Source organism: Callithrix jacchus, chromosome 14 (assembly GCF_049354715.1).
Source record: "Callithrix jacchus isolate 240 chromosome 14, calJac240_pri, whole genome shotgun sequence".
In the NCBI taxonomy this organism is placed as follows: Eukaryota; Metazoa; Chordata; class Mammalia; order Primates; family Cebidae; genus Callithrix; species Callithrix jacchus.
In genome coordinates, this window is record NC_133515.1 from 89,047,255 (window position 1) to 89,171,254 (window position 124,000).

A 124,000-nucleotide genomic window follows, 5' to 3' on the forward strand; every position below is an offset into this window, starting at 1 on the left:
ATGAACATGTTTGAAAATTGTAGGCTGTGTGTGGTGGCTCACATCTGTAATCTCAGCACTTTGAGAGGCCAAGGTGGGCAGATCAATTGAGGACAGGAGTTTGAGACTAGCCTGGCCAACATGGTGAAACCCCATCTCTACTAAAAATGCCAAAAAGAATTGGCCAGGTGTGGTGGCACAAGCCTATGTGTAGTCCCAGCTACCCAGAAGGCTGAGGCCTAAGAATCGCTTGAACTCCAGAACTGGAGGTTGCAGTGAGCCAAGATTGTGCCATTGTACTCTAGCCTGGGCGACATAGTGAGACTGTTTCAAAAAAAAAAAAAGAAAAAGAAAACTGGATTGTAATGATGTTTGCAAGATACGATGCATACTAAAAACACTAAATGGTACACTTTAGATGGGTGAATTGTATAATATGTGAATTATATTTCAATAAAGCTGTTTTTAACACTCCAACATGGGGTGATAGAGGGAGAAAAAGGAAAAAAATAAGCTTTTTTTTTTTAAGTTCAATGAGGAAGGGGTGTAAGCAGGTACACAGAAATCAGATCGGCCATGGGTCAGTAGGTGCTAAAGCTGGGAGATGAGCACATGGGAAGTCACATGCTATTATCTCCAGTTATGTCTTCATTTAGAATGTTCTGAAATAAAATGTTAAAAACAGTTTACCTAGAATTCTTGGAGGTCCTTTTCTAAATGTTCCCTGGCCTCATCCAGTTCATTGGACCAGAAAAGGCCATCTGTCCTCTAGATGGGGTGGGGCAGGGTACTTTATAAATAATAACCCTAGCTGCTGTGGGCAGTTTTCCCTGCCTCTGCTCTATTGACCTCTATGCTCTGCTCATGGGCAGCTTGGCCAGCCTCTGCCACAGTAGGCCTCCTATAGGGCTGTGACCCCTCCCTATTTTTTCCTTTCCTCCCCTCCAGCCAGTAGGGCACCACCTTCTTTCTTTTTGAGACAGTGTCTTGCCCTATCACCCAGGCTGGAGTGCAGTGGTATGATCACGGCTCACTGCAGCCTCAACCTCCCAAGTTGAACCTCAGGCTCAAGTGATCCTCCTGCCTCCACTTCCCGAGTAGCTGGGACCACAGATGCACACCACCACACCCAGGCTAGTTTTGTATTTTTCTGTAGAAACGGGCTTTCACCACATTGCCAGGCTGGTCTCAAACTCCTGACCACAGGTGATCCACCCACCTTGGACTCCCGAAGTGCTGGGATTACAGGTGTGAGGCACCGTGCTGGGCCAGGCTCCACCTTCTACTTGTTACTGCCAGTTCTGTCAGAGTGGAGACCACAGCAGAGGAGCCGGGATCTCCTTGGCTGGGCTCTTTCCTCTGTTCCTTCTCCCTTTCTCTCCCCAGCAGACTCTCCTGGAGCCGGAAGCACAGCCCCAGATGCACACAGCACCTAGGCCCCGGGCTATCCCACGGCCACACCCAGCCACGCAGCCTGGACTTCTCTGCCCAGCATCTTTCTCCTTCTTGGTGCCTTTTTGGCCCTCCTTCCTGCAATATAAGCCCAAGGAAAGTTCTCAACATTTCTGCCTCCAAGAGAAGCTGAGTTCCTTCCTGCAGGGCTCCTGAGTCTCAGCAAATCAAGGCATGTACGTGTCTGGACACTTGTGTCAGGTCCCTGGAGACCTGACAACAGTTAAGAAGCCCTGGAAAGGCTCTGGAACATTCTGCAGCAGTGAGGAAATGGGTCCATTTAGTTAGGTGAATCTGCCTGGCGTCTTACACCAGTGTTGTTGCCAACTCAGCCAAAATCCAGGGTTTTGGGGTTTGGGTGTGAAATAGGCAGGGTGCCTGGGGGAGAAAAGATCTGACCGAGAACTGTGAACCAAAGCCAGGCTGGGACTGGAGCTCCTGGGAAGAGGGGGCTGGGGCTCCATAACACCTGGGGGAAGAGGAATTGCCAGGACTTGGTGAGTAGTTTGGTATAAAGTTTAGGGAGATTTCCAGGTTGGGGAACCACGGTAGAAGAGATGTCCTCAGCCAGGATAGAAAACAAAAGGGGACCAGGCTCAAGTGTGATTGTGAAGATGGAAGTGGCTGTGGGGGCGAAGGGGTAGAGCTGGAAGCTGAGGTTGGGAGTTGTGGAAGCCAGCCATGCTGAGTAAAAGAAGCCACCGTAGATACGGCATCTCTGTCCAGGGCACAGATAGAAGGTGACCATGTGCCTCAGTGTCAGTTTATACCTGCTGTTTGGAACCTGGGCTACCTGCGCCTGTTGTCCCAGCCGGGTGGGGAGGCAGTTAGTACCTTCTTCCCTCTCGAAATCTCCCACTTAGGATGACACACGGTCACCCTAAAGAGAGACCCTACAGGGTAGGAAAAGTAAAGCACATCGAAGGCAGTCCCTTCTCATTCACTTGCTTCTTCCCGCCTCTTCACCCTCCTATCTCAGACCTTCCATTCCCTCCTTTTCTTTGTTTATGAGATGGAGTTTCGCTCTGTCACCAGGCTGGAGTGTCGTGGCATGATCTCGGCTCACTGCAACCTCTACCTCCCAGGTTCAAGCAATTCTCCTGCCTCAGCTTCCCGAGTAGCTGAGATTATAGACATAGCTGGGATTACAGATAAGCACCACCATGCCCGGCTAATTTTTTGCCTGGCTAATTTTTGTATTTTTAGTAGAGACAGGAGTTTACCATGTTGGCCAGGCAGGTCTCAAACTCCTGACCTCAAGTGATCCACCTGCCTCGGCCTCCCGAAGTGTTGAGATTACAGGTGTGAGCCACTGCGCCCAGCCCATTCCCTTCTTAGACTCCTATATTTTCACTTTATTTTCTTTTCCCCTCCTGCTATGCTTCTCCTTCCCACTTCCTTGGGAAAGAACCCACCCCACCCCTACAGACCCAGGACAGTCAAGTCCATCTGGGCCACCCGAGTCACCTGGGAGGGCTGAGGTGTGGGCCAGGCTGGGGAAGGGTCTTGGTCAAGCGGGCAGGCAGGGGTCCTGCCTTCTGGTCACAGCGCTGCCTCTTTCCTGTCGTGTGACCTTAGAGCAAAGCATTTCTGTTCTTGGAGTCTCAGTTTTTTCCTCTGCAGCAGATGAAGATTGAACCACTGATATAAAAGGTGTCTTCTCGGTGAGAGGTGGTGTTCCTCTTGTCAGCTTCCACTTCTCATGGGGTCCAAGCCATAAGATGCCAAGTATCAGTCACCTCAGAAGAGAGGGTTTTGTGTATACTTGGTGGGGGTTTCCCTGGGGTACAGAGGCTGAGGACTGGGGTCAATGGACTCCGTAAGGGAGCAGCCTAGGAGCTAAGCCCCATTTGGTGGCTGCACGTCCCAGGTCAGCCAGGCCCGCACCATGCCCCGATTACCTGCAGAGGGCGCCGCAGACAGCGAGGGAGAGGCAGAGGCCATTGAAGCTTCTGGGAAGGGGGTCCCAAAGGGAGCCCGGAGCTGGAGTCCAAAGGGTTTGGAAGGAAGAGGTGAGGAGAGCAGAAAATGAAAGACAAATTAAAAGACGTGAATGAAGGCCGGGCGCTGTGGCTCATGCCTATAATCCCAGCACTTTGGGAGGCGGAGGCAGGTTGATCACGAGGTCAGATGATCGAGACCATCCTGGCTTCTATCAATCACCAAGGTGAAAGAGGTGGTGACAGAGGGAGACCCTGTCTCAAAAAAAGAAAGGGAAAAGAGAGAAGGGATGGTGGTGGTACGGGGGCGGTTCTTGTAAGGGTCGGAGAGGGGCCGCAGCACCCGCTATGCGCGGGAACCTCAGCCTCCTCATCTACTGAATGGACCCAATCCACACCGCGTGCTGCGGAACTGCTGGAGCGCCGGGACACTGGGCCATCGGCTAAGGGGGCGCTGGGAACCTGGATGGTGCTCTATGCTGGGGCGTTGCGGGGTGCTATTGGGCAGTAGGGTTGGAGTCAAACCCGGGTTGAAGTCCTGGCTGCCACCTGACCTCTGCGCCTCAGTTTGCTCATCAGTAAAATCGGGTTAAGAAGGCTGCCTGCCCCAGCTCCATGAAGCGGGAGGTGATGAAGCTCCTGGAGGAGCGGAATTCAGAACCTGAGCTTTGGGCGGCGGTGCCCGACCGGGGGCGGGTGGGCGCGGCCTCCGGGAGGCCGGCACGAGGGGGCGCGGCGGGGCTCGGACACGCCCAGCCAGGAGGAAGAGGCCGAGCCCGCGCCGACCCCGCAGATGCAGCTCGGGTCTTCCTTGTCCCTCCAGGCGCCTTCGCAGGGGTCCTCCATCAGCCGCGGTCACCTGGGCGCGGGGGAGCTGGCCGGAGGGGAGGCAAGGCTTGGCGGAGAACCCGGGCCCGGGGAGCGTGGCGGGGGCGGGCTGACGGAGCGTGGGTCAGGGGGCCGGGGGTCCCAGAAGGGGGCGCGGGGCGGGGGTCCAAGGAAGGAGGCGGGGCCTGGCGGACAGGGCTAGGGGTGGGGGTCCGGGAGCGAGGGTCCAGGGGCGAGTCCGGGTCCAGGCGGACAGAGCAGGGGGCGGGGCCCGGGAGGGGGCGGATCCCGGGGGCGGGGCCGGGGTCGGCGCCCCGCTGGAAGGCCGGCCACGTGACGCCCGCGGCCCGGCGGGGCTGCCAGGCGGCGAGCACCGCGGCGGCCCCCGGAGGTGGTGGCGGGCACGGGAGCCTGGGCCGCGCGGGACTGACCGTCGGGGCCCCGGGACGGCGGCCCCGGGGCGCCCATGCCATGGAGAAGCTGGCGGCCGGGCTGGCCGGCCTGCGCTGGAGCATGGGCGCCTTCCCGCTCGACCTCATCGTCAGCCGCTGCCGCCTGCCCACGCTCGCCTGCCTTGGGCCAGGTACCGGGGTCGCTGGGGATGGGGACCGGGGTCCGCAGGGAAATTGCGGGCTCTCCAGGCACCGGCCAGCGGGATGGATCGTGAGGAGGGTGCGGCTCCTGCGCCCTCCCAGCTCCCGGGCGCTGGCCCCGAGCGGTTCCTGGCGCGCCTCTCGGGAGACGCGGGGCCCACCCGCCAGGTCCTCCTCCTGGGCCCCGCGGACAGGCACAGGCACAGACTCTGGGGACAGGGCCAGGGTCAGAGTTTTCCGGCCCAGTTGGAGTCCGGGAAGGGGCCCAGCCCCTGCTCCCGCCCCGTCGGTGTCCCCCTTTCCCTCGCTGCCCCTGGGCCCCCGGCACCAGCCGCGCCCCCTCGCTCCCTTTGTCCCCAGCCTCTAACCTCTGTCCTCTCTCATCCCTGGACCCAGACTCCGTCTTCCCACTACCGCCACCACCAGTCCCGCTCCGCCCCTCTGGGGACCCTTCTCGCACCTCCTTTCGCGTCTTGGGGATTAGCCTTGGGTCCTGGGGTGGGCAGGCCACCTTCGGGAGAGGCCCGCGGGAGCCGGGTCTGCCGCCTGGCGTGACCCCCAACCCCCGATCCTCCCCCTAATCCTGTCCCACTTCTTAATAGAACCTGGGGTCCCCGGCCGCACTGCTGATGGAACTACGCCTGGGGGCCCGAGAGGGGACGGTCGGAGGCTGCATGGATCGAGGGAACCGTCTGGGGGGAGAGGAGGGCTGCTTGGTTGGGGGAGGGGCGGGAGCCGGGGCTGGCAGCCAGGCCGGGAGTTTTGTGTGTGAGAAGAATAGGGGTTTGGCCCGCGTTGGCACACTCACTTCCCTGAATGCTAATGGGGCCCGCAGCCGCAGGCTCCTCTCCTCCCTGCGGGGCCGGCAGCCCCTCCCGGCTGAGGCCAGGAGTGGGCACAGTGGGCGTCAGCTGTCCCCGGAGCAGGCTCAAGGGGGAGCATCGGCGCCCCGGCCCGACGGCCAGCGTCTGGTTCTCTGGCTCGCGGCTGGGTGGTCCAAGTGTGGTCCTGTGTCCTCCTGTCAATGGGGGACGCTGCCCTGGGGTCTTCCGGCCACTTCCCACACATCTTTTTTGGCATCTTCCCTTTCTGAGCTCCTCGGTCTGGGTAGGGCCTCCTTTGGGCTCGGCTAACACCTGGCGCCAGCCCTGTCTTATAATGGCCAGTTTATTGTCTTCCCACCTGGCTGTGGGCTCCTTGAGACCCACAAGGGTATCCTTGCCCAATAAAGATTATGGATTGAATAAATGAATGAATGGGTAAGTGAATGAACAACTGGTGCGATGGCACTCCCCCCACCCCCATCTGTTGTGTGTGACAGTGTGTGGCTATGGCTGAGTCACCTTAAGAGTGTGAATATGTGGTCAAAATTGAATGGCCTTAAAGGGTAGGTGCCTGCGTGCCTGTGCATTTGGGAGGGGCCCCTTGGCCTGAGACTGAGTTGTGTCGTTTCGGTGACAAGCATCTGTCACTGTGGGCTATTGTGGTTCAGCTGTTGGTGGTCGTGAGCCCTGGTTACTGGTGTGTGCCTGTGTGGCTGTGGAAGATGGGGCTGGGAGCTAGGACAGCTCTCAAAGCAGGGAGCAGAGTTGGAGGAGAGCTTCCTGTGCCCCCAGAGGTGAGGATGTGCAGAGGAAGGCTCAGACAACACCTCCAACACACACATAGTGGGAGCCAAGCCCTTGAACTGTTCCCCACCCTGCCACACCCCCCCCCCCCCAAGTACACACTTTATGGAAACCACAGCGTCATAGTAAACCATTTCCCATTTGATTGGCAGAAATTTCCTAAGTTGTGCCTGAAGGAGCAAGGAAGGAGGTGCTCCCCGCCCCCACCCTCCCCACCAGCTGCAGCCAGGACTCGGCCTCTTCTGCCTCCTGGAAGCTGGGCTGCCCCTCCTGCTCCCCTGGAAACCGTTGCTGGGGTTGGAGCCTCCAGGCCCAGACCCCTCCTAACACCTCTGCCAACTCCCAACACCTCTGCCCCAGAGCAGCTTCCCCCAGGCCCCAGGACTGGGCCTCTCACTCCTGCCTTTTAAACCTGCTCTCCCAACTCCTCCAACATCTCACCCCTCTGAGATGGGGTTGGGGTTTCTGGGGACTCCCTCCATCTCCTTCAGTGTCCCCTGAACAAGGCAGTGGGTAGAAAGGAAGGGCTGCCCTTGGGAGACTCAGTAATCAGCTGCTCTATGCCCTGTCATTCTCCTGACCCCAGCGACCTGTGGTTCTTGGGGAGCTCTCACAGCTGGGACCTGTAAGAGACAGTCCCCTCTGGGCCCTCTCTGCTGCCCCAACAGGGCCCTTCTCTAGCATCATCTGCTCATTAAAGTCTCCCTTCAGCCCCCACACTGCAACCCCCAGCCAGAGCCTGCTGCTGCCCTCTAAGTCCCCAGGCATGCTCCAGGCAGGGCCTCAAACTTGCCTAGTTCTGCCACATCTCTGCACACCTCCTCAGGGATCTAAGGGCTCTTGGCGGCAGAGGCTGTCTGGGCTTATCCGTGGAGAGCTCCCTGCCCCAGCACAGAGCTAGGGACAGCAGGCATTCCAGCCACTGATGAATGAGGGGCCCTGTCGGGAGTCACAGCCTGAGAGGCTCAGAGCCAGACCCACAGCCCCAGGCCCCAGCTGGCAGCCCGCCTGTCCCTTGAGCTTTGCTGACCTGGACAGGGATCATGGGGAGCTGTCCCTGTGGGGGGAATGGTCTTGGTGGGGAGGTCACCCTGTCCTTTTTGCCCTGCTAACGTCCTGTCTTCCTTCCCCTCCTCCTCTGTCCTCCTCTCCCCTCCAAGGGGAGTACGCTGAGGGCGTCAGTGAGCGAGACATCCTGCTCATCCACTCCTGCCGCCAGTGGACCACGGTGACAGCTCATACCCTGGAGGAAGGCCACTACGTCATTGGGCCCAAGATCGACATCCCCCTGCAGTACCCAGGTGTGTCCAGCCAGGGAAAGCTGTCATAAAGCCTGTGGGGCTGTAGCGAGGCGGTGATTAGGGTTAGGTTGGAGTCAGGGCCCAGCAGTTTTCATCTGTTTTGTGGAGCCCTGGGTTTTAGAGAGGTAGCTCACAGGTTTTTGGATCCTCATTTTATTTTAAAGTAGATTTGAAACTAATGATTAAAAATACCCACACTCGGCAGGGCACAGCAGCTCATGCTTATAATCCCAGCACTTTGAGAGGCCAAGGCAGGCAGATCACAAGATCAGGAGTTTGAGACCAGCCTGGCCAATATGGTGAAACCCTGTTTCTACTAAAAAATTCAAAGATTAGCTGGGTGTGGTGGTGCACACCTGTAGTCCCAGCTACTCGGGAGGCTGAGGCAGGAGAACCACATGAACCCAGGAGGCAGAGGTTGCAGTGAGCCTAGATCGTGCCACTGCACTCCAGCCTGGGCAACAGAGTAAGAATCTGTCTCAAAAAAGAAAATACCCACACTCTTAAATCACTATGAGTCAGAGCTTAAACCTAATCAGAGGCCTTCTGTGTGTACCTTCAGCTGCCACAGTAACCCTGTTTTGTGAGACCCTTCAAGAGAACATGTCCTGCCAGGACCTTTTCAGTTCTGCAACCAAATGCTGCAGAAACCAAGGAGTGCCCAGGTTATGACATGGCTGCACCTGTCCACGCCAATCCTGTTTTCCCAATTTTTGTGTTAAACCTATTGTTTCCTATGGTTGACTTTATAAGTGAATGTTAAAATTTTTAGACTTTCTCAGATTATGCTAATGGACTGTCTTTATTAGTTTTATATGTGATGTTGACATATAATAAGATTTTGTTTGAAGAAAGGATTCTGTTTTTACTGCCAAAAAAGGAAGTATAGTCCCTTCATTTTACGGATGATGAAATGGAGGGCTTGGAGGGGAGGTGACTTGCCCAGTGTCACACAGTTAGGAAAGGACAGGCATGGCCGGTTCCAGGTATCTCGACTGACGGCTGGCGTCCGAGGCACCACACCAGGAGCGTGTGCTTGCTGTGCCCTGTGTGGGAGGGATGGGAGTCTGGTGGCCCCATCCCAGAGACATCCCTGTGTGAGCCCCAGCTCCCACAGCTGCCGTGTGTTAAGCATAAGCTGCATTTCATACGCTGAGCCGAACATGTTTGTCATTTCATCCTCATGGCAACCTTGTGAGAAAGTCTTATCAACTCCATTTAACTCACCAGGAAACAGAGGCTCCAGGAGTTTCAGTGGGTTGCCTAGTGCTGTGGTTTTGTTTGTTTGTTTGTTTGTTTGTTTTTAGAGATAGTCTCCTTATGTTGCTTAGGATGGCCTTGAACTCCTGGTCTCAGTCAAGCCTCCTGCCTCAGCCTCCCAGAGGGCTGGGACTATAGGTGTGATCCACTGCGCCAGGCTCAGCTCTGTGTGTGTGTGTGTGTATTTTGAGATGGAGTCTTGCTCTGTTATCCAGGCTGGAGTGCAGAAGCACCATATTGGCTCACTGCAACCTCCGCCTCCCAGGCTCAGGCGATTGCCCTGCCTCAGCCTACTGAGTAGCTGGGATTACAGGCACCTGCCACCATGCTTGGCTAACTTTTGTATTTTCAGTAGAGACAGAGTTTCACCATGTTGGCCAGACTGGTCTCAAACTCCTGACCTCAAGTGGTGGTCCGCTCGCCTCAGCCTCCCAAAGTGCTGAGATAACAGGTGTGAGCCACCACGCCCAGCCCAGTTCTGTGTTTTTAACTGCTGTGTCCAGCTGCTCCCAACAACCCCCTCACCAAGGCTGGGAAGCCTTTGAGCCGGGAAGGCCCTGCCGCTTTCTCACAGGTACCCCTTCCCCCTCTGGCCCTGGGTCCCCCTGAGCAGGTGAACAGGACTGAGCCCTTTACAGAGGCTTTTGCCTTTTACAACCTGTGAAGTTGGTACCCACCCAACCCCTTAAAAGATGTGGAAACTCATCTCAGGTGTCTTTCTGACCTGGGGTTCTGTCTTGGGCTTGAAGCTCACTGCCAGCCTGCTCAAGATAGAAATTTCACAGCTTGGTTCAGGTCTTCTTGGGATTACAAAAAAAGCAAAGGTTGCCTGAGCAGTGGCTCGTATATGTAATCCCAGTGCTTTAGGAGGCTGAGGCAGGAGGATCCTTGAGGCCAGGAGTTCCAGGCCAGCTTGGGCAATATAGCGAGAACTGTTCTGTACAAACAAAAACAAACAAATTAGCTACGTGTGGTGGCGCAGGCCTGCAGTCTGGCTACTGGGGAGGCCGAGCCAGATGGGGGATCCCTTTAGTCCAGGAGTCTGAGGCTGCAGTGAGCTATGATGGTGCCATTACACTCCAGCCTGGGAGACAGAGCAAGACCATGTTTCTAAAATAAATAAATAAAAATTAAAAATTGAAAAGAATAAAAAGAAAGGATGGGAAAATCCCTCACTGAAAAAAATGTGACTTTAGGGACACTTCATTTTGGTTGTGTCATTAACACTCTGGGAAGCTGAGGCACAGTCTCCCAGGGAACCGTGGGTCCGGGGCTCCTGGCTCTTTCTCTCATCTCTCTGGCGTCCCAGCCTATCTGTGTACGGTGGTGGTCTTGGGGGGGCCCAGCCCCATCTTTTCGCGGGGCTGCTGCTGTCAGCCCGCACGGGGGAGGGGAGGCAGAGGCCCTTAGGAGGGTGCTGGCCGGCGGGTTAACGAGGAGGCGCGCTGAGTGCACGGCTGGGTTCCACGCTGATTTCTCCTAATGAATTAATAATGGCGTTGGGCAGGCGGGGGCGGCCGGCTGCGGACCACGGAGAGAGCCGCGGGGAAGGCTGGGGAGGGAGGAGGACGGCGCCTGGCCTGGCATGGGGTGGGGTTGGGGCGCACTGCCGGGTGACCGGGTCTCCAAGCAGCGCTCTGTTCCAGGAGTCCGGGAGACCTGGCCTGGTCCCTGTTGTCCCCAGCAGCCCCGCGGGAGGGGCCAGGCGTCTTCCCGGAGCGCGGTGCCACTGCCCCAGTGTTGGCCTTGTTTCCTCCTCAGCACTTGGCAGATGCGCCTGTGGGCCAACTAGGATGTTTCCATTTTACAGATGGGAAAACCGAAGCCCAGAGACATTAAATAATTTGCCCAAGGTCACATAGCTGGTGGCAGGGTGGGATTCAGCCAGATCTGTCGCACTCCGAAGCCTGAGCTTTCACCCACGTTCTTTACTGAGTATGTGCTGTGGAGCAGGCGTGGAGAAGAGCGGTCAGCAGGCCCCTGCCGCAGCCCTTAGGTGCTTGGGGCTAGAAGGGAGGAGCGAGGCAGCAGTGTGCTCTGACGGCAAGGACAAGGAGGAGGGGCAGGCCAGGATGGGGCAGGTCCCTAGAGCCGTGAGGTACCTCAGGTCCCACATAGGAGGAGGCAGGAGAGGAAGCTGCTCCTGGCTGGCGGGGAGGAAAAGGCTTCCAGGGTCCAGAGTATCACTCCCTGGAGAGCTCCCTTCCTTCCTCCCACAGTAATGACCGGTGCTGGGCTTCAGGCTGCCGCGGAGGGGGATGGTGCTGGATGCCATGGTTACATCGATCTTCCCTGACACATCCTCCCCCAGCTCCAGCCCTGACTTGGCTCCAGATCTCCCCACAGGGGGCAGTGGGCATTGCTCCCTGCCTGGCTACTTGTGGTTGGGGCAGGGGCAGGGGTGGAGGGTTGTGTGTGGACTTCAGGGAGGAGGCAGGGGGAGGGAGGGGAGCTACTCAGTGCCTGCAGTTCCTGCTTCTCAAGTCCTAGACCCCTGCTCCTTGCCTGCCCACCTCCCCGGTTTTTCCCTGTTGCCTTCTAGGGCTGTGGCACTTCAGAGGCCTCTTCCCAGGAGGGTCCCAGGGCAGTGAGGGCAGGCCTGGGGGCTCCCCCGCCAGCGTTCTCCTGGCCATTTCCCCTTGTTCTGGGCCCTCATTTCTTTCCGTGCTCTGTGATAATGCTTCAGGCTCTGCCCTCTACTCCTCTTACCCTGCATCATCTGGGTCTCTCGCTGGGTTTGGGGGTCTCCGGGAAGCCCCGCACTGCATGCACTATTGTGTGTGTGTTCATGCTAGGAGCACAGTGTGGGCATTTTTCTGGGATGAACATCCCCTCTGCTGTTCCTCTTCCCTGAGTCATCTCACCTGCCTCACAGCCAAGACTGCCACCTGTGGGCTGGTGACCAGATGTCCCCAAGTTCTGCACACACACTGGTGGCACCCACCCTGGAGTACCACCTGAAGGTCCCTTCCTTGGCCTCTCCAGGATCTGCCTTGGCCCCACAACATGTTCCTTCTGGGTTCCCAGTTTTGGTTAACAGCTCTGCTATCTCCTTTTTTTTTTTTTTTTAGACAGAGTCTTTCTCTGTTGCCCAGGTTGGAGTGTAGTGGTGTGATCTCGGCTCACTGCAACCTCCGTCTCCCAGGTTCAAGTGATTCTCCCGCCTCAGCCTCCCAAGTAGCTGGGACTACAAGTGTGTGCCACCACATCTGGATAGTTTTTGTATTTTTAGTAGAGTTGGGGATTTACCATATCGGCTAGGCTGGTCTCGAACTGCTGACCTCAAGTGATCCACCCACTTCGGCCTCCCTAAGTACTGGGATTACAAGCATGAGCCACCACGGCCAGCCGCCATCTCTATTTCTGACCAGGTTGGTGGCCTGAGTACATCATCCTGAGTTCCTTCCTTCCCCACCTTCCCCTCATTCAGTCACCCAAGCCTGCTGGGTGTCCCTTCCTAGTAGCTCTTGGTCTGTTTCTGCTGTTCCCTAGCTCTTCTCCAGAACCCCTTACTGGTTCATTTACCTGACTGGTCTCCTGGTTATTTTAATAGAGCTCAACCTGGATCTTGGTATTTCTTTGCTCAGAGCACTCCAGTGGGTCTCATTTTGTACATAATGAAGTCTTACCACTTTAGCAAGGCAGTCAGAGCCTTTCAAATCCCAGTTGCTGTCTGCATCCCCTTGTGTCCTCCCTCTCCCTAAGTCCTTCCCTGCAGGCACTCACCATTTGGGGCAGGTGGTCTGCTTTTGTGTCTCTTTGTCTTTGTTCACGTTGTTTCTTCCACAGGGGCAGGGACAGGGGCTCAGAATGCCCATTCTGTGAATTCCCTTTTTTTTCTTTTCTTTTTTTTTTTTTTTAGACGGAATCTCACTCTTTTGCCCAGGCTGGACTGTAGTGACACGATCTCGGCTTACCACAACCTCCACCTCCCGGGTTCAAGTGAATCTCCTGCCTCAGTCTCCCGAGTAGCTGGGACTATGGGTGTGTGCTACTATGCCTGGCTAATTTTTTGTATTTTTAGTAGAGATGGGGTTTCACTGTGTTGGCCAGGCTGGTCTTGAATGCCTGACCTTGTGATCCACCTGCCTCAGCCTCCCAAAATGCTGGGATTACAGGTGTGAGCCACTGTTCCCAGCCGATGAATTCCCTTTCATTCTTAAGGTGCAGCTCAGTGATCCTCTGAGATTCCACCAGACAGGTTTCCCCTACCCAGCGGTCTTCTGACTTTTGTCACAAGTCTATTGTAGCACTTATCACATCCTGTCATCACTGGGTACTCATTGTCTCACTCACTCTATCTGGATTTCTTCAAGGGCAGACTGTATTTAACACAGATTTATACCCTCTGTGTGGCCTACCATTGTGGCTGACATATAGTGAGTGCTCCTTCAGTGTCTGTACAATAATTAAATGAATGAATTGTGACAGAAGTAACTACCGAGGGGCCTTCAGAACCTAAAGAAGGCCCAGTACAGTGGCTCACACCTGTAATCCCAGCACTTTGGGAGGCCACAGCAGGAGGATCGCTTGAGCCCAGGAGTTCGAGACCAGCCTGGACAACATAATGAGATCTCATCTCTAATAAAAATAAAAAATTAGCTGGGCATGGTAGCACATGCCTGTGGTACCAGCTACTTGAGAGGCTGAGGCAGGAGGATCCCTTGAGCCCAGAAGATCGAAGCTGCAGTGAGTCGTGATCATGCCACTGTATTCCAGCCTGGGTGACAGAGCTAGACCCTGTCTAAAAAAACAAAAACACCCAGAGGCTAAAGAGTCACCTTGTCTTCTCTAGACCTGTTGTTCCCTCACCTATTCACGACTCTTCCTGCTATAAAAAGCCTGAGGGGAGGCCAGCCATCTGATGCCAGGCATTCAGAGCTTGTCTCTGTGCTCATGTGAGTGTGCATATAAAAGGTGTATGGCCAGTGAGGTGAGATAGCTTATGCAGGGATGTCAGCTTCACAGACTGGCGTCACTTCCTTAAAGTCTGTGTCTTCTAGGGGCATGTGCTGAGCTTGGCAAAGCACACAGCCCCAAACTGCAGGTTGGGAAGGCCTCCTCTCAGGGAGGTGGCTTTGCTGGGTTCAGGTCAGAGCCTGTGGGACAGTAAGATTGGATATTGGACCAGGGCAGGGTGTGGGAACAGAGCTGGGGTCAGAGTGGCTCTCCCAGGGCCTTCAAGGCCTGGGCCAGGCCCTGCTCTGTCCAGTGCCATCTCCATGTGGATCAGCAGCTCAGGGCGGATGCAAAGGATGCCAGATCCAGGCAGGACCCACGATCATCTGTCCCCACCCCTTCAGATGAGGACCCAGAGGCCCAGAGAGGGAAAGGAACTCTGATGGCAAGTCAGAGGTCAGGCTGGGACTGAGTGAGGAGCCAGCATCCCAGTGCCACACTGATAGTTTATCAGAGGACAGCTCTGGGTCCACATGTTTGGGGCTATTTGCAGTCAAGTTTCTCTGGGCAGGCAGCCGTTAGCCTCACTGCACACCCACAGGCTCTCTATTGGGTGAGGGCTGAGCTGTAGTTGCTAGGGATCTGTGCTCACCTCGTTGAGGTTGGAGCCAGATGACCAGCCCCCTTCAGCCCATGCCAGTGGAAACCTGCCCTTTGGCCCTCCTGAGTTCCCAAGGGGCTGGCTGAGATTGTGGTAGCCGGGGACCATGAAGGCTCCTGGGATGCAGGTGAGATTCCCAGCAGGCAGGCCCACTCCAGCAACTTTCATCACCCCCTATGAAGGGAAGTTCAAGCTCCTGGAGCAGGCCCGGGATGTGCGGGAGCCGGTGAGGTACTTCAGCAGCGTGGAGGAGGTGGCCAGCGTCTTCCCCGACCGCATCTTCGTGATGGAAGCTATCACCTTCAGTGTCAAGGTCAGTCATTCCCTCACCAGGTCTGGGGTCCCCACTCTTACTCCTTGCTTCAGGGGCAGCCCTGACCCTGGTTGGAAGGTTGCCCTGGTTGGAAGTTTGCCCTCAGGATCCAAGAAGGAGAGTGGCTTCTGGGGACCCCTTGGGGGCCTTCAGCACAATTAAGCCATGTCAGAAGAGTGGGGAATAGGAACCCCTGGGCTAAAGGACTTCCTGTGAAAAGTGGAGCAGGAGGGGGTGTCTGGAAGGGTCATGTCCTGACTTGGAGACTTTTCAGGACAGCCTATCCCTAGCTGCCCCAGCACCCACTTGTAGAGGTGGTGGTTGTGGCATGCAGTGCAAATAAGTCCCTGTAGTGGGGTTGGAGCAGTGGTTCATGCCTGTAATCCCAACACTTTGGGAGGCTGAGGATAGAGGATCGATTGAGGCCAGGAGTTTGAGACCAGCCTGGGCAATGTGGAGAGATTCTGTCTCTAGAAAAAATTAGCTGGGCATGGTGGTCATCTGTAGTCCTAGCTATTTGGGAGGCTGAGGCAGGAGGACTGCTGCCAGGAGTTTGAGGCTGTATTGAGCTGTGAATGTGCCACTGCCCTCTAGCCCGGATGACAGAGCAAGACCCTGTCTCTTAAAAAAAAAAAAAGAACATAAAACAGGCTGGGCACGGTGGTTCACACCTGTAATCCCAGCATTTTGGGAGGCCAAGGTGGGCAGCTTACAAGGTCAGGACTTTGAGACCAGCCTGACTAACATGGTGAAAGCCCATCTCTACTAAAAATAGAAAACCTTAGCCAGGCGTGGTGGCATGCACCTGTAATCACAGCTACTCAGGAGGCTGAGGCAAGAGAATCGCTTGTACCTGAGAGGCAGAGGTTGCGGTGAGCACCACTGCACTCCAGCCTGGATGACAGAGTGACTCTGTCCCTCCCTGTCAAAAGAACTAAAAACAGTCCCTGCTGTGTACAGATAGAGCTATTCTGTTTACAAACCGTTTTCTTTTCTTTTTTTTTTTTTTTTTGAGACAGAGTCTTGCTCTGTCGCCCAGGCTAGAGTGCAGTGGCACAATCTCAGCTCACCAGAACCTCTGCCTCCTGGATTCAAGCGATTCTCCTACCTTAGCCTCCTGAGTAGCTGGGATTATAGGCGCCCACCACCATGCCTGGCTAATTTCTATTTTTTTTTTTTACTATAAAGACACATGCACACATATGTTTATTGCAGCACTATTTACAAGAGCAAAGACATGGAACCAATCCAAATACCCATCAATAATAGACTGCATAAAGAAAAGATGGCACATACACACCTTGAAATATCATGTAGCAATAAAAAGGAATGAGATCATGTCCTTTTCAGGAACATGTATGAAGCTGGAAGCCATCATCCTCAGAAAACTAACACAGGAACAGAAAGCCAAACATCATATGTTCTCACCCATATGAGAACACATGGACACAGGGAGGGGAACAACAAACATGAGGGGCTCTCAAAGCAGGGGGATATGGGGAAAAACAAATAGCTACTGCGTGTGGAGCTTCAAACCCAGATGACAGGTTGATAGGTGCAGCTGTCCACCATGGCACATGTATACCTAGGTAACAAACTTGTAGTTCTGCACATGCATCCCCGAACTTAAAAATAAACTGTTTCACATTCTTCACATTTGTATTTGTAATTTTTGTATTTTTCTTTAGCTGAGACAGGTTTCACCATGTTGGCCAGGCTGGTCTCAAACTCCTGACCTCAGGTGATCCACCTGCCTTGGCCTTCCAAAGTGCTGGAATTACAGGTGTGAGCCACTGCGCTCGGCCCCCTTTTATCCATCAATTCATTTGTCCTGGCTTAGCATTGTCGGATGGGTAGAGAATTATGATCGTCCAAGTGATAAAGACAATGATAATAAAAGTCGCCATTTACTGAATACTTTAAAAATACCTTGCTGATCCAAGCAGTGGGGAAGAAAAGAAAAGAAAAATATGTCACAGCACATAGTCTTTTTAATCCTACATCAGTTCTTCGAAGTAAGAGTTACCAGATATGGCTGCTAAGGCATGGAGGAGCAACGCATTTAAGGTGGCACAGCTGCTAGTGGTCTCTCCAGGATGAACGTGGATTTCCTGGCCTGCAGCCCAACGCTTTCCACCTGGTCCGAGTCCCGAGGACGGAAGAGGAAGGCTGCTTCCCTTTCCAGTCCCTGGGCGCTGGCCGCGAGGCTTTCCCTGGGGCCTGGCTAAGGCCCTGCCCTGTTTCTGGGATCCCCAGGTGGTGTCGGGCGAGTTCAGCGAGGACAGCGAGGTGTACAACTTCACGCTGCATGCGGGCGACGAGCTCACTCTCATGGGCCAGGCGGAGATCCTGTGCGCCAAGACCACCAAGGAGCGCTCGCGCTTCACCACCCTCCTGCGCAAGCTGGGCCGTGCCGGGGCGCTGGCCGGAGTGGGCGGCGGCGGCGGCCCGGGGGGCGCGGGGGCTGCGGGAGGCGGCGGCGGTGGTGGCGCCAGGTCGGTCAAAGGCAAGATGCCCTGCCTCATCTGCATGAACCACCGCACCAACGAGAGCCTGAGCCTGCCCTTCCAGTGCCAGGGCCGCTTCAGCACCCGCAGTCCGCTGGAGCTGCAGATGCAGGAGGGCGAGCACACGGTGCGCGCCATCATCGAGCGCGTGCGGCTGCCGGTGAACGTGCTGGTGCCCAGCCGGCCGCCGCGCAACCCCTACGACCTACACCCGGTGCGGGAGGGCCACTGCTACAAGCTGGTGAGCATCATCTCCAAGACGGTGGTGCTGGGGCTGGCGCTGCGCCGCGAGGGCCCGGCGCCGCTGCACTTCCTGCTGCTCACGGACACGCCGCGCTTCGCGCTGCCGCAGGGCCTGCTGGCCGGGGACCCGCGCGTCGAGCGCCTGGTACGCGACAGCGCCTCCTACTGCCGCGAGCGCTTCGACCCCGACGAGTACTCCACGGCCGTGCGCGAGGCACCCGCCGAGCTCGCCGAAGACTGCGCCAGCCCGCGCCGCGCGCGCCTCTGTTTGCCCGCGCCGCGCGCTCCCGGGCTCGCCCGCGCCCCCGGCCCGCTAGCGCCCGCGCCCGCAGGGGACGGCGACAAGGAGTACGTGAGCCCAGACTGGGCCGCCTCGCCCGAGCCCGCCGCACCGCCCGCCGAGATCCCCTACGAGGAGCTGTGGGCGCACCAGGGGCCCGATGGCCTCGCCCGGCCGACCCCAGGGCCCGACCTCATCTCCTTCGGGGCCGTCGGACCGCGGCGTCGGGAGCCCGAGGCGCCGCCGCCTCCCGTCCCTCCCAAATCCGAGGCGGTGAGTGAGCGCACTGGGGGCCGAGGCCCGGGCCCAGCCAGGGCCCAAAGCCCGTTTTTCCAAAGACCCCGGTCCCGGAGTCAGTGGCAGAGGAGGTGGCGGGGTGGGGAAGGGGAGAAGGAAAGGGCAGAGACATGTCAGGCAAGAGCATTTGTAGTAAGGGGCACTGGGGAGGGCAGTGGCGGTGGAGCTGTGGGACAGAGATGCCTGTAGGTCCCCAGCCTCATTTGGGAGGAGCCTCGAAACACTGAACCCAGAAGGTTTCACAGAGCAGGGGTCCTTTAAGATGTCCCGTGAAAACAAGGCTCCTTGGCAACATAAGCTTTGAAATGCTGTGAATGATTCCCAGACCTTTCCCCTCCTCATGTTGGAGTCACGGAGCGTTGGTATATTAAAGGCTCTGAGAAGTCCTGCACTAAGGAAACCTGTTTATCAGAACATTTTCTTCCTGCCCATGACACCTGTCAGCATCCCATGGAGTCCTCTTTGGGGTACATGACCTGTATGGGAGGGATGCAGGTGGCAGACACTTCCTTCTCTCTGTCCCCTCGGTCTGCCTTTGTCCTCTGCTTTCTCTCCTTTTCCTTGAGGAGGGAGGTTTTACCCACCTCTGTATGCTTTTTCTTACATCCATAATGGATTTCCGAGGAACAGGAGGCTGTGCATGTTTTGGGACAGGGTGTGGGTGCATGAGGGAGGCTGGGGAGGCCAGGAAGGGTGGGCTGGGTGACTGGCTGGGTGAGCAGTTGGGGTGCCAGATAGCCTATTGGCAAAGTGGGGTAAGTGTCAGGCCCAGATGGCCCCCTTGCCCAGCTGCTTGGGAAGGGGAGGATAAGAAGTGCCAGCTGCCTGGAGACGAGGTGGTGTCACCGCCCTCTGCTTGTAGGTGAAGGAAGAGTGCCGCCTGCTCAACGCTCCTCCAGTGCCTCCCCGGGGTGGCAATGGCAGCGGCCGGCTCTCGGGAAGCCCCCCGGTTCCTCCTCGCTTCCCCAAGCTGCAGCCCGTACATTCCCCCAGCTCCAGCCTCTCCTACTACTCCTCTGGCCTCCAGGATGGGTGAGTCCCTGCCTTCCCTTGGTCCTGAGTTCTAAGGTAGATTGAGGCAGGGAAGGGTGAGGAGGGGGAGGACAGCGCTGAGGAAGAAGTCTTCAGGCCTGGGAGGTTCTGAGGGTGCAGGTCCCTGTGTAGTGGCTGAGGGAGAGACACCGCTGTTTTTGGGTGTCGGGGCCTGGGGCCCCGTGGCCGATTCTGCCCACTTCAGCTTCTTTCCTAAATGTTGAGGAATGGATGGGAGTGTTTCCCTGGTTCCCTCAAGGTGAGGACTCTGCTGCAGGATAGAGAGAGCTCCTTGCTGTTTTGCGATTTTTATTAAGTTCAGGCCGGGTACAGTGGCTTACGCCTGTAATCCGAGCACTTTGGGAGGTCGAGGCGGGTGAATCACTTGAGGTCAGGAGTTCAAGACCAGCCTGGCTAACATGGTGAAACTCCATTTCTACTAAAATACAAATAGTAAACGGGCATGGTAGTGTGTGCCTGTAAGCCCAGCTACTCGGGAGGCTGAAGCAGGAGAATCTCTTGAACCCGGGAGGTTGAGGTTGCAGTGAGCCAAGATCATGCCACTGTACTCCAGCCTGGGTGATAGAGTAAGACTCCATCTCAAAAAAAAAAAAAAAAAAAAAAAATTAAGTTCCATTCTGTTTCGTTTTTCCTTTGTGTTTTCTGACCTGGGTTGGGGGATGCTAGAAGGAAGAACAGGGCCATCCTGGAGAGTCTTGGGCCAGGGCCAGGGTGCAGGCCTGTGCTGCTGGGGTCACAGTGGTGCTTGGCTGTGTTGCATGTGTGACCCTCTTGGGTTTCCTCTCGCTCAGCCTCACCTGTCCTATGTGTGTCTATCTCTATCCACAGGGCAGGTTCCCGCAGTGGCAGTGGCTCCCCATCACCGGACACATACTCCCTCTATTGCTACCCTTGCACCTGGGGGGACTGCAAGGTGGGCGAGTCCTCTAGCCGCCCATCCCCTGGACCCCTACCCTCAACCACACAGCCCAGCCAGGCCTCCCGGACCCTCACAGAGCCTCTGAGCAGTCGAGCCGCCTCCCTCCTAGGGGTCGACAGCCCTGTCAAGACCTACCACAGTTGCCCGCCTCTATTCAAGCCCTCACATGCCCAGAAGCGCTTCGCTCCCTTTGGAGCTCTCAACCCTTTTTCTGGGCCTCCCTATCCCTCAGGCCCTTCAGCGGCCTCCTCTTCTGGGCCCACAACCACCTCAGGTCCTGTGGCTACCTCCAGCCCTCCATATTCCCCAGGCCCGGCCTCCCCAGGCCAGTCCTATTCGGCTGCTCCCCCGTCCTCCTGTGCCCCCTCTTCCTCCTCTTCTGAATGGCAGGAACCAGCCCTGGAGCCCTTTGATCCCTTTGAGCTGGGGCAGGGCAGCTCTCCAGAGCCTGAGCTGCTGTGCTCTCAGGAGCCCAGAGTGGTGGGGACACCTGGGCCTAGACCCCACCTTTCACCACTTGGCCCCCCCAAGACCTTTGAGCCTGAAGATTTGGTGCTGTGCCAGGTCCCCACCCCACTGTCACCAGCTGCTCTCCAGGGACCTGAGGCAGGAGGAGCACGACTTTTTCTCACCCAAGGGCGCCTAGAAGGGCCTCCTGCCAGTCCCCGGGATGGAGCCACAGGCTTTGGACTCCGGGATGCCTCCTCCTGGCAGCCCCCTGCTGACCTGTCTGCGCTCTCCCTGGAGGAGGTCTCTCGCAGTCTGCGTTTCATCGGGCTCTCAGAGGATGTGGTGAGCTTCTTTGCCCGAGAGCGCATTGATGGTAGCATCTTTGTGCAGCTCAGTGAGGACATCCTGGCAGATGACTTCCACCTCACCAAGCTGCAGGTCAAGAAGATCATGCAGTTCATCAAAGGCTGGAGGCCCAAGATCTGAACTGCCCAGCCAGAGCTGCACAGCTGGAATGCTGGCTCGGGGGCCCACAGGACAGAACTCTGGAGTGGCAGGTTTGCCTGCAGTTAGGATCTATTTTGAGACTGAGGCTGCTCGGCAGCTGAGTGAATCTAGGGAGATGCACGTGGAAATGTGGTCATCTGGGGTCAGACCCCTGCATGGGACAGCTTGCCTTTGAGTGTGCGAATACATGGGGAAGGTGAGGGGCCACCACTGTCCACCTGGGCCCTGTGAGGCATTTGCCATGATTCCCACAGCGAGGTCAAAAGCTGGCTTTCAGGGTAGACTAACACCTTCTCATGGCCAGCTACAGACCTTCACAAACGACTTGAACTGGTCAAGCCTGTAGGTTTAAAGACAAGAAGGTGGCCAATAATTTAAGCACAAATTTCCCAAGTGCCCACTCTCCTTTCTGCTCTGTGGGCTTTTGGCCTAAAGCTGCCCCAGAGTCTGGGTGTAGATTTGTGTGTCTGGGATGCCTTTCCTTTCCCCCTCTGCTCCAGTGCAATTGAGGGGACTGGCCCTGCACACAGGTGGGTCCTTTACCAGCCTGGACCATGGCACCTCAGAGGTTCCACCTCTGGGTCCTGGTTCATGGGTGACAGCTTTGGAAGAGCACAGCTCTCCTATTGACCCAGCCCACTTATTTGGTTAGGAAGCCAGACACGGCCCCGATGGCTCTAGCACCCTGGTTTCTGTTCTGACTTCACTGCAACTAGCCATCCAGCCATCAGGTGGGGTTCAGCCTCAATATACTGACTCCGTGGAAGAGCAGCTCAATTTAGGTCAGCTCCTCCTTGATTCTAGAAGCAAGTGGTAGTCAACCACCCCCAATTCTGCCAATCTCTTGCCCCCATCATTTGGCTGTGATGATGCTTGGTGTCTTTCCCTGGTTTTCTGTCGCTGGCACAGGAGGGTACAGTTGGGAGAGTGCTGTCCTGGAGCTCAGGCCTCCTGCCATTGTTCACGTGCTTCAGAGCAGGTCTTTATGCCCTTGAATCAACATGGGGATCTGCTTGGCACCCAGAGCTCTGGTCATGGTGTCCAACCACAACCCACCCCACCCCTGTGCCCTTCTCCATCTCACCCACCCACAACCACAGGGTGCCCACTAGTGTCAGGCCCAAGGTGCCAGCCTTCTTTCCTGCCTTACCTAGTCTACCTAGATATTTATTTCCTCCACTTTGTATCTTAAGAGTAGCTAAGCCATGCTGGGGTCCATGCTCCAGGCAGGCTGCCTCAGCTCAAAGAGAAGTGGTCAGAGAGCAGAGCATAGCACCTGCTATGTGGGGACATTTGGTTCTCTTGCAGATCATTTAATGAATCCTCGAGGACTAGTGAAATAAATCCTAGACTGCTGAAGAATAATACAAGTGGCATTCTGGGTGTCAACTGCTTTCTTCTTTTGAAAACAGGGCCATGGGGACCCATAGGCACAGTGTACATGCCTTCAGGCAGGAGAGGACTTTGGAATGATGTGTGCATGTGACCATTCGCATGTCTATGGAGGCAGCTGGTAGCAGCCTTCATTCCCTTCTACAAGGCTCTTGCCAGCCCCTCCCTACCCTGTAAGAACCCCCCTGTTCCTATTAGTTTCAACATAATTCACAACTACCTGGTGCTACTGAAGGGAAAGACCCAGGCTCAAAGCTCAGTGCCACCAGCCAGGGCCCAAGCTTAGCTTCCTGGATTGGCAAAATGCCAACTTCAGGCTCCCTCAGACCACATTTGGAAGCCTATTAACAGCTTTGGTACAAGGGATCGGCTCTACTCTCACTGGTCATCTGAAAATTCCAACTCAGAGGTGACTTGCTTTTAGGATCTGCCTTCCTAGTGACCAAGCAGAGCCAGAGCTGAGCTTCCTGCCTGCCAGTCTCAGCTACAGAGCTGGGACCAGGGACATATTTGAAGTACTCGCAACTGAAGCAGAGGCAGGAGTAACTGGTAATATCTGACAGTTTAGAATGCAGACTGTGATGGGGACTGAAATTATGATTCCACACACACACAGCATGAATCCTTCTGCCAGACCCAGTTAGGAGCCCCAACACTGTTTACCCAGACTGGGCACTGCTTCTGCCAGAACCTAAGTGTAGGAACTTTCCACCCCAGAGGATGGGGTGGGAGGGGCTGAGGCTATGGGGGAGTGCAGGTGCTGTGGGGGAGTCAGCACTCCTACGGCTCCTGGCTGCCTGATTACTGCACAGGCATCTCTGGGGCAGCCCCGATGTGCAGTAATCAGGCAGCCAGGAGTGGTAGGAGGAGTGCTGAACATCAAGGCAAGTATCAGCGCCTCTTGTTCGTGTCAGTGTTCCCACAAACATCTCAAGAAGCACCTATGGATGAGGCACACCCAGAAAAGAAATGGGTAAGATCACACAATGAGGAAATCCAGGCTGGGGCAAGAGCTTTAGTATCCTGGTATACCATGGCGAGCAGAAGCCCAGGCAAAGCGTCTACACAGGCAGCTGTGGTTTTGAGCCCATCGGGTCCCACTTTCGTCACAGCCCCTCCCTAAGTGCCGTATAGAATTCTGCACATACATTCTTACTCCCAAAACACAGGGCTTTCTTCCAGCTTGCTTTTTGAAGGAGGCATTTAAAGCAGAAGGGCAAAGATGCTGATACAGAGTTTGGTTTTTATTGTTACGTGTTTGGTTGGGTGCAGAATTTGCCCTCACCACCTCTGACCACCCAGGCCTCCTGGGAGGTACAGGCACAGAGATGGCTCCAGATGGCTCTTGGCTGCCACTCTAGGCCTCGGGACTTACACAATGAGCACAGTGGGTTCCACCTTCCAATAGGAAGTGCAAACTCTAATTCACAGACTTCACCAGGAGGGAGAGTTGGTCTTGGCTGAAGGCACTTTAATTGGGAAGCAAACCCAACGCCAGGGTTTATCTTCCTTCTCGTTACTCTGATAAATCTAGACACCAGTCTGTTGGAGAACCAGCACTGCCAGCAGCTGGGGTTAGTGCAGTGACTGAGTGAGGCGTTGAGACCTGCTTACTGGTAGAACTTCTTGTTAGGGCTGTTAGCATGGTCAGCTAGCAGCTGGCAGGGCGTGAACTGTTTTCCATAGGCAGCCTCATACTTCTTGAGTCGGTCCACTAGCTTCTGGGCACCATACAGATCCACAAAGCGGAAAGGCCCTCCAAGACAGGGTGGGAAGCCAAGTCCAAAGACGGCTCCGATGTCTCCCTCTGCAGGTGTGGCCAAGATCCCCTCCTGGAGGCACATGACTGCCTCATTCACAAATCTTGTCACCAGGCGGAACTGGATATCTTCGTCTGAGGAGCTTCCAACAGAAAGAGATGTTTAGGTAGAAGGGGAAAAGGGAAGAAAAGCCAGAGCTGCAGATGCAGAATGGAAGTCAGGATGGGTGCACGGGGAGTTCTGTGGGTGGGTCAGTGCTGGCCCTCAGAAAAGAGGCTGCCTGGGTGGGCCAAACTTTCCCATGGAAAAAGAGGAGAGTAACTTTCCCAAAATTAACATGAAACTGAGCACCTAGAACAGGGCCTGATGCCAAGAAGATAATCAATACCTCTTGACATCAACAGTCAGCTATTCACAAAGATCTGGGAGGGTGAAGGGGCCTAGGAGAATGAGTCCTTCCAGCTTCTCTCTGGGACCTTCCCAGGGAAGGCTGGAGCAAGGAGGACCTTCACCAGATGTGGCCTGGTTCTCACCTTGATGCCAGGCAGAGACCAAGGCAGCCTGTGTGTGGAAAGCACCATGCCAGCATCAGGAGTGGTCCTCCTGTTCAGGTATGGTGGTCACAAAGAAAATGGAAGAGGGGATGGGAAGCTTTGGGGTATCAAAGAAATGTATGTTTCCAGGCATTAGCCACTCAAATGGACTTACACTTCAGACTTTGGAGGTATCTTCAGACTCGCTAAAATATTATCCATGTCAGAATTCAAATTCTTACTCTTCACACCCTCCTGATAGATGTAAAAGCCCTTCCCAGACTTTCGACCTAAAAGAGGCAAGAACAGGGAGTGTTACTATTTGTTCTCAGACCCCTGGCCTGGCCAGGAGTGGTGGCTCATGCCTGTAATCCCAGCAATTTGGGAGGCCGAGGTGGGTGGATCATTTGAGGTCAGGAGTTCGACACCAGCCTGGCCAACATGGTGAAACCCCACCTCTACTAAACATACAAAAAGTAGCTGGGTGTGGTGGTGGGAGCCTGTAGTCCCACCTTCTTGGGAGGTTAAGGCAGGAGAATTGGTTGAACCCAGGAGGTGGGGGTTGCAGTGAGCTGAGATCATGCCATTGCATTTCAGCTTGAGCGACAGAACAAGACTGTCTCAAAAAAAAAAAAAAACCTGGCCTGAGAATTCTTGTCTCTGTTGGTCTACTGTAAAGCTCTGGCCTCTTCTGAATTCCTGAATTTGTCTAGCTAGCTAACCCCAACAAATTAGTCTTTGTCAAAAGAGTAGGCGGAGAAGGAAGGAAGCTCTTGTGACCTGGAGCTTGGACATCTGTGTACCTGGATGAGGAAGGCCACCTGGGTGAGTTTTAACATCCAGACATGCAACACCAAGCCGTAGGACACCCAGGCTGTAATGCTGATTTTGCTATTTTGCCAAGAGAGTCACCTCTCTGTGGGCCTCAACTGTATACTGTGTATTGTGAGCTTATACTTTCTCCCCACAGGTGGCCAGACAACATGGCAAAGCCTGGATGCAGAGCTTGCTTCTGCACTGTTGTCTCTGGGGGAATAAAAATGCTTGTACATCTGGCATAACTTGGACCAGGAGATGGTAGAGCCCTAGTAGGGTAGAACTCTGCCTTTTGTCCAAGATCTATAGTCCTAGCCCTTAGAAGGTTCTCATGAAATCTTTTTTTTTTTTTTTTTTTTAAGACAAGGGATCTTGTTATGTTGCCCAGGCTGGCCTCCAGCTCTTGGGCTCAAGCAATCCTCCCACCTCAGCCTCCTAAGCAGTTAAGACCATAAGTGGTTGCCACCACGCCTGACTCATGAAATCATTTTTGAAATCTTCAGTGATGGCTGGGTGCAGTGGCTCATGCTTGTAATCCCAGCACTTTGGGAGGCTGAGGTGGGCGGATCACCTGTCGTCGGGAGTTTGAGACCAGCCTGACCAACATGGAGAAACCCCACCCAGTCTCTACTAAAAATACAAAATTATCTGGGCATGGTGGCACATGCCTGAATCCCAGCTACTTGGGAGGCTGAGGCAGGAGAATCGCTTGAACCTGGGAGGCAGAAGTTGCAGTGAGCCGAGATTGCACCACTGCACTCCAGCCTGGGCAATAAGAGCATCTCAAAAAAAAAAAAAAAAAAAATCCAAGACAAGTGCTCTTTCTAAAGTTTACTTTAGAAAACTTTCCTCCATGAGAGCTTCTGCAACTCTTTGGTCTCAGGAAACTGCTCAGAACTTTGTAACTAATGGTGCTAGTTATGTTTCCTTGAGGTTACTCACCTAGGAAGCCCTTGGAGACCATCTGTGTCAGCAGTTCTGGGTTTCCACCTCCAAACCGCTCCCCAAAGGCTTTGCCCAGATCTTCTGCCACATGTTTTGCTACATCCACGCCAACTTCATCCACCAGTGTCGCGGCACCCACAGGAAAGCCAAAGCTTGTGGTCAGGGAATCCAGCTTCTTCGGGTCAACTCCTTCCTGAAAAGGAAGTGAAGCAGGGACCTCAGGGGAAGGCCAGCCCAAATCCCCCCAAAAGGGTCCCTGTACTGGCTCCAAACACTGCCTGTATAAAACCCACTTCTGGGTGTCATCTGACCAGGCTCAGGACTTCTGGTATTTCATTCAGGGAAGCATAAACAAGTTTGGGGCCACAAGTGGAAAGTTTGAGCCTTCTCTAATCTATAGCACTTTAAGAAGTTTAGAGATGAATAAATTCTTCATTTTCTTCTTGTTTGCATTTCTGAATTTCAATAATAAAGAGATTCCATGACAGATGGCTGAGTGTGTCATGACCAACAGAAGAAACATTATTAAAGAGCAGCGCTGAGAGCCCTGTGATCCCCAAGTCTGGGTAAGTGCCCAGCGAGCAGGAGCCCTCTCCTTTCCTGTCAGAATGACCTCGATGGCTACTGGAGGGGTCTGTGTGCTGCAGAAACAGATGCAGCACCAGTTGGACCAAGCAGGCCCTGTTCTGGATGGTCCCTGCCTCAGAGAGGTGCAGAAACAGCACAGAAGACAGGCGGGGGGGCCTCTGGCTTGCCAGAACAGTGAGAGGCTGCAGGGAAGAGGGAAAGCTTTGCCCCTTTCAGTGCAGTATGAGCCCAACTTCCCACTTCTGTGCAGGGAGAGGGCACCAGGGACCTTCCTGGACAAGAGCAGGAGTTGGTTTATCAGAAGGAAGCTTGGTCCTTACCTTGACATTATGAGTTTTGGAGTGACTGAAGGAGTAGAAGATGCCTCAAATACTCGGGAGAGCAATACCTACCTGGAGGATTCGGATGACTTCAGACATCATGGGTGCAAGACACCTGGTGGTATAAAAGCCAGGTCCATCCTGCCAAGGGAGAGAACATGAGCTCACTGGCCCTGCTGCTGGAACTACCAGAGTCTGAAACACTACCTTTCCCAGGGTCACTTCAAAATCATTTGAAAGTCACTATAAAACTTAAGGTAACTTAAAATCTCAATCAGAATCCTTAAAAATGAAATTGCAGGGGAAGCCATACTAGGAGTAGTCTGGCTGGAATCAAGCAACAGCATGTAGTTTCATGGTCACCCTCAAGGTCTGGGATGGCTGGGAGAACCCTGACACACCCTAGATACTCCCCACTCCCACCTTGACTCAGTGGGACAGTCAATACCACCTTCCATCCTGGAGACAACCCAGGAGAAAATCATATCAAAATCTAGTCATTTGCCCCAGATTATTTATAAATGAGCCTGGAGGTAAAGGAGTTTTATTAGAACTTTTCAAACTGCAGATCTGTACATAGCCCCTTACCTTAACTACAATGATGACCTTCCCCTGCTTGAGACCGACTGCTACAGCTGAAGCACTGGTGTCTTTGGAAGTTTTTTCGGTTGTGATAATCTCCAGCAGCTGCATCTTGTCCACAGGAGAGAAGTAGTGCATGCCAATCACCTGGCAAGGGGAACCAAAAGCCGACAGACTGGAGAATTGCTGATGAACCTAATGCATTCCTTCTCTGCTAGGAAAACACTGGAAAGAAAGGTGGCTGTGATACACGAATACTGCCTGACATAGCTGAGTAGTTTGGTTCCATGGATCTTCAATAAAAGTTCAGTATGGGGAGAGCATATTGGAATCCTCCTTTCCCATTTGCTTCTAAATTTTTCACTAGAGACATCTGATCTTCCCAACAATCAGTGCCAAAACCACAGCTTGAGGCCAAACTAGATTTATTGGGGAACAATGGATGAAGGTTCCACTTATATGAATGATACTGATGGTTTAGGTAAGAGGATCCATTTTTTGGGAGGGTGGGGCAGGCAGAAGAATTAATGTGCTGGACTGTCAGAGATGCATTTGCATTTTACACAGACGGGTCTCACCACCAGGATACTAGGTTTAACACTCCTCAACAATCAGATGCACTTGAAGACTCATTAAGCCAGCAATTCCTCCAAGTGTGGTACCCGGCCCAACAAGCATTGGCATCAGCTGGGAACGTTAGGCCTGCACATTTGCAGGCCTAGCCCAGCCCTACTGAATCAGAAACTCCATGGGTGGGGCCCAGATTTGTTTTAATAATCCCTCCTGGTGATTCTGATGCATGCTAAGGTTTCAGAGAACTACCTCGTTAAGCTAACAGTTACACAGTCTTCACAACAGAACTGCAAGATAAGTCTAATTCAGTAATTTATAGTTTTCCTTTCTCCCTCCACTTTAGCTACAAGGTAGAACAAGTAATATCTATAATTTTTGAGTGCTCATTATCTACCTGTTGTTCTTCAATATATTTACCACTTATTCCTTACATTTAATCCATTACAACCCTGTGAACTGGTCAGCCTACTTAATCTAGATGAGGAAAAAAGGTATTAAGAGGTTAGTAGTTCAGAGTCAGTCAGCAAATGACAGGGTGGGATTCCATCACAGGTCTGTCTCCAGTGCCACTGTGGAATACACAGATCAATTAAATGTTATGTAAATTTATCAATCCAAAAGTTGCTTCTAACCCCTAAACTGTTCTTTTACTTATGTCTTAAATACTTAGGACCTGATTCAAACTCAGTACTCCAGAGCAAAAGAAATTAGCTTTTAGTGACATAGAATTTCTACATAATAAAATGCACCTATCTTAAAGTGTTCATGTCCATGAGTCCTGACAACTGCATATACATCCATATAATCATTACCCCAAGCAAAATACATTTACATCACTCAGAAAGTTGTGCCAAAGATGACCAATGTATCCTAGATGGCTGGGGATTTCCCAATTGTGGCACTGAGGGTCCTATGTCCCTCAGTCCCAGGCAAACCAAGATGGCTGGTCATCCTACTTTGCATATTTGGCCTTACTATTAAAAGAACAACATAAGGCAAGCAGGTGAGGAAAGCTATCCGAGATACTTGGAGGCCAGAGCTGCAAAGTGTGATGTGTGCTCAGCTCCGATGGCGGGGAGAGGTTAGCATAAAATGAACAGCAACAGCATTGCCTGTACTGATTTTAGATGCCACACAGGTGCCTTGAGTGATGTGACATGGCCAGACTGTCCATCTGTAGACTACAGCTGTGGCTTTTCCCTTATGACCTTTTTCCTGCCATCATTGAGCCTGCCTCTATCAGGCCCCTGCATCACTTCTAATCTGCTGTGTGCTAGGAAACTAGATTACCCTGCATTAGCAAGCTAGAAGAGTAGGAATAAATAGGCTTTTGTGTTTTCAGTACACAGAATTTGTGTGAACACCATCAGCTGCTTAAAGTTCTTTTATTTTGCCTACTTTCAGCTGGTTCTGCTTAGCAGAGGCTAACTGGTATTCTCCAGAGAAGTGAGTTGTTTTACTTTTCTTTGAATGATTTCACTTCCCCTTAATTACTCTGGTTGAGAGCAAAAATAAATTTCTGGGCATCATTCCAAATACTCACAGAAAGTGCTTTTATACCCAGCCCTTTCATGTCCTGAGTAGAAGGTGTAAGCAAACCCATAGGCAGATACATCCCACCATTTCTGCCTTTCCTTATCTGGAGTTGGAAGCAAACCTGCTCTCAACAGTCACTGACTCTGCTCTGTAGCAGAACTGATGATTTTGGAGCATCCTTTCTTGTTTTAGGTCTTGTCCCTCAATGCCTAATTGTAGGATACAGGTAGCCTTTATATCCCGGACCTGAAAAATAATGCCCATCTGGGATCCTTGGAAAGGATATTTTTGGTGGTACTTAACTTATTCCTGCATCTCACACTAGTCATGGGATTAGCATTTACGTGTCTGGTGTTTAGGAACCACCTGCGGCCACTTCATAATCCACACCAGTCTCTTCTGTACTCAAGCTCTAAGTCTTTATCGGTGAATATGAAGCAATAAAACATCTCAGGGTTTTTCTTTGTTCTGAGTTTACCTTCTCAGGTCTTTTGCTGACAGCAGCGATTTCACTGATTGGGAGAGCAGATGTGTTACTGGCAAAGACACAGTGATCTGGAATCACCTGCAGGGAAAAGCATTTAGGAATATGTCAGGTAGGCCTGGGAGATGACTAGAGGCCACAGCAAAGCTAATGAGTGACACCTGGGCCAGCCCACTCTCTCACCCCCAACTGCTCAGACAGTAGATGCCACTCACCCAGACACTGGTGGGTCACCTAGGGGCTTTTGTGTTGGGGAATATGTTGACCTTGTTCCTTTTCCCATTCAGCCTTCCCTCTAGTTATGGCCCATCATAAGGTCACCTTATCCTGACCTGGAGACTACATCTCAGCAGCTGGGTCAATAAAACAGCTTAAACACTGAAAAGACAGCCTTGAATCCAAATTTATTCATTTCAACACCCAGCATGGGTGTCAACTCCTCTTCTTGTTTGGATCTGCCCTGGAGTCTGAAAGCTTATGAAACACTCCCCGACTTCACCTTTATAAGAACAAGCCAAAATGTGCATGCCTGTCTCATTTGATACAGTGTTACTAAAAAACAATATACCACTATAATTACAGCTACAGTCATGAATACTATTAACTATTAGCCTTATCAACCTGGAGAATAGTCTCTAATTTAGCAGATTCTCAGCATTCTGGCCATGATCCAAACTTATTCATGTTTTTTTTTTTTTGAAACAGTGTCTCATTCTGTTGCCCAGGCTAAAGTGCAGTGGTGCAATCTAGGCTCACTAAAACATCCGCCTCCAATTATTCATGTTTTTATTCAGATGGTTGGATGAAAAATGTGGAAGGCACACCTGTGAAATGTGTGCAAATCTGGAATATGCAGAATCTTAACAGAGATGAGAATCAAGGAGGAAGATACATTCAACACACTGAAAAGCTGAGTACAAAATAAGATCAATTATAATGCAATAAAGGTGAAGTACTGCATTAAGATTTTTTTAAAAAAGGAAAGAACTGTATAGGCACTTGAAGGACAAGACATGGCTTGGCAGTATTTGTGATAAAGATCCCATGATTTTAGTTAATCAAGAGTGGAGGCTGCGTATGGCGGCTCACAACTGTAATCCCAATAAGGAGGCCAAAGATGGAGGACTGCTTGAGGCCAGGAGTTCAGGACCAGCCTGGGCCTCATAGCGAGACCCTATATCTACAAAAAATAACTTTAAAAAAGTTAGCCAGACATGGTGGCACATGCCCGTAGTCAGCTACTCCAGAGGCTGAAGTGAGAGGATCACTTGAGCCCAGGAGTTCAAGGTTACAACATGCCACTACACTCCAGCCTGAGTGAGAGTGAGACCCAGTCTCTTAAAAAAAAAAAAGGAGGATGAATTGACAGTACAGCATGACTGCCAGAAAGCTTACACAGTGTCAGGTTACTTTCTTAGTAGTATTGTGTCTAATGCTGGTGGTAAAATCCTTTCTGAAGAGCAAATTAATGTCTCTAAAGCTGGCGGGCAAAAATTCTGCCCTTCCCTGGACATATACATCTCTTCTCCCAGCTAGAAGTAGAATCTGTTTCCCTTCTCCCTGAATCTGAGCTGGTCCTGTGACTTGTTTTTATCAACAGAATGCGGCAGAAGTTACCTTGCCAGTTCCAGGTCTACCTAGCTCTGTGAAGCTCAGTCTTCTTTTTTTATCTTTTAAATTATTTATCTTTTTTTCTTCCTAACAATAAACTTAGGAAGCTCAGTAGCTTCTGCTTTTGTTCTCTCAGAAGCACGCAGCAAAATGCAAAGTTCTGGTAAGATGCTAAGTGAGGACAGGCCAGGAGAGATGTGGCGGAAGCAGTGAAGTGCCCAAGCCAGCTTCCAGTGGAATGCAGTCCCAGGAGTGACCCCAGCCCTGAAATTAATGGACTTAAGCACCAGCTGTCTCTGCAGAGCCCTGCCAGGATTGCAGAATTATGAAAAGACAGTTGTAAACACAGCAGAAGAACACCAAGACATACGAAGATACTAGAGAGGATAACTGAAATGGAGTGGTCTAGAGTTAATGTCTGTGGAAGAATGTTCAAAGAAATGGGTTTTGTTAGTTCTATGGGCAATAAGAGAAGATAATTGTTTGTTTGTTTGTTTATTTTTTGAGATGGAGTCTTGCTTTGTCGCCCAGGCTGGAGTGCAGTGGTGTGATCTCAGCTCACTGCAACCTCCGCGATTCTCCTGCCTCAGCCTCCTGAGTAGCTGGGATTATATAGGCGTGCGCCACCACCCTTGTCTCTTCCTTCTCCTTGTCTGCTGGGTTCTGTATCATCTCCTTGCTGCCTTTAACTTCACTTTATGTTTCAGTTGTGACTATTACCTTGATTGGTTTCTAGTCTACCCTTCTCTTGATTTGATCCCTCTTCTTTTTTCTTTGACCACTGGCATCCCAACAGCTAAAACTAAAAAAACTTTTCTTTTTTTTTTGAGTCGGAGTCTCACTCTGTTGCCCAGGCTGGACTGCAGTGGCACAATCTCAGCTCACTGCAGCCTCCTCCTCCTCCCTGGTTGAAGACATTCTCCTGCCTCAGCCTCCCAAGTAGCTAGGACTACAGGTGTGCACCACCAAAAATTAGCCCAGCTAGTTTTTTTATTTTTAGTAGACACAGGGTTTCACCATGTTGGTTAGGGTAGTCCCAAACTCCTGACCTCAGGTGATCCTTCCGCCTCCGGCTCCCAAAATGTTGGGATTACAAGCGTGAGCCACTATGTCCAGACAACTTTTCTCTATTCTGATCCTCCCAAAGCCAGATTTCCCAAAAGCAAATACCATGTCCTAGTCAGTAAGTGCTCTTCTCTCCACCGTGGCTGTGTCTGCTTTTGATGCTTCTAGAATCTACCTACCATTGCAGTGCCCTCAAAGCCCCAGGAACATCGTCTAGATGTCTAAGTTGAAATGCCATCTAGCACAGATGGAACACAGATCCACCAACCTCATCTGAACTTTCTCCCTCACTTGCCTAAGGAAAAGATTTTGGAATGTGTGTCTCACAAGGGGAACATGTCCCCAACAGAGCTGCTCATCCTTAATTTTTAAACCCCCTTAGGTTCAGACTTTTTTTTTTTTTGAGACAGGGTCTTGCTCTGTTTCCTGGTCTGGTCTTAAACTCCTGGTCTCAAGTGATCCTCTTGCCTTGGCCTCCCAAGTGCTAGGATTACAGGCATGAGCCATCATGCCTGGCCTTAAATTCAGTCTTAGTGGAGTATGGACCGTCCTCACATGGAGGGCATCTTAAGAGTACCACCTACTTCCTCGCAGCTCACTGCTCATTACACCCAGCATGTTGCCAAGTCAGAATCATTTCATGTTCATCTTTTAGTAACCCACATTCTGCTTATCCAACTGTAGACTAGTTTAGGTGTCGGTCCTACCTCATGCCTGAATTACTGCCATTACTACTTCTTGGGGCTCACTCTTCCTACTACCCACTTTAAGTACTTGTTTTGTTCATGTCAGCCCATTTCAAGAAGTGGTTATGGAGAACATTTGGGAGCTGGGCCAAAGCAGCATTTCCACAGAACAAGCATCTGGAGGAACTGTCCTCCCTATTTCCTTTGCAGCCTTAGACCTGAAGAGGTTTGGCTTTGGCTTGCAGCTAACCAAAAAAATCTTAAAGCATCTGGCTGTCCTCCATGAGGTCATCTATATGTTTGGGTGGCAGAGCTCCTACATGAATAAGGTGAACGAATCCTGTGCTTATGGTAATAAACTACTTAATTTTCTTCCTTTAGGATTTAGACTTGACCTTTATAACATATGCAGTGTGCATGAGCACACATAAAAACTGAACTTTGATAACAAATAGTCCTTTTTATAAAAGCAGCCATGAGTTTCCTATAGCTCCTTTTAAAAAAACCCACCTCAGTGTTTTTTGCTCACTACACTAGAATTCAAGTACAGCAGCCCCTTGCTTACCGCTTCTACTTCCTTTAGCACTCTGTGCTTAAGACTAAGGTCCTCAAACACAGCTTCAATAACCATGTCGGCCTTTTCAAAACCTTGGTAATCAAGCTGCCCAGTCAAGTTGCTGAAGATGGAATCCCTTTCAAATGATGTTAGAGCTTTCTTCTTCACTTTATCATTCAATCTAGAAGAAACACATTCCTAGTTAGATGGGAAGAAAAGAAAACTAACATTTATTGAGTGTCCATAGGCCACAGTACGCATGTGTTCTTCACCAACTCTGTGAAGTAGTTGTTCTATTGCCCTTATTAAGAGAGAGATTTCGAAGTTGTTTAAAGAGTCTCAGAGGGACCTCTGGTCAAATAGCTTGATAAGGGAGGGTGCTAGAATTCGAAGACATGTTAACCCCCAAGTGCATACTCTCTCTACTACAGAATGCCTCCAAATGCCCAACTTACATAAACTAAATCACTCTTAAAGCAGTTCAATTTGCTGAGAAGAGTAAACAACATGAATACTAGAATGGCAAAACAAAAGAGCAGCTCTGATAATTCTCTACCTATGACAGGGGAAGCAGCTCAAGTGTGTGTTTGAGACCACATGGTTGAATATTTGTTTATAGCAAATATATAATTTTATGTTATTCTGTATTATTATAATCTTCTAAAGTGCAGAAACCAAGCATTATTTCCTATATTCTCTATCTACTTCCCACTCATTAGCTAGTAACACATTGCACTGATTACATAAAATATTAACTCAAGGTTTCTTTTTTCCCATAGGGAGTGGAAAAGGATTCCTGCTTTTTAGACATTTAACTGATTATTTTTCATTGCAAAGGGAAACAGGCTTTCTTAGATTCCATCTGACCATACTTTCAGAATAAACCACTAGAGTTTTCCTCTAAATGAAGAATGAAGCTAAACCCCATTCACTAATTTCCCTAACCAAAAGAAAAACTAGGGCCACAAGATAAATACAAAGGAATATTCAAATAAGATGTTAAGGGCTGGGTGTGGTGGCTCACACCTGTAATCCCAGCACTTTGGGAGGTTGCAGCGGGCAGATCATTTGAGGCCAGGAGTTCAAGACCAGCCTGGCCAACATGGTGAAATTCCATCTCTACAAGAAAAACAAAAATTAGCTGTGCATGGTGGTGCATGCCTGTAGTCTCAGCTTTTTATGAGGCTGAGGCACACGAATCACTTGAACTCAGGAAGCAGAGGTTGCAGCGAGCCGAGATCGTACCACTGCACTCCAGCATGGGCGACAGAGCGAGACTCTGTATCAAAAGAAACAAAAACATCAGATAAGGTCTTAAAAGTATGGGTTCAAACCTTCATTGATTTTTGACAATCATGACAGCAGTCAGCATTAGTTGCTCTAATTCTAATGCCTGATGAAACTATTCCCAAGAACGGACAGGAACTATTATGTCCCAAGTCAGCAGTGTGGTAAATGGCACTCGCCAGAACCTTATGTTTCTAGGACAAAAGGGGAACCCAGGACACTAATCAAGAGAGACGAGGGGAAGAAACTATTTTAGAGCAACAGTTTCTTACTTTGGTGATGATATGGAATGCTGTTTGGGATGCTTGCATGCTAGTTTCAGGGCAGTGCTGCTATCCAGCATATGTCATTTTTTTGGTCAGAATCTTCTACTATAACTTGTTATCTTACAACAATCTGCCAACATGATTAAACCTGCCAGCTCCTGATTGGCATTATGGCAGCAATATGTGAGCTTCTCTGCAGAAAAGGGATAACAACATGCCTAAGCTGCATAATCCATTTAAGAAACAAAAAAGCTCACTCAGCTAAAAATCACATGCAGGATGGTTTAAGTGCAGGCAGCCTATCCATTAAATATGAGCAGAAACCTGTGACAAAACCAACCCTCCATTTGGCCAAGCCGCTACTCCATCTCCCCACCTGCAAAACAGGCAGTAGGGGTGTGGCGGTGAGAGAGGCAGGTGGAATAAAGGTGGGAATGTTATTCCCCCTTTATTAATTCAGAGGTAAGATGGAGATAGTCTGTAAAGCCCCAGACACTGTGGAGGAATCAGTTCACTACTTCTCTCTGTAATGCCATCAGGAAATACAAGGCTCAAGAGTCCTGATCCCGGTCCGACCTTCCGTCTGCAGTTACCACCCATTTCCTTACATCCTAACCTCACTCAGTCTTCTCAACAGACAGTCATGCTATTTCAATAATCCTTAATGATACAACAATTACATGCAATTGTATCAAAATCCACAGGCCTGATACTAAAGTATAAATGGTATAACAAATATCTACTAGATAAAATTTTCCCTTCTGCATTCAAAGACTACAGACTTCAAGGATGTTAATTATCTATAATATCTATAACAAAATGAAGTAAAAGAAGAAACTGGTATCTCTAAAAATCAAAAGAAACTTGGCTTCACTATGAAGTATCTAGAACTCATTATGTTCAGGAAAAAGGAATCCATGATGACGAAAACAAACAAAAAACCCACCAAACCACACAAAAGACAACCAACCAAGAAACAAAGGACATTCTAACTCTTGCAAAGATAGAGAGCAGACTTACCCTTTGAACACTTGTTGCTGTCCTCGGCCTAGCCCAGTGAGTGTGGCATCTTTAAGTATAGTCTTTAGCCCCTTATCCACAGAGACTTGGGCGATGCCTGCTCCCATCAGCCCTGCACCAAGAATAGCCAGATGCCTACAAGGAAAGGATGAAATGACTTTTGGTAAACAGCTCTTAACGCATTTCAGTAAAAGTGGAAGATTGCCTAAGTTATCCAATAAACCAACTAAAGCAGGCACAACTCTTAATGTGTTTCAAATAAATTTTATTTATTAAAAACACAGCTTTTTCAGCAAGGGATTGTGACCAAAAAATAAATAAATAAAGAAATGAAAACACAGGTTTAATAAATAATCGATTTTAAAAGTGCAAAAACCCACCAGGTCTAAAAGAACTGGTCTACCCAAGAAGATAGAATTATACTAATCTTCAATCATGCTTCAAAATCACTGAAAACAACCAGTTTATGCTTAAGTCAACATGAGTATTTTTGTTTTCTGAACAACAGCCAGCTTGTAGTGATATGCCCAAAAACCAACCTCTTTTCTTATTGAACAACTTATTTGTTAGTGATTTTGACTATTTTCCAGTCAACTTTCTTTCTTTTATTTTTTTTTTAAGAGACATGGTTTTGCTCCCTCACCTAGGCTGGAGTGCAGTGGTACAATCCTAGGCTCACTGCAGCCTTGAAATCCTGGGTTCAAGTGATCCTTTCACCTCAGTTTCCTGAGTAGCTGGGACTACAAGTGCATATCATCACTCCTGGCTAATTTTTAAATTTTTTTGTAGCAATATGGTCTCGCTATGATGCCCAAGCTAGTCTTGAACTCTTGGCCTGGCCTTAAATGATACTTCCACATCAGCCTCCCAGAGTTGGAATTACAGGTGTGAGCCATCGTGCCCAGCCCTCATCTTTCATTTCTTCCGAAATCTGTGCCTTTATCACACCTTGTCTGGATGAGTTCAAAGTCTGCTTGATGGTGTCTTTGCTTCCAGACCTTACCCCTTCCTTAAACACCTCCACGTATGCACATCGCTACCTTTTTTTTGTCCCTGAATTCCTCTAGAACTTGTCAGGACCACTTGATTTACCCCCGACTCTTCTGGAATGGCTTCATGTCCATAATGTGTCTCCTCAATTAAACTCTAAGCCTTTTGAGAACCAGAGATCATATGTGATTATTCATTTTAGTTCCCTCTAGTTCTGGAATAATTTGCCATATTCCCATAGTAAATAACTAGAAAAAAAAATTTTAAGAATCTCTTCTTTCATAAAAGAAGCCCAGGTTTACAGCATTGTTAATAAATTAGAGTTGTAATGAGGGATAAAGTTTCATTCCTAACCATTTTGATTATAATGTTCCAAATCATATTAAAGTCCTGAAAAGGAACTCTAACTTCAAGTCCTAGGAGCATCTTGTAAATGCAGCTTTGTAATAATACAAATATTTATATGGTGAGTGACAAGAAATTCCAGGACAATGAGAAAATACAGTAAGGAAACAAAAAATAGGGACCGAAGAAAGATTGATACATTTGCTGCATCAAAATTAAAAATTTCTGTTTGACAAACGACCCCACAAAATTAAGACAACCATAGAATGGGAAGAATTTGTGACATATATAGCAAAGGATACTACTGGAAAAATAAAACATGCATGAATCAATTTAAAAGGACAACCAAATAAAATGGGCAAGGGATATAAAGCAATTCATAAAAGAACAAAACAAATTGTCAACAAAGATGCTGAATTTCAGCCAGGCACAATAGCTCATGCCTGTAATCCTAACACTTTGGGAGGCCTAGGAGGGAGAATCACTTGAGCTCAGAAGTTCAAAATCAGCCTGGGCAACATAGTGAGACCTTGTCTCTGTTAAGAAAATAATAATAAAAAGATGTTCAATTTCCCTAATAATTGAGGCAATGCAAATTAAAATAAGATACATCAGACTGGCTTTTTTTTTTTTTTTTTTTTTTTAATGAAGTTTCACTCTTGCAGTCCAGGCTGGAATGCAATCGTGCGATCTCAGCTCACTGCAACCTCCACCTCCTGGGTTCAAGCGATCCTCCTGTCTCACCCTCCCAAGTAGCTGGGATTACAGGCGCCTACCACCATGCCCAGCTAATTTTTGTATTTTTAGTAGAGATGAGGTTTCACCATGTTGGGCAGGCTGGTCTCAAACTCCTGACCACCAGTGATCCACCCACCTTGGCCTCCCAAAGTGCTGGGATTACAGGCGTGAGCAACCATGCCTGGCCAAAAATTTTTAAGTATCAGTTAGGATGTACAAAAAAATTGGTTCTTTCATGCATGGTTGACGGAAGTATATTTTATCCTACTTTGGGGGGCAAATTGGTTAAAACCAAGAACTGCATACTCTATAACCTAGTCATTATCGACTCTATAGAGATGCACTTATACACAAGATGACATACTGAGATGAACAGCTGCATAATAATGTTTGTAATGAAAAATTGGAAACAGCCAGGGGATTAAAAGGAATGAGTTACCTGATATGTACCAATCTACATCTCCAAGTCATATCACTGAGTAAAAAGTGCAAGCTATAGGATTCATACAGAAGGATTCCTTTTATGTTAAAATATGCCATAGATATAGACCAGGCCTGGTGGCTCATGCCTATAATCCTAGTGCTTTGGGAGGCTGAGAGAGCAGGATTGCTTGAGGCCAGGATTTTGAGACCAGCCTGGGCAACTTATTAAGAACCTTGTCTCTACAAAATATTTGAAAATTAGCCGGTATAGTGGTGTGTGCCTGGAGACCTAGCTACTCAGGAGACAGGGATGGGAAGACTGTGTGAGCCCAGGAGTTCAAGGTTACAGTGAGCCGTGATTATGCCATTGCAACTTCAGCCTGGGTGACAGAATGAGACCCTGTCTCTAAAAAACAAACCTGCCCCCTCTGCAAAAAAAAAAAAAATCCCATAAACACAAAACAGTATCATCCAGCAGTTAATCATATTTATGTAGTTTTTTTGAAAGGAAAAAAAGAATGCATTATTTGCTAGGTTTTTATTTTTTTGGTGGGAGGGTCATTTGCTGGAATGTTAACTTTAGCTGTTAATAACAATAATAGTAAAATCTAAAACTGTGTTTAAAGCTTTTTTGGTATAACAAGAGTCCACAGCTAAAATATCACTCATTTCTTAACTGTTATCCTCTGCTTCGTTAACACCAAAATTTTCATGATGGCTTTAAAGTTGTTTAATATTTGTCTACAACAATGTAGAGTTAAATTAACACACTTCACAATCTATGGAATCCTTCTGGTAAACATCTTTAGCATCCCTGAAATGACCCACTGGTGTAATTGCCTAGCAGGCTAACATCTATGGTGCATGATGCTTTATAAGCCAACTGCTGGGTGACATGAACTTTTGAGGGTTGATTACACAGAAATGTTGTGATTTGAAGAATGCATAATATGGCATCTTGTCTGTATTCAAATTTGTAGTTCAGTATTTTTTTCATAAGTACTGCTCTTCACTTATTAGAACTGATGGAATGCATTATTCATATGAAAGATTAATTTATAAAGAGATAATAGATAAGGAAGTCCAGTTATCATCCAAGGCAAGGAGGAAGGGGCCTAGAGAGGTGAAAGTGGAAGAATTACTGACAACTGGGAAAGCAGGAAGGGGCACACCCTATGTACAGTGTTTGTTATTCAATTGTCAGTTTAACCGATTCTGCCTTGGGTACCTTATAGCTTATTCTTCATTTCTAAGATGATGCCACCTTTTTCTTCAATGTCTTTCCCAAGTTAGGTCAACTCCTGTATTAGCCTGTTTTTCTGTCTATTTAGCTCTGAGTATTTGAATTTTTTATTCAAGGTTTTTTTGGTTTTTTTTTTTGAGACAGAGTCTTGCTCTGTCGCCAGGCAAGACTGGAGTGCAGTAGCATGATCTCAGCTCACTGCAACCTCCACCTCCCAGGCGCAAGCAATTCTCCTGCCTCAGCCTCCCAAGTAGCTGGGATTACAAGCATGCGCCACCACTCCCAGCTAACTTTTGTATTTTTAGTGGAGACAGGGTTTCACCATGTTGGCTAGGATGGTCTCGATCTCTTGACTGTGATCTGACCGCCCTGGCCTCCCAAAGTGCTGGGATTACAGGCATGCGCCACTGCACCCGGCCTTCAAGGTGATTTTTTTTCTGATCTGCAAACGCTGATTTAAGAATATTTAAATCGGCTGGGCACGGTGGCTCATCCCTGTAATACCAGCACTTTGGGAGGCCGAGGAAGGCAGATCATGAAGTCAGGAGATCGAGATCATCCTGGCCGTGGTGAAATCCTGTCTTTACTAAAATACAAAAATTAGCTGGGTATGGTGGCGTGCGCCTGTAGACCCAGCTGCTCAGGTGGCTGAGGCAGGGGAATTGCTTGAATCCGGGAGATGGAGGTTGAAGTGAGACCAGATCATGCCACTGCACTCCAGCCTGGCGAAAGAGCAAGACTCTGTCTCAAAAAGAAAAAAGAATATTTAAATCAAGTCTGGGAGTGTTCTGTTATAGTTTTCATCTGCATTGTGGTGGCTTTTTGGGGGACAGAATTTTCATAAACTTGAGGTTCTCATTTTCTCTTTTCTTCCATTAGCTTTTTGTGGGTCTGTCTTTCTTTTTTGTGTACTTACTACACAAAAAAGAAGGTAGTGACCACCTTCTCTAAGGGGTATTTTATTGTTACATGGAGATGTGTAGTATCTTCATACGACAATAAACAGGCAGGAGGAGTCTGGAGTTAATAAATTAAGACACTAGGTTTCTTAATTTGAGTACCCTCTTCAGTTGGAAAGTCTAGTTTCTTTAATTGACAGCATTCTTTGTGTACATAGAGGGATGTGATGGGGAGGGGCAGAAGGTGTGTCTAGGTTTTGTAATTTTGCAGGATGCTTCTCTGCCTTCTATTTATGCTGTCCATGGGGGAATGGGTGGCTTTGTTTTCCTTACTAATCTATTTGATTTTTGTAGAATGTGTAAAAAGATACAGATTTAAGTGGCCATAATTCTTCTCCTGCAACATGGAATTAATTTACCCCACTCATCAAATGCAAGGTACTATCAATGTTAGGTGGTGGAACAAATGCAATTGGCTCTCCAGACGGGATTGATAGCGGTCACTAAATATTTGGGAGAAGCAGTTAAGGTTGTATTTCAGATTCTAATTGGAAATCAGCCCTCTTGGTTAGAATCTTACCTGTTTCACCCAGACTTCTAATCCATTTTATTTTGTATTTTGTTTTGTAATCTCATTAAAGGTGAGAGGATGGAGAAGGTAGTATCATTAACTGCTTCTCTTAGATCCCCACAGTAGTTCAGCTAAAACAGAACTTTTCAACCTCACACTACTGACATTTCAACTGGATAATTCTTTTTTTTTTTTTTCAACTGGATAATTCTTTATGGTGGGGACTGTGCATTGTAGGATGGTTAGCAGCATCCCTGGCCTCTACCCACTATATACCAGCAGTATCCCTCCCTCCCCAGTTGTGACAACCAAAAATGTTTCCAGACATTATCAAATGTCCCCTGGGAAGCAAAATTGTCCACGCTGAGAAGCACAGAGCTACAAGGTAAGTTTAGGGGCATCATTAGATGTAGACTTGGAAGAGATATTAGGCAGCATAATATGGAAAAAGCCTTGCTTATGGCAAAACACCATGAAAGAGGCAAACAGACTATCCAATACTTTGGTTGTAAGCTAAAAGAAGGACAAGATTTTAACAATTACAATGAGGCTTTATTTTTTTTAATGAGGAAGAAGTGTGAGTTCCCAGAGATGGCATCTCAAATCACAGGGGAGAGAGACGACCATTGAACAGTGCAGAGGGAGCATGTGTGGTTTGGGAAGGGAGACCGAAACAAGACTTCTAGGCGACATCAATATGTGACAAGATACCTGTATAGGAATGACCAGAGGGGTTTGGAAAAAACTCAGAACAGGCAAAACTTTGAAAGCCAAAAAGTTTTTAGTAGAAATAAGGGCTCAAGTGTGCTCAGGAAAGAGGTTGAGGGTAAGACTGAATTAAGATATAGATCTAGCTCTGTAGCTCTTCAAAGCCTCTGTGAGCTTTGCACATAGTAAAATTCACAAGGGCTTCTTAGGTTGAATTTAACTTACTTAACATCCTTCTGTGGAGCTCCAAATTTATTCTTCTTGCACAGGACCTGACCATGGTAGAGTCCCATCAAGGCCTTTGATTCTTTGGTCATTGCAAGCTCTCCAAATTTCTGAAAAGTAAAGGGGAATGAGAAAAGGTAGAACTTTACAGAATAGGGTATATGGATTCCTTCAGTTCAGGTTCCTCTGAAGAGCAGAGGTAATGCACATGAAGCCTGAGTTCCTGGGGATTCGGGGGAGGTTGGGAGTTCAGTGCTGCAGAAGTCTGTCTCTCACTGATGTGTCTTTCTTTACTTATCTGGAGCACTTTCCGACTACTGTGTTGAAGAGTTTTGAATATAACTAAGCTCTCAGATTCTTTACACCACAGGTCTGGCAACCTTTTTCATAAAATTAGAATCTCAGGGCCAGAATGAGCCTCCACAATCACCTCAAACCATCCCTCTCATTTTACAGATTGGGAAGAGGAGGTCCAAAGAAATGGAGTGACTCTGCTCAAAACCATACTGCCTCAAAGTGGCAGAAATGGAACTTGAACCAAGACAGTATGACTCCTAACTCAGTTTTTTTTCCACTGTAACAGGCTGCACATGCAGGACTTACCACGTTTAAAAGTATCCTAATTTACGGATGTGAGGGTGATCTGGCTGCGACATCTGTCACCCCATTGATTGCCAGGGTTAATTCGGCTGATCTGGCTGGCTAGGCGGGTGTCCCCTTCCTCCCTCACCGCTCCATGTGCATCCCCTCCCGAAGCTGTGCACTCAGTCGAAGAGGACGACCATCCCCAATAGAGGAGGACCGGTCTTCGGTCAAGGGTATACAAGTAGCTGCACTCCCCTGCTAGAACCTCCAAACAAGCTCTCAAGGTCCTAATTTATGGAGAAAAATCTCAACTTGGTGGTTAAAGGCATAACATTTAGGGTTTGACAGATCCTGGCTCTGCCACTGCCCCCTTGTGAAGCTCTCTTTATCCTTAAAAATGGGAAAAACAATATCCCATGTTCTGGGTATTAAATGAGAACACTAGTAAAATGACCAGGGTCTCAAGGTTAGCTATTATTAATATCACTAGAATATACTGGTAAGATTACATGGTTACAAAGAGCATTTCAAAAGAATCCCTCTAATAAAGTTGCTTTCATGACCCAATAGAACATAAAACAATATTTCACACAATCAATGTAATGGTGATACAGCGTGTTTTATCTAATAAACCAGTGATTTTCAAACTGTGGGCAAAAGATTCTTCAATGGTCAGAAATTTAGTGTGTTGCAATAAGCATTATATATATATATATAAAGAGGAATACACAGAGAATACTAAGCAGAATGCACCTAGTGAGGACAGTTATTGATTCATGAATCTTATTCCTCAATTTTTCTGTATGTATGTATACGTGCACTTGGTTATGATATTTTTTAAAAATCAGAAATACCCAATAAAACATCTGGTACCAGAAGTGTTTTTCTGGTAACTGTCCTGAGCTTTCCAGATATTTTTGTCCTTTTACAGGTTGAGCATCCCTAATCCGAAAATCTAAAATCCAGAATTTTCCAAAATCCAAAACTTTTTGAGTGCCAATATGATGTCACCGGCCAAATATTACACATGTGATAAGCTGCAGTCAAAACTGTTTCATGTTCAAAATTATTAAAAATAGTATATGATGTTACTATCAGGCTATGTATATAAGGCATATATGAAATTAATTTCATGTTTAGACTGACCCCATTCCCAAGATCTCTCATCATATATATGCAAATATTCCAAAATCTGAAAAAGTCTGAAATCTGAAATATTTCTAGTCCCAAACATTTTAGATAAGAGATATTCAACTTTATAAAAGAGCAACCATTCTTCAATGATCATTTAAAACTTAAAAACAAACACAAATCACTTAAATCCGCAACATCACCAAATTGCTAGAAAAGTAGAAGGGTAAAGCTGGTCCATACATCCCTCCTGTCTTCGTCTTTTCATGGGTACAAGATACTTCCTTTCGTTTTCCAATTTACCAAAAAAATTGTTTCATCATCTCTAGGCCCTAGCATGTAAGAAAAATATTTTTCTATCTTTGTATTCATTTTGTCTCAATAAAACCTGCTTAAGTGCAGAACCAAAAACACCCAAGTGACTTGTTTTGAAAGGATTATAACTCTGTTCCTGTCCTTTGTAGTGACAACCTTATTACTGAGAGTAAGTTCAAATATCTACAGACCACCAGGGTTTTCTCTTTTCAATTTTTTTTTTTGGAGACAAGGTCTCACTCTCACTTTGTCACCCAGGTTGGAGTACAGTGGTACGATCTTACTTAGGTCACTGCAGCCTTGACCCCTGGACTCTTTAATTCTCCTGCCTCAGCACCACAGGAAGCTGGGACTACAGGTGCATCACCATGCCTGGCTAATTTTTGTATTTTTTGAAAAGATGGTGTTTTGTCATGTTGCCCATGCTGGTCTTGAACTCTTGAGCTCAAGTGATCTGCCCACCTCGGCCTTCCAGAGTATTGGGATTACAGGGGTAAACCACCATGCCTATTAGTGTATTCTTAGCATCCACTTGCTCACTGAGATTAATCACAAGAGATGATAAGCACTGGAAGAAAAACATTTTTACTAGGCTTTGGATATTTTTTCCTTTTCTAGCTTTATATAGAAGATTGGATCTTTATTTTTCTTTGAACTGATAATAAAACACTGAAAGGAAATAAGTTTACCTGAGATTCAGAGAGATAACCAGCATCACTCCCTTGCTCAATTCCAGTCTTTACCACCTAAAAAACATATAAAGCACTTGCTCAGAGTTGGAACAGATTGGCGAGATGTACAATAATGGTAAATAAAATTGCCCGTGTTGTTAGTCCTCAAAGAGTAAGTCAAAAGCCTAGATTAGAATGAGAAAGAGAGAAGGACTGAGGGTCTGGCTGCTTTTGACTGACTTAATTCTCCATCTCTGAGGCTACTGCTAAATCTAGCATAACATGGAAGAATAAGGAAAGACAAAGCTTCCTCTGGCTTCTCTCCTATCTTCAAATGTAGGCAGATCCTCAACTTCCACTTTCAGCTCTTTTCGCTCTCTACACTTTCTTCCTCAGATGCACGACCTAGTTTATCACATTAATCATGAAGTCTACAAAGTTTAATGGAACATCTTGGGTAAGTACTATCCTAAGTATGATGGCAAGTATCAAAGATGAAAAAATGACCCTGTACTTACTCAATGGCATAATTCATGGGAATGACAAATTTTTAAAAAATAAGCCAATTGACATCTCTAACTACTGGTTGCTTGGATTTCCCATAATAACTGAACTCAATATATCTGAACCTAACTCATGATCTCTCTTTGGCAAGTCTGTTGCTGCTTTCATATTTTTACTTTACTATTACAACTCAGGACCTTATTCAAAGTTCAAGCCTAAATAATTCAGTGCTCTATTTGTCTCTCCTTCAAATACGTTTTTACCCACTACCATGAAAACAGCTCTCTATAATCTTTATCAGACAAAGGTAAAATTTCTCACTTCATTAATACCAACCTTCTAAAATCTAGCTTCAGTGCGCCTTTCTTCAGACTAACAGCTCATTATCCCCTCAAACACTGATCTCACTAATGTTCCTTGAAGAGCTTGTTTTCCAGTTTCCATAACTTTGCTCTAAATGCCCACCCTCCCTGGCACTACTTTCCCTTCACCTATCCTCCACCCATCTTTCAGGGCTCAGGTCAGATCCCACAAGGTACTTACTGATCTCTTTGTCTCATGGTAATTGTTGCTTCCTTTCCCAGTTATCTGACATTAATCTTACGCTGCCTTATATCTCTTACAGGGCTATCTACCTTAACACATGTATGTGTCTAACTTCCCTACTGCAGACTGTGAGACGAAGGCAGGGGACATGTTTCATATTTTATGTACTTTGGTGCCTTCTGCTCTTTTTGTTGACCAACCCATTCACCAATTCTGAAGTCTTTGGTTATATACTCTTAATCTTGAACTTTCCAAACTGAAAAGTTCTAAGTTTTAGTCTACTATTAGATTTCTTCAATCCTGTGATCATTTTAATTTTCCTCATTGATCTTTTGCAAAACTTCTCTACATCATCCTATCTTTTTTATAATTACAGCAATGAAGAATTCCTGGAGGGATTCTAGGTACTGACAATGATGTTGACTAAGGAAAGAATAGAGCCATCAATTTTGTTTCAACTACCTTTTGGTAGTGCCCGACACTCTAATGGCCTTGTTATACTGATAGGACTTAGGTTCCTTTCCTGGTTTTCTCGTTTGTTACTGATAGATTTAAGTTCATCAACCAATTAGTATGTCCAGCACTAATTTTCCCCAAATATATCACTTTATATGAGTCCTTAGAGCTTGCTATGCCCTTCCCTTATTTTTGGTAAATACTTTAATAGCAGAATTAAGAAATGTAATACTGAACATACATGGTCCAGAATGGCAGTAAGTGGAGTGCTATATATAAAGGAAGGAAATATGAGAAAAGTGGGAATATTGGGTAAGACTCACATCAATTATTTTCAGAGGTGCAGGATAAAGGCCTTTAGTCTGCTTTCGTACTTTTTCTTCCACTTTTTTGTAAACTTGTTGCCTGACAAATGGAATAGTCATGGCGTACGCTGTCAATTCTGTAAAGTAAAATGCTTTTAGATACTTACTATAAAAAGCCTAGATTCCTTTGTTATTCTCCAAACTATATAAAAACAAAGTAATTCTAGCTAACTGCAATAACTGCTCTTTATTCTGATATACACGACATAAATTTCAACCTGAGCACTTCCTTAAACATGCTTAGTGATTAATGTTAAAGCTGAGCCTTGGGTACATGAGCATTTTTTACACTATTATCCTATCTTTTTGTGTTGATACTTAACATTTTCTAAAATGAAAAGTTTTCTATGACTCAAGGGTCATCATAAGGAAAAAAAAAAAGATTTAAAAAATTTGCTTTAACTGGCTAGTGTAAAGTTGAGGAGTTGTTACATCTCCTAAGGCTGATTTTATGCTTTGAGTAAATAATGCATTTACCGCTTCCTCATTTTGAATCTACAGCAAATAAAATTAATTTCCCAGGAAAGAAGCTTTGTCTTTGTTCTTTAACAATGACACTCACTTTCCACCAATCCCTTGTCTCTCTTTGGAGAGATCTTCTTATCAGCTAGTCCTTTGGCAAAAGTAATTGCAACTTCTTCTAGGTATTCGATTGTCCGTTCCTCTGGAGGTTTTAGTCCTGGTCCTATAAAAATGAATACAACACTGGAATGCAAATCAGGCTTAGACCAGTCCCAGGTAGTGAAAAACCCAGGCCTGCCAAAGTCAAAAACTTTCCATTTTAGACTGGACACTGGTAGATGGCAGAGTCATAAACCATAAACTCAAAGAAGGGAAATCACAGAGTAGAGGAGCAACAATATGCTCTAGGTAGAAAACAGTCTTAAACTATTTCATTTGGCTTCCACTTCCAAGTAAAATGTAGTATGTCATACACACAAAAAGAATGTATTATGCAACTGCAACCTGCATTCTTGCTGCAAAACTGGAGAGAAAAAAGAACGAATCATACAATCATTTGTAAAGACAATGGGGAGCTGCAGAAGTAACAAGGACAATACGAACTAAAATTCTAGAGAGCAAGAGCCTGTCTTAGCTGAACTGATGTGATTGCTGATCCTTTTCAGGGATATGTAATACTTTTAGGCATGGACTGAAGACTAGACTTGACTTAAGCAGAAGAAAAGTGAAACCATCAGAGTTTTTGGTGGTCATGTACAGCAGATCAGAAGCTAGAAGAAACCAAGTGCAAAGCCAATTTTCCCCATGGAACATTTGTGAGGTTCTAAGATGGTACACAAGGAGGAAGGGGCTAGCTCAGAGAGGTCGAGTGAAATCTCTCATAGTTTCGTGATGTTTAATAAACAAGGTACTTCTATGGAACCAATATGCAACTGATTTTCCACTCAAGGCCTCTGCCAGATTTTGAACCTGCTTGGGGCAAGAGGTTACAGAGCTAGGCTCAAAAAAATCTGAAGAACAGGTATAGTGGCTCATGCCTACAATCCCAGCACTTTGGAAGACTGACACAGGAGGACTGCTTGAGATCAGGAGTTCGAGACCAGTCTGGGAAACACGGTGAGATCCGACCTCTATTTAAAAATTATCCAGAGAACAGAATTTACAGTGCTGTGAAAACAGACATCACAGACACCTACCAGGCTCTCAATCAGGTCTGTAAGAGCCACATTGGAGGAGATGGCTGGGGTCAAAATGGCAATCTTGTACAGTACTGTGATAGTTAGGAAACAAAATCCCAATCAAGGGAACCCACAGCAAACGTACAACCAATCTTTCCCTTAAGACATTTGTCCTATTTTTTTTTTTGTTTTTTGTTTTTTGAGACGGAGTTTCGCTCCTGTTACCCAGGCTGGAGTGCAATGGCGTGATCTCGGCTCACCGCAATCTCCACCTCCTGGGTTCAGGCAGTTCTCCTGCCTCAGCCTCCTGAGTAGCTGGGATGACAGGCATGCGCCACCATGCCCAGCTAATTTTTTGTATTTTTAGTAGAGACGGGGTTTCACCATGTTGACCAGGATGGTCTCGATCTCTTGACCTCGCGATCCACCCGCCTCGGCCTCCCTAAGTGCTGGGATTACAGGTGTGAGCCACCGCACCTGGCCTGTTTTTTGTTTTTTTGAGACAGAGTCTTGCTCTGTCACCGAGGCTGGAGTGCAGTGGTGCAGTCCTGGCTCACTACAACCTCTGACTCCCAGGTTCAAGCAATTTTCCTGCATCAGCCTCCTGAGTAATCCCGGAGTGGCAGGGGCCAAGTAGCAGTACCATGCCAAATCAAGGTGAGCATGGTTACTGTAATAAATAATGGAGCCAAAGTAGTAATCAGAATAGTCTGACTTAATTAATAGAGACCTAAGGTGTTGGGCGTCCCTAGATCATGGTGTCCCTAGAAAAGAAATAGATGGGTAGCCTACTACACTCTTACTTGATTTGTATAAGCGAATAATTCTAGATTTGGTAAACAGAACCATAACTTGAATCACCCAAAGAGAGTCATGGCCCCTTAATCAGTTCCCAGAAATGAGCTAGTTTACAGACCCAGAATCTCCTTAATGAAAGGGAAGCTGTGTCTTTTTGAGGAGACTTTCCCATTTATCTTTCTCCTACCCTTCCCCAAAGGGACCTATGGCTATTTACCTTGGGGAAGGGGAAACAATGATTTTTTGAGGATTACTAGACACTGGCTTCTGAACTAACACTAATTCCGTGGGACCCAAATATTGCTGTGGTCTAGTAGTCAGAGTAGGGGCTTATGAAGTCAAGTGATCAATGGAGTTTTAGCTCAGGTCTGTCTCACAGGAGGCCTCGTGGGCCCCTGAGCCCATCCTGTGGTTATTTCACCAGCTTCAGAATGCACAATTGGAACAGACATACTTAGTAATTAGCAATATCACCGTATTAGTTCTCTGACTTGTACAGTAAGGGCTATTACGGTGGGAAAGTCCAAGTGAAAGCCGCTAAAATTGCCTCTACCTAGAAAACAGTAAACCAAAAGCAACACCACAATCCTGGAGGGACTGCAGAGATTAGTATCACCATCAAGCACTTGAAAGGGGTAGGACTGGTGATTCCCACTTCATTCCCATTCAGCTTGCCTACTCTGGACAGTGTAGAAAACAGAAAGATCTTATAGAATGACAGTGGATTATTGTAAACTTAATCAGATGGCAACTGCAATTCTAACTGATGTTCTAGATGTTATTTTATTGAACAAATTAACATACATCCTTGGACCTAGTATGCAGTGACTGATCTGACGGAAGCTTTTTTGTTCTTGGCATTTGTTTGTAAAGATCGCCAGAAGCAGTTTGCTTTCAGCAATATACCTTCAATGTCTTACCTATGGGTGGCTATATTGTTTTCAACCATATAACATAATTTAGTCCACAAAGAGCCTGATCACCTTGTTCTTCCACAAGACATCATGCTGGTTCTCTACACTGTGATATTATGCTGAATGGATCTGGTGAGCAGGAAGTATTAATTACTCTAGACCTACTGGTAAGACGTGTGTAACAGAAGGTGGGAAATAAAGCCCTCCAAATTCAGGGCCTCCCATATTAGTGAAATTTCTAGGGATCCAGTGGTCGGGGGCATACAAAGACATCCCTTCTAAAGTAAGGGGTTAGTGCTACACCTGACACCTCATACCACAAGAAAACAGACATAATACTTGGTGGGCTGCTTCAGATTTTGGAGACAATATATTGCTCATTTGGGTGTGCTACTCCAGCCCATTTACTGAGTAATTTAAAAAGCTGCTAGTTTAAGTGGGACCCAGAACAAGAGAAGTTGTTCTGCCATCTGGGCCATGTGATTCAAACTCGATGGCGCCTGAAGTGTCGGCAGCAGACAGAGATGCTGTCTGGAGTCTTCAATGGATCTCTATAGGTCAATCACAATATATACTGTTAGGATTTTAGAAAAAGCCCTGCCATCCTCTGTGAATAACTATTCTCCTTTTGGGAAACAGTGTTTGGCTTGTTAGAATTCATAGAGATTCAAAGCTTAACCATGGGACATCAAGTTACCAGGTGATCTGAGCTGCTGATCATGTAATGGATGTTGTCTGACCCACTAAACCAGAAAGTGGGGTGTACACGGTAGCACTCCATTATCAAATGGAAGTGGTATATGTAAGACTGGGCTTGAACAGACCCTAAAGACACAAGCTGCATGACGAAGTAGTCAAAATACCCCATGGCCCCACCCTGTTCTTCTTTTTCTCTCCCAGCCTGTACCTATGGCCTAATGGGGACCTCTCTACAGCCAGTTGATTGGTAAAGGAAAACTCGGGCTTGGTTTGTAGATACTTTGGTGTGACATGCAGGTATTATCTGGAAGTGGACAGCTGTAACACTACAATCCCTTCAGGACACCCTTTAAAGACAGTGGTGAAGGGATATCCTCCCAGTGGGCAGTATTTCTAGCAGTGCACCTGGTTGTTCATTTTGCCTAGAAAGAAAAATGGCCTGAGCTAAGGGTCTACTCTGATTGTGACCAACGGTCTGGACGGTTAGGAACTTAGTGGGGACGCAGATGAAAAACTGCTGGCAAGGTGTTATGGGCTGAATCGTGCCTCCCAACCCCATTCATATGTTGAAGTCCCAACCTCCAGTATCTCAGAATGTGACTGTAACTGGGGATATGGCCTTTAAGGAAGAAATTACTTTAAAATGAGGCCATTAGGGTGTGCCCTAATCCAATCTAACTGGTGTCTTCATAAAAAATTTTGACACACAAGAGATGACAGGGATATGCAGACACAGTAAGCCAAAGATAGATGCCTCGGAAGAAACCAAACCTGCTAACACCTCATCTTAGACTTCTAGTTTCCAGAAATGTGAGAACCTGTTAAGTTTCTGTTATTGAAGCCATTCAGTCTAGTATTTGTTATGGCAGCCCTAATGAACTAATACACAAGGACACCTGGGGAATAGGTAAGTGGATAGATCTCTCTGAATAGGCAAATGATGTGAAAACACTTGTGTCCCATGTAAATGCCCATCAGAGTGACCTTAGCCAAGGATTTCAATGATCAAGTGGATGGAACGACTCATTCTGTGGGTACCAGTCAGCATCTTTCCCTAGTCACTCTTGTCACTGCTTCATGAACAGTGGCCATGATGGTGGGTGTGGAGGTTATGCAGGGGCTTAGGCAATACAGACTTGCACTTACCAAGGCCCATCTGGCTACAGCCAGTGTTGAGTGCCCTATCAGCCAGTAGCAGAAACCTACACTGAATCCCTCATACGGAGACTCTCTAGGGTGATCAGGGAGCCACCCTGTGGCGGGTTGATTACTTTGCACTGCTTCTCTCATGGAAAGGGCTATGATGGAAAGGTTTTTACTGAAACATTAACTGTGAATATCAATTTGCTTTCCTGGCATGCAACGCTTCTGCCAAAACCACCATTTGTGGACTTAGTGCCTTATCCACCATCGTGGTATCCCACAGAGCACTGCTTCTTATTAAGGAACTCACTTCTCAGTAAGTGAAGTGCAGCAATGGGCCACGTTCACGTAACACTGATCTTACTGAATCACTGGGGAGCAGTTGGCTCAATGGAATGGTGAGATAGACTACTGAAGACTCCATCACAGTGGCAGTATTTTGCAGAGTCACGTCCTCTAGGATGCTGCAAATGTTTTAAGTCAGCTTCCAATATAGGGTGCTATTTTTCCCCCAGGATTCATGGGTCCAAAAATCAAGGACGGAAAACAGAAATGGCCCTGTTCACTATTACCCCTAGTGATCTAATCTACCGGCAAAATTTCTGCTTCTTTTCTCTGCAACTTTAGGCTCTGTCTATCTAGAGCACTTAGTTCCAAAGAGGGGAATGCTTCCACCAGGAGACAAAACAGTGACTCTACTGAACTGGAAGCTAACACTGCCATCTGGCCACTTTGGGCTCATCATGCCTCAGAATCAACAGGCAGTAGAGGGCAGGTACTGTACTGGCTGGGTGATTAATCCTGATTACCAAGGGGAAATGAGGTTGCTTCTATATAATAGATGTAAGGAAGAGTATGTCTCAAATGTGGCAGATCTCTTAGGGTGTCCCTTAGTACTGACATGATCTGTAATTAGTCAGTATAAAAATCACAACCCAATTTGTACAGGACTGCTAGTGGCCTAGAAGACATTTTAGGAATGAAGGTCACCCCACCAGGCAAAGAACTATGACCAACTGAGGTATTTCCTGAGGGCAAAGGGAATATGGAAAGGGAGTAGAAATATTACCCGTTCCACACCAGACCTGGTGCATAGCCAGTGCACTGTGGTCTCTGAGGGAGCTGCAGTCAAGGACTTGGGTCTCTGGGGCTGGCTAAGCTCTTACACAAATTTGCACTCCCAGCCTAGATCCCTTCTATTCTTAGGTCTTTTATATGGGGCCTTTGGCTTAGGCCTTCTTCAGGTGCCTCTGCTGAGATCTTTTTGAGGGAGGAAGGAGAATTTTTTTTTTTTTTTGACACGTAGTCTCACTCTGTTGCCGAGGCTGGAGTGCAGTGGCACAATCTCAAATCATTGCAACCTCTGCCTCCTGGGTTCAAGTGATTCTCCTGCCTCAGCCTCCTGAGTAGCTGGGATTGCAGACATATGCCAACACACCTGGCTAACTTTTGTTTTTTGTTTCTGAGATGGAGCCTTGCTCTGCCACCCAGGCTGGAGTGCAGTGGAGCGATCTCGGCTCACTGCAACCTCTGCCTTGCAGGTTCTAGCAATTCTCCTGCCTCAGCCTCCTGAGTGGCTGGGACTACAGGCGCACGCTGCTATACCCCACTAATTTTTTTTTTTTGTATTTTAGTAGAGACAGGGTTTCACTGTGCTGCCTAGGTTGGTCTCAAACTCCTGAGCTCAGGCAATCCACCTGCCTTGGCCTCCCGAAGTGCTAGGATTACAGGTGTGAGCCACCATACCCGGCCGGAAGGGGAAATCTTTTTTTTTCTTTTTTCCTTTTTTATTTCAGAAATTCCTGTTCACAGAAGGGGAAATCTTAAAGGCACTTCTCCCAGTGTCTTCCACTCTCCTCACCCAGAGTCCATAAAGCCGCAAGCACCTTTTTCTCAGGGCTTTTGCCACAGTGAGATGTCCCCAACTTGTGTGCTAATCTACCAGACCCTCAACCAGCATACCATTCCATGGGGAAAATGGTATAGAGAGGAGATGACACTTTCTTTGGTTTTAGCCTTTTGTGTAAACTATCACAGTAAGTGAATAAAGGCTCCACACTGTTACTGTCCTTTTGGGTTGTTGCTTTGATCATTTACTCTGACATTTGACAGCTCAGTCTCTTTCCAGATCAGCTGATTACTGATCTGGAAATATTATAAATATTCATTTCTGAACACAGAAATGAATATTATACTCTTTATGAGAATTTCTTCCTTATTTTGTTATGAATTCATACAATTAACCAAATATTTGTGTTTTCTTCTCTATCTCCTTATCATCTAATATAAGATGTATCCATAATAGTTAACTTTATATCATAGCATTTATGTTACAGAATATGAGAGAAGAATGAATTTCACCCAAGGATTCTGCATCCTTGTCTAGGGAAGGGATCAGTGTATTTTCGGTTGTATAAAGGAGAGTTGCATTATGTCAGGATGAAGTATGACTCTTGTCATTGCCTTTATTTGGAGACTAAGTATGGCTTTAGCAGATGTGTATGGGTATCAAATAGACAAGGGGTAGAGTATGATAGTCTTCAGATATGTCAACTTGGCTAGGCTACAGCCCAGTTTATTCAATAAACATTAACCTAGATGTTACTATAAGGTATTTTGTAAGTGATTAAAGTCCACAGCAGCTAATAAATGATCAATATAAGGAATGAATGAGGAGATATCATTATAGAATATAAAAATATTAAAGTGACGGGAAGTATTATGAACAGCTTTATTGCAATAAATTTGGAAAATTAATAGATGAAATGAACAAATTATTTGAAAGATACAAATTACCATAGCTCACTCTAGAAATGGAGAACCTGGGCCAGGTGCAGTGGCTCACGCCTATAATCCCAGCACTCTGGGAGGCCGAGGCGGATGGATCACGAGGTCAAGAGATCAAGACCATCCTGGTCAACATGGTGAAACCCCGTCTCTACTAAAAATGCAAAAATTAGCTGGGCCTGGTGGCATGCGCCTATAGTCCTAGCTACTCGGGAGGCTGAGGCAGGAGAATTGCTTGAACCCAGGAGGCGGAGGTTGTGGTGAGCTGAGATCATGCCATTGCACTCTAGCCTGGGTAACAAGAGTGAAACTCCGTCTCAAAAAAAAAAAAAAACAAAACCTACAATGAAATGGTACTACATTCCAGCTGGGCACAGTGGCTCACGCCTGTAATCTCAGAACTTTCGGAGGCTGAGGCAAGCATATCACTTGAGGTCAGGAATTTGAGATCAGCACTGACAAAATGGCAAAATCCCATTTCTACTAAAAATACAAAAATTAGCTGGGAATGGTGGTGGGAGCCTGTAGTCCCAGCTACTTAGGAGGCTGAGGCAGGAGAATCATTTCAACCTGGGAGGCACAGGTTGCAGTGAGCCAAAATTGCACCACTGCACTCCAGCCTGGGCAACAGAGTGAGACTCTGTCTCAATCAAACAAAGAATTATTACTACATTCCTATTAGAATGTCTAAAATTAAAAAGACTGACTATGGAAAATAGTTGGTAACTACAACTCTCATCACTGCTGGTAGGAATGCAAAATAGTAATAACCACTTTGGGATAACAGTCTGACAAAAAAGCAAACACATATCTAACATGCTAGTGGCACGTGCCTTGTAATCCCAGCTTCTTGAGAGGCTGAGGCAGGAGGATTGCTAGAGCCCGAAAGTTTGAGGCCAGCCTGGGTGACATAGCAAGACTCAAAGACTCCTCTCTAAATTTTTTTTTTTTCCGAGAGACAAAGTCTCACTCTGTCACCCAGGCTGGAGTGCAGTGACCTGATCGTAACTCAGTGTAACTTTAAACTCCTGGGATCAAGCAATCATCCTGCCTTAGCCTTCCTAGTAGCTACGACTAGGTGGCATGTGCCACCACACCCAACTAGTTAAAACTTTATTTTGTAGAGACAGAGTCTTGTTATGTTACTCAGGCTAATTTTTTTTTTCAAAAGCTAAAATATATCTGTTATATGGACTAGCCAATCCACTCTTCAGTATTTACCCAACAGAAATGAAACATGTCCACATAAAGATATTTTTTTTCGAGAGAGAGAGTCTCGCCCTGTCACTCAGGCTGGAGTGCAGTGGCACGATCTCGGCTCACTGCAACCTCTGCCTCCTGGGTTCGAGCAATTCTCTTGCCTTAGCCTCCCAAATATCTGGGAGCAGAGGCGCACACTACCACACGCAGCTAACTTTTGTATTCTTAGTAGAGACAAGGGTTTCACCATGTTTGTCAGGCTGGTTTTGAACTCCTGACCTCAGGTGATCAGTGCGATTCAGCCTCCCAAAGTGCTGAGATTACAGGTGTGTGCCACCATACCCTGCCACATCCACATAAAGACTTGAAGATGAATGTTCATAGCAGCTTTATTCAGAATAGTCCCAAACTGGAAACAACTCGAATGCTCATCATTTGGTGAACAGATAAACTATGGCACATTTCTACAACGGAGTAACACTCAGCAATAAGAAAGAACAAACTGCTGATATATGCAACAATATGGATGCATCTCTAAAGCATTATGCTAAGTGAACGAAGACTAAAACAAGCTACATACATGTTTTTAAATTTTTTTTAAAAGATGGGGTCTTGCTCTGCTTCTCAGACTGGAGTCCAGTGGTGTGATCATAGCTCACAACAGCCTTGAACCAGTGGGCTAAAACGATATTCCTGCCTCAGCCTCATGACTAGCTGGGACTACAGGCATACACTATGACATCCAGCTAATTTAAAAAAAAATCTTTTTTAAGAGATGGGATCTTGCTCTGTTGTCTAGGCTGGTCTTGAATTCCTGGCCTCAAGCAAGCCTCCCACCTCAGCCCCCCAAAGTGCTAGGGTTACAAGTGTTAGCCACTGGGCATGGCTATTTTTTGATTGTCACAGTGTTTACACAGCTATATACATTTCCAAAACTCAAAGTATGCATAAAAATTGGTCAATTTCACCAGACACGGTGGTTCACACCTGTAACCTCAGTACTTTGGCTGCCTGAGGCAAGAGGATTGCTTGAGCCCAGGAGTTTAAGACTGGCTTGGACAAAAGAGTGAGATCTTGTCTCTGAAAAATAAAACATTAGTCAGCGTGGCAGTGTATGCCTGCGGTCTCAGCTACTTGGGGTGTGGAGGTGGGAGGATCATTTGAGCCCAAGAGGTTGAGGTTGCACTGAGCCATATTTACACCATTACACTCCAGTCTGGGCAACAGAGTGAGACCCCAACATGCACATACACACGGAAAATTAATACATTTACTATCAGGTAAATAGCATCTTAATAATCCTGATTTTCAAGAAATATATGAGGGTGATGAACATACAAGTCAGAATAATGGCTTCCTTGGATAAAGGGAGGCAAAGAAATTGATTGAGAGGAAGTAGCCCATCAGTAGATGTCAATTATTAATATTCTCAAGTTGGTTGTTTCATTTATTGTATTATTGAAACAGACACAAGAAACTGAAGGAAGGTTAAGCATGGATAATGATACAGGTAATTTAAGAACCAAAAATAATGACTTGGTTGATTTCTATACTCCTAACATTCTAATTATAAAGCAAAACAAAAATCATGGTGATGTTGAAAATGATTTAGTATTAGCTACTTTAGAAAACTTCCTTCCTCAGAATAATGACTCATTTCTCAAGAGTCTGAGCTTCAGTCTGTGCTTCCTGTGATATTCAAGAGGTTAACTCCTTTTTCTTTTGAGACAGAGTCTGTCTCTGTTGCTCACGCTGAAGTGCAATGGCATGATCTTGGCTCACTGCAACCTCAGCCCCACCAGGTTCAAGCAATCCTCCTGCCTCAGCCTCCAAGCAGCTGGGACTACAGGTTCGCACCACCATGCCTAGCTAATTTTTGTATTTTTAGTGAAGACAGGGTTTCACCATGCTGGCAAGGCTGGTCTCAAACTCCTGACCTCAAATGATCTTCCCGCTTCAGCTTCCCAAAGTGCTGGGATTACATGTGTGAGACACCGTGCCTGGCCTAAGAGGTTAACTTTTTTTTTTTTTTTCAAAGAGGCAGGGTCTCACTATGTTGCTGAGGCTGGAGTGCAGCGGCTATTCACAGGCACAATCCCACTACTGATCAGCACGGGAGTTTTAAGCTGCTCTATTTCCAACCTGGGCTGGTTCACCCCTCCTTAGGCAACCTGGTGGTCCCCCACTTCTGGGAGGTCACCATATTGATGCTGAACTTAGTGTGCACACCCGATTGGTATAGCGCACTACAGCCCAGAACTCCTGAACTCAAGGGGTTCTCCAGCCTCAGCCTCCCTAGTAGCTGGGACCATAGGCACAAGGTCCGGTGAGGTTAACTCTTTAAGAAAATAAGTAACTTTATAAGGCCTGACTCTGAGACATGCTAACACTTACCCAGGGGTTCCACCAATTGGTCAACCAGTCCCATTTTCTTTGCCCTGTCTGCACGAATGTTTCTACCAGTCAGCATCATGTCAAAAGCAGCAGGCACACCCACCTAACATGCAAGCAAGGATGAGAGTTTGGGGGGAAAATCAGAGTAATCAATCATCAAATGAACAAATATTAAAATGAGAAAAGTCAAACCATATGCTTATGCTATTTATCAATAGCATACATAAGTTATATTTAATATACTGATATACATTTGGGTAATTTGGGGGATTACCTCTAGCCGAAGCAAAAATGTCTTTATTTCTTCTTTTAATTCAATATATAGGATTCTTATACTGATATGGTAAAGAATCAATTTCATGTTTCCTAAAATTGTGCATTTCTGTTTTTTTTAATCTATCATTTATATAATATTTAAAATTCTGGCCAGGCGCAATGGCTCACACCTGTAATCCCAGCACTTTGGGAGGCTGAGGTGGGTGGATCACCTGAGGTCAGGAGGAGTTCAAGAGCAGCCTGGCCAACATGGTGAAACCCCATCTTTACTAAAAATACAAAAAATTAGCCAGGCATGGTGGCGCACACTTGTAGTCCCAGCTACACAGGAGGCTGAGGCACGAGAATCCCTTGAAGCCAGGAGACAGAGGTTGCAGTGAGCCGAGATCATGCCACTACACTCCAGCCTTGATAGTTTTGACAAAGTCTTTAAAAAAAAATTTTAAGCTTAACAAAAATAGAACTAAGCTAGGGCTGCCTTTATGGTATACTAGAAGAAAGGCTTCTAGCAACATTCAAATACCAGCTATAGTTTAAGAAAAAAAAAAAGAAGAAACTCAGCAAATATTTTTGATACACATATATGCATATTCATTCTTTCAGTAAATCCTTTTGACATTCCTATGCAGGAAAGCACACTATTATTATTGGAAAATTACCACCATACACCTTGTTTTCTTTTGTACTCAATTGAGATGAACTCCTTGCAAAGAGTACTTCTGTTGAGCCTTGTTTTCACGAGGAATCTATAGTGCCAGAAACTATGAGTTCAGTGGGCCCTTGAATTGACATTAAGATTGCTCTGGAGCATCCAGGTCTGACTGTTCTTCCCTTCTCCTTGGAATTCAAAGCCTGCTGAGCCTCTTTTGGTTCCATAAAACACAGCAATGAGAACATCCAAATCAAATAATGACAGAAAAGGGTCTGCCTCTTAAATTTATTATGAAATATTAATATAACTCATGGTTTTGAAAAACTGTTAAGACAGTACTATGTGGAAAGGGAATCAATTAAACTGTAAGCTCCAGAAAAGCAAGACATGTATCTTAGTTATCTTTATCCTTCCTCAAGGACTAACAAAGGACCTTGATCAATAATTCTGTGGAATTGAAAAAATGAATACCAGGAATAAAAGTCTGTCATTGATCCTATATATTCATATTTTATTTGGTTTTTAAATTCTACAATGAATGCCCATATTATGCATTTTATACAGAAAACAGATCTAAAGAGGGCATATAGGTTCACAAAGGGGATGTTAGACTCACCATTTTGGGCAGCCTTTGCGTGCCCCCTGCTCCTGGTAAGATCCCCAACAAGACTTCAGGGGTACCTAATACTGTTTTTCTGTCTTTTATTGCTATTCTGTATTGGCATGAAACAGCAAGCTTTGAACAAATGAAAGAAAATCAGAATGTTAGAAAATATAACTTAGTACCAACTTGAGATCTATTAGGGTCTAAAGATTACTTATAAAGCAGGAATATGCCCACAGAAAAAACTGAAATTCCTTAGGCTGGCATTTAATAATTTCTAGAATTTACCTTTTTAGTCTTTTTTTCATACTTTCCCTCAAATTTACCAACCTCTTTTTGGGCTGTAGATCTCCTTAAAAATCTACTGAAAGCTACAGAAGCTCTCAAGAGAAAAATGCACATATAATTTTATATGGACCCCAGGTTAAAAAGCCCTGTACTCTCCAATCAAGCATATCTACTTATAGTGTCCTAGTTGGCTTTGCTGTTGCCTTTGCTCACACCATACCATATGCGGAATCCTTTTCCATCCATATTCTGGTTAATCAAATTCTGCTTATAGTTTAGGACCAGGCACAGGTTACTTAATTAATATAGTCATGTGTCACATAATGAGGGGGATGTGTTCTGAGAAATGCATCATTAGGCAATTTTGTTGTTGTGTGAACATCGTAGAGTGTACTTACACAAACCCAGCTGGCATAGCCTGCTACACATCTACACTATATGGCATAGCCTGTTGCTCCTAGGCCAGCAGTTCCCAACCTTTTTGACACCAGGGACTGGTTTCGTGGAAGGCAATTTTTCCAAGAACTAACTAGGGTGGGGTGGGAGGAGGGGGTGGTTTCAGAATGAAACTGTTCCTCTTCAAATCAACAGGCATTAGAGGCAGATGGAGTACGCAACCCGGATCCCTTGCATGTGCAGTTCACAACAGGGTTCATGCTCTTAGAGAATCTAATGCCACTGTTGATATGACAGGAGGCGGAACTCAGGCAGTAATGTTCACTCGCCCACAGCTCACCTGCTGTGAGGCCCAGTTCCTAACAGGCTCTGGTCTGGGGATTGGGGACCCCTGTCCTAAGGGGCTACAAACTTGGACAGCATGTGACTGTACTGAATACTGAAGGCAACTGTGACACAGTGATAAACATTAATGTATCTAAATACAGAAAAGGTATAATAAAAATGCAGTGTTACAGTCTTATAGGACCACTGCTGGATATGCAATTGGTCACTGAAACATTATATGGCAAGTGACTGTATATGTGAAAGTCCCTGGCACAGAGTCCAGCATGTGAAAAGCATGCTCAATAAATGTTTTCTTTTCCCTTCCTTTTTTCCTATATGTTCTAATCTGGTAAGCATCTCTTCTCTCAAATCTTCTATTATTTACCATCTTTACTACTCACAAAGCACTTACATTATACTTTGCATGTCTCAACCAGACTTAAGTAGCTTAAGAGCATAGATCACACTTCTGAATCTTTGCCCTGCAAACTTGAACCAGATTTTTTAAACTGAAAAGGACATTAGAGATGCAGTTCCAATGAAAACATCACACCTTCATTTACCTGCTCTGTGTCACTTGCTCTGTGTCATGTGGCTGAAGGATTAAAATCTATCTAGACGTTTGATAACTAAAAACAAAGCTGGCTGGGTGCAGTGGCTCACGTCTGTAATCCCAGCACTTTGGAAGATCAAAGCGAGAGGATCACCTGAGGATAGGAGTTTGAGACCAGCCTGGCCAACATGGTGAAACCCCATCTCTACCAAAGATACAAAAATTAGCTGGGCATGGTGATGTGCACCTGTAATCCCAGCTACTGGAGTGGCTGAGGCAGGAAAACCAAAGCTGATTGTCCTCCAGGAACTTTTTTTCAGGCAAAGCAGTAGCCTAAGGATTTACAGCTGATGAATGCCACCAATGAGTTGGACAGTGTCTCCATGACTTTGGAGTATCTATACCTCAAGTCCTCCTCCCAGGCAGGATCCACTGATGGCAGCCACAACAGGCTTTGTGGACTTTTCAAGTTTCTCAAGTGTTCTCTGTGCTTCTTGTGAGATCTGTGTTACTTCTTGAGGGGTCTTGCAAGCAGCTAACATGCTGCATTATCCACAAAAGTAGAGAACAGAGAAAGAGATAAAACTATAACCTATTTGGTTCAATACTTACTATATACTTATCCTATCATACATCAATATTTGGTAATTAATCTTCAAATACTCAGAAGGTTAAGAATGATTTTGCTTCAAATAGCACAATATCAGCAACATCATCTCTCTATAAAGAGTGTTAAATTTCTGGATCCAGAAAACATAAATGTGTTGCATAATTTATTTTTACTTCTGTAACAAATCATTAAATCACAAAGCTCAGTACATAAGAATATCATCTTTGGTAAATAATTTCACGATCAGATTAAACATTTCTCTATCAGGCAGTTAGGTTAAACAGCAATAAAAATGACAGCAAAAGAAATGCTCCCAAGTGGTTTAGAGAAATCTAAAACCTTTTAATAAATCCCCCTAATGATTAAAAATGATCAGGCAGGCTGGGCATGAAGGCTCACACCTGTAATTCCAGCACTTTGGGAGGCTGAGGGAGGTGGATCACTTGAGGTCAGGGTTTTGAGACCAGCCTGGTCAACACAGTGAAACCTTGTCTCTACTGAAAAAACAAAAATTAGCCAGGCATGTTGGTGCACACCTGTAGTCCCAGCTACTCGGGAGGCTTAGGCAGGAGAATCACTGGAACCCGGGAGGTAGAGGTTGCAATGAGCCAAGATCGCACCACTGCACTCCAGCCTGGCTGGCAGAGCAAGACTCTGTTTCAAAAATAAATAAGTAAATAAAAATGATCAGATGCAATGATGTTGTACTCAATGCCCTTTAATTTCAGTTTGTTTCATTTGCTACTTTGTGAACACATTTAGATATGGATTTTGTACTTCTGACCAAGGATAACTAGTATTTTCTGTCATTTTATACACTGAGAGTTGCTCAGCTGGCCTCATAGAAGCTACACGTATTTTCCTCTGGATATAGGTAGCTACTGCCAGGTACATCGGTGTCTCATTAGACTTTATAAATGTTCTGTTTAATGTTTATTTTTTAGAAGATGCAAAATTATCTTATCAAGTGCTTTTTCTTCTTGCTGAATTATTTGTGCCTAACAAGACACTGACTACTATACATAAATAATTACACTTCGAGTACAAATTACTAAATCTACAATGCTGGCTATCACTGTCTAAAATACGAAGAATATAAAAATACCCATATTTTAACAGAATTGGCAACTTACCATTTTAACCTATTAAATTAACACTAAAATAGCTTTTCCCCTTCTTATACATGTGTAAGCAATTGTAAATTAAGTTAATATAAGCATGCATGCCACCATTTAGAATAGGGAAAAAAAATACTATCTGCATCTGTAAAGTTTCCTTCAACAATCTCAAGTCCTACCGCCCACTTCATTTCCCCGAAGCGGCCATCTTCATGTTTGTAGTATCTCCTTCCAGACCAACTATGCTTGTGTCCATTAACAGTATCAAGAATTACTCCAGGTTTGGTTTTCAAACATTTATAGAAACATTCTGCACTTGCTTTTATTTTACCTTAACCTTGTTTTTGAGTTCTAACATCATATTGTGGATCTAGTTAATTCCTTTTACCTGTTGTGTAGTATTCTATTGTGTGAATAGTTCACATTTTACTTACCCATTTTCCTATCGACTGACATTTGGTTTTAAATTCTTCATTATTTTAAACTATACAAAACCAAACATCCTTGTACACTGGTTCTTATAAACAAGGGGTGAGATTTCTCTAGATCATATGATGTGTGTGTGTGTATGTATATGTGTGTGTGCATATATATATATGTATTTTTTTTATTAGACAGAGTCACGCTCTGTCACCCTGGATGGAGTGCAGTGGTGCGATCTCACTGAAACCTCCGCCTCCCAAGGGATTCTTGTGCCGCAGCCTCCTGAGTAGTTAGGATTACAGGCGTGTGCCACCACGCCTAATTTTTGTATTTTTAGTAGAGATGGGGTTTCACCATGTTGGCCACGCTGATTTTGAGCTCTTGGCCTCATGTGATCAGCCTGCCGCAGTCTCCCAAAGTGTTGGGATTACAGGCAAGAGCCACCACACCCAGTCTGATATGTATATTTTCAATTTTACTAAGTGCTGCCAAGTTGCTCTCCAAAGTTGGTCTAACAACTGGCATTCCTACTGGTAACATATTAACTTTCTCATCTCCCCAAGTTCTGGCTAACACATGATATTTCAGACTTCTAAATGTTTTCTGGTCTCATGGGTAAAAAATGGCATCTCATTGTTAGCTTCCCTCAGAAACTACTTTCAGCTTCTTTAAGGGAAGGCAATTATTTAGTCTTCTGTGGTTGAAGCAACAAGCCCTTTTATTTTCTCAACTTGACTCATAAAAATAAGTTTAAAAACTTTCAGAGAATTTACTTCTACCTTCTTTTTTTTTTCTTCTTTTAGAGACAAGGTCTTGCTATGTTACCAAGTGGCCTTGAACTCCTGGGCTCAAGCGATTCTCCCACCTCAGCATCCTAAGGAGTTGATACTACAGGCCTGTGTCACTGTGCTCAGCATTTCTACTTTCTTTTAAAAGAAGAAATTGTTAGGCCTAAGAAACACACCAAGAAACAAACCAAGATAAAAGATGACTTCAAGTTTTCTAAAACTTACTTGATATCAGCACCTGCAATAAAGCAGCCTGGCTTTGATGAGATAAGGACGGCACTTCTGATTTGATCACTAGCCCAGATTTCATTCATAACTTCTACGAACTCTGAATGCAGCTCTTTACTCAGTGTATTTACCTGCCAAAGAGAAATATATACAGCTAAGTGTTTAAATTTGAAGTACTGGATGTACAGATTACCATCAAATGCTATTTTGATTATGTATCCAGCAGAAATATACTGTTAGAAGAGAATAAGAAATAACATCCTCCCAGCAAGTTGGCAGCTTTCTATTCAGGCAGCTTTGGCCCAATATAAGCACTCCTTCCTTTAAAAATAGGTCTCCTCAAGGGAGGAACTCAGGGTCATCCTCAGAGTTTAAATCATATGTAGGCTAGAAACAAATAGGTCTACAAACATTTACTGGCATGGAAAAAAATCTGTATAATGTTAAGAAAAAATGAAATAAAAATAAAATATATAGGCCAAGCATGGTGGTTCATCCCTATAATCCCTGCACTTTGGGAGGCCAACGCGGGCAGATTGCTTGAGCTCAGGAGTTCGAGACCAGCCTAGGCAACATAATGGAACCCTGGCTCTACAGAAAATACAAAAATTAGCTGGGCCTGGGTGGAACACACCTATAGTCCCAGCTACTCAGGAGACTTAGGTGGGCAGATCACCTGAACCTGAGGAGGCTGAGGCTGCTATGAACTGTGATTGTGCCACTGCATTCCAGCCTAGACAACAGAATGAGACCCTATGTCCCAAAAACAAACAGACAAAAAAACCATACAGTATGATCTTAGTTTTGCAAATATTATTCACTGACACTGAATTAAATGTGGTTATCCCATGGAAGATACCAAGAAAAACAATGTGATTATCTTTGGGTTTGAATTATGAATGATTACTATTTTCTTCTTTTTGAGACAGAGTTTCACTCTTGTTGCCCAGGCTGGAGTGCAGTGGCATAATCTCAGCTCATCGAAACCTCCACCTCCCGGGTTCAAGCAATTCTCTTCCCTTAGCCTGCCGAGAAGTTGGGATTACAGGCATGTGCCACCATGCCTGGCTAATTCTGTATTTTTAGTAGAGACAGGGTTTCTCCATGTTGGCCAGGCTGGTCTCGAACTCCTGACCTCAGAGGATCCGCCCACCTCAGCCTCCCAAAGTGCTGGGATTACAGGTGTGAGCCACCACGCCTGGCCAGTTTTTGTTGTTGTTTGTTTTTGTTTTTTTAGAAAGACAGGGTCTTGCTCTGTCTCCCAGGCTGGAATGCAGTAGTGCAATCATATCTCACTGTAACCTTGAGCTCCTAGGTTCAAGCGATCTTTCCACCTCAGCCTTCAGAGTAGCTAGCACTACAGGTGAACATCACCATACCCAACTATTTTTTATTTTTTATAGAGACAGGTCTTGCTATGCTGCACAGGGTGGTCTCAAACTCCTGGGCTAAAGTGATCCTCCTGCCTCGGCCATCCAGTGTTGGGATTATAAGTGTGAGCCACAGTGTCCAGCCTGGCTACAAGATTGATTTTTAAAGAATTCTTTACACCAAATTTAGATGGGAGAAAAGCATGGACTCCCACAATAAAGCTCTTCTTGGCAAAAGAATGGATTAATGTTACACGCTTTGTTGAGCTGCCAAAGACAAATGATGTTCTTCTTCTAAGAAGATGTTCTTCTCTAATAAGTCACTTCCTCATTCTACATTATAACCTGAAGGCTAGCTAGTCTTGCTAATCCTTGATGTTTATCTGGCACCTAAGGTCAACAAGAGGAATTCTTACACAAGAACCTCTGCTTTAGAAAACTGGCTTCCTGGGCCGGGTGCGGTGGCTCACACCTGTAATCCCAGCACTTTGAGAGGCCGAGGCAGGTGGATCACAAGGTCAAGAGATCGAGACTATCCTGATTAACTTGGTGAAACCCCGTCTCTACTACAAATCCAAAAAATTAGCTGGGCATGGTGGCGCGTGCCTGTAATCCCAGCTACTCAGGAGGCTGAGGCAGGAGAATTGCCTGAACCCAGGAGGTGGAGGTTGCGGTGAGCTGAGATCATGCCGTTGCACTCCAGCCTGGGTAACAAGAGTGAAACTCCGTCTCACAAAAAAAAAAAAGAGAAAACTGGCTTCCTTGGGCAATCTGTCAAACTTCAATATAACTATCAAAACTGTAAATTTATATAAGATTACTGACAAGTTTGTGAATTTGGGGAAATATCTTTCCCATTCAGGACTAGATTCATAATGTGGTTAGTAGAAATAAACTGCAAATTAAATGAGATACCTTTGAATTGGGAGAGTTAATTCGAATAATTGCCACATCCCCTTTGACTCCATAGTTAATATGGGTTCTGGCTAAAAAGAAAATAAAAGTTTATTTGTAAACATATTTATTTCAACATAAATCCAAAAAGCAACATAAGCTTACATATCAACAAAAAATTAAACTTACTCAGCAAAGCAGAAGACTCTGTAAAATTGCGACATATATAACCTATAAGAAAAAGATATTTCAAAATAAATTTGCAAAACAATTTCTGTAGTACTTTTTATATATAACAAAGCTGTAATTTACAATAACAACAACAAAACCTCCAAATCAGTACAATGTATTCTAAACCATTACTGTGAATACTGCCATATTTTTTTCATTTCAAGTATTAGGTCAGATGATTATTCAGATACTAAAAGAAAAAGATTGCCCCCCCCCCCTGCAAATCTACATCCACAGAATCTGTGAATATGTTAGGTCACATGGCAAAGTGTGTGTGGGGGGGTAAGGTTGGTAATCAGTTGGCCTTAATAAAGAAAGTTTATCATGGATTATCCAGGTGGGTAATCACAAAAGGGAAGAAGGAGGCAACGAGAACCAGAGAGACAGCAATATGAGAATGACTTGGCCCCATGTGGAAGCACACAATGAGTCAAAGAATGCAGGCAGCTTCCAGAAGCTGGAAAAGGTAAAGTAATGGATTTTCCCCTAAAGCATCCCGAATGAACATAGCCCTGACATTACCTTTGATTTTACCCAAGTGAGACCCATTTCAGACTTCTGACCTTCATAACTGTAATATACTCTTATCGTTTTAGACACTGTGTTTCTTGCATTGGAACTGAATAAAAAAAAGAAAAAAGTCTAGACACTATGTGGTAATCTGTTACAGTAGCAATAGGAAACTAATACACTAAGCAATAAGTAACCTACAAAGCAACTCATAATGTCAGTTCCAAATGTATTCCAATATATCCCAACTATGTTTTCCAGGCATGTCCTCTTTCATTTTTTTGGAGAGATGGACTTTGCAGTGTTATCAAAAGTAAAATCAAGTTGCAACAGTAGCTACCATAAATGAAATAGTTCATGTCATACTTTGCTATTGTAAGCATTTCTAACTGAAAAGGTCTACATTGAATGCCGCCAAGAATACTCTTACTCCTTGGATAATGAAGACCAGTTACTCTCCTCTCTCTTTCCTAATCACTTCACTAGTTTAGGCTCTCCAGCATGATGATGAGATGATGATAACGATGAGTTGATCTTTTGAGCACAAATCACCACGAGAGAAACTCCAGTGGAAGGTCTTTCGATCTGGACTCTAGACAGAAGGTAAGGAACACTGGGGAATTTCTAGGCAAACATTCCGACTTTGTTTCAGACATGAGTCTACCTCTATTCCACCATTAAAGGCTTACCTTGGTCCTGCTCTCATTCAAACATCTTGCTCTAGGTGACAATCAAGTTGTTATAGAGGCAACCCAGGATCAACATCCCTTAATTACAACTTCCAGTTTTCAAAACACCCTGCTTTTTCTTCCCTTGTCTTTCAGTCATGGTTCACCTCAAACATTTCTCCTATGCACCTCTTTAACTCATTACTCCTTCTCCCTGCCCACATCTTCCAAATTTTGCCCAGTTACCTTAGGAAAAAGTTTGCTCTTTCTTTGGTTCTAAATACAAAAACAAACCACCCCTTAATTGATTAACACATGGAAATACTTGCATTGAGGAAAAGGCATAAGTCTTACAGTAACAGCAAATAAAGAACTGGTGCTTTAACAAAATCCAGAAGTTCCTTCATGCATCTCCTCTAATTACACTACCTTTTCCCAGGTATTAGAAATTTAATTCTTAATTATTTGTACTAAAACCTTTTTTTCTTTTGTTCTGTTTTTTGTTTTTTTGAGATGGAGTTTCGCTGTTGTTACCCAGACTGGAGTGCAATGGCACGATCTCAGCTCACCACAACCTCCGCCTCCTGGGTTCAAGCAATTCTCCTGCCTCAGCCTCCCGAGTAGCTGGGACTACAGGCACGCACCACCATGCCCAGCTAATTTTTGTATTTTTAGTAGAGACAGAGTTTCACCTTGTTGACCAGGGTGGTCTCAATCTCTTGATCTCATGATCCACCCACCTCGGCCTCCCAAAGTGCTGGGATTATAAGCGTGAGCCACCACACCTGGCCAACCTTTTTGTTTTTAATTTTCATAGAAATATACAACATTTGGGCTACATTAGTGACTAGGCTTTGGAATCCACAAATATAATTTTGGAGTGTGGGGAATGCCTGCCTGATTTAGGAGTGCTATTAAAAAAAAAAAGTTAAAATTCTTGGCCAGGCGCGCTAGCTCATGCCTGTAATCCCAGCACTTTGGGAGGCTGAGGCGGGTGGATCACCTGAAGTCAGAAGTTCAAGACCAGCCCAGAACATGGTAAAACCCCGTCTCTACTAAAAATATAAAACTTAGCTGGGTGTGGTGGTGCATGCCTGCATCTCGGGAGGCTGAGGTGGGAGGACTGCTTGAACCAGGGAGGGTGCAATGAGCCGAGATCGCGCCATTGCACTCCAGCCTGGGAGAGAGAAAAAAAAGTTAAAATTCTTGGCCGGGCATGGTGGCTCATGCCTGTAATCCCAGTGCTTTGGGAGACTGAGATGGTGGATTGCCTGAGGTCAGAAGTTCAAGGCCAGCCTGACCAACACGGTAAAACCCTGTCTCTACTAAAAATACAAAAATTAGCCAGGCATGGTGGCAGGTGCCTGTAATCCCAGCTACTCAGGAGGTTTAGGCAGGAGAATCACTTGAACCCAGGAGCTGGAGGTTGCAGTGAGTGGAGATGATGCCAAGTGCACTCCAGCCTGGGTGACAGAGGGAGACTCTGCTTCAAAAAAAAAAAAAGTTGGCCGGGCCCGGTGGCTCACACCTGTTATCCCAGCACTTTGGGAGGCTGAGGTGGGTGGATCATGAAACACCATCTCTACTAAAAATACAAAAAGTTAGCCAGGTACGGTGGTGGGCACCTGTGATTCCAGCTACTTGGGAGGCTAAGGTAGAGAATTGCTTGAACCCAGGAGGTGGAGGCTGCAGTGAGCTGAGATTTCACCACTGCACTCCTGCCTGGTGACAGAGTGAGACCCCCGTCTCAAAAAAAAAAAAAAAAAAATATATATATATATATATATATATATACACACATACACACCTGGACTAGGATTCCCACAGCAGTATTCAGAAGTGAGTCTAGAAATATGCTGGCCATCAGAATCAACTGGGGAGGTTCAGTTGATTCCGGTCGGAAGGGAAGCAGGGGATAGGTAAGATACTCAAAATTCCTGGGTCCCAATCTAGGACCAATAGAATATCAGACTTTTAGGAAGCTGGGCTTCAGAATCTTTAAAAAGATGGCCCAGGCACGGTGGCTCAAGCCTGTAATCCCAGCACTTTGGGAGGCCAAGGCGGGTGGATCATGAGGTAAGGAGATCGAGACCATCCTGGCTAACATGGTGAAACCTCATCTCTACTAAAAATACAAAAAAATTAGCTGGGCATGGTGGCATGTGCCTGTAATCCCAGCTACTTGGGAGGCTGAGGCAGGAGAATTGCTTGAACCCAGGAGGCGGAGGTTGCAATGAGCCGAGATTGTGCCACTGCACTCCAACCTGGCACCTGGTGACAGAGTGAGACTCTGTCTCAAAAAAAAAAAAAAAAAAAAAGGTGATGCTTAAGTATACAGCAAACAAACGGGCACACAGGAAGTACTGACTGGAGAACCCAATGACAGTGGAGTGGAATAGGGGAGGACCATCAGTAGGTAGGAAAGGTTCTTGCTTCCTCCATCTTTTCTCTTTATCCCCCAGTTCTTTATGGGAAGGTAAGAGAAGGCACAAAAAAATAGCAGCTTTATACCGGTTGGAAAGGCAAGGTGACAGATTAAAAAAAGAAAAGAAAGAAAACTGTGATTAGCGCACAGTGGCTCACACCTGTATCCCAGCACTTTGGGAGGCCAAGGCAGGCAGATCACCTGAGGTCAGAAGTTCGAGACCAGCCTGGCCAACATGGTGAAACCTCATCTCTACTAAAAATACAAAAATTAGCTGGGTGTGGTGGCATGTGCCTGTAGTCCTACCCACTCAGGAGGCTGAGGCAGGAAAATCGCTTGAACCCAGGAGGTGGAGGTTGCAGTGAGCAAGATTGGGCCGCCGCACTCCAGCCTGGGCAACAGAGTGAAACTCCATCTCAACAAAAAAAAGAAAAAAAGAAAAAGAAAACCATGGGTTAGCACCAGAAGCAGAATGGGGTGATTTCAGGTTATGCTTGCATTTCTTCTTTAAGCAATCCAAGCTGGCCCTCTTAGTGGCCATCTGGTTTATTTACTAGCTGTGTGACCCTGCTCAACCATCACGTTTATTTACTAGCTGTGTGACTGTGCTCAACCATCAGGTTTATTTACTAGCTGTGTGACTGTGAGGCAAGTCTCTTACAAGAGAACTTCAGTGTTTGAAGATGGGAGAAGCCAGACATCTCCTCAATCCCCAGTGCCTCTATTTCACTAATAGTATGTTTCCTTCTTTGCTTTTCCATCATTTGAAATCTGTGTCATCTGTATTTACTACTCTTCCTTCTTTATATTTGCACCATGACGCCAATGTTTTCCACAAAAACTCATCTTTGGATTCTGTCTACAGTGATCTTTCCTTTCCCTGCCTGCATTATTATTTTATTATTTACTGTTTTGTCTTCTAACTGCTGCATCTGTAGCAGGTGTTTCGCCAACCACATTGTAATCTCTAACTTATGCTGATATTCATTCAACAAAAAATATATATCATGACCTCCATGTGCCATTCACTGTTCTAGGCATCTGGAGTACAGCAAGGCACTTGGGGTGAACGAAAAAGACAAAATCCCTGTCTTGGTGGAGCTTACATTCCAGGTCAGCAGGTGATATGATATCTGGGAAGAATCAGTTCCTATTCAGTGATGATACAAATGAAAAGCAAAAATAGGCCTGGCATAAAAAAAAGTTTTCCTACAAAGTAGAAATTCGAGTGGGAAGAGAGGCAGGGGATAGATAATTCTAGCTAGAACAGGGATTAGAGTGGGAATGAACTGATTGGGAATGCAGGTTGGGAGGGAAAAACCAAGAAACACAAATATGTTGGAAAATAAGCACCTAAGCAAAAAAAGGGAAACAGAGTGAGCATAAGTTGCAATGTTTCAAAAAAATTTTTTTTCCTTTGGACAAGATGTCCCTATGTTGCCCAGGCTGGTCTTGAACTTCTAGGCTCAAGTAATCTTTTGCAATAGCTGGGATTACAGGCATGTGCCACCGTGCCCCACTGGGTTGCAGTTTTAAAGATCAACTATTTGAGATGACGAGTTAGTGGTCATTAACCAACAGTTTTAACCATTTTAACTCCTATCCACTAACCTACCTATGCTCCCCACACACTCATACACAAAACCTCTCCAAAATCGAGGCAAAAAAAAAAATAGAAAATCAGTGCATACACAAACATACACAGAAAATAATTCCAAACCACTCTGACTCAACTAAATCAAGTCAGAGTACAAGGTAGCTTTGCCTTTGGAGTCTGGCCTTATTCACTACCTAACCGCAGAGCTTCCCCTATGGCAGCTGTGTGAACTTTAGCCTACATCTACTGTGCCAACAAAGTAGAGAGTAACCTTTGCCCTACTTTTTTTTTTTTGGAGATGGAGTTTTGCTCGTTACTCAGGCTGGAGTGCAATGGCATGATATTGGCTCACCGCAACCTCCACCTCCTGGGTTCAAGCAATTCTCCTGCCTCAGCCTCCGAGTAGCTGGGACTACAGGCGTGCCACCATGCCCAGCTAATTTTTGTATTTTTAGTAGAGACAGGGTTTCACCATGTCGACCAGGATTGTCTCGATCTCTTGACCTCATGATCCACCCGCCTTGGCCTCCCAAAGTGCTGGGATTATAGGCATCAGCCACCAAGACCAGCCCTGCCCTGCTTTTTAATTATCTTTGTAACGTAACTCAAGAATACCTACAAAACCTCCTAAGACTATAGTCAGCAGAGAGAACTGGAATTATGCTAAAACAAATTTCAAATTTGAAAACATTACTTTGATTGTAACAATCAACAGCTTTTCTCAAGATTCAATGCTGGGAGAAGGGATGGGATTAAGGAAATGAGAATCAATTTTTAAAATACACCATCTATGGCCAGGCGAGGTGGATCACGCCTGCAATCCCAGCTCTTTGGAAGGCTGAGGCGGATGGAACACCTGAGGAGTTTGAGACCAACCTGGCCAACATGTTGAAACCCCATCTCTACTAAAAATACAAAAAAAAAAAAACACCATAGCTGGGCATGGTGGCAGGTGCCTGTAATCCCAGCTTCTCAGGAGAATCGCTTGAACCTGGGAGGCAGAGGTTGCAGTGAGCCAAGATTGCACCACTGCACTCCAGGCTGGGTGACACAGTGAGATTCCATCTCAAAAAAAAAAAAAAAAAAATACACCATCTATTAAGATATTTGCCTCTAAATTGATCCACTGAGAAATTATTTTACTACTTACATAATTAGGAATTTAGATTTAGGAGTGGGAATTAGACAACATATTTTGGTCAAGAAGTGATTTTCATTTGATATTCACATTCAAAATTATAGCACTTGTAGAGAAGGAATGCTTTAAAATTTCAAGAATTACAAGTCTCTTTCAAGAGAGTTTTTTTTTTTTTTTTGAGAGATAGGGTCTCACTCTGTCACCCAGGCATGATCTTGGCTCACTGAACCCTCCTTGGTTCCAGTGATTCTCTCACTTCAGCTTCCCAAGTAGCTTGGATTACAGGCATGCATCACCACATCTGGCTAATTTTTGTATTTTTTGGTAGAGATGGGGTTTCATTCACCATGTTGGCCCAGCTGGTCTCAAACTCCTGATCTCAAGTGATCTGTGCACCTCAGCCTCTCAAAATACTGGGATTATAGGCACAAGCCACTGAGCCTGGCCCAGTTTCAAGAGAATTTTATCATCTACCAGCAAAAGTCATAATCTCATTAAATGTTTGGCAAAGCCTTGCACAGACTTTTAGGGTGAAGGATCTATTGAGTCTAAATGGTAATATAAGTGTGCAAGTCATTTTAAATTCATTTTCCATACTTTTTTCAAAATTTATAAATTGCTATTAAGGGACCAGTAATGAGTGACACTTTCTTTCTTACTGGCGAAAACACAATGCAAAATATATATTTATATGTCTATATATTTCTACACAGAAAACAGAAAAATTAGGTTAGTAGCTTTTTATTACAAATAGAAAATATAAATTTACTTTTAAAATTCTCAGGTATATACAATCGAATTTCTTCCAGGCTGGAGTTAATAATATTTACTGAGTGCTTACTCCATGAAAAACTGCTTTATATGTAAAATAACTCCTTCCATCTCACAAGGTGGTGGTATTATTCCCCATTTTACAAAGAGAAAACAAACACAGAAATTAATTGCCCAAGGTCACCAGAGGGTAAAAGACAGAGCCAGGTCCAAACCCAGAAGTCAGACTCCAAACAACGTTTTTAATGGTTCTGTCATGCTACTTCTCATGCAAAAGATCGTCTCAATCATTCATTTTGCAGATGAGGAAAATAAAGCCCATTTAGTTTAAGGCATTTGTCCAAAGTCACACAGCTAGTTAGTGACTAGAAACCACATGCCCTGGCTACCACTGCCAAGCCATAAGAAATACTTTCAAACCAATGCTGGGGTAACATAAAAATTATACATGTGACTTTTCAAAAGTGTTGTGAAAATAGGGGGGAAAAAACACCAAACCTGTAAGGGAACATAACTCAACAGTAGGTAAGACAACGGGTGATTCGTTTTTTTTTAAAAATCCCTTTCGTCAATCCTGACAGCATTTCAATGTTCTAAAACGTGCTTACGTTATAACTGGCAAATACATGCGACAGTTTTGTGGAGACTAAAAACAGCGGTTGAAAAAAGACAGCAGAAGAATATTCAATCATTCAACTAATGCCCTTGCAGTAAAGGGATTTCAACTACGTGTCTATAAAAAGCATACTACTCCAGCGGTTCTGGAGGAGGAGAGAGAGGTAATTCATATTACAAATTAAAAGTTAAAATTTATAATTAAGTAACCTAATAAGCACAAAAACGTTGTTCACATTTGACTTTATAGATTTGGGATGGAAGGAAAATGCCAGGTTTCCTGCAACCACCCACTTTAATCCTTTCACTGCCAGTTTGAAAAGGAAAAACACTAGCTAATACAAGCTGTCTGGGAATCATCAGAAACAAGATGATAAATCGCTCTCAAAACGATCTAACATTTTATTCCTTAAGATAGAGGTATCAGCGTATTTTTAAAGTGTGTCTTCCAGTAAGCTGCAGAATCTCCCGTTGTAATTCAAAAATACTATACGTTCACACTGGGATTACTGGAACTGCAAGAGCTGAGCTCCCGACTTGAATGTGGTAGTAAGCACAAATATGGTTTTGAGGGACCCGAGCCAGGGAGGGGCAGTGATCTGCAAGGCTAATTCCACCCAAGAAGATTTTACGATCGCTCTTGTTGAGGGTAAGGTGCTGTGAAGCCACAAAGATGCGACAGAATGGATCCCGATTCTCCTGGAACTTCGGATCAAGAAAATAAGAGGGGCGTGAGCCCAGAAGTGCGACGCAGGAGATCCGCGGAAAGGTGACAGACCGAGTGGCACCAGACTCAGAAAGTTTGGGAGTTAGGGAGCCTGAAATCGCCGCAGGAGTAGTGAGAGGGGAAGTGACAGTCCCTCCACAAGGACACAGGAAACGGGGATCCAGGGCAGTATTCCCCACTGAGGGCTGGGTCCCCGGGCGGGGGCCGGCGGCAGCGAAAGGGAGACGCGGCTCCGGGACCACCCCAGTCCCCTCAGGAGTTCTGCTCGGAGGTCTGGGATGCCCTAGACCAGGCCTTACCTCGGGAGCGGAGGATCCTGAAGGCAGAGAAACGGCCGAGGATGCCAATCGCCCGGCAGGCCACCATGTTGAGCTGAAGAGGACAGCTGTGGAGAGCGCTTCCAGCGGGTTCGGAAGAGCGGGGGACTTTTCCTCGGGTAGCCGGGGCGTCCAGGCGTCCACCGTGCTGCCTGACTAAAACCCAGATGCCGAGTGATCGCTGGCCCCTTCGCCCTGCCCTCGCTTCTGGCCAACGGGGCGGAAAGGTCGCTTTCTCCAGGGGAGGACGGGGCCCTGGAGAGGAGGGGGCGGAGTGCCAGGTTTTCCATTCAGGCGGCCGGAGGGCAGCCCGCGGGGCCAGCCGTGCCCGCCGGCGGGGTGAGGGGTCCTTTCCGGGCAGTACCCGCCCTTTGGTCCCGCAGAGCCTAGGCACTTGGATCTGAACCTTGCTCAGGGTAGGAGGTCGCGCGGACGTCAGGTAAGGTGAGATGGCGAGGGCTCAGCCCTCCGCCACGGCTTTCCCACAGGCGAGAGCCCACTTCCTTCCCCGCAAGTGTCGCGGGTGCCCCGGGCCGCCTCTCCTCCCTGGGAGAGTCGGACTTGAGGGAGCGGAAGGAAGCTCCTCGACAAGGTCGGCAGTGCCAGCTGCAGTTAGGACAGTGACTGGGACTAGCGTTGCAGCTGAAGCTCGGGAGAGTGGTGTCACCTGCGTCCTAATTTATCATCGCGAGTTAACGAAGTCTGCGTGTGTTTGGGTGTGTGTCGGCCTTAATTTAACCCTGGTCTTTGTTAGAGTGTGTGTTTCACCTGCTTCGCCTGTAGCCAAGTTGGCTGCTCTAGAGATGTGGACGGCGCCGCGGGTTTGCACTATTTCTGCTATAAAGAATGAGACAAGGTTAGGTGACCTTTTGGAGCTTGAGTGTGGGAGGAGCGGAGACAATCCTCTCTCCCTCGGTAATCCTGGTAATGCACTGCTCTGGGGGAGTTTCCGGTCTGGATGATTATCTGGTCGTTCACACCACCACTCACTTTAGCTGTGAAGAAACTGTACGAAGCATGGCCACTGTACGAAGCCTAAAAATCAGAGGGAGTGATTTTACCAGTGGTAGAAATAAGACTGGAGCCTAAGTCTACTAACTCCTAGTGAAGAGCTCTTCGTTGCATGATAGCTGTTTTTGTGCTGGAAAGATGGGCTGGAGTCCTGAATAGAGTGATTCGTTTCAAAAGGAAGTCACATGGAGCGCTCTGGGCACCTTCGTACCTTTTTGTTTAATCTTCACTTTCCCCACATTATTATCGTTTGCATTTTCTAGATGAAGTTTGGGGAGCTCCGATTATATACATTTTCGGGTCTGTCACAGAGCTAGAATTCAGGCATAAGTCTGAGTCTCACTACTACTCTGCAAGACAGGAAACAAGGGGCAGGGAAGTTAAGACTGAAATGAGGAGTATAGAAACAAGTAGAGAGGTTTCTGTTTAAAGCTCAAGTTACATAGTGAGTGTTAATCATTGTGAGCACTTTAAGCAGAAACTGGATGATCTGACCACTTCTGAATAAATTGCAAAACGAATTCTTGATAATCTTACAAGGTTTTTATAGTTCAAACCCTGCCTCCTGCCCATCTAATGCTTTCTTCTTTAACACCTAACTGCTTGTAAACACTTACTATTTAGGTCGGAAGTGGTCATTTTTTTGTTGTTAAAGGTCTAGACAGTAAATAGTTCTGTTATGTATTGTTTCTTTTGCTTTCTTTACAACTTTTTTTTTTTGAGACGGAGTTTCACTCTTGTTGCCCAGGCTGGGAGTGCAATGGCGCCATCTTGGCCCACTGCAACCTCTGCCTCCTGGGTTCAAGCGAATCTCCTGCCTCAGCCTCCCAAGTAGCTGGGATTACAAGCGCATGCCACCACACTGAGCTAATTTTTTGTGTTTTTAGTAGAGATGGGTTTCACCATGTTGGTCAGACTGGTCTCAAACTCCTGACCTCAGGTGATCCAGCCACTTCTGCCTCCCAAAGTGCTGGGATTACACACGTAAGCCACACCATACCTGGCCTTACAACTCTAAAAATGTGAAAAACTAAAAAAAAAAAAAAAGAAAGTGAAAATATTTTTAGCTAGAGTGCCATATGTTATAGCTTGCCTATCTCTGATTTAGATCACTCATTTGGCTCCAGTTTTTTTTTTTCCTCCCTGTTCTCTCTCCACAAAACTAAATTCCATCAGGCCAAAAATATTATGATGTTGCTTTGGTCCCCAAGCTCTTTAGTCCAATGGCTTATCTAGAGGGAAACAGTATGTTGGTATCACCACCCCATTTGTAATAGCAAACACAGGTATACTCCTGACTGTATCAGGCACTGATTTAAGTGGTGTGTGTGTGTGTGTGTGTGTGTGTGTGTGTGTTTCTGTCCTATGTCCTAAGTAACAAGCCTAAAGTCAAACAGCTTGGTGAATCAGGATTTGGACTTACTCTGGCTTTAGTTTGTTCTCTTAACCGATACATTGTGTCTTAAAGATGTAATAATGAGCTCTTAGAGCCAACCCATCTTGCTTTTGCTTTCATTGCTTGCCTAGACCCTTCTTTTCCCTTGCTCCCAGGTACCTGCAGCTTATCCTTCCATAGTTCCACACCCTACTCAGGTTTACCCTATGGGACCCTCCCCTCCCCTGCCCTACTCTGGAGTTTCCATGCTTTGAATATTCTTGTCAAAATTTCTATTTTCTGAAGCTTAGCAAATGCCAGAAAGGTCAACTCTGCCATAGGATAATTTGTTTAGTCTCGCTTACCTTTGAAATCTCTATTTTCTTATTAATTATTGAAGGGATACATATTCCATGTAATTTTTTATTCAGAAACTACAGAAAAGCCTAAAGAAAATAAAGACATCTATAATTTCACCACCTAGAGATAACTGCCTTTTTTTTTTTTTTTTGAGACTGAGTTTCGCTCGTTACCCAGGCTGGAGTGCAATGGCGTGATCTCGGCTCACTGCAACCTCTGCCTCCTGGGTTCAGGCAATTCTCCTGCCTCAGCCTTCTGAGTCGCTGGGATTACAGGCACGCGCCACCATGCCCAACTAATTTTTTGTATTTTTAGTAGAGACGGGGTTTCACCATGTTGACCAGGATGGTCTCGATCTCTTGACCTCATGATCCACCTGCCTCGGCCTCCCAAAGTGCTGGGATTACAGGCGTGAGCCACTGCACCGGGCCATTTTGAGTATTTCTATAGGTTAGAGATCAATAGAAGGCATTATTGACTCAAAAATTCACATTTTAAATTCTGATCAATAATTACAAAACTGTCATCTCAAAAGGCCTTAGTATTTTACATGGCTTCTAGTGTATGGATGTGCTTATTTAGATGCCTTCTTACTAGAATTATATGTTAACCATATTTTAAATGTTTGCTGACCTGAAAACCACACAATGATACCTTGCTTTAGTTTAAAAACACACGCACACACATTTTGTTAGTGAAGTTGAACATTTTAAATTTTATTTGGCATTTTCATTTCTTCTGTGTATTGCTTGTTTTCTCATTGCTTTTGGTCATGAATCGGGAAGGAGTCTTTCAGTTGCAAATAATAGAAGATTCACATCAAATTGGCTTATTAAAGGGAATTTATTGGGCTGGGCACAGTGGCTCATGCCTGTAATCCTAGAACTTTGGGAGGCTGAAGCAGGTGGATTGCCTGAGCTCAGGAGTTTGAGACCAGCCTGGCCAGCGTGGTGAAACCCTGTCACTACTAAAAATATGAAAATCAGCCTGGTGTGGTGGCATGTACCTGTAGTCCCAACTACTCAAGAGGCTGAGGCAGGAGGATCGCTTAAACCTGGGAGGTGGAGATTGCAGTGAGCTGAGATCACACCACTGCATTCCAGCCTGGGCAACAGAGTGAGACTCTGCCAGAAAGAAAGAAAGAAAGAGAGAAAGAGAGAGAGAGAGAAAGAAAAGAAAGAAGGAGGGAAGGAGGAGAGGGAGGGGAGTTTATGCTAAACCAATATTGCACTACTGCACTCCAGCGGGCAACAGAGCTAGACTGGTCTTCAATCAGTCAAGCCATCAATCAATCAGTCGGATTTATTGGCTCAAAAAACTGAAAAGCACAGTGGGAGGGTGGGTTTAAGATGAGATTCTGCCAGGACTCTGGTTTCTTTTTCTGAAATTCTCAGCTCTGTCTGTACTCTCCTATCTTAGCCTAGCTTTGTTAGGCAAATTGCTGTAGTCATGCCAGGCCTCAGAAGGAAAGATTTGTTTTCCAGAATTACAGGCAAAAGACTTGAGTGTTAAACTGAGGAAACCATCCACAAATCAATACCAGTAGTCAAGGCAATACCATGCATGGTTGTTTTAGGTCTTGGTACCTGAATCAATGGTCTTGGCAGAGAGAATGAGATTATTCTGATTGGTTTAAACCCTGGAGTTGGGCTGGATTCAATCCCATGTAAACCACATACAGCAGCTACATACGGGGTGGAATGGATATTGGAGTAAAAACCACAGATTCCATTATAGATTGTTTCTGTTTTTCTTGTAATTTGTACAAACTCTTTATGGATTGTGAGTATCAACTCTTTTCTGTTTTACAAATTACAAATATTTTATCTGAATCTATTTGCCTTTTAACTTGATTTTAGTATATTTTACTATATTTTGAATGTTTGTATGATTAGATCTATTAGTTATTATTTTCTGTTGTACTTCTGGGCTTTGTGCCATATGTTGAACTCTCTTCTCCATCTAAGTGATAAAAAATATTCCCTGAGGCTGGATATGGTGGCTCCTGCCTGTAATCCAGCATGCTGGGAGGCAGAGGTGGGAGGATTACTTGAGGCTGGGAGTTTGAGACTTAAATTTTTTTGCTTTTTTGTTTTTTTTTAATTAGCCAGCCATGGTAGCATGTACCTGTAGTCCTAGCTACTTAGGAGGCTGAAGCAGGAGGATCCCTTGAGCCTAAGAGTTCCAGATTGCAGTGAGCTATGATCAGACCACTGCACTGCAACCTGGACCACAGAGCGAGACCCTGTCTCGGAAAAATACATACACATATGTGTTTTGTATATATCATATTCTCTGATGTTTTCCTCTAGTACTTTTATAGTTAGAATTTATATTTTTAAAATATATACATTTAAATATTTAATCTGTCTGGAATTTATTTGTACTTCTGCTGTGAGCTGTGGACCTAAAATTTTTTTCAAATGTTTAGCCATTTTCCCAGTGAATTCATGGAATAATTTGTTTCTCTCAGTTAACTTAAGTGTTGTATTTATTATACACTAAATGCTTTTCTTTTTTCCTTTTTTTTCTGTGAGATGGGAGTTTCACTCTGTCACCCAGGCTGGAGCGCAGTGGCGCGATCTCCACTCACTGCAACCTCTGCCTTCCAGGTTCAAGCAGTTCTCTGCCTCAGCCTCCCTCATGATCCACCCATCTTGGCCTCCCAAAGTGCTGGGATTACAGGCGTGAGCCACGGCGCCCAGCCTTATACACTGAATTCTTATATACATGGGTCTGCTTCTGGACTACTGCATCCTGTTCTGTTGACCAGTGTCATTTATTCCTGTGCTGGAACTGCTCTGTTTTAATTATTAGTGGTTTATAGAAAGTGTTTTGTTTGTTTTTCTTTTGAGACAGGGTCTTACTCTGTCACCCAGGCTTCACTACAGTGGCGTGATCACAGCTCACTACAGCCTCAAACTTCTAGCTCGGGGGTGCTCTTCCCACCTCAGCCTTCTCAGTAGCTGAGACTACAGGTGCGTGCCACCATGCCCAGTTAATTTTTTGTATTTTTTGTAGAGACAGGATCTCACTATGTTGCCTAGGCTGATATCAAACTCCTGGGCTCAAGTGATCCTTCCACCTCAGCCTCCCAAAATTTTGGGATTACAGGTAAGCCACTGTGCCTGGCCTACAAAGTTTTGACATCTATTAGAATAAGGTCCCCCCTTTTGTTTTTCAACATTTTCTTGACAATTTTTATGAATTTTATTTCAAGATGAACTTTACATAAGAGAAATTGTATCCCGGACCCTTGTGGTATTGTGAGTAGCTTTGGTGGTGCCTCTCTTGTGGGCCTTTTGGTTTCTCTGGCTAGAGTCCTTTGAATATCCCTAGGCTGGTGATCCTAAAGCTTGGGTTTCTCCATCTCATTCCAATCCACATGTTTGGAACATGTGATTTGTTTTTTTCATTTTGGAAGCTATAGGGCATCCTTTGAGTCTCTAAAGACCCAAGAGAAGTTAAACCTTAAAGCTTTTGTATTAATCTATTTATGTGTAGCCAATTACTGCCAAATTTAGCAGTGTAAAACAGTACATGTTTACCATCTCATAGTTTCTGAGGGTCAGGAATCAAGGGCACCTTAGCTGGGTTATTCTGATTTAGAGTTTCCCATGGCAGTCAGAATGTTGGTAAGGGGTAGAGTCAGCTGAAAGCTTGCCTGCGCTAGAGGCTCTGCTTCCAAGCTCACTCACATGGCTGTTGGCAAGAGGCGTCAGTTCCTCACCACGGGAGCCTCTTCATAAGGCTGCTCATTGACATACCAGCTGGCTTCCACTATAGTAAGTGAGCTAAGAGAGAGACCACAATAGGTGCTGCAGTATCTCGTATAGCCTATCTAAGAAGTAGCATACCATTACTTGTGACATACTCTTTGGTTTATACATTCTGTGATATGAAGAGGGAGGCAGCTAGACAAGGGTGTGAATACCAAGAGGTAGAGATTATTGTGGGGGCACCTTGGAGGCTGGCTACCAAAGCCTTTGTTGGTAAATCTTATGGTTTTTTTTTTTTTTAAGTTAAAACATGCTTCAAAATGAGAAATTACAAAAGATGTGTGATGACAAGTCTTCTACCCCTGTCCCCTAGTTACCCCGTTCCCTTTCTTCCAGCCAACAATTATTTTTAACATCTTTTTTATACTTCCAGGGGGATTTTATACTGATACAAGGAAATGTACATAATATTTTTCCTCTTTTAACATGAAAGAATGCTATATGACTATTTTGCATCTTTCTTCACTTAATAATATAGCTTAAAAATGGTTCTGTATTGGTACATAATTATTTCCTTACCTTTTACAGCTGAATAGTATTTCACAGGGGTGTGGCAACATGGTTTACTTACCCCTTTCCCTATTTTTTGGTTATTCTAATCGTTGACTATTACAGTGACAGTATAGCTCATGTCCTGTGTGTGAGTAATGTCCATGAAGCCAATTCATGGAAGCAGAATTGCTGGTTCAAACATTAGGTGCAGTTATAGTTTTCATGGATAATTACCAAATTGCACTCCCCATGGATTGCACCAGTTCTCCTGGCAGCAGTATATGAGAGTATCTGTTTGCACATACTCTTACCTACACAGAGTATATATCAGACCTTTGAATCTTTGTTACTTTGACAGATAATTACACATGTGTGGTTTTAATTTGAATTCCTCTTATGAGTGAACTAAACATCTTTTCATATATTTAAAAGACATTTGTATTTCCTTTTCTGTGAATGGTCTGTTCATATTCTGGGCTTACTTGTCTGCTGGTGTTTTCCTTAGTGATCTATAGAAACTCATTATTAGAAATTTAGTCTTTTTTGGGGGTGGGGGGAAGTGGTTAATATATTTTATTTTTAACATATACGGTTATTATGTGTTTTACTTTTTTATTATTTTGAAACAATGCAGTATTCAACTTTGAAAAAAGTTGCAAGTGCTGTACTACAAAACTTTTTTTAGTAGCAGTTGAGAGTAAGCTGCTGGCATACTTCACCATCCCTATTTAGTGTGTATTCCCTTCAAATACAAACATTCCACAAAGCTTTCTACATAATCATAGTACAATCTTCAGAACTGTGAAACTGACACTAATGGTTTTATGATCATGCCTAGCAGTCTCTCTGCTTCTTTGACCCCAAAGGAGAGAAGCATAGACTCTGGAGGTAGACTCCCTGGGTTCAAATTCCAGCTCTGGGCCGAGCATGGTGACTCATGCCTATAATCCCAGCCCTTTGGGAGGCCAAGACCAGTGGATCACCTGAGGTCAGGAATTTGAGACCAGCCTGGCCAACATGGTGATACCCTGTCGCTACTAAAAATACAAAAAATTAGGTGAGTGTGGTGGCACACGCCTGTAATCCCAGCTACTTGGGAGGCTGAGGCAGGAGAATTGATTTAACCTGAGAGGTGGAGGTTGCAGTGAGCTGAGATTGCACCACTGCACTCCAGCCTGGGCAACAAGAGCAAAACTCCGTCACAAAAAAAAAGAAAATTCCGGCTCTGCCACTCACACTCGCTAGTTGTAGGTCTTTGGGCAAGTCACTCAATCCTACTCTTCCTCAATTTCCTTAGCTCTCACAAGGCATGATTGGATAATAATCATGCCTCCTTTACAGGTCATTGTGAAGATTACATGGTTAATGCTTAGAATAGTGGTTGGTACAATATGAAAGCCATGTCAGTGTGTTGCTATTATAATAATATTAGATGAAGAATAGTTGATATTAGATTAAGTCTAAATGTTTTCTAGCGGCCATGAATGAGGTTATCAGAGTTCATAGACTACAATGTAAGCTACGAATTATTCAGCTAACCCAGGATATATTTTTGTTCTTCTCTTTTTAGATTCCAGAATGACTACCATCTTGACTTACGCTTTTAAAAATCTTCATACTACATCAAAATGGGCCCTCAGATTTTGTAAGTTTATTATTATTTTTAATTATTTTTAGAGATTGGTTTTGGATTTATAAGCATCTTGCACAAATACTGAATGGTACTGCTTTTTGTAAACAGTTTATTTTGTCTTCCAGCCGTAAGACCTCTGAGCTGTTCCTCCCAGCTGCGAGCTGCCCCAGGTACAGTCATTTGTAAAATAAACATTTCTGATTTATGTTTAGATTCCAGATTCTGTAGTTCTTAAACTCTTAATAAAAACCAAAACTAATTTCCTAATTCTCCCCTTTTTATGATCAACATGAACATCTCTGTTGCCTTCAAATTAAAAAATTATAGGACCAATCAATAATGATACTACATTATTTAAGATTAGGCTTGAGGATGTTGACAGGCGGCTGCCTTCTGGGATTTGACTCTGCTGGAGTCGTGGAGGTTCCATAAAGCTCACTGGTCAGTTTATTTACCCTCTTGCTATCCGTCCTGGATATGAATGGCATACAAATGCTCTTGAGACCTGTTATGGAACCAAAAGTTAACTTTTTAAAATTTTATCTTTTAAAAAAATTTGCAATTAGAGAAATGCTTCTTTATTGATGAATATCTTTCTATCTGATAACTCATGCCTGTTGGGAAAAAAAGAAAAAACAAAACAAAACAAGAATATCTTCCTATCCCAGGTGCAAGAGGGCCCATTCCTAAAATAAAGGTGATTAGGGAACTAGTTAATAACAGATAGTTGTTTAGTTAATATGAAATGAAAGAGTAAGGAAATGTGTTGATTTTACGTCGTCATTTATACCCTCAGTAAACCCAGTGAGTTAGGCTTCTTTACTATAGATTTTTACAGCATCTGCTATATGTTTGTATCTTCACTGGCTGATGCTAAAAACACCCCAACAAATTCTTAACATTTTTCTCCTTGCCCAGATTCTATATTGACCCATGCCTTTGATTTTGGTTTTATTTTGGTATTTCTACTTGTATAATAACTTAATAGAAAAAAAATACCTTCCAGGCCAGGCTCGGGGTCTCACACCTGTAATCCTAGCACTTTGGAAGGCTGAGGCGGGGAGATCACCTGAGGTCAGGCGTTTGAGACCAGCTTGGTCAACATGGTGAAACCCCATCTCTACTAAAAATACAAAAATTAGCTGGGTGTGGTGGCACATGCCTGTAGTTCCAGCTACTTGGGAGGCTGAGGCACAAAATCTTTGAACCCACGGGGTGGAGGTTGCAGTGAGTTGAGATCATGCCACTGCACTCCCACCTGGGTGACAGTGAGATTTTGGCTCACAAAAAAAAAGAAAGAAAAAATACCTTCCAAGATTCCAAAGACCTGTACTGTCTTCCAGCTCTACCTCTTTCTGGGCAGTGTGACCTTGAACTGGTCACTTTACTTCCCTGTGCTTTATTTAGTTTCTTCATCTAAAAAAGAAATATAATAAGTCTAGTCTTGTCAGCCTCATATAGTTATGAAGATATCTCAAAGCATTTTTTAAAAACCTGTGAATTCAATATAAGTGCAAGATGGTATTTTTCTATTGTTGCCTAATCCCAACTAGAACATGTTATATTCATGTTGTCATATAACATATTTCCTGTGGCCTTTACATTCTAACTAGGATATCGATTTGTATTTATATTAGCCCATGAGAAATAATTCCTGTCTGTCTTGTTTTGCCTTTTCCCTAATTCTAATGTTCACCCAGGTCTTTGCAAAGTCACACAAATAGACCTGATCCTTGCCAAGTGGGAGAAGTTCATTCTGAATATACCAGCAGAGGAAACCATATATCTGGTGTTTAGACTATTCATCATACTGCTTTGTAACTGGTTTTTTGTTGTTGTTTGTTTTTTGATTTGTTTTTGTTTTTGTTTTTTGAGACAGAGTCTCACTCTGTCGCCCAGGCTGGAGTGCAGTGGCGCAATCTCGGCTCACTGCAACCTCCACCTCCCGGGTTCAAGCAGTTCTCCTGCCTCAGCCTCCCAAGTAGCTGTAATCCCAGCTACTTATAGGATTATAAGTGGCGCCCACCACATCCAGCTAATTTTTGTATTTTTAGTAGAGATGGGGTTTCACCATGTTGGCCAGGCTAATCTCGAACTCCTGACCTCAGGTGATCTGCCTGCCTCAGCCTCCCAAAGTGCTGGAATTATAGGCATGAGCCATCGCACCTGGCCCATAACTGTTTCTGATGTTTCTGTCTCTGCAACTGTCTTGTAAGCCCGGTGAGTCATTAGCTTTGTGATACCCCTGGTGTCTAACACAGTGTCCTACAAGTAATTTGTGTTAATAATGATGATAGTGGTACAAAAAGGCATATGATTAAAACAATGTAAAGTAGCCAGCTGATTTGAGGAAGGAAGCAGGCACGTGCCTGTGCTGAGTAGGTTTAGGCTCAGTCTCGGCTCACTGCAACCTCCATCTCCCGGTTCGAGTGATCCTTCCGCCTCAGCACCCCCAGTAGCTGGCACTACAAGTGCGCACCACCACACCAGGCTAATTGTTTTTTTGTATTTTTAGTAGAGAAGGGGTTTCACCATGCTGGTCAGGATGGTCTGGATCTCTTAACCTCATGATCCGCCCACCTCGGCCTCCAAAGTGCTGGGATTACAGGCGTGAGCCACCACACCCTGCCCCGATTCAGATTGTTATAATTCATTACTGCTGTGTGCCTTAGCACTGTAGATTATATAAAATGGAGCTGTAATCGCTTCTTGGCATTTTGGTTAAGATCAAGTGTAAAATGGAGCTGTATTGTTTTGTCCTTGAGGAAATTTTGATGTGCTTAGGGGCCAATGTGTACATGAGGCAGAGCAAGAGTCCTTAGGTGACTAATACATAATAATGAATATATTTTTTAAAATGTGGCTTGTAGAGTTAGTTTCATTACTTTATATTATACTAAATTATGTGGATCAGCCAATTTGTGCCTTAGAGGTTGCCAGAGGTTTACAGGCAGGAACCATTGGTAACTGTAGTGATCAGGGAACGCTTTACTAGGAGATGGAATGTGAACGAGACCCAAGAAAAGGTGAGAATTAGATGGGTCAAAAAGGGTGCCAGGCAGATAGGAGATCCCTGAGTGAAGGCAAGGAGGCTGACCTGAGCAGGGCTGTAAGGGGCTGGGGGCTAGCCCATCTTGTTCTGTTTTGAGAAGTAGTGGAAAATGCTTTTGGATAGTTACGGTGGAACCAAGTAAAGCAGGCTATTTGTTAGAAGAGTTAAGGATCTGAATTTTATCTGAAAGGGTATAAAAGGAATATATGGTTAGTTTTTAAGAAGTGGAATGACATAATGGTGTATCATTGGACCTGTCACCTCCAAGTTCAGTCATGAGTAGTCTGCAAATCTTTCAATTTAGTGGCCTGTTTTCAGTCTACTGAAGTAAGGATTCTCCTTGAGGACTGATACATTGGACCATCTTGTTCTTGACACTCTCCAGCCTTTGATCTTGTACACTGTTCTCTCTTGATTCTCCTACTACCTCTCAAGTTGCTGTCTCACATATTCCCTCAGCCTTCTCAGTGTAAGGACATCACAAAGCTAAGAGTCTTTTTGTTGTAGTAATGGACCCTCAAGTAAATAATGAGAGGGTTTGTGTGTACTACACCTGGAAAGGTGTTAGGAACCAAGCAAGCAGCTCTAGGGAGCAGCTTCTTTGTCTCTGCCATGCACCGCATGATATCTCCCTTTCCTGATTTTTCTGCTCCTTTTTGTACTTCTTGCTGGCTCATTTGCTCACTTATGGTTTACAAACTCTGGCTTACAAATGACTTCAGTTTATTATCACCCCGGTTCTTCCTCATGGCATCTTTTCAGCTTCAGCTAATTGACATTTCTTTCCATGCTTCTTTGCATAGAGAATCTGACCAGCACAGTTGATCACTTGTAGGTAGATGACACTGATTTCTGGTTGGCTCCTATATGGATGGAGCATTGGTGAGTTTGGTACCTACTCTGAATCGAATCAGCTTTTACATTGACTTAGGGATGTGCCTATGGCTTTGCTTTTGGCAGAGACTGTAGGCAGGGCAACTCCCTTTAGAGAGGGCTGTGGGATGTCCAAAACCACACTACAACAATTACCCCTCCCCCACCCAAACAAACAAAAAAAGCATCTTTTATTGTTAAAGAAGAAAAAGGAAATTTAAAAATTAAAAAAATAGAGGGGGCTGTGGGAGAACAGGCATTACAAAATACATCTCTGCTTTCCTTCTGTATTCTAAGCTTCAGTATCTTGTGATTTACTAATCTAGACTCACTTTCCTTCATAGATTTTACTTTGCATCTTCTAGCTACTGTGAAATTAACATATCCACCTGGATGTCTCTCTGTTACCTTAAAGTTAGCGAGTTTAAAAATGAGGCAGGCATGGTGGCTCACGCCTGTAATCCCAGCACTTTGGGAAGCCAAGGCAGGTGGATTACTTGAGGGTCAGGAGTTCCAAACCAGCCTGGCAAACAAGGTGAAACCCCATCTTTACTAAAAATACAAAAACTAGCCAGGTATGGGTGACAGGCGCCTGTAATCCCAGCTGCTCAGGAGTCTGAGGCAGGATAATCACTTGAACCTGGGAAGTGGAAGTTGCAGTGAGCTGAGATCACACCACTGCACTGCAGCCTGGGTGACAAAGTGAGACTTTGTCTCAAAAAAAAAAAATCCCAGCACTTTGGGAGGCCAAGGCTGGTGGATCACGAAGTCAAGAGATCAAGAGCATCCTGATCAATATGGTGAAACCCTGTCTCTACTAAAAATACAAAAAAAATTAGCTGGGCATGGTGGCGCGTGCCTGTAGTCCCTGCTACTCAGGAGGCTGAGGCAGGAGAATTGCTTGAACCCAGGAGGCAGAGGTTGCAGTGAGCCAAGATTGTGCCATTGCACTCCAGCCTGGGTAACAAGAGCGAAACTCCACCTTGAAAAAAAAAAAAAAGGAAGTCACCTTTTTTTTCTAAAACCAGTTCTCACTTTGTTTTGGGTAGCTAGGTGTTCTTAGACTCTCAGCTTCCTTTATAATCCTGATTTCCTCTTCCCTTTCTATCTGATTGGTTGCCAACATAACTTGTTTTCCTTTATAAACTCTCTTATATTGGTCCCTTCCTCTTCATTCACATTGATACTACCTTTACCCTGGCCTTTTGCACCACATGCTTAGGTTTGCCAGTCTCTTTGCTTACCTCCTTGTTGCCTTTATTTCCTTCACCAGCAGCACATCTCCATGAATGCTGCCAGAGTCATCTTTATGCCCTATTTCCTTATTTTATCATGACCATTAGCTCTATTATTTCTTTCAAGTTGGTTGTAGGTATTTACTATAAATATTTGTCTGTGACGTTGACAGGTGTGGTAAGGTGGTTGTTGACATTGTATTCCCAGTAATTTAGGATTTTTTTCTAATGAAGGAATGATGATGAAGTAGGTAAATTCCAACATTAACAACAAGAAAATAGTGAACTAGATTTTGATACACTAACATGGAAGGCTCTTCCAGCTATATTGTTAAGCCAAAAAAGCATACATAATGTACAAGTATATGCATGTAAATGCACTAAAAGATTTGAAAGTATATACACCAAATAGACGTTGCCTCTCGGAAGAAAATAATATGCTAGGGGAAGACATAAAGAGGGCACTTTGGTCTTTACTCTTCATAGTTTAGTAGTATTTACTTTTTTTAAAAACCACAGGCACATATTTACATTTTATTCTTTAACCTAATGGAAGTTTGCCTTTTTAAGATTAAAAAGTATTTAGGCATGTAGGTTTTTGCAGAATAGCAAGTCACCAACCAAGGGCCCTTTATTTCCACATAGAAAGGTAAGAACATTAAGCTATGTGAAGAGTGAACAGTATCAATTATTGCAGCTTCTAATATTAAGGGTAGATTTGCATGTAAACTTGGTTACTTCTAATGAAATAGGTTGTCAAACACTTAAAAACAAACTATTTTGTTAATGGCATAAATACTGTCATCACTGGATATAAGTTTTGTTTATCTTAAATATTATTTAGAAACTTGCTAGTCAATTTCTTAGCCTTTAAAAATTAAAGTGGTTTAGTAAATGGCAAATGCAGGTTGGCATTAATAATGTAATAATTCTTAAAATGACTATCTTAAAAAATGTAAAAGTCAGCCAGATGTGGTGGCTTATGCCTGTAATCCCAGCACTTTGGGAGGCCAAGACAGGCAGCTCACCCGAGGTGGGCAGATCACCTGAGGTCAGGAGTTTGAGACTAGCCTAGCCAACATGGTGAAACCCTGTCTCTATAAAAATTTGGCTAGCATGATGGCAGGTGCCTGTAATCCCAGCTACTCGGGAGGCTGAGGCAGGAGAATTGCTTGAACCCAGGAGGTGGAGGTTGCAGTGAGCTGAGATGGCACCACTGCACTCCAGCCTGGGCGACAAGACTCTATCTCAAAAAAAAAAAAAAAAAAAGTAAACATCATCAGACTTTATATATTTTAATTAGTAGCTTTTTTTTTAACTTTATCTTAAAGCCGTCCAGACCAAAACGAAGAAGACATTAACCAAACCCAATATAAGGAATATTGTGGTGGTGGATGGTGTTCGCACTCCATTTTTGCTGTCAGGCACTTCGTAAGTATGACATGATTGTGTTATACTTTTCCATCTTTTAAGACACTTTCCAAAGTGGTCTTTGTAAATGTAACCCAGCAGGTAATCATATTGTTAGTGGACTAATATTTGGATAGCAGTCCCATAAAATTAATATAGAATAGGTTAAGGCAGTGGTGAAATAATATGGCAACATTTGTTTTTTATCCTTCTCATGAATAAGCCTAGTATAATTTTACTTGAAACAGCTCTATTTTGAAAGCCTAGAGGTCCACATAGCTTTCTTGCAACAGAACTATCCTTTGCTTTTCTGGAGACAAGTACATTGTTTCTGTGCCTCCTCAAAAGTTTGAGTGCTGAAGATGTGGACCCATGGGCATTCTGAAGGGCCTATTTATAATCCACTGGTTCAGCCTCCTGGAAATTATTAAAATTGGAGTTGATAGGGCTGATCCAAACCCCTGGATAGAACAACCGCAAGTGTATGGGACCAGAATGATCCTAGACCAGCTCCAGAATTCCCTAGATCCAAACTGCTCTTCTTCTTGTCCTTTTATGCTTCTTTTCTGTCCCCAAGTGAGGGTTAGTCTATCCAAAAGCTGATAATGGACTTTGATAACAAGGTTTAAACTGTTCATTCTATTCTTTTTAGATTGTTTTAATGTTTATATTTTGAATAGGTAATTGCCAGCTTTAAAAAATGCTGCAGAATGTTAGGCATCTGTTAAAAATAATGAGACCTATCTTTATGTACTAACATGGAAGACCTAAGATCTTGAAGATATGTTCTATAATAGAAGATTATTTTCTAAGTGGAAAAAGTCTTTTTCTGTTTAATTTGCAGAAATATTGCTTTCAACTTGAGTGTTATTTGGAAGATCAGGTTCTTAGGGGTAGAGGCATTTGGGAAGCACTTCTGGGAATAGACTCTAGCAGTGGCATTCAGAAGTCTGTCACAATCAGGTAGAGGAGTGTGAGACTATGAGAAGAAAGATGATAAAAGATAAGTTGGATGGGTGTGGTGACTCAGGCCTGTAATCCCAACACTTTGGGAGGCCAAGGTGGGCAGATCACCTGAGGTCAGGAGTTCAAGACCAGCCTGGACACCATGGTGAGATTCATCTCTACCAAAAATACAAAAATTAGCCAGGCATGGTGGCATGCACCTGTAATCCCAGCTACTCAGTAGGCTGAGATGGGGGATCCCTTGAGCCTGGGAGGCAGATTGTGCCACTGTACTCCAGCCTGGGTGATGGAGTGAGACTTAAAAAAAAAAGAATTGTAATTGATAAGTAATTTATGACTTAGGCATTTTCAAATTGATATGACTTTTCTCCAGATCATTCTGTTCTAAATTTGAGGAAACTGGATTTACCTATGAAAAATTTGGAAAACTACTTATGGTTCTTCTGTGATTCAGAGTGAAAATGAAAGTAAAAATATTTTGGAGTTCTCAAGTTTTAATTTTCAGGTACTTGAAGAATGAATCTTCTTATTTAATCCAGTGATTAAATCTTTGACTTAAAAATAACGAGAAGTTATGTTTGATCTTTAAACAAACAAACAGAGTTCAAACCCAGATCTTGGTTTCTATTTTTTTTACTTTTTTTGAAAAGAAGTTTCATTCTTGTTGCACAGGCTGGGAGTTCAGTGGTGCGATCTTGGCTCACTGCAACCTCTGCCTCCTGGGTTCAAGTGATTCTCCTCTCTCAGCCTCCTGAGTAGCTGAAATTACAGGCATGTGCCACAATGCCTGGCTAATTTTTTGTACTTTTAGTAGAGACAGGGTTTCACCTTGTTGGTCGGGCTGGTCTTGAACTCCTGACCTCAGGTGATCCACCTGCTTCAGCCTCCCAAAGTGCTGGGATTATAGGCTTGAGCTATCTCACCTGGCCTTTCTGAATAGCATTCTTCAATACAAAGAACCAGAGCTCCTTTGAAGAGTGATCAAGGCTGAGCCAGAGAAAAGACAGGACGAGCAAGGAGAACTTGAAGTACCAGAAAGCAAAGAAGTACTTAAAAACCAGGGTGGGGGGTGGTCACGTCAAAAGGACACAGGACTGACCTGCAGGAGCTACCAGTCACCAAAGCTGCAATGATTTGAGCAATAAAATACATTACAGTAGTATTGGAACATAGCCCAAAGAATAAAACAAATGCCCATGAGTCTAATCCGAAATAAATAAATATACTCTGGGAGGCCAAGATGGGTGGATCATTTGAGGTCAGGAGTTTGAGACCAGCCTGTCCAACATGGTGAAACCCCATCTCTACGAAAAATAGAAAAATTAGCTGGGCATGGTGGCAGGCGCCTTGTAATCCCAGCTATTTGGAAGGCTGAGGCAGGAGAATCGTTTTTACCCAGTAGGTGGAAGTTGCAGTGAGCTGAGATGATGCCACTGCACTCCAGCCTGGGTAATAGAGTAAGACTCTGTATCCAAAAAAAAAGAATAAATAAATGAGAAAGAAGGATAAATATTCCTTACAGAAGAATTTTAATTAATAAATATAGGAGGACTGTGTACAGTGGTTCACAAATGTAATCCCAGCATTTTGTGAGGCTGAGGTAGGAGGATTGCTTGAGGCCAGGAGTTTGAGACTGAAATGGACAAAGTGAGACTCCATCTCTACAAAAACTAAAAATGAAAAATTAGCTGGGTGTGGTAGCAGACACCTGTAGTCCTACCTGAAAGGGAGGCCAAAGTGAGAGGATTGCTTGAGCTAATGAGTTTGAGGCTATTCTACCTCTGATTGTGCCACTGCATTCCAGCCTGAGTCACAGAGTGAGACCCTGTCTCAAGAAATAAAAATAAATAAGACAAAGAATGAGGAAAATAATCATTAGAATATCACATAATCCTTGCTGCAAGATCTACAAATGAATGCTGAAATTAGGTGAAATGTTAAGAAGAAACAGAATATTTGCATAGTCAGAGTATCTCCCCCAAAATATTTATCAATTACTGTGATGATTTCAATATACGTCAGCAAAGTCTATGTTATTCCTGCCGTTGGAAAGTGCAACTTAATTCTCCCCTTGAGTAGGGGCTGGACTTAATGACTCACTTCTAACAAATTGAGTAAAAGGAAAAAATAGTAACTTTATAGTGGAGTAAACTGACCCAAATGATCAAGTTAACATCACTGGTAGTAAGTCATGTCGATATCATATGTCCTGCCGGGTGTGTACTGCAGACCCTGGCCGATGGATGAAATGAGTACTCAGATGCAGGTATGCTATGTAAGAGCAGCTGGGACTGCCTGGCTCTAGTGGCCAGAGAACAGCCTGGAGAAGCTGGAGCTGCTTACTTTTGTTTAGTGCAGGGGCGCAATGCTGAAAGCCTGGAGCTAATACAACCTGTACAAATTAATATTCATTGTTCCTGTTCCAGGGAACATCATGCGGATGATCAAAGGCAGTTCCTCGTCAACATGAGTAAACAAAAACAAATTCGTTTAAGATAAATTCTCCCACACTCCCTTGTACCTTCTCCTTGCTTTGCCTCAGGGTTATAGAACAACTGCCTTTGGCTTTCTGACCTTTCAGAAAGCCTGCTCCTTTCCCTATAGTATCTCCCACCACTCTGACTGATCTCCTACAGTACCCGCTGACATGAAGCTAAGAGAAAGATTACCTCTCTGATATTCTTCCCCCAAATCTGTAACCCCAGTCTTCGAAAGTGTCAAGGTCATGAAAGACAAGGAAAGACTGAGAAACTGTCACAAATTGGAGGAGACTAAGGAGGCGTGACAACTAAATGCCACATGGTATCTTGGATTGAATCCTGGAATGGAGAGGGTAGTTAGTAGCTTAGTGAACAGTATTGTGCCAGTGTTCATTTCTTAGTTTTAATAAGTACATCATGGTTATATAAGATGTCAGTATCAGAAAAAGCAAGGGGGAAAAGGAACTCTGCTCTCTCTTTCCAATTCTTATTTATTTATTTATTTAGACAGGGTCTTGCTCCGATGCCCAGACTAGAGTGCAGTAGTATGATCCTAGCCCACTACAGCCTCAAATTCATGGCCTCAAGCAATCTTCTCACCTCAGCCTCCTGAGTAGCTAGGACTACAGATGCATGCCACCACTCCTGGCTAATCTTTAATTTTTTTTTGTAGAGACAGAGACAGGATCTCACTTGCTATGTTACCCAGGCTGGTCTTGAACTCCTGGCCTCAAGCAGCCATATCACCTCAGCCTCCCAAACTGTTGGGATTCTAGGTGTGAGCCACCATTCTCGGCTTCTTTCCAATTCTTTGGTAAATCTCAAGTTACTTAAAAGCAAAATGTTTCTTCAAAAGTCTTAATGCATCACCTGTAGCCCTGTAGGCATTACAAAATCAATACATAATCTACTTTTAAAATAAAATGTTTAAAGGAAAAGAGACCTCATAGGTGGAGCTTCACTTTAAAGAAAATTTAGCATATGTCGTGCTGAACATTAAGGTATTGGACCACATTTTTGTTCGATTCTTAGCAAGCTCAGCAGGGGTTAATGCTTGCTAGATTTTTAAGGATGACAAATAGTGAAGTCACACTTTCTTCATTTGAAATGATGGACTGTCTTGGATAGTAAAGTTAAGTGCATTTGTAGCAGCATATGTTTGATGATCTCTGGGTATTTCAAATAGAATGAAAATTTTTCATTGAAGCTCTAGGGTTTGGTTTAAATTATTTTTTTTTCGTTCCCCAGGTATAAAGACCTGATGCCACATGATTTGGCTAGAGCAGCACTTACGTAAGTAAATACAGTTTTATTTCAGTTCTTATTTCATTAAAGGTACTTTCTCTGGTTTTTACATATAAAACAGCAATTTATTCTTATTTTAGCCATCTGTACTACACAAATTTAAGCAGCTTATGAATATCGGCAATATTTATTTTGTAGGCTTAACAGTGTGTTAGCATGACAGTATTTTTAATGCTCCCTTAGCTAGCCCCAGGGCTCTATTGATCAGCCTAAACATATATTTGATGACTGCCTTAGGAACTTGCATAAGGGTAGCTGAACAGCTTCTGTACATACTTACCTAGAAAGAAGTATAAAAGACACTTGAAGATTCATGTGCAAACCAAGTAAAAATGTAAAATTAGATGTAAATAAGATTGGGCTAGATAAATAATTTGGTGAGAGTCATTAAATGTGTTACTGTTTCTGGGATGGAAATAAGATATAAGGGATTATCTCATTCACTTTCCATGGACACTTTGCCTTTGTGTCTTCTTTTTCTTTTTTTGAGATGGAGTTTCGCTATAGTGCAGTGGCGAGATCTCGGCTCACCGCAACCTCCACCTCCTGGGTTCAGGCAATTCTCCTGCCTCAGCCTCCCGAGTAGCTGGGACTACAGGCGTGCACCACCATGCTCGGCTAATTTTTTGTATTTTTAGTAGAGACGGGGTTTCACCATGTTGACCAGGATGGTCTCCATCTCTTGACCTCGTGATCCACCCACCTTGGCCTCCCAAAGTGCTGCGTTTATAGGCATGAGCCACCGCGCCCAGCCACCTTTGTGTCTTCAACTAGCAATTCTTTGTTAGTTTGTAGAAACCTTCCAGTTGACCTTTCTGCCCATTCTGTTTTTCTTCCTTCTCTTCCTGCAAGATGTCAACCCTGAGTGAAGTCGCAGTTACTTCTTTTTCCCTACTATCAGTTTCCTCTGTCTGATTTTATAATACCCATTTTCATTCTCCCTTTGTTTTATAGACACTATACTTTGGTATCTTCACTTAATAATGGTTTTGTGATTGCTAAATGTACTGATTTTAGTCTTCGGTCTCTGTACTTTATAGCACTTGACACTTTAAGCTGTACTCACTTGTCTTCTGTTGACTTCTTAGTAATATGCCTTTATGATTTTTCTTCTCTATACTGACTGATTCTTCTCTCTCTTTTATAAAAAAAAGCTGGATCGGCTGGGCGCGGTGACTCATGCCTGTAATCCCAGCACTTTGGGAGGCTGAGGTGGGTGGATCACTTGAGGTCAGGAGTTCGAGACCACCCTGGCCAACATGGTGAAACCCTGTCTTTAAAAAAAAAAAACTGGATCTCTCCCTCTTTCTCTGTTTTAAAGGCATTTTGCAAGTTTCATTCCTTAGAGCTTTGCATTTCTCTGTATGCATACTTTCCTTTAAAAATCTACTAGCTGGGCGTGGTGTCTCACACCTATAATCCCAGCACTTTAGGAGACCAAGGCATGAGGATCAAGGTAGGAGGATCTTTTGAGCCTGGGAGTTTGAGATCAGCCTAAGCAACACAGCGAGACTTCATCTCTACAAAAAAAATTTTAATTAGCCAAGCAAGAGAATTACTTGAGCTCAGGAATTGAAGATTGCAGTGAGCTATGATCCAACTACTGTACTCCACGCAAGACTTTCTCTCAAAAAAAAAATTTTTTTTTTTTCGAATTCATAATTTATTTTTTTCTGGGCAGAGTTTCACTCTGTCTAAGGCTGGCTTGATCATAGCTCACTGCAACCTTGAACTCCTGGCCTTAAATGATCCTCTCGCTTCAGCCTCCCAAGTAGCTGGGACTGTAGGTGCGAGCCAATGTATCTAACCCTCTCTTAGTTTTTTTAATTGATAAGTTTAGTCATTACTCATTTTGAAGCTCAGCTTATTCTACATTTTATCTGTGGAGCTCCTTCAAGTTGGCTCCTGTGTGCCTTTTGTTTTTTATTATAATACTGGTTTTTGACGTATAATTTGCATGCAATAATGCACAGATTTTAACTGTGTAGTTTGATGAGTTTTCATAAATGTGTATACCTCATGTTCCTGTTTTTGAACCATTGTCTTTATTCTTCTTCTTCTTCAAGACAGTTTCCCTCTTGTTGCCAGGCTGGAATACAATGGCACGATCTCAGCTCACTGCAGCCTTCACCTTCTGGGTTCAAGTGATTCTCCTGCCTTAGCCTCCCAAGTAGCTGGGATTACAGGCACACACCAGCACACCCGGCTAATTTTTTTTTAGTAGCGATGGAGTTTCACCATGTTAGCCAGGCTGGTCTCGAACTCCTGACCTCAAGTGATCCCCCCACACCTTGGCCTCCCAAAGTACTGGGATTATAGGCATGAGCCACTGTGCCCAGCTGTATGGTCCCATTTGTCTTTGAGTGCTTCCTTACTTTTGGCACAAAAAAGGTGGAGATTCACTTTGTACTTTCCTTGGGACCTGGTATCAGTCATTTCTTAAAAAACCTTTTGTCTCTTTAATGGAGAATGGCATTTAGAAACCAAGTCTGGGGCCAGGCATGGTGGCTCGTGCCGGTACTTCCAGCACTTGGGAAAGCCAAGGCGGGTGGATCACTTGTGGTCAGGAATTCGAGACCAGCCTGGCTAACATGGTGAAACCCTTTTTTTTTTTTTTTTTTTTTTTTTTTTGAGACGGAGTTTCGCTCTTGCTACCCAGGCTGGAGTGCAATGGCGCAATCTCGGCTCACCGCTACCTCCGCCTCCTGGGTTCAGGCAATTCTCCTGCCTCAGCCTCCCGAGTAGCTGGGATTACAGGCATGTGCCACCATGCCCAGCTAATTTTTTTGTATTTTTAGTAGAGACGGGGTTTCACCATGTTGACCAGGATGGTCTCGATCTCATGACCTCGTGATCCACCCGCCTCGGCCTCCCAAAGTGCTGGGATTACAGGAGTGAGCCACCGCGCCTGGCCCGAAACCCTGTCTTGACTAAAAATACAAAAATTAGCCAGGTGTCTTGGTGGGCACTTGTAATTCCAACTACTTGGGAGGCTGAGGCAGGAGAATCACTTAAACCCAGGAGGTGGAGGTTGCAGTGAGCCAATGTCGCGCCACTACACTCCAGCCTGGGTGACAGAGCAAGACTCTATCTCAAAAAAAAAGGAACCAAGTCTGGGTTCAAGGAGTGCTCCTTCCTACTGGAGTGTTATTATGTCTAGTTTCTATCCATGGGCACAACTAGAATATATATATTATTTCAATCATTTGTTCATATTGATATTTCAAACTAAAATTTAATATAGCTGGGACTTACTGTTTTTAATTTTTTTTAATAGTCTGAGGGGAGACTTTACTTCATCTCTTTGAATATTTGTTTCTTTTTTGTTTCTTTTTTACTGAAAACTTTGGTTCCTACTAATTAAACCCATTAATTTATGGGTTTCTTATCTATTTTATCCTATTCCAAATTATTTTTTATTCTTCTCTAACTTCTCATTACCAGTTGAGCATCAAATGTTGACTTTTAAATCACTCATTCATTTCTTCTTTGAGAAGGTGCCACATGCTTGTCAAATTAAAGATACAGTCTCTCTCTTTTTAAATTCAAGGCTAACCTTTTTCAAGAAGCGCGGTGTTTTATGTGATGACCTTTGGTGCTGCCTTGATGTGTGAAATGTATCTTTGCTTTGGGTTTCTACTTCCAGGGGTTTGTTGCATCGGACCAGTGTCCCCAAGGAAGTAACTGATTATATCATCTTTGGCACAGTTATTCAGGAAGTGAAAACAAGCAATGTGGCTAGAGAGGTAGGTAAAACAAACTTTATGTTGTTTAAAGAGAAATAGGAGAATCACACTGAATTTCAACTAATAGAAGTTACTTTTTAAAAGCCTTTAAAATCTATTCAGTTACATTTAACCTAAAATGTGATTTTACAGCTTGAGTAATATGTTACTTAATATGTAAAAGAATTATAATATAAATCAAATGACATACACTATATTAGTTTATATTCATACTTTACTGTAAATCAGATTGTTTGACATTGTTTCTTGTGTTAGGAAAACAGAGATCAGCAAAGTGTGGCTGATAGTATTTTTAGTAATGTTAGGTATCATGGCTTCCAATTAATTTGAAATTTCAGCGTTTTGCAGAGAACTAATTTCATGACTTGGTTTTTGTTAGCTCGAATTAGCCTTGCTTACTCATTTGTTCCCATCGACTAGATGGCATGTAAGGCAGTTTGTTTTTTTTTAACTATTTCACAGGAGTTTACTTTTGCCCTAGTTGGCATAGCTCCATGTAGTGTGATTGGGCAACCAGGATAACGATAGGCCTTGGAACTTCTGGGATGTGTCCTACAGGCGTTTCACAGTAAAGAGTCCAAACATGTCTTCTGGGCTTTGTTTCAATTTAAAAGTGATTGTTTGGATGAAGTTGGCACCAAAAGCACGTTTCAGTGTACTCAGCATTTTCTCTAGTTCTGGTCTTTGCTTATTATGTTGCTGAGTTCAGTATAGTTGTGAGCGTAATAACTTCTATCACTATCGACTGACAGACAAGGGCAAATGAGCAGGACTGAAAGTGCTTGTTTGGCTCCACCTCTGAACCTGTCAGAAATGTTAACACTGCTGAAGGCCTGGCATGACTGAAGTCCACCAAGATCAACAGGGTGCTGCTGAGAGACAGGAAGAAATTAACAACAGGAAGAGATTTTATTTCCCCTCTGAAATTTTTTGGTTTTCCCTGAACCTTGACATTTCTGAATGTTTCAAATATGACAATTTCATGGGTACATCAAGGTGTTCAATACATTTTCAACTTTTTATATTCTGAAAATAATATGGAACAGCCCTTAAAATGTAAATAGTAAATTATTTTGCTGTTTTCTTCTCTTGCTCAGCTTTTCATCCCACCCTTTCTTCCTTCTCCTCCACCTCAAAATAATAGATAAATAAAAACAAATGTTTCCATTTTCTCTGTAACTCAGTCCTTTTGTCTCTAAAACTAAAGCTATAATGTTTTTCTCTGATTTTTTTTTTCCTGGAAATTTAACATCCATATGCAGAACTCAGCTATTGATTGACAGGAGGTAGATTCCCTCTGCCTGCTCTATACTAATACCAGTTATGTTGTGTTCCAGGTAATTTTTGCAGTGTCTGCAGGGAAAGAGTGGGTTGAGAGGATACATTATGAGAATGTCAGTTTAAAGCTTATTGTAATCTAAAAGCATTTCCGGCCAAATAATTTTTTAGGCCCTGTTACCTGTATTAATAATGTTAATATGCAGTCCTAAAGGCTTCTGGTGTTCCCAGGAACCTGACTTTATTGAAAGGTTCAGCATATTTCCCTGTTCTCCAACTTAGAGGCATATTCTTCCTTTTCCCTTAGTGCCCTGAGAGCAATTCAAACTTTCAATAGAAGTGTGTGGACAAGGGTCACCAATAGCCACATCTATTTAAAGCTCTCTCAATCCTGAGAGTCATCTAGGGCCAAGGGCAACACATATTAGAAAGGCTCTTGTGAGAATCGAGCCATTGCAACCTAAATGCCCCTCACACTTGTCCCACTGCAGAGCTCTCCTCTCCTGCCCCCTGAGATATTTGTGCCTCTCTTCCTTTTGGATTGGTTTACATTAAGAGGCTGATGCGTGGGTGCCTGGCAGAAGTTCTCAACAAAGCAGCGTTGGGCATTTAGAATCAGGCCTAATTCTAAATGCCTGGAAAGACCAGAATGAGGTCATGTTGCAGGTACATCACTGTAACACATTTCTGTTTCTATAGATTATGGTAAATATCATAAAAGGAATAGAAGTATAAAGGTAAAAGTCAATTAAGAGACATTAAATCTCTAATTGAGACTTTGGAAGCATTTATTTTACTAAATAATAGGAGAGTTTGCATTCTGAGGAAAATAGTTTCAGGAAAAGACCAATAAAAATGAACTCCTTATAATGGGATCCAGTATTTCATAGTAAATAATGTGTGGGTGTGTATGTGGGTGGGGGAGAATCTGGAAGCTTAATTTCTAAAGTAAAACTTTAATACTATAAAAATAAGTATTTTATAATGCACCTATGAATTAATTATTTACAGAAACAAAAATAGAATCAGACACTGATTGGTTTTTGGCAGCATAATTTCCCCCAATAAATAGTATAATAAAATTATAGATGTCCTCATTTCATGTTTCACTTTCACTGTGCTATCATAATAGAGGCCATCTTTACAAAATAAATAACATCAATTTTCCTTAAAGCCTTTCAGATGACAAATTATTCTCTTTGTATCACCTGTTATGCCATCATCCTGGCCAGTTGTTAACTGGTCTGACCCTTATTTGTTCACAGGCTCACTTGTAACTCAGGCTGTTCTCCAGTTTCTTTCATTGAGTTGAGCTTCTGTATAGTTGACACGTTTTCCAGTTCATCTTTGCATTGGGTCTGCAGTGTGCTATCTGAAGTATCAGATAGTCAGTAAGAGAGACTAGCTAGCAGTGAGCAGAAAGATAGGTGTAAAGAAGACAGGATCCTAAGTGGGAACTCTGTTTATGAATCATCAGTTCTTTAGAAATAATTTTTATGTTTGATCACTTTTGCTTTGGTGCTAAGCTTTGTGACTGATCATGAGACCTGGTAACACAGATTGTGAGGACTCCACCCCCTAATATATTTCATCATTCCACCAACTCTCTTTAATAGGTTCCTTTAAGTATATTTGAACATTAAACAAGTTAAAATCAAATTATATATTGATATCCTTGAAGGCCCTGAGCAAAGCATCATAAGAAATTAGGTGAGACAGAGGAGGATTGTAGCCTTGTGTCTGCACTAGAAACCAGCCAGCAGGAATTTTGCAGATGCCTGTCAATTAATGGCAAGATTAAATATTAGTAAACCATTTCTGTGATGGGCTTAATTTTATTTTAAATATTGCTCTGGGGAATTTTAAACTGAAACGCTTTCCAGATGACCATGTTTAGTGTTCAAAGCATCATTTACATGATGCCCTTACCTTATAGTGATCATTTCATTCACTGTCTTTCCTGAAGGCTGCCCTTGGAGCTGGCTTCTCTGACAAGACTCCTGCTCACACTGTCACCATGGCTTGTATCTCTGCCAACCAAGCCATGACCACAGGTATGTTTAAATGAAAGCAGATGATATAGGTTAATTTTCCTCCTTTGTCTTTTACATTTCAAAATGTACCTTTTTTTTTTTTTTAAACACAATCTCACTCTGTCACTCAGGCTGGAGTGCAGTAGCACCATTGTAGTTCAAACTCCTGAGCTCAAGGGATTCTCCTGCCTTAGCATCCCAAGTAGCTGGGACTACAGGCACTCTACCACATCTGGCTAATTTTAAAACTTTTTGTGGAGACAGTATCTTGCCATGTTGCCCAGGCTGGTCTTAAACTTCTGGCCTCAAGTGATCGTTCTACCTCAACCTCCAAAGTGCTGGGATTACAGGCATGAGCCTCTATGCTTGTGTTGTTTTTTTGTTTTGTTTTTCGAGACGGAGTTTTGCTCTTGTTACGCAGGCTGGAGTGCAATGGCGCAATCTCGGCTCACCGCAACCTCCACCTCCTGGGTTCAGGCAATTCTCCTGCCTCTCAGCCTCCTGAGTAGCTGGGATCACAGGCACGCGCCACCATGCCCAGCTAATTTTTTGTATTTTTTTAGTAGAGACGGGATTTCACCATATTGACCAGGATGGTCTCGATCTCTTGACTTCGTGATCCACCCGCCCCGGCCTCCCAAAGTGCTGGGATTACAGGCTTGAGCCACCGCCTGTTTTTTTTTTTTTCTAAGTAAGATCAGGCCTGTTTTTTTTGTTGTTTGTTTGTTTGTTTGTTTGAAGTAAGATCAGGTTTAAAATTTGGGGGTTCTGACCATAGTTAACTTCTTTTTTTGCTCTCCACACCTGAGAGACATTGCCATTGGTGTGGTTCGTCCCTGAGGAATGTGGCTGGCTGTAGCAGGGATTATTATCTGCAGGAGTATATCTCTAGGAAAGTACTTCAAAATCTGCGGCATGAATAAACAGTTTACAAACCTGCCAGGCTTGCAACCTGGGTGGTTCAGATACATTTTCCCACAAAGTTATGGTCTTCCTTCCTTCACCATTACCATACTTGTAAATCATTGCTTTAGATGGCACAGCTCTTTCCGTCACTTTCTCCCCCACATCCTTGGCATTTTTATAAATCACTGAAAATTCTCCTAACAAACTTTAGCAAAATTGTGGGATGTTTTGTAGCATCAGCCCTTAATGTGAAGAGATAGGAGCCCTGAAAGATTTAGTAATCATGTGCTTATCTAATAACATCAAGGCCCGGGTGGGCAGCCTACCTCATATGTGGCAGGGAGTGATGCCCATGACTGGGGGCATTCGCCACTCTAGGCAGCATGTGACCAACTCCCCGTTAGAGAAACCAAATACTGGCCAGTGGCCATAAGGAGAGAGGGGGCCTGCCTTACATTTCAACAGCTGGAATCTCTCTGCTTTGTAGCAGAAGTTAACATTCTCTTTATAGGATAAAAATCTTTTTAAAACTAAAGCTTGGAGCATATAAATATGCAAGATGTTCTGGCTTGGAATATGATTTGAGAGTTGGTCCAGTGGATATTTCCAGAAGTGGATGTCCATATGTCAGGAATGAAACTTTTCTCCTCTAATGTGCTGAAGTGTTTTTAGTCATTTAAAAAAATTATCTTAATTCTTCTGAACAGCTGAAAACTTTAATAATTACAGATGTTGTACAAAGCTGATAACTGTTACTCAGCTTTTTAATCAAGAAGCTTACATTGGAATGGTATGTTACTATAAACGATATTCATCAAGTATAACCTGTGCCCTCTAGGTGTTGGCTTGATTGCTTCTGGCCAGTGTGATGTGGTCGTGGCAGGTGGCGTCGAGTTGATGTCCGACGTTCCTATTCGTCACTCAAGGAAAATGAGAAAACTGATGCTTGATCTCAATAAGGCCAAATCTGTGGGCCAGCGACTGTCTTTAATCTCTAAATTCCGATTGAATTTCCTAGCACCTGAGGTAAGGCTTGCATTTGCAGGGCATCCACTGCAGAGATTTAGAATTACGTATGGCAGTGTGGACTCTGCTATGCTCTAATAGGTATAGATTCTATAGTTACAGGGTGGGGTTATTTGGTCAAGATGAAAAAAAGATGGTGGTTAGAAAACTTTCATTTGTGAGCCCTCTTTAGAGATCCTCTGCTCACAAAGAGCTTCCCTTGTCTTGGTCTTGATTGATTGACAGTAAACAAATGGATTTTAACTTTTCCAAATAACAGAACAATCCTAGGTGTTGGAATAACAGGACACTGTTAACAGTGTCCCTGCTCCTCGGATATCTCCCTTCCCAGCTCCCTGCAGTTGCTGAGTTCTCCACCAGTGAGACCATGGGCCACTCTGCAGACCGACTGGCCGCTGCCTTTGCTGTTTCTCGGCTGGAGCAGGATGAATATGCACTGCGCTCTCACAGTCTGGCCAAGAAGGCACAGGATGAAGGACTCCTTTCTGATGTTGTACCCTTCAAAGTACCAGGTAAAATTAAATGCTTCGTGACACTTACTAGGGAGTTCTGAGTTGCCTGAATTGCTCCTAAAACTCAAAAAAATCCCAACGGATTTTTCATAAGTATGTTTGGTTTCTAAAATATTCAGTCTTTATTCTTAAACATGGACTCAAATTTTGATTTATGTTGTAACAATAGGTAAACATTTTTTTAAAATTTCTATAAGAGTGTCCTTTTAAGGGCTGAGCACTATGACTCATGCCTGTAATCTCAGCACTTTGGGAGGCTGGGCAGGAGGATCACTTGAGGCCAGGAGTTTAAGACCAGCCTGGTCAACAGAATGAGACTTCATCTTTAATTTTAAAAAAAAGAAAGAGGGCCGGGCACGGTGGCTCAAGCCTGTAATCCCAGCACTTTGGGAGGCCGAGGTGGGTGGATCACAAGGTCAACAGATGGAGACCATCCTGGTCAACATGGTGAAACCCCATCTCTACTAAAAATACAAAAAATTAGCTGGGCATGGTGGCGCATGCCTGTAATCCCAGCTACTCAGGAGGCTGAGGCAGGAGAATTGCCTGAACCCAGGAGGCAGAGGTTGCGGAGAGCCAAGATTGCGCCATTGCACTCCAGCCTGGGTAACAAGAACGAAACTCCGTCTCAAAAAAAAAAAAAAAAGAAAGAAAGAAAAATAATTTCCTTTTAGATCTTGCTGACATATTTTAGTTCTTATATACATGCCTGTTTTTAAAATTCCTGAATCGTTTGACCCTATATAGAATAGCCAACAGTGAATGAATGTCTTAAGAAAATAGGATGTCCTATTTTTAGTAAAGCATTTAGATGATTTCCCAAATGCCTTTTAAGAGTTTAGTTTAAAATTTGGTGATACATGGTAACTATAAACACTTTCCTTCTAGTGAATAGGTAAGGTTTATATTTCATTTGTTTTTGTAATTTTTAAAGCATATTTCTCTGGAGAAGATATATAAACTAGATATAGAAGACGTCTAGTTCCATAGAGTTTTTAAAAAATCCTTTTTTTTCTATAGGAAAAGATACAGTTACCAAAGATAATGGCATCCGACCTTCCTCACTGGAGCAGATGGCCAAACTAAAACCTGCATTCATCAGGCCCTACGGGACAGTGACAGCCGCAAATTCTTCTTTCTTGGTAACTGTTGATGCTATTTGTGTTTAGTGGTGACTCTTCTATTTCTGTACTCTCCATAGAAAAACCTAAAATAAATTTTTTTGTGTATATTATGAATAGACAGTTAAAAACATAGTTATGTTAAAATAGAGCCATTAAGAAAAAATAGACTCCATTTAATAGTCTTAATTTTAAGACTAAGTTTTAAGGCCTAAGAAGTCACCTAATCCAGCCACCATTCTGCTACAAAAGCACTTCTCTTCGGGCACTTAAAAAACTTTTATGGCCTATGGTGGGCCCTGGAAATGAAAAGAATAGACAATTGCAGTATAGTGAGATGCTGTGATGACTGTAAACATAGGCTAGTGGAGAAAATAGGGAACCCCTGACCCAGATGCGGGATAGTCAGAGTCTTGTTGGAAGAGCAGCAAATCTTGAAGGAAGAGTAAAAGCCAGTTTAAGAAGGCTTTTAACAGGCATTCTGGACAAAGACAACAGCAAATGCAAAATCAAGGAAGTACAAGGGCAAGGGCTTCTTTGGGAAAAATGTAGGTTGGAGCATAAGGTATGAACTGGGAAGTCATAGAAGACAAGGAAAAGTAGGCAGAAAGAGTAACAGGATACTTCTTCCAGCTCTGATTATTAGAAAACTGCTTCACACTGACCCCAACATTATTTTCTTGTAAGCATCATGAAACAAATTACCCATTTTTTTTTTTTTGGAGACGGAGTTTTGCTCTTGTTACCCAGGCTGGAGTGCAATGGCGCCATCTTGGCTCACCGCAACCTCTGCCTCCTAGGATCAGGCAATTCTCCTGCCTCAGCCTCCTGAGTAGCTGGGATTACAGGCACGTGCCACCGTGCCCAGCTAATTTTTTGCATTTTTAGTAGAGACGGGGTTTCACCACGTTGACCAGGATGGTCTTGATCTCTTGACCTCGTGATCCACCCGCCTCGGCCTCTGAAAGTGCTGGGATTACAGGCTTGAGCCACCGCGCCCGGCTCCATTTTTTTTTAAACTTATCCATATGTGGCTTCACATTCTTCTTTGCTTTTCTGACTCCTCCTCAATTAAACATCATTATTGATTCTCATGCTGCTTATAAGATGTGATTTCTCGTCTCTTACCACCTTGGCTATAGGCTTCTGGATATAGGCCATCTGGCAAAGTTTCTTTTACAATATAACTCTCCCACCTGGCCATAAACATAGGCAGGTGTGTGACATATTCGCCCACGGTAAGTGACTAATTAATGCCTGCTCTTGATAGGCTAGGGGAGTGGTACCTGGAGTAGTTCCAACAGGATGGAACACCACCCAGTTAAGCCCAGGTAGGGAAGGGCTGGTTCGATTGGTCATTTGCAAAACCAAATTGGATGATAGGGCTGTGTGGCGTGGACTACACATGCCAGATCTGAATCCTTTTGATTACTTCTGGGGTATGCTAAAGGCCCAGGTTTATTCAGCAAGAATCAGAACACAAATCATCAGAGGTGACACGTCACAATACACGGCTTTTGGGGACTGCATTAGTGCACCACATTCATTGCAGTTTTCCACAGCACATTGAACCTGTTGTAAATGTAATGTCTGTAAACCGTTTATTCCGTACAGTCACCTGTGTCTCCAGATTTTATGGACACCCTGTTGGTGGCTACATAGTCTCTTCAGGGTTGCTGAGTTATAAAAATATGACAGGATGTGGTAGAAGTTATTTTGATTTTACAAATTATGAAGAATAGTTTCCTTTTCTTTGGAATTCTGGACTTTTGAGGAGAGCTTTTCTTTTTTGAAGTATGATAAAGGACTTTTTTTTCGGTAGTACTTCCTTGTCCACCAGCTTCTCAGTTGTTATTTGGGAAGAAATGTATGGGGCGTATCCAAAGAGGGAAGATTGTGGTTTTAATGTTCTCAGCTGACTCTCCCATTGGTTTCATTGGTTTGGTCATTACAAAGTATATAAGTAGAATAAAATGACCTGTAAGCCATGGGCAGAAAGCAGCTGAAAAACAGTCCAGAAAATGTAAAAATAAATAAGAGATATGTTTATTTTGGTTCATATTTTGTTCCAAAAGCCAAAAACTTTGGCTTATATAAGTGTTTATTATGAACATTTCTTTTTTTTTTTTTTCTTTTTTTCTTTTTTTTTTTTTTGAGACGGAGTCTCGCTCTGTCGCCCAGGCTGGAGTGCAGTGGTGCAATCTCAGCTCACTGCAACCTCCACATCCAGATTCAAACAAGTCTCCTGCCTCAGCCTCCCTGGTAGCTAGGACTACAGGCACCACACCCAGATAATTTTTTGTATTTTTAGTAGAGATGGTGTTTCACCATTTTAGCCAGGATGGTCTCGATCTCATGATCTCCTGATCAGCCTGCCTTGGCCTCCCAAAGTGTGTGAGCCACCATGCTGGGCCATGAGCATTTATTTCTAAAGTCACCTCTTGCATCGATTCATTTTGATAATTACGATACTATTGAACAGCCTCCTCTACCCTCATCCTCCAAAAATGAGTCGGTTTGTGTGTGTTTGAAAAATGATTTAATCATGGCTACAGTGAAGTTTAAGTGGTGTTCTACAGAATCTCTGTATAAGTCTAATGAGTTAGTAGAGTCAGTTACAGAATATATAAGATGGCTGGAGAAAGACCTCCAGACAGGCTGAAGAATTTTAATATTGTGCTGGTTCACATTTCAGACTGATGGCGCATCTGCAATGTTGATTATGGCAGAGGAAAAGGCTCTGGCCATGGGTTATAAGCCGAAGGCATATTTGAGGTACAGTAAATGTTCAAACGAATCATCTCTGATTTCTTTATTACCAGAGCTCACCTGTCTATTTTTTTATCCTATTTTTTTTTAAGGGATTTTATATATGTGTCTCAGGATCCAAAAGATCAACTATTACTTGGGTAGGTAGCAGTTTGTATCCTTGGACCATAATTACAAGTATTTGATAGCCCACATTTTATTATACTGGTTAATAAATGGCTAACACTGGTCTATTATTTGTTTATTTATTACACTGGTTTGAGAGTATATTAAGCCCTGAGTTCATAATTGGTTTATGTGGTGTTTTTTGTTGTTTTTTTTAATAATAATCCTTTCCATTGATACATTATTTTATAGTTTCAGATTATTTTCCGTTTTTTCCTATAAGTTTTACATATATATGTCTGTGTGTGTGTGTGCACGCGTGTGCATGCACACGCGCGCACGTATATATATATATAATATACAACTTGTATTCTTTTCCATTAAGATATCATGGACATTTTTTCATATGGCTACACACCCTGCTACACAATCTTCCTAACAGCATTTTATAAAAGCCTCCCAATGTTGAGACTCTCTCCCACTCCCTCACAAGGCTGTAGCCTCACTGGCCTCCACTGTGACCTTCACATCAATCAAGCCCTTTCCCTTTCATTGCTGCAACTCTGTGAACTCTTTTCTTCTAGTTCTTCATGGTATTAGCTTGTCCTTATCCCTCATTGTTTATTTATTAATAACATGAAGAACTAGAAGAACTCTCTTGTCCTTACCCCTCATTATTTATTTATTTATTCTCTGACTCTACAATATAATAAGGGTAGAGGGCACGTCTGTCCAGTTCACTATTGTATCTTTAACATTTAATTAGTACAGGAAAATCAAAGAATGAGTGAAAAGACATTAGAGTACCTATGTAAAACTCAGTTTGGGGAACATAATGGAGCTTTTTCAAAATTAAATTTTTAAGATATTATTTATTTTTTCTTTTCAGACCAACATATGCTACTCCAAAAGTTCTAGAAAAGGCAGGATTAACCATGAATGATATTGATGCTTTTGAATTTCACGAAGCTTTCTCAGTAAGTCATTTGAAAGGCACATTGAAAGTACTGTTGTAATAAAAAATGTCACCCATATTTGTGAGAGAGAGCAGGGCATGGTTTATAATGTGAATAAAGCAGAAATGGACCTGTATGTTTTAAGTACTTACTCACATTGCTGGGAGGGGCCCAAGGGGAGGGAAGCAAGGACTACACATACAGTATAGGAGAACATACCTTCTGAGGCTCTTAGAGGTCCTTCCAAAGAACCAAATTGTTTCGTTAGGAAATTGCCACTGAAAACTGATTCATGGATTTGTTCAACTTTAAACCATACCTACAAATTGTTACATTTTCACAAACCATACCCATAAGAAAGCTCAGAGGAACATGAATAACAAGGTTCTTAATCAGTTATTTTCTCTTCTAGGGTCAGATTTTGGCAAATTTTAAAGCCATGGATTCTGATTGGTTTGCACAAAACTACATGGGTAGAAAAACCAAGGTGAGTTTCCAATTTTAAAAAATGCTTGAATTTCCAAAGCACATTAATAATTGGATCTTAGTTACCTGCTGTTAAGAATATGAAGGGAAAGCTGCTCTTTCTTTTGAAGGATTTTGTGTTTCATTAAATATATTTATTTCTCAGTTTAAAAGTAGAAATTCTTTTTTTTTTTTTTTTTTTTAAAGATGGGGTTTCACCATGTTGGTCGGGCTGGTCTTGAACTCCTGATCTCAGGTAATCCACCCGCCTTGGCCTCCAAAGTGCTTGGATTACAGGCATGAGCCACCACGCCCGGCCAAAAGTAGAAATTCTTTAGCAAAATAAAATTCTGTGTTGTATTTTGTTCCTTGCTTTCTGACATGAGATGAAAAATAAATGAACTCCTGACTTTTAATCTTGACCTAGACTTACTTTCTTTGCAGTAAAATTATTTGTAATGTCTGATGTTAGGTATTTTCCTCTATCTCTCTTACTTCATAGTACTAAGAGTCTGGCTTAATTCTGATCTTAAGTAAAACTTATCTTTACATTTGTGTCTTTGTGGGAGCCAGGTTGGATTGCCTCCTTTGGAGAAGTTTAATAACTGGGGTGGATCTCTGTCCCTGGGACACCCATTTGGAGCCACTGGCTGCAGGTTGGTCATGGCAGCTGCCAACAGATTACGGAAGGAAGGAGGCCAGTATGGCTTAGTGGCTGCCTGTGCAGCTGGAGGGCAGGTACGTTACAGTGTGTCATAGGACTCTCCAGAGAGTCATTTTCTTGGAATGACTAGAATGTTTGATTTAATGTGAAACCTTTTTAAAGCAATCAATATTTTTGATGATCTTGGGGGTGGGGAGTGGGGAAAGATAACTTTAATAATCATAATACTTTGTTTTTTGATTTGGGGATTTTTTTTTTTGAGACAGAGTCTTGCTCTGTCACCCAGGCTAGAATGCAGTGGTGCAATCTCAGCTCATTGCAATCCACTTCCCAGATTCAGGTGATTCTCGTACCTCAGTCTCCTGAATAGTTGAGATTACAGGCATGTACCACCACGCCTGGTTAAGTTTTGTATTTTTAGTAGAGACAGGGTTTTGCCATGTTGGCCAGGTTGGTCTCGAATTCCTGACCTCAAGTGATCCACCTGCCTTGGCTTCCCAAAGTGGTGGGGTTACAGGCATGAGCCACCATACCCTGCCATGATTCTGATAATTCTTTGGAAGGAAACTGCTGTTTAAACCCAAGCTTTTTTTCCCTAATATAATGTTTAACATCTTGATATATTTTCTTCTTTAATAATAAACTTTTATTTATCTAGTCACCGTAAGATTTTATAAGATCTCTCCAAGAGAGAAACTATCTTTCTAGAGAACTGAATTATACCTTAATTGGGGAATTAATTTACCTCTGGATAACTTACTGCTGTTCAGCTGGGGTACTATGTTGTTGACAGACTTTTTTCCTTTCTACCTCACTTGCACTGCAGACCCAACTTCCTGAATGGTGTAGCATTTCACTCTAGGAATAAAATCCTAAAGGAAGACTGTAGTTTGGTTTTTTGTTTTGAGACAGAGTCTCTCTCTGTCACCCAGATTGGAGTGCAGTGGTGCCATCTCAGCTCACTGCAACCTCTGCCTCCCGGGCTCAAGCGATTCCTGAGTAGCTGGAACTACAGGCGCCTGCCACCAGTTCTGGCTAATCTTTTTTGTTTTTTAAGTAGAGATGGGGTTTCACCATATTGGCTAGGCTGGTCTGAAACTCTTGACCTCAAGTTATCCACCCGCCTCAACCTCCCAAAATGCTGGGATTACAGGCGTGAGCCACCACGCCTGGCCTGTTTTTTTTAATCCCAATGTGAACAAATTTTCTCTTCCTCTAGATTACAGAAACTTTTTGTTCCTGATCAAAAGGAATAAATATTTAAGAGCATAAACAGTCCCGGCGCAGTGGCTCAGGCCTATAATCCCAACACTTAAGAAGGTTGAGGCAGGTGAATCACTTGAGGTCAGGAGTTTCAGACTAGCCTGGCCAATATGGTGAAAACTTGTCTCTACTAAAATTATTTAAAAAATTAGCCTAGCACATGGGCACGCACCAATCCCCGCTACTTGGGAGGCTGAGGGCAGGAAAATCGCTTGAACTCAGGAGGTTGCAGTGAGCTAAGATGACGTCACTGCACTCCAGCCTGGGCGACAGAGAGAGACTCTGTCTCAAAAATAAAATAAAAGCATACATATCTTACATTTCAGAGCCCTTTTTAATGGATTTTCCTCAGAGACTTTGCAGAAATCAAAGGGTCAGTTACCTATCAGTAGGAACATTTTGGACTTTATGATCAGAAATGTTTTCTAATCTGTGTAATTTCATCTACAGAAAACCATGGTCCATTAAGACTAGTGATATCCCTCTCTCTCTCCTTGCCAGGCTTCTACCAGGGAGATAACTTGTGCACATTACACACGAGTATAGGGCGTAATCCACATAGGGATTTGAGCCTGCAGATTTGAGTCTGTGTTCCCTAATTCTTTATCTAACATGTAAAGTATAAATAACACAGTACTGGAAACTTTTATGGATGAACAAGGAATGATACCTAGCACCTTTCTTCTAGAAGTTTGTAGTATAGTGAAGAGAGAAGATAAAATGCGTCTGATAAACTAGGTTAAACTTCACGTTGTTTCCTCAAGAGCCATGTGAGCGGTACCAACATGATTGGAGACAGGGGAGAAATCTATCATGGTGATTCTAGAGCAGGTTTCTCAACTTCGGCACTAACGTTTTGGGCAAAATAATTCGTTGTTGTGGGGGGCTATGCTGTGTGTCATAGGATGTTCAGCATGGCCTCTACCCACCAGATAGCAGTAGCAACAAACTCCTCCCCACCCCTGCCCGGTGTACACACAGTTGGCACCACCAGAAGTATCTCCAGGTGTTGCCAAATCTGATCTAGAGCAAGAAAAAACATGGAGCATGAAAATAGTGTATTTTAAATAAAGCTAGAGAGGGCCCGGAGTGGTGGCTTATGTCTGTAATCCCAGCATTTTGGGAGGCTGAGGCGGATGGGTAGCTTGAACCCAAGAGTTCGAGACCAGCCTGGGCAGCATGGCAAAACCTTATCTCTACCAAAAATACAAAATTAGCCAGATATGATTGCACGCACCTGTGGTCCCAGCTACTGGAAAGACTGAGGCGAGAGGATTGCTTGAGCCCGGGCTGTTGAGGCTACAGTGAGCTGTATTCATACCACTGTACTTTAGCCTGGGTGACAGGGTGAGACCTTGTCTCCAAAACCAAATAAAGAAACTAGAATTTAAAAATAAAATAAGGAAGAGAGGCATAGTCTACCTTATTATGAATTCTTTCAGGACAACCCCCAAGTCCGGTCAAACCCTCCTATCCCTGCTCTTTTTTTCTGCTTGTGCCTTTTCAGTGTATTTAACAGGCTGGGCACAGTGGCTCACACCTGTAATCCCAGCACTTTGGGAGGCCGAGGTGGGCAGATTGCTTGAGCTCAGGAGTTCGAGACCATCCTAGACAACCTGGCAAAACCCATCTGTACTAAACATACAAAAACTAGCTGGATGTGGTGGTGTGTGCCTGTAGTCCCAGCTACTGGGGAGGCTGAGGTGGGAGGATCATCTGAGCCCAGGAGGTTGAGGCTGCAGTGAGCCGTGATCAGGCCACTGCACTCCAGCCTGGGTGACAGAGGGAGACCCTGTCTCAAACAAACAAAAAGCCAAAGTACCTAACAGGTTGTTTAAACTCCAGTGTATACGTGATTGAGAACAAAGACCACTCTTTAAACCCACACGGTGTTCAACTTGGCACTTTAATAGTTTTTTTTACTTTTTTATTTTTTAGAGACAGGGTGTCTAAAAATCCTATGTTAGGATTTAGACTCATCTAAACTAAGGACATAACTAGTACACAGCATTGTGCATACTGCTGGAGAAAAGATACTCTGCTTCTTCCCTTTGTGGTCCCTCAGATCATCTCCTTAACCTACGTAGAATAGTGAACAAGGGACAAGCCCAGGCTTTGGAATCACCTAGACCTGGTTTCAAATCCTGGCCCCGTTACCTTGATAGCTTTGTGATTTGGGTGAGTCACTTAACCTTTCAGAGCCTCAGTTTTCCCCTCTAGAAACCTACTTCTATTGGTATTTGCTGTATCATGTTTATTTTTGTACAGCTAAAAAAGCCCCTGGATTTCTTATTTTAACAGCATCCATTTATAGACCATCGCTAGGAATTAGATTCTGTACTAGACAGCCTGAGGCATATATATGTATATGTATATATGTATGTGTATATATATACACACAAATATAATACTGTATGTTATTTAATGTCCACAAAAGCTCTATGAAGTAGACACTGTGAGCCCCATTTATAGAGGAAATTCAGGTTCAGACTGACTACCAGCCTTCCCAAGATCACACAGTGGTTGAATGGCAGCCAGGATCAAACTTCTCACTGTTCTCTGCTGTCTCTGTACTAGCTGGATTCATCACCATTCGTTGCTCTAATTGGACTTGTTTTCTTTACAGGGCCATGCTATGATAGTGGAGGCTTACCCAAAATAATAGATCCAGACGTAACCTGAAGTTCTGTGCAGCACTCACACTAGGCAGTGCCATTTCAATGCATTACTAAGTGACATGTATAGTTCCTAGCGCCCTTAGGAAAACAATTCTTGTGGCCTTCTGTTAAATACTTTGGACTTAAGCCTTGCCAGTGTTCTGAGCTTTTCAGTAATCACTTTACTGCTCTTTCAGGGATTTCTGAGCCGCCAGAAGCTCACACAGAGATGTGTGGGTGGTTGTGGTCTCTGTTGTCAGTAAAGACTAAATGAGGGTTTGCAATTGGGAAAGAGGTCAGCCGAGATTTGGAAATTGTCTTTGTAATATTTGCAAATTATACTTGTTCCTATCTGTGTACTGAAGATAAGTGTTCTCTATAAAATACAAACCAATGTGCCTAAATTAACTTAACTGTAGAAAAATAATTCAGAATCTAAACATCACTGAAAACTTACAAAAAAATGTTTAGATACATAAACATCATGGTGGTCAACCTTAATAAAGTGGAGAAATATTGGAGAACTCTGCCTCATTTTTTATTGGTCAGGGGAGGGAGGTGCTCTTGGCTTAGGACCAGATTTTCCCTTGAATTACTCATTTATTCTATTTTGGTCAGTGGCTAGGCCGCTGGGAACATAAAGATAGTCCTGTTTTTATCGATTAATAGATTGAGATAGAGTCTTGCTCTCGCCTGGGCTGGAATGCATTTGTGCAATCTTGGCTCTATTTTGGTTACTGGCAAGACTGCTGGGAACATAAAGACAGTCCTGTATGTATGTATGTATGTATTTATTGAGGCCGAGTCTCACTCTGTCACCCAGGCTGGATGGAGTGCAGTGGCGCAATCTCGGCTCACTGCAACCTCTGCCTCCCAGGTTCAAGCGATTCTCCTGGTGCCCGCCACCACACCTGGCTAATTTTTGTATTTTTAGTAGAAATGGTGTTTTGCCATGTTGGCCAGGCTGGTCTTGAACTCCTGACTTCAGGTGACCCACCTGCTTGGGCTCCATTACAGGTGTGAGCCACTGTGCCTGGCCTGACATCCTGTTTTAGAATAACACCTTTTGTTTTCCCCACAACTGAACTGCAGTACCTTTATATCACTCTTTGGAGATGCTTCTGTTAGCCAGGATTTAAATAAAGTTTAAAGAAGTTTTTTATTTTAATTAACTACTCTAAATCCTCTCAGATTTTTGACAACTACCCTGTACCAAATAACATGGATGCTAGTGTTTAAGGAAGCAAACACTATCTTCTTTTTGTGAACATTTATGTGACTATTGCTTAGGTCTATGAAAGTTACTGGGAATCAAAAATCACTCTGTAGTTTGGGCCAGAGACCCACTGCTAACCTCTTAAAAGGATATTTGAGAGTCCCAGCATAATTTCCCCAGGGTTTCCTTGGTAATTATAATGTGAGTTTTTAATACCGAAAAGCATTATATTTACATATATATCACAAAAATCAGGTATAGCTAAGTTAAATATAGAAAAATAAAATACCCCTGTGACCTTAGGTTGAAGGGAGAGAGATTTCTTGAAGAAGACATCAAAAGTACTAACATGAAAGATGTATAAATTTGCCGGTGTTGAGATAACAAGTTTTGTTCATGTGATGTTACAGAGTGGTGGAGAAACAAGCTAAAAGTGGAGCATATATTTACAGTAGATACAGCTGTAAAAGGATCCAGGATGGCCTGGCACAGTGGCTCATGCTCCCAGCATGTTGGGAGGCCAAGGGTTTGGATGACAAGGTCAGGAGTTCGAGACCAGCCTGGCCAATATGGTGAAACTCCATCTCTACTAAAAATACAAAAATTAGCTGGGCATGATGGCACGCCCCTGTAGTCCCAACTACTCAGGAGTCTGAGACAGGAGAATTGCTTGAACTGGGGAGGCAGAGGTCGCAGCTCACCACTGCACTCCAGCCTGGGCGACAAGAGCGAAACTCCATCTAAAAAAAAAAAATTTCTGAAACAGTTAAGGGAAAGGAAAAAAGACACATATTCCTTACTGAAGAATTCCAAACAATACACGTAGATACTCCTGACTCCAGGAGGTGGAGCATACCCCTCCTATTTGAGTGTGGACTAGGTGACTCAACTCGAGTGAATACGGTATGGAAAGGGAAAAGGCTGCCTTCCAGTGGAGAAATGGCAAACACCAGCTTACCCAAGGTTAACATCATCAGCGCTGCCATGTGGATGCACGTGCCTCCTAAGATGTAATCAAGGTACACTTCACCTCTGTGGTGTTCCTTCCAAATGCCCATAATCCAGTCGAATCATGAGAAAACAGGCAACCCCAAACTGAGGGCCAGTCTGTGACATACTTGACCAAGACTCAAAACCTGAAACTATCAAGGTCATAAAAAGGAAATATTGAGATTTGTCATACATCAGTGGAGGCTAAGGAGACATGACAGCTGAATGTGATGTAATATCCTGGACTAGATTCTGAAACAGAAAAACTCATGGAAAACTGGTGAATTCTGAATAAAGTCTGGAGTTAAGTTTTTTTTTTTTTAAGCCTAGAAATAAATCCTTACATATGTAGTCAAATGCTTTTTGTTTTGGGTGGGGGCATGTTTTGGGACAGAGTCTTGCTTAATCTCTCCAAGGCTGGAGTACAGTGGTGCAATCTCAGCTCACTGCAATCTCTGCCTCCCAGGTTCAAGTGATTCTCCTGCCTCAGCCTCCCAAGTAGCTGGGACTGCAGGTGCCCACCACCATGCCTAGCTAAACGTTTTTGTGTTAGTAGAGATGGGGTTTCACCATGTTGGCCAGACCAACATGATCTTGAACTCCTGGCCTCAAGTGATCCCCCCCGCCTCTGCCTCCCAAAGTGCTGGGATTACAGATGTGAGCCACTGTGCTTGGTCATCAAATGCTTTTTGCAAACAGTGCCAAGACCATTCAATGTGGAAAGGACAGTCTTTTCAGCAAATGATGTTGGGAAAACTGGACATCCACATGCAAAATAATGAAGTTGGACCCTTACCTTACACCATATACAAAAATTAACTCAAATGGACCAAAGACCTAAAGAAAGATAAAGCCACCAGGCTCAGTGGCTCACGCCTGTAATTCCAGCACTTTGGGAGGCTGAGACGGGTGGATCACAAGGTAAGGAGATCGAGACCATCCTGGTTAACACAGTGAAACCCCATCTCTACTAAAAATACAAAAAATTAGCTGGGTGTGTTGGCACACGCCCTTAGTCCCAGGTCCATGGGAGGCTGAGGCAGGAAAATCGCTTGAACCCGGGAGGCAGAGGTTGCAGTGAGCCAAGATCATGCCACAGCACTCTAGCCTGGGTGACAGACCAAGACTCCATCTCAAAAACAAAAAAGATAGAAAGATAAAAGCTACAATATAGTTTTATAAAGTTTTATAAACACTTAGAAGAAAACATGGGGGAAAAATACATGACATTAGATTTGGCAATGATTTCTTGGATACAATATCAAGAGCATAGGCAACAAAGGGAAACATAGATTAAACTGGATTTCATCAAAATTAAAAACTGCATCAAAGAGTGCAATGAACAGATGAAAAGGTAGCCTATAGAGTGGGAGAAAATATTTGCAAATCATGTTTCTGCCAAGGGGTTAATATTCAGAATATATAAAGAACTAACGTTCACACACAGACGACCCCCATTTAAAAATGGGGAAACAATTTGAATATCTTCATCTCCAAAGAAGATGGCCAAGAAGCACAGGAAAAGATGTTCAATGTTACTAATCATGAGGGAGATGCAAATCAAAACCAGAGACCACTTCACAGCCATTTATCCATTAGTATGCTTACTAGCAAAAGAACAGAAAATAGCAAGGGTTGGTGAGGATGTGGAGAAATGGAAATTCTTTTTTTATTTTTGAGGTGGAGTTTCACTCTTGTTGCCCAAGTTAGAGTGCAATAGTGTGATCTCAGCGCACTGCAACCTCCATCCCCCAGGTTCCAGCAATTCTCCTACCTCAGCCTCCCAACATGCTGGGATTACAGGCATGAGCCACCATGCCCAGCAGAAATGGAAACTCTTTTGGGCTGTTCGTAGGAATGTAAAATGGTGCAGCTGCTATAGAAACAGCATGACAGTTCCTACAAAAATTAAACAGAATTACTCTATGAGCCACCAATTCCACTCATGGGCGTATACCCAAGAGAACTGAAAGCAGGGTCTTGGAGACATATTTGTATTTTTACGTTCATAGTAGCATTAACCACAATAGCCAGAAGGTGGAAGCAACTCAAATGTCTGTTGATAGATAACTGGATGGACAAAATACAGATAAATTGGTATAGATGTACAAGGGAATACGACGCAGCCTTAAAAAGGAAGGCAATCCTGTAACATGCCACAATGCAGGTGGACCTTGAGGACCCTATGCCGAGTCACAAAAGGACAGTCACAAAAGGACAAATTCTGTAGGATTCCACTGACATGGGGGACATGGTCACATTCACAGAGACAGAAAGTAGAATGGTGACTGCCAGGGGCTGGGGGCCGGGGACATGGGGAGCTGTTGTTTTCGTGGATACAGTTTAGTTTTCAAAGATGAAAAGTGTCCTAGAGATTGGTTGAACAGTAATGTGAATGTACCTTACTAAACTGTACATTTGAAAATGGTTGCACTGGCTCATGCCTGTAATCCCAACACTTTTGGAGGCCGAGACAGGAGGATGACTTGAGCCCAGGAGTTTGAGACCAGCCTCTACAGAATTTGCCCTTTTGTGACTGGTTTACTTCACTCAGCATAAGGTCCTCAAGGTCCACTCGTGTTGTAGCATGTCACAGGATTGCCTTCCTTTTTAAGGCTGCGTAGTATTCCCTTGCATGTATATACCACAGTTAAACCGGCTCTAACTGTAAGTACAGCCTCTGCTCCACCAAATCATCATTTGGCAGTAGAGCCTTTTATTTGTCCTCATCTTCTTCATTCAGACTTCAAAAGGTCGGCCCCCCTATTCCCTGCTTATTTGCTTCTGACGGTATCTGATTCTAAGTAACTGCATGTTCTTTCTATATATAGTTTATTCATTTATTCATTCTATTCAGTGCCTTTTATGTGTCAGGCACTATTCTGGACGCTGAGGCTACAGCAACCAGGAAAACAGACCAAAATTCCTGCCTTTTTTGGGATTGAATTACACACACACACACACAGACATACACAAAAGATGAGATAATGGATATGTTAATAAGCTTGACTTTAATATCAGTTCACGGTGTATATGTAATAAAAGATGCTCATTGTAGAGTAACTCAATATAGAGTAGAAAGAAAATGACTGGGCCCATTCCAGAGCCTCTCCTCCCCTCCTAGCCTTTCTCAGTTGTGTTTTTCTCCAGGCCTCTCAAATGCTAGTCTTTCTTGAGGAATGAAAAGCAAGGGCACAAGTTTATATTTTTAAATGTGCAAAACATTCAAGAGAACTTTTCCAAAATCATTACCTCCTTCCTTCCTTCCTTTTTTTCTCCCTCCCTCCCTCCCTCCCTTCTTTCCATCCTTCCTCCCTCCCTCCCTCTCCCTCCCTCTCTCCCTCTCTCCCTCCCTCTCTCTCTCCCTCCCTCCCTCCCTCTCTCCCTCCCTCTTTCTCCCTCTCTCCCTCCCTCTCTTTCTCCCTCCCTCCCTCTCTCCCTCCCTTCCTCCCTCCCTCTCTCTTTCCCTCCCTCCCTCCCTCTCTCCTTCCCTTCCTCCCTCCCTCCCTCTCTCTTTCCCTCCCTCCCTCCCTCTCTCCTTCCCTTCCTCCCTCCCTCCCTCTCTTTCCCTCCCTCCCTCCCTCTCTCCCTCCCTCCCTCCCTCCCTCTCTCTCTCTCCCTCCCTCCTTTCCTCTCTCCCTCTCTCTTTCTTCCTTCTTTCAGGGCTGGAGAGCAGCAGCGCAATCTTGGCTCACTGTAACCTCTGCTTTCCGGGTTCAACTGATTCTCATTTTATTTTACCTAATATAAGATACATGCTGGCTGGGTGAGGTGGCTCACACTTGTAATCTCAGCACTTTGGGAGGCCGAGGTGGGAGGAGCACTCAAGTCCAAGAGTTCAAGAACAGCCTGGACAACATAGCGAGACCTTGTCTTTACAAAAAAAGAAAAGTTAGCCAGATGTGGCAGCACGTTCCTGTAGTCCCAGCTACTTGGGAGGCTGAGATGGGAGGATTACCTGAGCCCAGAAAGTTCAGGCTGCACTCCACCCTAGGTGACAGAAAGGTCTCCTGCCTCAAAAAAAAAAGTTTATTGCAATTATATATGAATAAGTCCCAAGGATTGAATTACACACACAGACATACACAAAAGAGATGATGGATATGTTAATCAGCTTGACTTTAATATCAGTTCACAGTGTATATGTAATGAAAGATGCTCATTGTAGAAGAGTAACTCAATATAGAGTAGAAAGAAAATGACTAGGTGCGGTGGCTCACACCTGTAGTCCCAGCACTTTGGGAGGCTGAGGCACATGGATCATTTGAGGTCAGGAGATCGAGACCAGCCTGGCCAACATGGTGAAACCCTGTCTCTACTACAAATACAAAAAAATTATTAAATTAGCGAGGTGTAATGGTGCACACCTGTAGTCCCAGCTACTTGGGAGGCTGAGGCAGGAGAATCACTTGAACCCAGGTGGTGGAGGTTGCAGTGAACCAAGACTGTGCTACTGCACTCCAGCCTGGGTGACAGAGCGAGACTCTGAAGGAAGAAAAGAAAAGAAGGAAGGAAGGAAGGAAGGAGAAAAATCAGGTAGAGATACCCACTGATAATGTTTTGATATCTCTCCTTTTCGAGGCACTCATACTTCTATGGACTTATGTCACCAGGCAATTTAACTTCAAAATGCATTAAAAAATTTTATTTTCCTTTGTCTTGAATTTTAAGATATAAACTTGGAGCAAACTGCAGAAACCTTTTCCTTTACCCTTAAAATAGACTCCACGTCCCTCCCTTTCTCACGGTATATAATCCCTTCACATTTATCTGTTCACTAGTATCCAATTATTGTGTTGCTTAGAAGTTCCAGGGACTAATCTTGAGACAGACCAAGCCTGGAGACCCAGCTGCAAAATGCCAGAGATGACTTCAAGGCAGCTAGTTAAGAACCTGGCTGTTGTGGAGATGATGCCAGCCCACGTGCCAGGTGGACTGGGACCCAACAGAGCCACCAGAACAAGACACACATACATTGTACTTACCACAATTCTTGAATGTCTTGCTTATCCAGTTTGCCCTTTTTATACCCCTGCCTTCGCTTCAAAAATTGAAGTGGTTTTTCTAGATGGGAATCTGGCCGCGTTCCCTTTACTAGTTTTTGTTGTTGTTTGTTTTGTTTGTTTGTTTGTTTTGAGACAGAGTCTCGCTTTGTCACCCACACTGGAATGCAGTGCTGCAATCTCGGCTCACAGCAACCTCTGCCTCCTGGGTTCAAGCCATTCTCCCTGCCTCAGCCTCCTGAGTAGCTGGGACTACAGGTGCCCGCCATCACACCCAGCTAACTTTTGTATTTTTTAGTAGAGACGGGATTTTGCCATGTTGGCCAGGCTGGTCTCGAACTCCTGACCTCAGGTGATCCACCTGCCTCAGCCT

General features: G+C 44.4%; 3 protein-coding genes across 13 annotated transcripts; 2 read left to right on the forward strand and 1 right to left on the reverse strand.

Moving 5' to 3' along the window:
* The first annotated feature begins 4,537 nt into the window (after positions 1 to 4,537).
* On the forward strand, positions 4,538 to 22,475 carry GAREM2 (GRB2 associated regulator of MAPK1 subtype 2). Of its 2 annotated transcripts, none has more exons than XM_035272961.3 (6): positions 4,538 to 4,782; positions 7,581 to 7,721; positions 14,724 to 14,854; positions 17,111 to 18,157; positions 19,044 to 19,213; positions 20,063 to 22,475. In XM_035272961.3, exons 1-6 carry the CDS (start codon positions 4,671 to 4,673, stop codon positions 21,087 to 21,089), a joined length of 2,628 nt encoding a protein of 875 aa, XP_035128852.2. In that variant the 5' UTR covers positions 4,538 to 4,670; the 3' UTR covers positions 21,090 to 22,475. The 2 variants fall into 2 exon arrangements, with proteins under 2 accessions (XP_035128852.2, XP_078205843.1); XM_078349717.1 differs by lacking the exon at positions 4,538 to 4,782 and adding an exon at positions 6,031 to 6,051.
* A 1,250-nt stretch (positions 22,476 to 23,725) lies between these two features.
* HADHA (hydroxyacyl-CoA dehydrogenase trifunctional multienzyme complex subunit alpha) lies at positions 23,726 to 77,040 on the reverse strand. Its single transcript, XM_002757959.7, has 19 exons — positions 76,929 to 77,040; positions 68,137 to 68,178; positions 67,969 to 68,039; positions 65,681 to 65,814; positions 62,921 to 63,059; positions 60,965 to 61,084; positions 59,421 to 59,523; positions 48,408 to 48,530; positions 47,804 to 47,922; positions 45,993 to 46,049; positions 43,273 to 43,382; positions 37,131 to 37,265; positions 34,567 to 34,738; positions 30,634 to 30,720; positions 28,053 to 28,193; positions 27,537 to 27,605; positions 26,554 to 26,749; positions 24,971 to 25,085; positions 23,726 to 24,404 (listed from the first exon to the last, which is right to left on the reverse strand). Exons 1-19 carry the CDS (start codon positions 76,993 to 76,995, stop codon positions 24,113 to 24,115), a joined length of 2,292 nt encoding a protein of 763 aa, XP_002758005.1. The 5' UTR covers positions 76,996 to 77,040; the 3' UTR covers positions 23,726 to 24,112.
* Positions 76,527 to 116,939, forward strand: HADHB (hydroxyacyl-CoA dehydrogenase trifunctional multienzyme complex subunit beta). 10 transcript variants are annotated; one of them, XM_054245122.2, is made up of 16 exons: positions 76,527 to 77,173; positions 85,534 to 85,608; positions 85,722 to 85,766; positions 92,088 to 92,187; positions 96,861 to 96,905; positions 100,564 to 100,663; positions 103,908 to 103,995; positions 105,719 to 105,906; positions 106,238 to 106,418; positions 107,439 to 107,560; positions 110,235 to 110,314; positions 110,401 to 110,448; positions 111,303 to 111,390; positions 111,782 to 111,856; positions 112,408 to 112,572; positions 116,388 to 116,939. In XM_054245122.2, the coding sequence occupies exons 2-16, from the start codon at positions 85,542 to 85,544 to the stop codon at positions 116,421 to 116,423; spliced, it is 1,428 nt and encodes a 475-aa protein (XP_054101097.1). In that variant the 5' UTR covers positions 76,527 to 77,173; positions 85,534 to 85,541; the 3' UTR covers positions 116,424 to 116,939. The 10 variants fall into 10 exon arrangements, with proteins under 10 accessions (XP_054101097.1, XP_054101096.1, XP_078205847.1 ...); XM_054245121.2 differs by having other exon boundaries at positions 76,527 to 76,671; XM_035272964.3 differs by lacking the exon at positions 76,527 to 77,173 and adding an exon at positions 77,296 to 77,662.
* Positions 116,940 to 124,000: the final 7,061 nt, after the last annotated feature.

Excerpts from the sequence above, each read along its gene's own strand:
- GAREM2 (XM_035272961.3), top strand. The coding sequence starts at position 4,671 with ATGGAGAAGCTGGCGGCCGGGCTGGCCGGCCTGCGCTGGAGCATGGGC. Across the intron at positions 4,783-7,580 it reads GCTCGCCTGCCTTGGGCCAG|GGGAGTACGCTGAGGGCGTC; the intron begins GTACCGGGGTCG and ends CTCCCCTCCAAG. Across the intron at positions 14,855-17,110 it reads CTATCACCTTCAGTGTCAAG|GTGGTGTCGGGCGAGTTCAG; the intron begins GTCAGTCATTCC and ends TGGGATCCCCAG.
- HADHA (XM_002757959.7), bottom strand. The coding sequence starts at position 76,995 with ATGGTGGCCTGCCGGGCGATTGGCATCCTCGGCCGTTTCTCTGCCTTC. Across the intron at positions 61,085-62,920 it reads GCCTGGGAGGAGGACTTGAG|CTTGCTGTTTCATGCCAATA; the intron begins GTATAGATACTC and ends ATTTGTTCAAAG. Across the intron at positions 25,086-26,553 it reads GGTCTCCAAGGGCTTCCTAG|GTCGAAAGTCTGGGAAGGGC; the intron begins GTGAGTAACCTC and ends TGCCTCTTTTAG.
- HADHB (XM_054245122.2), top strand. The coding sequence starts at position 85,542 with ATGACTACCATCTTGACTTACGCTTTTAAAAATCTTCATACTACATCA. Across the intron at positions 85,767-92,087 it reads CCAGCTGCGAGCTGCCCCAG|CCGTCCAGACCAAAACGAAG; the intron begins GTACAGTCATTT and ends TTTATCTTAAAG. Across the intron at positions 110,315-110,400 it reads AAGCCGAAGGCATATTTGAG|GGATTTTATATATGTGTCTC; the intron begins GTACAGTAAATG and ends TTTTTTTTTAAG.